Consider the following 126,859-nt stretch of genomic DNA (forward strand, 5'->3'; position numbering starts at 1 on the left):
ATGGGTGAATTGTATGGCATGTGAATTATATCTTAATAAAGCTGTTTTAAAAAGGGGGGGAAGATCTCCTCTGCTTAATTATGCTAATAATACTGGAAAACAAAAAATATAACCCTAAACAAATAAGGATTGTTTATCAGATGGATTAATTAAATAGAAACAAAAATTAGTTAATTACTAGCACTCCCACCTGCTGCTTCCCAGCCTGAGGATTTTGTGCAGCCAAGGACTCAGACAAATCCAGCTACAACGATCAGAGATCTTCCCACTGTGAATTATAGAAACTGAACTCAATGGCTTAAGACAAAAAGGGAAAGCATTGGTTCACATAACCAGTAAGTACAGGGTTGGATCTCGGCTTCAAACTCAACTGGGCCCAGGAACTCAAAAGAAATTGTCACAACTCTCTTCCTTTTCCTTCTCTCCCCTCCTCTTCCCTTTCTGTCTCTCTCTCTCCATCGAAAGTCTACTCCACAGACAGTCTTATCAGTCTGGCAGAGACATTGCTGCCAACAGTATAGACTCTGTGCAGCTCATAGTCCAGGAGGAGAGAGAGAACATGCACTCATCTCTCCCAGTTTCATGGGTGAAATTCTTAATTCCTAGGAAAGACTTTGATTGGCCTGAATTAGACATGTGTCCATCCTAGGCACACCCCCATGGCCAGAGAATGGAATGCTATGTGTGACTGGCCAGGCCTGGGTTACATGGCAAGGGAGTGTGGATGTTAAAGGGACCACAACAGCAAAAGTCACATACCGGACTTACAGAATTTTAGGGAAAAATTTTCACCCACCAGAAAACGTCATCTAGGGCCTGCTCTCTAAAGCAGTCAGTACTCTTATTTGAACAGAACAGAAATAAGGAGATCAATTTGAGGAAAAAGAAGTTTATTGAAATAATATTAGAAAGCTAACAGAACTACCAGGAAGGCCAGAGAATAAGGCTCAGAAAACAGGAGGGACACCAGCACCAAAGCTGAAGTCATGCTATACAGCCAAGACTGGATGCTGCAGCTGGTCCCCCTGCACTGGACCCTTGATGTCACTACTGTTGCCATTGCCACTCTGAGTCTGGAAACTAGATGGCTTGGTTATCACCCCACGAGAAAGAATTCTTCCTGCGTGGCCATGTGTTCAGCGTAAAAGTGGGAACTCTATTACTAAAGAATATGGAAAGAATGGATTTGGGGTAGTCTGACCATATATCCTGGTTGGCCTGGGACTGTCCCAGATGTTGTCCATTGCCCATTATCCCCATGTCCCTAATGGTTTAACATTTGTCCTGGATTTTTCATTTTTTTTATAAAAAATTTAATTATTATCAAACATCGTATTAAAATAAGCTGGGAAGGGTTTGGTAGAGCTCCACTTTTCATTCCTCTGCCATGGACCTATCTGACAGTGTGTGTGAGGCATGTGAAGTCTCACATAAACACATGGGAAATTCAGAAGACAACTAGCAACAACCCATTTCTCTTTTCTTCATCCTTTCCAGATGCAACAGAGCTAACACCTCCCTGTTAGGGCCCAGATGCAGGGAACTCGTTGATAAAACAAAGTGTGTTCAGATAAAAGTAGCTCCAACAGCCAACTCCTCCTGGTCTTGGGGGATGGTGGGCCAAGTATTTGATGCTGCTGTCCCTGACGGCCACTTGGTAGATCAGCCGGTTGTGTTGTGACCTGTGCCACAGGCGGTGAGATATATGAAGCCTCTAGGCCACAGTCAGTAGAGTCTATGGGAAATGATAGAGTGGATGCACGTGAAATAAATGTGAGGCTGAGCAGTCTTGATGTGGGGTGCACAGGGAGTGGTCTCAACTCTCTTACTACAGTGGTTTCGTCATTTAATGTTTGGGGTAAATCTACAACTACTGATTTTATTGTTTGGTAATGATTTTTTTGATTTTGAATGAATTATAATTGCACAATCTTAATTGTTTTGAGAACTCCCCTTCACCCTCAAAAGTGTCCCAGTTTAGATCATAAATTATATAGGCCCCGAAACAATGAAAGGACACTAGCAATATCCATCAGTCTGCCCATGACTTTCCAAACATCATGAGCACCTGAGCACCCCAAGGGAGAAAACCACAAAATCTGATCAAGTCATCATCCAGCTCAAACTCCAGGAGCGCTGAGCACTGGTTAGTCTTCTCAATACAGCTTCTCATGGTCCGGCAACCTCCAAACTAAAAGTCAAGTTAGCTGCCCCCAACACACCCAGTGCACAGTGTTGGAGAATAAGACAGCAATTGCCATTCCTGCCCTGACAGTGGAGTAACTTCCTTGGTTAGCGTGATGGTTAATTTCATGTCAATTTGATTGGATTAAGGGAGGCCCAGATAGCTGGGAAAACATTATTTCTGGGTGTGTCTGTGGGTGTTTCTGGAAGAGTTTAGCATTTGAATCAGTAGACTGAGTAAAGATCATCCTCACCAATGTAGGTGGGCATCATCCAGTCCATTGAGGGTCTGAACAGAATACAAAGGTGGAGGAAGGGTGAATTTGGTCTCTGCTTGAGCTGGGACGTCCATCTTCTCCTGCCTTCAGACACTGGTGCTCCTGGTTCTCAGACCTGCGGACTCAGACTGATTCTTTAAACATCAGCCTCCCTGGTTCTTGGGCTTTTGGACTCCCACTGGGACATACACCAGTTTGGGTTTGGACTGGATCTACACCACCGGCTTTCCTGGGCCTCCAGCTTGCAGAGAGCAGACTGCGGGACTTCTCAACCTCCATAACTGAATAAGCCAATCCTTCGTAACAAATCTCTTCCTGTATATCTATATATATATCCTATTGCTTCTGTTTCTCGGGAAAGCCTGACTCCTGACAGTTAGCTAGTTGAGCAGCCCCCTTCTTATGCTCTCTGAAAAGAATTTTCTTGCCCCTGGTTTATCTTCTTGGAGATTCTATTTTTCCTTGTCCATTCTCCTCCACAGAGACATCTCAGGTTTTATACTTGAAGAGTATAAAACAGGCAAGGTGTGATATACAAAGAGAGGGCCTGGGTTGAGCAATTCAAAGTCTCCTGCAGCTCCCAGGTGGCATGGAAGGTGCACAGGAGTTCCCATATGCTCCATGGAGGGTAGCACTGGTGGTGTCAACGGGCCAGCCTTCCAAGAAGTTACTATGACAAAGGCACAGTGATCCTGGGCAAATGGTCTGAGCCCAGTATTGGGTAGGACTCACAGCTGGAAGGACCACCGTGTCCCAACAAAGCTGATAAGAAATGGATGATATCAGAAGTAGAAACTAGCAGGATGCCCAGAGATGGGATCAGACCAACCACCTCTCAGCAGACACCAGCCAGAGCACACCAAGGACTGCACTGAGCCACCAATACTAGGAAGTCACCTTAGGCTCCATCTTGAAGAGGAGTAGGTAGATGAAGAAAATCTGAAAGTCTGAATCATCCATAGAGACTGAGCTAATCTAAAGAGACTGTTTAAATTAGAGGATCAGCCCAAATGTGCCACATTGACCTAAAATTTCATTTTTACCCACTACCTAATAGGTAGAGGACTGATGAGAACCATCAGATCAATTATATGTCTACTTTATACACATGCCTGTAGTGTGAGAAAATTTGCAACCACATTATAAGCAAAAAGCTTCTGTGTTTTATCATTATAATTTCATTTGCAGTGAATTTTTAAGAATGTAAACAATGGTAGCAGTTTTTGCAGGAGTGAATTTCATCACTAAGGCATATCAAAAACACTTTCTAGCAGTAGAAGAAATGGGAAATTATGAGAAATTACAATCTTGAGTGTCATATAAACCACTTCTACAAAGAGAGAGGGTGTGTATACACCACTCATTGAGACCTACAGTTGCAAGACGCTAGTTCTTGTGAGATAGAGAAGACAGCTAGGAGAGAGCGGAGGAGCAGGGCAGTGAGCAATCTTGGTAAGGAGCCTATGAGGTTTTGCTAACCCATTAGGGCTCCTTGAAGCTGATGCTGTTGGGGTCCCACCATATCCCCTGGGCCCACCCTGGAGGTCACCTGCAGCTTCAGTGGAGAGTTCCCTCTCCTGATAGCTTCCTTCATCAAGCACCTCCATCTCTCTGCTCTAAGGCTTTCTCTGGGCATGTGTTTAGCACACAGGCAGGGCAGGCTGGAAATGCTGAAGAGTTAACACCCCCAGGACCAACTCGCAACATTGAGGAATGGGAACTAGGGGATAGATATCCCACCTTCCTCTCCCTCAGTAGGACACTTCTGAGGTGTGCTCTACACTGTCTCAGAGGGTCCTCATGGGATTAAACCCCAGTTGCCCGCTGTGACAACCCACTTATTAACTCTCTTGCCTTCCCTCCCTTGCCGGACTCACTTCTTCACTCCCTCCTTCTGCTTTCTGGGATAACCCCCCAAATCAAATCAAATCAAATTCAGAGCCATATCTCAGGGTCTGCTTTTGGGGAAACTCAGATGAAGACAGCTAGACAGTGCAGGGTAACAGGGCTGACAAGCCCTAGCAGTGAGCAAACTACGGAAAAGAGCAGAAACCTCTACTTATAAGATAACCTATAGAGGTTTATGTATCTCTTTGCTCTTTTAAAGCTTTTCATAAGTTCCAGACAACCTTGGCTGTGCTGGGGGAACCTAAGGGGAGGGGCTTTTGCTTAGGTATGAATTGGAACCCAAAAGCTGAGCCAGAATTGCAGCAGAGGCCCAAGGGCTGCTGGTCTGACTACGGCCACAAGAACCAAAATGGGAGGCTCTCAGAGGTGGGAGGAAGCTTTCTTGATCCAGTCACCTCCTGACCAGCAAATACTCTATTTGGGGTTAAATCTTAGAGGTTGTGGGCTTTACCTTAATAAAGGAGACATTTCTCAGAATTTGTTTCTCCTAATCCACCATTTTCCTGGTTTTCAAGGAAGTTTCTTTAATATCCTATAGTGGAATGAAATTTATGCACAACAAGGTTGAGTGTAATTTAGTCTATGAGCTGACAGAAATGCTTTAAATGATAAAAAAGAACACGGCTATAGAACGAAAAATGTTTCTTCTGCTGTGAACATCTATTTATTCCAGCTACTTCTTTATTCTTTAGTAGCCTGTTCCAGCAGTGCGGGCACCCACTGAGAATGTTGTTCTAACACAACAGTCCTCTAAGATGGTTTAGCATGGCATTAATATTTTAGCTCACCTGTTGCAGCTCTCACATTGAGCCAAAACGGGTGTGCAACTGATCGGTTGTGTTGTTGTTGTTTACATTTCTTCAGATAATTATTCACTTTGAGAATGGCCAGCTCTGCTTTCCTGCTAGGTTCACTCATGTTAATCCTTTGATCCATTTTTTCCATTGATGTTTCCTTTTTTTATGACACTTTCTAACTGAATTTAGATCAGTGCCTAGAGTATCTCTGAAGAACTTGGGGAAATACCGAAGGATATAACCAAACTTTTCTCCCCACATGGCATTCATCATGGAATTATCAATGACTTGCTCAACTTCACAGAGGCATTAGCTTGTAAGGTCTGGGCTGAGTTTAGGGTCCCAGGAGTGCAGCAAGATTTGGTGAATTATTTACCCAGAATGGCTGAAAACAATACCATTAAGAATACAAAGTAAAAATAGTGATCAAGAAAAGTAGAAATCAGACCTGGAGAAGCAGCTGCAAATCTTAGGTTTTAGGAGAGATACAGCTCTGAAGATATAAATAAGTCACGAGTCAAAAGTTGAGGCTCTTAGGAACAGGTCTAGAAGCAGAGTATTAGAAGGTCAGGTGAGGGATTTGAGACTAATGGACATTTCAAAGGTGACAGGGGTTCATTTTGTGGTAGGCTAGTTTCATGGCTGTGGTAGTAATTATTTCACCAGTTACATGGCAATTACTTCTGGTCCTCCCCACTCCTGGAAATAGTGTTGAATTGGACTTGCTGACTCCCTTGTGGTTGGGTAAAGCAGTCTGACTAATTCTGAGGCACAAGCTTTAAGCAAATGCCATGTTTCCCTTCCGGGTCAGAGCATTTAATTTACATTGCAAGACTCACCAGAGCTCTCTTTTCCCTCTGGAATGGGGATTAGCAACATTCAAGATGGTGACTGCAACATCAGCCTGAGTCCTCAAGTAAGAAAAAGTGGAGAAAAGCACTCAGCTGACCTACATTGGATGTGTGATATGAGCAAGAAATAAACCTTTGTTATTTTAAGCCATTGAGATCTTGGAGTTATTTGTTACCATGGGAGAATCTAACCTAACTTGTCTAATACAGTGACAAAGAGGTAATTCTGCTGGGTTCAAAGAGATGAGTTTGCCAAATATTACTCAAATTTATACAAGAAATATGGTGATGTAGTAAAAAGAACACTGGACCAGGATGGTTGGATGAGCGAATGGATGGATTGTTGGATACAAAGATACTTGAGATGGTTAGATATTGATAGTTGGAGCATAGAACTAGGACTTAGGGATCCTGTGTTTAATCTTACCTCCTATTAACTAGGTAGTCTTGAGTATCAGTTCATTTAACCTTTCTAATTGAACATCAGGGTCTTCACTTATATAACAGAAGTTAATACACCTACCCGGCCTTCTTAAAGAACTGTATTGATAATTGTGGCCGACAGACTCCAGGTGGCCCACGATGATCCCTTCCTCCTAGTGTCCACACCTTTGTTTAATTCCCTCCCCTTGAGTGTGGGTGGAACATGTGACTTATTTCTAATTGATTGTAGTGAAAGTTACAGGAGGTCACTCTGTGATTATATTATGTTATGTAAGACTCCATCTTGCTAGTAGAATCTCTCTAGAAACTCTCTTTACCAGCTTGATGAAGTCAAGAGGCTACTTGAGAAAGCCCATGTGCCAAGGATCTATGGGCTGCCTCCAGTAGCTGAGGGCCCAGCAAGAAACCAGGGCTCTCAGTCCAACAACCACAGGAAATTAATTCAGCTAATAACCCAGGTGAGCTTGCAAGCATATTCTTTCCCAATTGATCTCCCGATGGGAGTGCAGCTTAACTGACACCTTAATTACAGCCTTGTGAGATCCTACACAGAGCACCCAGCTAAGTTGTGGCCACGCTTCTGACCCGTAGAAACTGTGGGAGACTAAATGTATGCTGTTTTAGGGGCCGGCCCCGTGGCTTAGCGGTTAAGTGCCCGAGCTCCGCTACTGGCGGCCTGGGGTTCGGATCCCAGGTGCGCACCGACGCACCACTTCTCCGCCATGCTGAGGCCACGTCCCACATGCAGCAACTAGAAGGATGTGCAACTATGATATACAACTATCTACTGATGCTTTGGGGAAACAAAAAAAAAGGAGGAGGATTGGCAATAGATGTTAGCTCAGAGCCGGTCTTCCTCAGCAAAAAGAGGAGGATTAGCACGGATGTTAGCTCAGGGCTGATCTTCCTCACAAAAATAAAAAAATAAAAAATAAATAAATATATGCTGTTTTAAACTTTTAAGTTTGTAGTAATTTGTTATGCAGCAATAGAAAATAAATACAATAATTAAATCAGTTGAGGTATATCAAAGCATTTAATAATCTGAGAAGTGCTAAATACATGTTAGGTATTAGCCTCAAAGTATGCCAAAAACTTCATGAAGACTTCACGTGGTACAAAGTCAAAAAAGTTACTCATGCTTTGGGGAGTCCGTAAAACATCTTCTAACCAAATCTTCACATAAACTTCTCCAATTTCCCTTAAAATTATAGCATCTACTCTTTTATTCTGACCTTGAAGTTCTGACAGCTGTGTCACTGATTGCTTTTGGTCCATGATATGCATAACTTCTATATTGCTGTCAATAAAGACAAAATCTGGGTTTAACTGCTCCTCCTTAGAGAACTTTGAAAAGCCCAGGCTGTTTTAACTATGGATCCAATTTAATAGGTATGCTTCAGCCCACATTTCAATGGAATTGCCCCCTCCATCATTTTTAATATTACCCTCTATGTTGCTATGACTGTTAAGAGCATCAACGAGTGCTTGCACTTTGTGTCTAAGTTTTACATCTGGAGACTTTTTTAATGGATGTTGGAGGGATCCATTGTCCATGTCAATATGCCAAATTTCATTGCAACTACAGGGGTATAAATGATATGCTCTCAATTTCTGTTGCCAGTAATGACATTCCTTGCCTTCTGCGGCAAATTTCCTTCCAAGAATTCCTGACCCGTGTGTAATCAGCTTTGTGGCTCTGGGATAGGCCAACATAGAGCTTTTTTCTTAATCATTCCAAATCTGCAGTATGATGATTACAATAAGGCCCGGGAAGGAGAATCCTCTAAGTGCCAGGCTCTTTGAAGACATCTTATCTAATTCTCAAAACAACCCTGCAAAGTAAATACTTTCATTTTCATTTTACAGACCTAGAAACTGTGGCTTAGGGAGAATAATTTCCTTACCTGAGGTCACACATCTCTAAGTCACTCAACCAAGACTTTAAATCAGATATGTCAGATTACAAAGCCCACCTCCTTCCTCTACACCCTACTAACCCCTCTAACACTGAAAATTGAGAACACAACATAGCACCAGTTTAAGAATATTTCCCAATCTTCTTCCATTAATTAACATTCTTTTAATGTTCCAGCCCTTTTTAGGTAGTATCTAGCTAATCATCAGTTCAGAAACAGAGTCGTGCTCAACTCCGTAAAGGGAAGGGGGAAGAGGCTTATATTGGTTAGGATTATATTTGGCTGTGAGTAATAAAAAGTGCAAAATTACATTGACTTAAACAAGATACGAGTTTACTTCTCTTTCATGTAGGCACTGTATGGATTTGGGGATGATTAAATCCAAGACCCAGCCCTCGGGAAATTTACAATCTAAAGGAAAAAATAAACAATTGCTGATAGTGTGAAACAGAATGAACACTTTGCTATAATAAAAGTAGGAGAAAAGGGCTGGGGAGCACAGAATAAGTTAGTTCTAATTGGTAGAATCCAAGAAAACCCCTTTGAGGAAGTGACAGTGAATTAAGCTTTGAAGGTGAGAAAAATATCAGTAGACAACAAAAGAGTTAGGGAGACATTAAGAAGCAAGGGGGAGAAAAGGACATTGTATGCAAAATAAATAACATGAACAAAACTAGAGTCATAAAAGTATTAGCCCATTTCCCATTCATAGAGAGGGGAATGGGACTGGAAGAGGCTCCTTTTTCTTGTTCCCTCAATATTCATTCCTCCTTTCTTCCAAAGTAGTAGAATCTTTAACTAAGTACATGGCCAATCAAAGTAAAGACTGCATTTCCGGGGCCAGCCCAGTGGCGTAGCAGTTAAGTTTGCACGTTCAGCTTCAGTGGCCTGGGGTTTGCCGGTTCGGATCCTGGGCACGGACATACTCACTGCTCATCAAGCCATGCTGAGGCAGCATCCCACATAGAAGAGCTACAACTCTACAACTACGATATACACCTATGTACTGGGGCTTTGGGGAGAAAAAAGAAAAAGAGGAAGATTGGCAACAGATGTTAGCACAGGACCAATCTTCCTTAAAAAAAAAAAAAAAAGACTACATTTCCAGACTCTCATATAGCTAGGTGGACCACGTGACTAAATTCTGATTAATGGGATGTAAGCAGATGTATCATGAGGTAGCTACTGAGAATCAGCCTTAAGAAACCAGCCAGCACTGCCCTTGGCCTCCTCTGCTTCTTCCCCTTTCTACCTTCCTGCACACTGAAATGTGGATGTAGCGGATGAACCTTGAACAGCCATCTTGGAACTTGAGATGACCTTGGGCATGGAGATTCCAATACGCTATAATTTCCATGGGACCCTCCCACAGGTCTAGATTGGCTTTTCAGTTGGGAATGGGGTCGGTGGAGAGAATACTATTCCTATCCCTTGAGATCAGTGATGAGAATGTGTCCTGCTGAAGCCACAACTGTCAGAGCAGTGTTGAAAAGACACTGTTACCAAACAGATGTCATTTCTAGATTAACCCACATTCTTAGCTATGTTTTTTGAATACGTAAAGGGAATGGGTACCTGCTCACGGTAACACTTGTTTAATCCTCCTTCCCCTCATATGTACTTCCCTCCCACAGCTCTTCTCCCCATCAATCTCCAAATTTCTCTGACAGTTTCCTCCAAAAAACTCCTCCAGTAACTTTAGTCCTCATGTCATTTCTCCTTCTACCCCTCTGAAGATCCCAGGCATACAGCAGTATGGTGGGGACACATATCATCATGTGGGGCTGAGCTCTAGACAGGAAATTTTTCATTTCATAAGGAACCCAAACTAGCAAGAAACATTGTGTGTCCCATGAATAGTTTGATACTTCTATAGTATTCAGTAAGGGGTAATGTTTTCAATGTCAGTCTTTGATTCTAACCCCTGAATGTGTCTCCATTTCAATTAATAGGCAACCAAAGAATCTCTAAAAAAATAACAGAAAATATGTGCATCAGACATATTTTTGCTTGCTTCCGCAAAAGCCATTTCTCTTTTTCCTTACTCATAACACTTATTTTGTTGAGATTTGAAGAAGCAATGTGCTCAAGGAAATTTGGACCCTACTGCAGCCCCAAAAGATGAAATAAAATTAGCAGAGCCAATCATGTTAATCCCATTTCCTCTACCATTGATTGGTGTGTGAGTGGGCATATGACCCACTTCTGTCAAAAGGGACTGAGAGGAACTTACTAGGGACTTCTCAAAATGATTTTTATCTATGATAAAAAAAAAAAAAAAGAAGGATAAGGGAAACACTCTCATTCCTGTTTAAATTCAGTTGTATGAGGACATGATGCTTAGAGATGTGGCAGCCATTTTGTGACCATGAAATGAAAATCAAAAGCATCACAGAGAAGTTGACCCAGAACCCAGACATCAACTGTGCCGCTGAATTAACAAACCTTGGAACAACTTATTTCCAGATTTGTGTTATGTAAACAATAAACTCTTATTTTTAGCTTCTATTAAATATTCCATTCTTATAGCAAAAAGCATCCTGATAAAATATTCATGAATGACATCCATTTGCTTCCCTTTCACTCAATATTTCAAGGTTATTGAAGTTATTATAAATAAAATTATTGAATATTATTATAAATGGAATCTTCACCTTTAGGTATAATTATAAATTAGACATAATTCACAATCTCTTTTGATAACATTTGATAGATATAATTAGAGTTCGTAGGCATATAAAGCTAAATCTTTATGAAGGTCATCACAGCTGTGTCGTTTTACAATGTCTAAAGAAAGCTTTGCCATCTCATTTCCATCTTCTTATCTGACTGGCTGAACCCACTGGCTGTCCAGCTAAAGAGGTTGACAGCCATGTGGTGTGCCCACTGTGTATGAGCCACACTCTTGGTGCTGGACTTGAGCTGAGCATATAGATGGCCCAAAGCCTCTCAACAGAATGAAAAGCCAAGTGGCCAAACTTGAACATCTGCACAGAGAGCAAAGGTCTTCATAAGACCCTTGTTGAAATGTTTCAACTTTTACCTTGGAAAGTTCAAAAGTGAGAAACTAGCAACGAGTCTGAGCTGCCTTTTCCCAGCTAATGCAGAGTTTATCTGAGTGCCCTAGGATGTGGTATATGTTTATATGCAGCCTTCTTCACAATCATTTTTCATTATCATTGGATCTGGAATATCATGTAGCCAGCTGTGTAATGTACCTGCCCTAATGTGCAACACATTTATTTCAAAATGCCATTTGTAGATTATTTCTCTCAAGCCTGCAAAGCACATAACGAGATAACTGTGGTGGAAAGCACTTTGTAAGCTGTGAAGTACTATAAAAATGTTGCTATTTTTATTACAATTCTAGATTTTTTTTTTAATTTTAAAGTGTTAAAGTGAGCAATGGCTTTCTGAAAACATTCATATGGTCCCAGAGAGGCTGCTACTAAGACATTGGGACACATACCTAGAGGTAGATCTGTGCTAATGATTTCTACCATTTTTATAGGTTAAAATTCTGTCCAAGATACAGAAGCAGTTCAGGAATTCTACCTTCCTCTGTTTCCCTTAGATCATCTGTAAAGTGTATGCAATGCCTGATCCCTATGTTCTGATCTCACCAGCCCCCATGTCAAGCACGGGATAGCCCAGTAGCCAACTCAGGAGGGGTTCAATAAATGGGTGTCAAATGGAGCTGAATTCAGGAAAGAGCATGAAATTCTTTTCACTCAAAGTCAGGTCCAAGGACTAGCTACGTCGACGTTACAGGGAACCTGTTAGAAATGCAAAACCTCAGGTCCCACTCCAGACCTACCAAGTCAGAACCTGTATTTTAACAAGACTCCCAGATGTTCAGCGTTCACCTTAATGTGTGAGAGTTCTCTTGTAGTAGACATTGTCTGAGCTGTGTTCAGTCCCTTCAGTCCACTCTGGACGTGACTCGAGACAGTTCCTGTGCACACCTTGCTGCACATCTCTCCCTGGAGGCGCTCTCTGACCCAGGAAACCTGTTGCTAGACGGCCGTGTGCCGGGTAGGCCCGAAGGGCTGGGCACTTAGCTTCACGGGGACAGTCGGCTGGTTTATGAGCATCACAGCTTCCCTGGCCTTCACTAGGAAAATTCTGAGGTATATCTCACACAGTCTTTTAGAAGGTTCTAGGGTACTGAGCTCCAGTCACCCACAGTGAGAACACATATTGGCTTTCCTATCTTCCTCTGTCTCACTTCCCCAAATCGTCTGCACTGCTGCCTGGACTCACTTCCTAAATAAACGGCTTTCACTCTAATCTCCATCTCAGGGTCTGCTTTTGGAAGAACTCAAACTAAGACAAGTTGTTTTGCACTTCTGATAGTCTCTGCTCTCTATTCTAGCCCTTTGTATTAGTCTGCTTAGGCTGCCATGACAAAATACCATAGACTGGGTGGCTTAAACAACAGATCTTTGTTTTCTCACAGTTTGGGAGGTTAGAATTCCGAGATCAGGGTGCCAGCCCTGTCAGTTTCTGATGAAAGTTCTCTTTTTTTTTTTTTTTTTTTTTTTTTGTGCACTAACATCTGTTGCCACTCCTTCTCTTTTTGCTGAGGAAGACTGGCCCTGGGCTAACATCTGTGCCCATCTTCCTCTACTTTATATGTGAGATACCTGCCACAGCATGGCTTGACAAGTGGTGCACAGGTCCACGCCTGGGATCCAAACCTGCGAACCCTGGGCTGCCGAAGCAGAAGACGCAAACTTAACCACTACACCACTAGGTGGCCCCTGAAAGTTCTCTTCCTGCTTGCAGACAGCTGCCTTCTCGCTTGTGTCCTCACAAGTTAAATAAATGCCCAGTAGGTCAATGAGATCATGTAGCTCAGAGCAAACAGGTAATTCAGCCACCTGGCTTCTAATTCTGGTTCTACCACTAAGTTCCCACAGCCTCTGTTGGCTCAACTGAAGTATCAGGATGTTAGACAAGGTGATCACTGAGGTACCATAAGGCTGAGTCCAGGGCAGGAAAGCAGGTCCAGGAACCTGAGGGCAGGGCAGGAAAGCAGGTCTCCAGACTCTGAGTCCGAGGTCCCTTGCAACACACTAAACTGCTCCTCATAACAATGTTGTTAGGAGCTTTAAGAGCAACAACAAAACCCAACAAGTTTTAACATTAAACTAAAAAATGAACCTCACACTTTTGTTCCTCAAACCTAAACCACTTTGATTACAACCAATTCATGACAATTCACACTAATGAAAGGGAACATTGACATAAATAATTCAGAAACTCACTAATAATCAGCCCAGCTGTAAGACACTCCTGCCAAAAGAAGCATCCCGGGAGGCCACCCTGGCTGGGTAGGTGGCAGGCATGACTCCCAATGCATGAAGATGATCTGTGGCGTAGAAATGGCCTGTTGCCAGCCTCAGGATCAGGTTTAGGAAAACATCATCACTTTCAGGCCCTTTAGTGGTGGGGATTGAGGAGAATTTTAATACATGTGGCCAAGAGCCAAGAGGGCAGCTGTGGGTTTTCAAAAGCTGACATAACACAGGAGTCTGTGCAAGTATACTGCCAGCTTCTTAATCAAATCACATCTCTTCTTTGTTCCAGGAGATTTGTCTGCAGCTGCCCTCATTCCACACGGCCTCTCTTGGCCTAGGACATTGCTGCAGGAACCTGATGGAGCACAGTGAGAAAGATGCCAACAATCCCACGAAACTCCAGCTAGCCACTGGGCAATTAACTCACTTCAGTATTCTCAATGGAAAATGCGTGGCGTCTTGCAGAATTACCTGTTGAGCATCTCCAAGCAACACATACTCTCACACTTCGATCCCCTCCCATTTCCCCCTGCCAAGAGCATGATATTGTGGGAAAAGCTTCCCAAGTGGATCTGACTGAAATCACCCCCATCCCTGGAGCCACACATCTTTGTTCTGGACTCTCTCACAACTTGGAGTTCAACCAAGTCTATTTCTGCCTTCCCTGACCAAGAGAGGAGCACCTCTTATCCCAGCACAGTCCTTAGAAAACATCAGCAACCTCGTGGGTATTATGTCAAAAACATATCCATGCATGTGGCACTAGCCACAGGAACGTAATTAAGCATTTAGTTTAGATAAAGCACAAGATATCTGTGTGCTCAATGTGACCTTGAGTCTGTACCCCAACATTTGTGAATACTTAATAAGAGAGACTGAAGAGGAACTGGAGCACCCCAACCAAGACAGGGTCATTAATGCCCTACCTGTGGTGGGATTGAGACTGACTATTCCAGACTTGAAGAATGTCCTGTTGTTTGACTATCGTGTAATGATTTGTTGGAGCCATAGAACAAGATTGTATCTGACACCTCTTGTGCCCCAGTTCACATGCTTTCAACCCATCTTTTTCTCCAGTCATTACTGACACAACCAACTCTGCTCATATGTAAACTGACCACACATTACATCAACTGCCCCAAATAGACTGCCCACTTTCTGCCCCCAGGCTTCTCTGCCACTCTCAAGCCACATGAGATGCCTGCAGACCAGCCCTTCTCATCACACAGGTGGCTGGAAGTGGGAGGGAGTTAACACCAGGGAGCAACCCTTGGCCGAGTAGGGACAAGAAGCAGTAGATAAATTCTCCCCTCATCTGTCCCTCAGGCAGAAAATCCTGGGGTACATTTCACACAACTCCTCAAAGCGCCCTTGGAAGTGTCCAGTGTCCCATACTGGAAACCATAAAGCACCCTTGGATTGGCTTTCTCCCCTTCCCACTTTCCTGCTTCCCAAAATAAACATCCTGAATGTGAGACCTTGTCTCAGCCTCGGCTTTTAGGAAGAACCTAGGCCAAGATAGCTGTTACCAAAAATGGCCCTACTAAGTAGACTCTCACGGCGGGATTCTGGATCTGACTCTCTCGGGTCAGACAGAGACAAGGAGCACCTAGGTGTTGGTCAGTGAGGCGGTAACGACCCCTGGCATGCAGTAGCGTGACAACCACCAAGATGTCCTGTGGGGGATTTAGGAAAGGAGCAAAAAGAAATTGAAGCACTGCTGTGTGCGTTAGCAGTGACACTTGGACGGTGTGGGGCCCATGACAATTATAATGATTGTGAAGCTGTCTGGTTTTATTTAGTAGATTTAGAAACCTTAACAAAAGAAAATAGCAGGCTCAGGTTAGCTACCTAGCAATTTGAAGCACAGTCTGCAAGTCATTAAACCTTGCAGTCTGTGCTGAAAATCAGGTATAGGACTCAACTGTAAGGGTAGCAGAGCTACAAAGAAAACTGAATGCACAGCCTCAACAGGTCTCCTATGCCAAAGTCAGGGCCCTCATGTGGAGAGAAGGCGACTTGGGATATACATGAGACTCAACGTGGAGACAGGGCAGGAGGTGGGGTGGAAGGACACGTGGGCCCGTCCCTGATCCTAAGGACACTTGACGCAGCCTTAGGACACTTAGAACAAACTTGGGAAGACTATGACCTTGACCATAAAGCCAGTGGAGGCTCCTATCACTGTAGTTTGAGTTACATTTTGTAAATATATCATTATCTTCATCATATCCAAAAAAAAAATTACCCTTAGGCTTCATTATGTACATAAATATACTCAATCTATATATTTTAATTTTTAAGGAATTTAAAGAAAAACAGAGAGGAGAAGAAGTGGCAAAGGAAATAACTTGGGAGATTAGAAAGAGCAAAGGCTTTAAAACCATACAGATGAGAATTCAAGTACCAACTACACTACTGACAGTTACCCTTAGCACGTCAGTTTCCTCACCTGTGAAATGGGGACGATCTGGCTGTGAGTTGTCGGATGTCAAACAGCATAAAGGATGTAAAGTGCCTAGCTCATAGGAAGCATTCAATACCTGTTATATATATTATTTTCTTTCACTGAGTAAATAACTGAGCCATGTCTTTCAACATAAAATGAGCACTGGCAATTATCAATATTTTTTGTTTAGTATAAACTACGAGAATAATTCAATTTACTGGTATAAAAGGAAATTTCCTTATTTTGAGGATAAAATAAGCCAATTTCTTTTTTTTTTTTTTTTTTTTTTTTTTGTGAGGAGATCAGCCCTGAGCTAACATCCGCCAATCATCCTCTTTTTTTGCTGAGGAAGACGTCCCTGGGCTAACATCTGTGCCTATCTTCCTCCACTTTATATGGGACGCCACCACAGCATGGCTTACCAAGCAGTGCGTTGGTGCGCGCCCAGGATCCAAACCAGCGAACCCCGGGCCGCCGCAGCGGAGCGCGCGCACCTAACCGCTTGCGCCACCGGGCCGGCCCCGAAGCCAATTTCTTATAGTAATAATATAGCAATTCCAACCTGGTTAATTTATGTACAATATGTAAATCAGTTAAACTCATCTTTTACTAACAATGCAAGAGAAATTATATTAGAAACTCTTGATTGCTTAATTTTTATGGCATTAATCTGCCAAAGAATTTGGACTGTTAACAGTTTTTAATAATTACTGTCAAGGTTTCAAAACTCCAAAATTGGCAAGAGTGTTCTTTTACTCACAAGTTTTAGTTCCATAGCATAATGTGGAGAGGAGATTTGGCTCCTGTCCAGGAAATCTGATCCTGTAGAATGCTAAATAGGTCAAAAACATCCGCTTCCATAGCTAAACCTATGGCAACAGACTTTGAATTGGCCACGTTCTCCTGAATTTTTCTGGGCAATAATCATGCCCAGGAGCACGGCTGAGAAGAAGGCTCAGAGTAGCCAGATCAGACTGTGAAAGATGGTTGTGTGATTCAGTTCAGAAACATTTCACAAGACAGAGATCTACAGGGGACTGAGCCATGCTCTCCAGTCTAGAGGCTTCCTTCAGAGAAACCATTTGTAGAGCACTTCTATAGGGGTGATCCCCGCTGAAAAGAGTCCTTCCAAAGGAAATGTGTAATTCGACTGGCAAGTCTCATCACTTACATGAATGAGTTATGAGTATTCAAAAATTAATATTTTCCTCATCTAAGAAAGACAATCCAATGCACAAATTATTTAAAGAGCCATGCTGATATGTTAGAAAAGGATTACAGAATAGGTGATGGAGAGGGGATTACAAAAATACAAAACTTCTCTTTTTTTAAATGGAAAATGCAGTGCCATTCACTCTTTCTTTCATTCAACACATGTTTATGGAAAGTGTATTGCGCACCAGCAACAGGAAGGTAAAGACAAGTAAAACATAGACCTTGCCTTCCAGAACCTCATAGTCCACTCTAAAGACAAACTGATAAAGTATCATAAAACTATATATGTGAGTAGAATGAAAGAGTACTGGCAAAATAGAGAGAGAGAACAAAGTTGTCAAGTCTAACTGAGTTTTATACATAAAAGACAGGAACAATAAAACATACATACATTGGCCAAATCCAGGAGGACACCTGGATTGGGAGCATTCCTAAATAAAATAGCAAATTATCTTGCTTTGCTAGGCTAAGAGCTGTGGCATGATTATGGAGCAGTAAAAGTATTTAAAAAATTATTTGAAAGGCAAAAGAGTTGAGAAAGTTACCCGAGTATGATGAAAGAACAGGTAAAAATACAGAGGTAGGTCGTTCTGTAAAAGTCATATTATTTAATTTGCATATTTCGACTCATTAGTTGGGCTAGGGGAGACTATTTGACCAAAGCCCCACCCATCAGGTTCCCCCTCAGGGATTTTTGAATGGGGATCCGGCAAGTCTAGTCAATCAAGTGTTTTTCCATCATGTGCTTGGAGAGGCAGAATAAGCCAGTCAACATAGAGAAAGGACAATAAAGCAGAGAGAAACTGAGTTGCTAGACTAGGCAACTTTGGGAAAAGAGAAAGAGTGGCCTCCTTTGCTCCTGGCAGGTTTCAAAGCCCTGGTTTTAGCCCCACCTGAGACTATCTGCTTGTGTTGTACGAGACAGCCTTGCATCCAGCCAATAAATTCCCCTTTGGCTGAAGCCAGGGTGAGTGATTTGTAATAAATAATTCTTGACTACAACATACTTCTCCAGCAAGAATGATCTGCTCACTGCCCCCAAAATGCCACTGGCATTTCTAAGAAATGCAGATTTATCCTATCCTTTCAGAGTCCCACCCCCAACTCAAGGCCTTGCACTCAATGAAGTCTTCTCCAATCACGGTAGCCAACATGCTTCAGTAACTTTTAGATGAAATCCTAGGTAGAGATCGAGGCTGGAAACGAAGTTTTAAGTCTTACTTTATACCACAGGATCTCCCAGATGCACCGCAGTGTGAAAAGTCTTTGAAATCTGGTATGTATTTTATACGTACAGCACATCGTAATTCAGACTAGGCACATTTCAAGTGCTCAGTTGTGAAATTTGACAAGTAGCTACCGTATTGGCCAGTGCAGCTCTAGAGTTTGAATCCAGGCTTTGCCACTTCCTTACTGTGTGACGCTGGGTAGATTACTTAACCTCTCCAGGCCTCATCAGGTCGTTTTGAATATCAAATGATATATTACCTGCAAACCCTTTAGCATGGTGCCTAGCACAAAGAAAGTTCTCAATAAATATTAACCACTAATTTTATCACAAAATACAAGGGGTAAACAGAAGGGAGAGTCAGAGAAAATTTATATTTTGGTGATACTCGATAAAATATATTTAGAATAAAGTAACAAGCAAAAAATCCTATTCTGACTGTTAGAATTTCTGTGTGTTTTATAGTGTTTAAGAGCTAGTTTGAGATTCAAACCCTGGTTCCACCATTTACTAGCAGTATGAAATTGGGAAATTTATTTAACCACTTGATGTTTCAGTGCCTTCATCTGCAAAATGGGAATAGTAATGGTATCTTTAGCATATGACTGTGGTGAGGAACAATGAGTTAGTAGATGTAAAGCACTCAGAATAGGGGCCCACAGTGAAGATAAACAGTAGCTATCAGTATCATCACCATCATGATGATCATCATCATTATCACTATTGCTATTGTTATTCTCCCATCCCAGATAGTCAATGGCATTGTAATCATTGGGTCTCAGGTCCTCAGCTTTTACTAAATACATGCTGACTTTTAGTTGACCCAAAATCAAACAATCTATTGTGCATACAATCGTGAATTATCTCTATTCAATATATACAGCCACACAAGGGCAAAAGCATAATTACAACAGACTAGTTAGAAACATCTAGTTCACACACATCACAATCCAATTCACAATTATAAGTGCTGAGAAATAAAACTAGGGTGCTGAGGAGTAGTTATATAGTATAGTAGTGTAGTTATATAGTATAGTAATATAGTTATATAGTATAGCAGTAGTATAAAATGAGTGATAACCAGATATTGTCTATTGGCCCAGCACACTCTTCCAGCCTATTCTCTGTTTTCCCTTATAACAAAGGGCTGGAAGCCTGGGAACTAAATGTCCCATACGCACTTGCCAGCAGGGTACTGGGTATGGTTTAGTCTACAAGTAGATACACTAATGCAAGACTTAGAAGGCAGAAAGGGGCTAGAATTACTCTTCTTCCTCTGCTAGCTTTGGCAGATATGTGAGCTTCACAAATGGGGATTTTTAATAATAGCTTCCGTGTTCCCATGACATTCATCCCCTTAGGGCTGAAGAGGAGCTGTGAGGCTGGCATTGCTTTCCTGTTGGTTCCTGATCTCTAGGAGGCACTGAATCTCTCTGGCTCCTTGGATGGACCACAGCTGTGGTTGTCCTCTTGACTTTTGCTCCTTCAGTCCTCTCAATGATTTTTGTAGGCACCTTATTCCCCATATTAAATCTTGTTCTGTTTGAAATACCTGGAATGATTTCTGTTTTCCCGCCTGAATCTGACTGATATTCCTGCTTTTCTCTAAAAATTGATCTTGACTCCCACATCTAGCTGATGTCTCTAAGAGATGCAGGTAGTAAAATGTCAGGAATTAACTTCTGAAATTCTATTTTATTGGCAAAGTTTAATTTCAACAATAACAACAATAGTGAAAAGCAGAAGCCATTGCCATTTCTAAATGGCAAAGTAAATAACCCTTAACAATAAAAAAGACCTCTTTTTCATGACTCTCTCCCTGCCTCAAGAGTCACCTAAAACAATCTGCTAAGGACTAAATGTTTGTGTCCCCCAAAATTCATATATTGAAGCCCTAATCCCCAATGTGATGGTATTCGGAAGTGGGCCTTTGGGGGGTAATTAGGTTTAGAAGATGTCATGAGAGTGGGGCCCTCATAATGGGATTAGTGCCCTTATAGGAAGAGGGGGAGACCAGAGCCCTCTCTATCTCCATCACGTGAGAATACAGCAACAAGGCAGCCATCCGCAACACGGAAATGGGCCCTCACCAGACATCATATCTGCCAGCACCTTGATCTTGGACTTCCCAGCCTCAGAACTGTGAAAAATAAATGTTTGTTATTTAAGCCACCCAGTCTGGCATTTTGTTATAGCAGCATGAGCAGACTGACACCGTCTAACCCCAAAGCCCATGCTCTTAATCACGAGATTGTATTTACCACATTGCACTGTAATTGAGAACCACTGTCATCCACTGGGGAGATAGCCTTGGGCCACATTGATACCTACACTCACTCCAGCACCAGTGCCCTCACCATGAGCCATTTACCACATCCCATAACTACTCTACTTAAACTCTTGCTTCTTTGACCGCAGAAGACATTAGCCATGAGTTAGCATAATCATCCTCATCTCTGGGAACAGAGAGGCTAATACTGAAAGAATTACAGGCTCAAAATAAGTCTAAGTCTAAGGTGGATCCACTTGATCTTAGATTTAAATAACTATGTGGTAAGTGTGATTCCCAGCAGTCATTCTGAAAACCACGCAGCACAGGAAGATTTTGTTTCCATCTAATTTAGCAAAGCTCACCTAAAAATACCCCCAAGATTCCCACTCACCCAGGAAAAAGTCCAGGGGTGGGGCCCTTCTCTAGAGAACTGGGTTGAACTGAGATGTGATCAAAGCCTCCTGTCTCGCTAGGCTCCCTCTGCTAATGAGATACAAAGCAGATGGATAAAGCAGCTGGCATTAGAACAGAGTGTTCTTTGAGGCTTCGGGCGCTGTGTTTCCACAGCAACATCATACCTGGAGGAAAGCAGCCTTGTGATGAAGCCGGACACGTCTGTCTCCATAACAACAAGATCATAGCAACTTGGCCATGACTCCTCCCTCTTCCTCCTCAGCAGTGACCACAGCAACTATGCTACACACCATCAGGTTCCAGATAGACAAAGTGTCTACCTCTGAACTTCTTTGATGGATGTCTTAGTCAGTTCCCCAGATGCAGACCCTGAGATGAGAATTTGCGTGCAAGTCATTTATTGAAGAAGTGCTCCCAAGGGAAACCAGGAAGCAAGGGAGAAGTTGGATCAGAAAGTGGAGAAAGCCAAGCAGAAATGTCCTACCAGGCACTGTCCTGCAGAGGGTAACTTCAGCCTACTCCCATGGGGGATCTTGGAGTATAAGTTATACCACAAAGTTGACTGCACTCATCTGTCACTAGTTAAGGGCCACTCCAAGGGGATGTAATTCCCAGGTACTTTCAGCTTTTTGTCTTTTTGGAACACCAAAAAGACAAAAGGAGCCAGGATCCAGAGCCAGAGAGTTCCAGAGAAAGGCTGCAAGTACTAGCTTTGGAAAGCACAGTAAAACCAAGTGGTGCACAAAAGTGTTAAAATAGTATCCAAGGGGATTTGAGCAGAGCACCATCATTATCCACTACATTGGAGAAGACTGGGGCTGTGGAGAGATGGATGTAAAAAAAAAAAAGTGAAGTTGGCAATACCTTCTTTCTCACACATTTTAGTGTTTGTTTAGCGTTATCCAGGCGGGGCTTTAAATACAAAGGTCAACTGGCAGCTACTGATCACTAACAATGTGCCTAGCACAGGAGTGAGAATGATGGAAACATCAAATAACAGGACCTATTGTCCCATACAATAAGCTGAGATTTATGGTACCCCATGAAGGACCATGTTTTGATACAAGAAGCAGGAAATTAGGAGTCATGCAACTTTCTTGCATGGCCTCAATGATGACAACTTGATATTGGAGAGATGATTCAAGTTTCAGAAAAGATGCTGGAAAAGGATAACCCCTCAACCATGACATTCAGAACTTCACAACTTGAGTTTGGTCCTGCCCTATCCCTCACTTTCTGTGTGATCTTAGACAAGTTCATTAACATCTTCTACTATCAGATTTTTCTTTCATAAAATGGAAATGTTAAAACTACTCTGGACCTCCACTTCTGGGAAGATGGAGTAGGCATAATTTTCCCTAATCCTCCCACTAAGTACAACTAAAAATTCTGGCCATTAGATATAAAACTAACATAAGAAGACTCTGAAAGGTGGAGAGAAGAAGGCAGACCAGCTAGGGACCCCAGGACCCAAGGAATGACACAGTGGTGAATTCCATGGTTTTTCTTTTGCCTCATATATCCCAGACTGGGTGCTGAAGAAGATGGCAACCTGAAAACACCAATAAGCACAGACCAAAAAAAAAACAAAAACGAAAGCTTGCTCACTCTAGCCAAAGGATCAGGAAAGGGGCAGCCTAGCAAGACAGAAAACTTTCAGACAATAACTACTTTAGTCTAGCCCAACACCACAGAAAATACTGTTGCCCTACTACCATCCATGCCAGCAGAGGTAAAGCGGGGAGTCTAGACTTGCACTCTTGCATGGTTGTAATGAGACACCCCAAAACCACCACCAGAGGCAGAAAGCCAACTAGGGAGCCAAGTCTTTCATTACCACTAGGCAATAACAAGCTTTCTCCCCAACTGTGTCAGTGCAGACCATGGGGTGGGTCAGAACTTCCACCTCCACCTGGCAGTAACAAGCTACCCGCTTCCTCCCCACTGAGGTGGTATCAGAGGAGGCCTACTGGAGAGTCAGAAATTTCCTCATCACTCACTGATAGTGAGGATACCCCACCATTGTGTCAGTGGAGACCACGTGGGGAGATGTAAGTCCCACCTCCATCGAGGGATGAAAGGAACCCCTCCCCACCTTGGTGTCAATGGATTCCGGATGAAGAACCTAGATTTCCTAGACTTCCTAGACTACCTAGACTTCCACCTCCACCTAGCAGTAATGAGGTGGCACCCTCACTCCCTGCCAGAGCAATGCTAGAAAAAAAACAGCTAAAACAGGACGTTTAAATGAGATCCAGGGTCAAATAACATAATACAAAAATGTCCAAGTTTCAACTGAGAATCATTCATGATACCAAGAACCAAGAAGATCTCAAACTGAATGAAAAATGTCAATCAATAGATGCCAACAAGATGACAGAGATGTTAGATTTTAAAGCAGCCATCATAAATGTGCTTTAACAAGCAGTTTCTAACATGCTTAAAACAAATGCAAAAATATGCCTCAGCAAAAAAATTAGAAAATATAAAGAAAACACAAGTGGAAATTTTAGAATTATAAAATATAATAACCAAAATAAAAAGCTCAATGGATGGTTCACAGCAGAATTGAGGAGACAGAGAAAGAAGAAACCACAACTCAACCAATATTAAATAAATAATTAAATAGCCCTGTAACTATTAAGGAAATTGAATTCATAATTTTAAAACTTCCAAAAGAGAGATATTGCCACTTTGGGAAACAGGTTGGTGGTTTCTTACAAAACTAAACATACCCTTACTGTACGATCCAGCAATCATACTCCTTGGTATTTATCCAAAGGAGTTGATAACTTATGTCCACACAAAAACCGGTATACAAATACTTATGGCAGCTTTGTTCATAGTTGCCAAAATTTGGAAGCAACCAGGATATCCTTCAGCAGGGGAATGGATAAATAAACTGTGATACTATCCAGATAATGGACTATTATTCAGTGCTAAAAAGAAATGAGCTATCAAGCCATGAAAAGACATGGAAGAAATTTAAATTCATATTGCTAAGTAAAATAAGCCAATCTGAAAACTCAACACACTCTATGAGCCCAGCTATATGATATTGTGGAGAAAGTAAAACTATGGAAACAGTAAAAAGATCAGTGGTCCCAGGATCTGGGGGCCGGGGGGGACAGGGATGAATAGGTGGAGCACAAAGGATTTTTAGGTCAATGAGATTCTCTGTATGATACTATAATGATGCGTATATGTCATTATAAATTTGTCCAAACCCATAGAATGTGCGACACATGAGTGAACTCTAATGTAAACTATGGGCTCTGAGTGATAATGACATGTCAGTGTAGCCTTATTAATTGTTACAAATGTACCTCTCTGGTGGGGGAAGTTGACAACGGGGAGGCTATGCATGTGTGTGACAGGGGGTATATGGGAAATCTCTGTACCTTCTGCACAATATTGCTGTGAACTTAAAACTGCTCTTAAAAATAAAGTCTATTTAAAAATAAATAAAGTCTATTTTTAAAAAACAAAACAGATGGGTTTTCTGGAGAATTCTACCAAACATTTAAAGAAAATTAACATCAACTCTATACAATCTCTTCTGGAATATAGAAGAGGAGGAAACACTTCCTACTTCACTTTAGGAAGCAAGTATGATCCTAACACCAAAACCAGACAAAGACAGTACAAAAAAAGGATTCTAGACAATTTTACCCATGAACATAGACATGAAAGTTCTTAACAAAATATTAGCATTTAGAATTAAGCAATATGTAAAAAGAATTATACACCATGATTAAGTGGATTTTATTCCAGGTAAGTAAGGCTGGTTCAATATTCAAAACTCAATCAATCAGTGTAGACCAGCAGCAGATTAACAGGCATAAAAGCATTTGACAAAATTCGACACCCATTCATGATAAAAACTCTCAGAAAAATAGAAATAGAGGAGAACTTCCTCAACCTGATAAAGAACATCTAACAAAAACCCCACAGCTAGCATTATACTTAATGGTAACAGATTGAATGCTTTCACCTAAAATCAGGATCAAGGCAAAAATGTTCACTTTCACCATTTTTATTCAACATAGTGCTGGGAGTTCTAAGTGTAATAAGGCAAGAAAAGGAACTCAAAGGCACACAGATTTAAAAAGAGGAAATAAAACTGTCCCTATTTGAACATGACATGATTGTCTATGTAGAAAATCTCAAAGAATCTACAAAACTAAAAAACAAAAAACCTCCTAGAACTAAGAAGTTATTTTAGCAAGATCACAGAATACAGGATAAATGTACAAAAATCAATTTTATTTCTATATACTAGCATAAATTCATAGACACCAAAATTTAAACAGTATGGAGACTCCTCAAAGAATTAAAAATAGAAATACCCTATGATCCAGCTATCCCACTACTGGAAATCTATCCAACGAACCTGAAATCAACAATCCAAAGAGGCTTATGCACCCCTATGTTCATTGCAGCATTATTCACTATAGCCAAGAAGTGGAAGCAACCCAAGTGTCCCTCGACTGATGATTGGATCAAGAAGATGTGGTATATATATACAATGGAATACTACTCAGCCATAAAAAAAGACAAAATCATCCCATTTGCAACAACATGGATGGCCCTGGAAGGTATTATGTTAAGTGAAATAAGCCAGAGAGAGAAAGACAAACACTGTATGATGTCACCCATATGTGGAATATAAACCAACACACGGACAGAGAAAACTGTATTGTGGTTACCAGGGACAATGGGGGTAGGGGGTGGGCACAAGGGGTGAAGGGGAGACATATATATGGTGATGGACAAACAAAAATGTACAACCAAAAATTTCACCATGTTATAAACTATTAAAACATCAATTAAAAAAAAATACAGTACCACTTACAATCACTCAAAAAATTAAACATTTAGGTATAAATCTAGCAAAACGTGTCTGAGACTGTATGCTTAAAACTACACAACACTAACAAAAGAAATCAAAGAAGACCCAAAGAAATGTAGAGACATATCATTCTCAGACTATGTTGGAAGGCTCAACGTAGTAAAGACATCAATTTTCCCCAAATAGATATACAAGTTTAACGCAATTCCTTTCAAAATCCTAGCAAGATCTATTGTACCTATAGACATGATTATTATAAAATTTATACGTAAATGTAGAGAAAGTGGAATAGCTAAAACAATTTTGAAAAAGAAGAAGAAAGTGGGAGGAATCAGTCTACCCAATTTCAAGACCTATTATACTGCTGCAGTAATCAAGATTCTATGGTATTGGCAGAGGCATAAACACATAGACTGATGGAACAGAACATAGCACTCAGCAATAGACTCAGACAAATATGTCTAATTGATTTTTGACAAAGGTGCAAAAACAATTCAATAAAGAAACAACAGCCTTTTCACCGAATGGTATGGAGCAATTAAACATTCATAGGCAAAAAATAAATCATAACATAAGTTTTACACCTTATACAGAAGTTAACCAAACTGGATCACAGACTTAAATGTAAGACATAAAATTATAAAACTTTTTGGAAAAAAATAGAAAAAACCCTTGGAATCTAGGGCTAGGCAACAAATTCTTAGACTTGACACCCAAAGCATAGTCCATTAAAGAAAAAACTGATAAACTGTATTTCAGCAAAATTTAAAACTTTTGCTCTGTGAAAGACCCAGTTAAGAGGATGGAAAGATAACCTATAAATCAGGAGAAAATATTTGAAAACCACGTATCTGATGAAGGACTGGTATCTAGGATATATAAAGAACACACAATAATCCACAGTAAAAAAACTATCCAGTTAGAAAACAGGCAAAAGACATGAAGAGACATTTCATCAAAGAAGACATACAAATGACAAATAAACAGATGAAAAGATGTTCGATATCACTAGCCATTAGCAAAACACAAATTTTAAAACCACAATAAGATATCACTACATACTTATCAGAAAGCCTAAAATAAAAAATAGTGAAAACATGAAATAAAATGGCAACAATAAGTTCTAAATAATAGCAATTATAAACAATGTAAATTAAACTCTTGGTTTGGATTATAAAAAGAAGAAATAAAATCCAATGTGTTGCTTACATGAGTCATACTTAAAACAAAATGATGTGGAAAGATTGAAAATAAAGTAATGATTACATACAATCTTTTGTACGCAGCAAAGATGAGATAGATAGATTAGATGATAGAGAGAGAGAGAGAGAGAGAGAGAGAGAGAGAGAGAGATGATAGAAAGATAATAAAAGACAAAATAAAAATCAGGTTGGGGGCCAGCCTGCTGGCATAGTGGTTAAGTTCAGCATACTCTGCTTCGGTGGCCCAGGGTTTGCAGGCTCGGATCCCAGGCGTGGACCTACACACCGCTCATCAAGCCATGCTGTGGTGGCAACCCACATACAAAATAGAGGAAGATTGGTACAGATGTTAGCTCAGGGACCATCTTCCTCAAGAAAAGAGAGGAAGATTGGCAAGAGATGTTAGTTAAGAGCCAATCTTCCTCACCAAAAAAAAAAAAAATCAGCTTGTCATGTTGAACATTTGCAGAGCCGATGCCTCAGCGATTCCACTCCTAGGTATAGGCCCAAAAGAAACTTGCCCATGAGCGCTAGGAGACGTGTTCAAGAAATGTTCATAGCAGCACTATTTGTAATAGCAAAAGTGTTAAAATTCCTTGATTGGATGATATATTCAAATAGCAAAATACTTTATAGCAGTAAAAATGAATGAACTACAGATAGAGAAAACATGGATGAATATGAGTAGCATAATGTGCATAATGTTAAGTGATGAAAGCAAGTCCAAGAATAGTCTTCTATTCTACAATAGACTACATGGAGTGGGGACGAGGAGGGGGGAGAGAAGCACATATGTAGATGTAATTGTTACTGTTGTAGTTCTTAGCCACACGATGAGTAAAAATTATTTTTTTAATTATTTTTAAAAAGGGATAAAAAATATAAACTAGTTAGACATAAACCAGAAGAAATCCAGTATAGCAATTTTAATACTAGATGAAAAAGGATGTATAAAATAAAAAACCATATTTATTTATATGAGATAAATAGGGGTATTATATACTCATATTAGGAACAATGGATCAAGAAGATTTCATGATCATAAACATATATGCACTTAATTATGTGTGCTTAAAAATATGTGGAACAATAACCGAGAGCACAATGAAATAAATTAATCTTCTACTTGGAGAATTTTAAGTCGCCATTTTCAGAAACTGATGGCCTGAGTAGAAAACAAAAAAAGAGCAAAGATATAGAATATTTAATTCTCAAACTAAAACTAAAAATCATGTACTAAATATAGATGCAAAATTTATATAACCCATTCTAAACTGTGAATTTCGGATTTTTCAGAGCTGCTTCTTTTTCTTTTCATACATTTTTAACATTTAGCCTTGAAAAACTAGACTCTTCTAACTCTGGTGAAAAGTCTTTGCCAGATAAAGAGCAAATATTTTTACTTCCTCCTGAAGCTGCCACAAAAGCCCAGAATATTCTGAGTCATGAAACTGACCTGACAGCTTTAATTCTAATAAAGATTTGTAAGACATCCAGACTTCAGAAACTGTTGTTATATCCTGGGGAAATAGTTCCTCATCTCTAAGAGGCTTATAATGCTGATTGGTCGTTTTATAATGTGTTGCCCTGGTGATAATATTTAAAATGGCATCTTAAAGATATAAATACTTGCTGACTTTCCTTGTTAAGCCAGAAAGAGATCATTGGCACTTAACTGCCTAGAAAAAACAAGGAAAGTGACTTTCAGCTTTCCGTTTTACACAGAGTTTGGTTGAAATTCTCATCTTATTTAAATAAATGAATGACGCTTGGGTTAAACAGAATCATGAGGAAATTATAAGCTACTTAGAACTGAATGACAATAACAGCACTGTATGTTAAAATCTGTGAGATGCACCTAAATAGCACTGAGAGGGAAATTAATATCTTTGAATACATTGAAGGAAGATGTAAAACAAATTAACTATTTCTCTTCTTCTTCTTCCTTTTGTTTGCCATTCTTTGTCCTGCCTTCCTTTCCTGAACGGTTCAGTGTGTTAGATGAGCCCGAGAGAAGTCAGCACGCACCCCACAGGAATAAGGAGGGGGTGAGCCATGATGGCCCAGAGCATAGAGTTGGAGTCTGCAGGCTGAAGGAGGTAAGAAGGGCGTCCATGCAGAGGAGTCACCCTCACCACATGGCACCGGGAGTCAGAGCCTCCGCAGGGTGAGCACGGAGTCCCCGTGGAAGCGTGGCCTGGCCTGGGAGGTGGGGAGAATGGGTACAGCGAGGAGGACATCCACACACGGTTGGGTATGGTGGCAGGGACGAGAAATTGGTTACATGCGGGGAATTAATCAAACAAGTAAATAAAAGGCGTCCCAAAAGTCTTCATGCAATTTTAAGCTTTAATAACTTCAGAACCATAAATTATAGAAACTTATAAAAAATTAATTTGACCATTTAAATTTCTTCTACGCTTACTTAGGTTTGTATACTTTAAATGATAAATATTTAATTTAAAATTTTTGTTTCAGTTTCTCTGATCGAAGACGGCAAATGTTGACTGAAACAGGATAAAGTTAAAAATGTCTTGTTCAAAATTCACAAAAATAAATAAGTGTAAAATAAATTTAAACAATTAAATTTTCCAATGATGATGGAAAGGAAAAAAAGAACTAGAGTATACCTGTGATGTTGGATTGGAAATGAAGATATTGGTGCAAAATTATGATTTTTAATTTGTACAGATATTAATAGATACGTGCTTGTGAGGGAGACAGAGAGAGAGCTGTACAAATATTCCCTAACATTGTCCTCTAACTAAGACTGGAAGCAGCGTTACCCCAAAATCAATGGGCACACCTAGCACTCAGATAATACCATTCTGCGCTAAAAGGAACCGGAACTTCTTGGAGAAATGGCTGATTCAGAGCTGGGACAAGGTAAATGCAAAGATGATCCTAGATCATATTGTTGTGCCGGAAAGCAAAGAAATACTCAAAGAATGATATGGACATGTTAAAAGAACACATGTGTTGCCTTGAGAGGGCTTCCACTGACCAACTGGGCATATTTTGAACATCAAAATAAATAAATGATAGAGACAAATTATATCTCACTGAATAAAATAGGCAACATCAGTCCTTACTGATATAAACAAATGATTAAATTGAAAGTTCGATGAGACATGGACTATTTGCGTAGCTTCAAAGTATCTCCACAAAATATTTGTCAAGTAAATGGGAGAAAGAATAACTTCACAATGGAAGAGTGGGGCAGACACCACATTAATCAAGCAATCAAAGTTGACATCGCTAGTAACAAGGCAAATATCACACCTGTTCCACCTGGTAGGATACAAGGAGAAAAACAACACCAACTCTGTGGTGTTCCTGCCAAAGATGCATAACCTGAATCAAATCATGAAGAAACAGCAGACAAATCCAAATTGAGGGATTTTCTACAAAAAAAATTGTCCTGTAATCTTCAAAAGTACCAAAGATACGAAAGTCAAGGAAAAATTAAGAAACTGTTCTAAAGAGACATGGCCATTAAATGCAGCCAATGATTATGCACTGGACCCTTTTGTTACAAAGAACGTCATTGGGACAATTTGTGAAACTTGAATGGAGTCTGTGTTAGTAATGGTAGTAATATATCAACGTTATTTTCACAAATTGGATGGTAGTATTGTGGGTATGTAGGAGAATTTCCTTGTTTATTGGAAATACACAATATGTAAGACTACTTACTGCTCTGGATCCCTGTCAGCAATAGATGTTATTGATTTTACATTTTCTTCCGGTATAATAGATATTAAGTGATATCTCATTGTTACTTTAATTTGCATTTGCTGACTGTTGGTGTTCAACCATCTTTCATATGATCATCGCCACCTGGAAAAAAATTCACACGCATGTGCATACGCATACAGTAGTCCCCGCTTATCAATGGGGGTTACATTCCAAGACGCCCAGTGGATTCCTGAAACCGAGGATAGTACCAAACCCTATATATACTATGTTTTTTCCTATGCATACAAATTTGAGGTATGACAGCAAAACTAGCATGAATTTCTTTTTCCTTCTTCAGAATTTCATGTATAAAAGATTCGTTCGTACTGTAGATCTCAGCAAACTTAGCATACAATTTTTTTTCTTATTAAGTCGAGAACTTTGACCTTCTCACTTAAAGGAAGCACGTGACGGCTTCTCTTTGGCATCTCCAAATTGCCAGCATTACTACTTTTGTGCTTTGGGGCCATTATTAAGTAAAATAAGAGTTACTCAAACACAAGCACTGCGGTCCCAAGACAGTCCATCTGATAACTGAAATGGCTACTAAGTGACTAACAGGCAGGTAGCATACACAGCGTGGATATGCTGGACAAAGGAATGATTCACTTCCCCAGCAGGAGGAAGCAGGATGGCGGGAGACGTCATCACGCTACTCAGAATGGGATGCAATTTAAAACTTATGAATTGTTAATTTCTGGAACTTTCCATTTAATAATTTGGAATCACAGTTGACCTCCGGTAACTAAAACCATGGAAAGTGAAACTGTGGACAAAGGGCACCATTGTACAATACAGTTTCTGGATTTCCAGTCCTACTTGAGATATTTTCCATCCCTAGATTGTAGATTACTTTCCTACAATTCTTTTGCAGAATTTTCGTTATGATTTCTTTTCTTCATTTACATTATTAAACAATCTTAAAAATATATTTGTATTGTATAATATGAGTGTCAAATCTTACTTTCTTCTAGATTTCCTCTATATTTAGTATTTATTAAATAATTCTAACTTTTCACAACATAGTAAAAGACCAGTTTCTTTCATTTTAAGTAGTCCCAACTGCTTCTTATATGCTAAGATCTATTTCTGTATTCTCTATTTTGACCCATTGGTCCATTTGTCTGTTCCTATGTCACTGTCATATTATTTTGGCGTGAATGGCTTCATAGTAATATCTGATGAGAAAGTCATTCCTTTGCTAGTCTACATATTCAAACTTTTCTTGACTATTATTAGATATCTATTCTTGCCCCTAAAGCTTAAGATAATTTTACCTAGTCCCAAAGAGATTTTTTTAAATGCCCTGTTGGTATTTCATCAAATTTATATCAATTTAGGGGAAATTGATATTTCTATTATATTGCCTTCTCATTTAAAAACATTGTCTTAGACCATTTGTTCAAATCTTGTTTTATGTCGTATAAGATTTTATAACTTCCTTCATATAATTCCTGTGGTTCTCTCTTAAAACTTATTCCTAAGTACGGTATAGTTTTTGTCACTTATGTAAATGCTATTTTTTCTATTTCCCTTACTCAGTGCTTATTATTAAAATAGAAGAAATGACCAATTCTTGTACAAGAATCTTGTAGCAGTCACCTAACCAAATTTTCTTATTAATTCTTGTGTGTTTTTATTTACTGGTGTCTTGGGTTTTCCAAATATAAAATCATATCATCAGCAAAAAGTAATTGTTTGCACTCTTCTTTTCTATATTCATATCAATTATTGTATTTTATTATCTCAGTACATTGCTAGTACCATCCAGTCATTGTTAAATAACAATGGTGATAGTGGACATCCTTGATTATTTCCCAATTTTAATAAAAATAGTTTTTATGATTTGATTCTAGGATAATATTTACTGTCAGGTTTTCGTCCATAGTCTTTATTTTAATTAATTCTGTAGCTGAACTGGAAATAACCAGCCACACTGGTAACTGGTGTGTAAACAAAGACAGGATTACAGGGCAGAGTCACTCATCAGGTTAGCCTGCATTCACCCCCTTGACCTTCAGTCTGGACAGTGCACAGTTTTCTACTGTCAGACAAACAACTGCGGTCTCCTAACATCTCATATCACAGGAATTAGGGGAATCTCACAAGCATTTTGTGACATAAAAGAGTTTGGTTATTAACTTGTAAGGAGAATTTGTCTGGCTAACTAGTTCTCTGGAAATTTATGTGGTTAGCTGGCTGGTTGTTTGCAGTCAGCTGGTTAGCAAGTTCATAATATTTATATTTTATCATAAAGGTAAGAAAACTTAATTTTTGAAATAATGGGACAAATAATGGTTGTCAGCTAATATGAACAACCCCAAGGAATTCTCTTTTGTTCTATTTTACTTATAGTTTAATTGAGAATGGGTGTCAACTTTTATCTAACACTCTTCTGTAGCTATTGAAATGATCATATGATTTGCTGATACAGTAAAGAATGTTGCTAGAGTTCTTGCTATTGATTACCCTTGAATTTCTAAAATAAAAATATTTGATGAGAAAGTATTATTCTTTTGTTTCATTGCCAGACTATTTTTGCTAATACTTTATAATTTTGCATTTATAGTTATAAATGGAATTTGTCTGTTTTTTCTTTATTTTTCTCAAGTGTCAGTATTAAAGTTATGATGATTTCATAAAATCATTTGGAGAGATACCTATCTTTTTACATGGCCTGGAATCATTTAAAAAACAATGGAATTATTCATTCTTTAAAGATTAGATAATTGCTCTGAACCCATCTGTTCCTGGGTTTTTTCCATAGATTTTGAATCACCTTTCCATTCTCATCAATAGCAGTTTTACACTTCTTCTTTTTTCAATTTTGATTATCTATATTTTTCTGATAAATAAACATTCCTTCTCACTTTTCAAATTTGTTATAATGAAATTGCATGATCATGAATTAAAACAGTGAAGTAAAATGAGAGTCAGTCTCAGAAATTCCGCAACTTCTCTCTTAGCTGTAAACACCACTCTTCTCCATCACCTGTCTGAGCTCCTGCATGGCCTTAGGTTGCTGCTCTGGATTGGTCAGGAGAATGGGTCAGACATAAGCAAGTTTCTGTCTACCACTTACGGACCATGTGACCCTCTGCTACGACCCCAGTTCAAGCCACTTTAATGTCGTCCCTGGACTGCAACAGCCTCTTAATCGGTCCCCCTGTGTCTTGCCCCACTACAGTCTATCCTCCAGGCAACTATGAGACTATTCTTTAAAATTATAAATTAGGTGAACTATCTTACTTAAAACTTTTCAAAGTTTTAAGTTTCCCACTGAACTGGAAAAAATATCTACGCTCCTACCACAGCATTGCAAGCCCAACATGAACCGGCCACTCTTTCAACTCTCGGGTCCATCTCACTCTATTTGCACCCCCATCACTATGCTCCAACCACTCTGCCCTCTTTTTCTCTCCCTGAAGATGCCAGACTCGCTTCCACCTCAAGTGCTTTGCATCTGCTGTCCCTGGTGCTTGGAATGCATTTCCTTCCTCCTGTTTTTCAGTTCTCATGTCAAATGTCACCACCTCTGAAAGGCCTGATCTGATCACCCCAGCCAGAACAACCATCCCCAACCCCAGGCACTCTCCTTGACAATACTCTGTTTTATCTTCTTCATAACACTTATCACTACCTATCTCGGTGTTTATTGTCTGTCTTCCTCCACTAGCATATAAGCCCCTTAAAGGTAGGGACCCCATCTGGCTGCTATATCCTTAGTGCCTAGTACAGTGCCTGCCCATAGAAAATATTCGGTAAATATGTACAACTAATTATCTGTTACTTTCTAGATAAAATTCAAACTTCTTTTTATGCCAATCAAGTGCTACAACATGTGGCCCGGCTCATGTCTTCAGGGGCGTCTCCTGCTTCTCCAGACCCTTCCAGGATGCAAGTGGGGGTCAAGGTGAAGCGTGCTGGTCTGATAAACCTAAAAAGTGGTATATGAATGGTTTATATAAAATCTTTACCACAATCCAAACACAGGAAGGGAGGGAGGGAGGGAGGAAGATGGGAAGGGGGAAGGGAACTCCACTTACTACGTGACAGGCATGGGCAGGATAGGTGAACTGTACAAGAGCATCAAAATAAAGAGCTTGCTTCTCCTAGAGGACGGTTCGAATAACGAGAAGAATTAGGATGAAGGACAGGGACGTTTCTACTGCACATGGAACATTACAATGCAAGGTAGAAGATGTCATAAGTGTTATAAGTATAAACAAGAAAAGTGTTCTAAGACACGGATAATTTGCAATGGAAATATTGCATATACATTTTAGTTCTCCAACTAGATAATTGGTTCTCCCAAAAGACGAGAACCACCTTTCATCCTTCCTTTGTTTTTGTGGAGTCCACAAAGCCTTGAGTATAGCATTCCGCATCAGTGGAAAATCAACAAATGCTTACTGGGCAAAAGACCTGAACAGACATTTCTCCAAAGAAGATATACAGATGGCCAACAGACACATGAAAAGATGTTCAAAATCACTAACGATCAGGGAAATGCAAATCAAAACTACAATGAGATATCACCTCACGCCCGTCAGAATGGCTATAATTAACAAGACAGGAAACAACATGTGTTGGAGAGGATGTGGAGAGAAGGGAACTCTCATACACTGCTGGTGGGAGTGCAAACTGGTGCAGCCACTATGGAAAACAGTATGGAGATTCATCAAAAAATCAAGGATAGAACTACCATATGATCCAGCTATTCCACTGCTGGGTATTTATCCAAAGAACTTGAAACCGCCAATTTGTAAAGGTACATGCACCCCTGTGTTCATTGCAGCGTTATTCACAATAGCCAAGACTTGGAAGCAACCTAAGTGCCCATCAAGGGATGAATGGATAAAGAAGATGTGGTATATATACACAATGGAATACTACTCAGCCATAAGAAACGATGAAATCCAGCCATTTGTGACAACATGGATGGACATTGAGGGTATAATGCAAAGTGAAATAAGTCAGAGGGAGAAGGTCAAATACCATATGATTTCCTTCATTAGGTAGTAGATAATAACAACAATAAACAAACACATAGAGACAGAGATTGGATTGGTGGTTACCAGAGGGGAAGGGGGGAGGGAGGAGGGTGAAAGGGATAATTCGGTACATGTGTGTGGTGATGGGTTGTAATTAGTATTTGGGTGGTGAACATGATGTAATCTATGCAGAAATAGAAGTATAATGATGTACACCTGAAATTTTTACAATGTTATAAACCAATGTTACTGCAATAAACAAAAAGTGTAAAAAAAAATGCTTACTGAACAAATAAAGGAATGGACGAGTGTCCAGGGTTCATGGGGCTGAAAGCGGGTGAGAGATGGGTAGTGGATGTCAAGGCAAAGTTTGACGCCTCCTTCTTTGAAGTCAAGAATATCCCCATGGAGATAGTCCAAGGACCCATCCCAAGGCCAGAGGCAGTACCAAGAATCACACTTCAGCTACAGAGGAAAAAGCAGTGGAAAATCCTTCCTGACAAGAACAGATGGGAGACCATAAATGTATGCATCAACATAGAGAAAAGGGAACTGGTACCTGGCCCTCTAACTGGAGCTACTGCATGCCTGCAGGGCAGAGAGAGAATTTTCAAGCACCAAAGCAGAAAATACAACATAAGGTGGGCTGAGAAGCACAATGATCTCCTCTCTCTTCCTTCCTCCCCTCTTCTCCACTGCAAGCAGGAAAATGGCTGCCAGGTCAGCTGTAAGCGTAAGGTAGCACTGAACAGCAGCTGGAGGGAACCTGCCTATTTCAACATACTCTACAGGAACACATTCCCAGAGCATCTGACAAATGATGCTAAGTGTCTGGGAACAGCAGGCTGAGGAGGACAGGCCGCCCATCAGTTCCTGCTCTGCTTTATCATCTAAACAGCGCTTTCCTTTGGGCATGTCAACAGCTCTTGTCTCCCCATAGATGAGCTGCAAGTGTGGATGTTTAAAAAGCAAAAGCATATTCTCAATCTAAAAGTGAGGGGAGGAGAGGGAAGATAAGTTCTTTCTTTAAAAATAGGGAGGAAATCATTCTGTGATCAACTACATGTGTTCAACCAAAAGGGTTTCACTTGAGTGAGATGGTCCTGTCCCCAAGCTCCTAATATCTTTCGTTTCACTGAAGTTACACACCCTCAGGGAAGCGAGAGGATGGAGGTGCAGGTGGTAACAGCATCCCTACAGCACAAGGTACCAGAAGTATGAAGTGAAACAGGTTAGGGGATGGAAACAGCCAAGCTCCAAGACAGCAGTGATGTTGCCAAAACTGAATTCCTTGTCATAAAATCAATTTAATGGGTTGCAACCAGCATTTTTTAAATGAGGTAAGGAAAAGAATAGAAGACATATAAGTACAGCTAGCATAGTAAGGATATTGTTTCAGTCATATAGACATATGCGTGTACTGGATTGTGATGTAAATTGTATTTCTTACTGGGTGGTTGCACGTCACAAAACTTTAAATGCTCAGGGGAACGAAGATGTTAAATCACCCAAAGTGACTGCTAATTCCCATTCCAAACAACTTTGGGATTTCTTCTGAAAGCTTAAAAACTCACTTTCTGCAATCCTATTCTTTACACAAAGAATAGACATTCATTGTGGGTTCTTTCCACAGTGAAACATCCAGGCCAAAAAACACATTTTAAAGTTTCCCGTTTTATCCCTGGTGCTCACACCTTAGTCCTGGAGGAAATCAAAGCACGCCTCCACTCCCCGGAACACCCTCTTTGGGTTGGCCGTTGGTATCAAGCTAGGGCTGGGCACGCACGTGAGTTAGTAAGCGCTTGCTCGGGAAGCAGGACTTGAGGAAGTGGGTCAAGCTGCATGGACAGCATGGTGGTCTGAGAACTGTGCTGCTGGGCCACGGCAGTAGTGCTGAGCTCATAAATGCCATGGGTGAAAAATAAAATCTGCATTTGTAGCTGAAGGTTGATTTCTCGGCAGAAAGGAGATGGCTCTGTCACCTGTGAGGATCACGCCTTTGGCCCCTTCCTTGCTTCACCAAAATGAATGGGGTGGGAATTAGCTCAAGATCTTGTGACTTCAAACTCCTTTGCTTTGGAATTCTCCCTTTCGCTCACAAGTACCCTCATTTTGTCAGGGTTTCTCTCTCTCCCTTCCTCCCTCCCTCTCTTCTTCTTTTTTAAATGAAAAGGCGAACATCCATAATGCTTACTGAGTATCAGACAGTGTTCCAAGCACTTGGTGAAAATTAACTCATTTAATCCTTGTAACATCCCTATGAAGTAGGTGCTTTATGCCTCCATTGGATGATGGATGAGGAAACTGAGGCATAAAGAAGGTACATGGCTTGCCCAGAATCAGACAGCAAAGCCAGGATTCAAAATATGTAGACTGTCTCCAGAGGCCGGGCTGTTAACCAGGCTCTTCCGACTCCCATGGCTATGACCTGCTAATGACTACATCAGAACCAAAGGTTCTTAAATAAAAAATACATTGTTAATGTTTATTATGGAGACTACCAAACATATAGAAAAGTAGAGAAAATAGTATAATGAACTCTTGTACCCATATCTCAGCTTCAACAATTATCAAATCATGGCCAATCTTGTTTCATCTAGAACCTTAGCTCCCAATGCTGGACTATTTTGAAGCAAATCCCAGGCATCACATCATTCCATCTGGAAACATTTTTTGAGGGCAGTGCTAGCAGATCTTTTTTAATAACAGCTTTATTAAGATATAATTCACATACCATAAAATGTACCAATTTTAACTTGCAATTCAATGGTTTTTAGAACATTCGCAGAGTCGCACAATTATTACCTCAATCAATTTTAAAGCATTTTTATCATCCCAAAAAGAAGTTCCATAACCATTAACAGTCAATGCCCATCCCTTCCTCCGCCCAGCCCCTGGCAACCACCAATCTTTCTGTCTCAATGGATTTGTGTATTCTGGACATTTCATATAAATGGAATCATATAATATGTGGTCCTTGGTGACTGGCTTCTTTCACTTACCATAATGTTTTCAAGGTTCATCTATGTCGTAGCATGTATTATCACTTCATTCCTTTTCATGACTGCATAATATTCCATTATATGGCTATACCACATTTTGTTTATTCATTCCTCAGTTGATAGACATTTAGGCTCTTTTCACTTTTTGGCTAATGTGAGTAATGCTGCTACAAACATTTGTGTACAAGTTTTTGTGTGGACACATGTTTTCATTTCTCTTGGGTATATACCCAGGAGTGGAATTGCTGGAGAGTATGGTAACTCTATGTTTAAGCTTTTCAGGAACTGCCACACTGTTTTCCAAAGCAGTGGCACCATATTACATTCTCACCACCATTTTTGAGGGTTCCAATTTCTTCACATCCTCACCAACAGTTGTTATTATCTGTCTTTTTGATTATAGCCATCCTACTGGGTGTGAAGTATTATCTCAGTGTGGTTTTCATTCCCATTTCCCTGATAGCTAATGCTGTTGAGAATCTTACTATGTGGCTAGCAGATTTAAATCTGCAGACTCTCTCACTTTAGGATTCTCTTTGGAACAAACAACTCCTTTAATTCTAAAATGTTTGTTCTCTCTCCTACAAATAAAACGTTCATTCACTTGGGTGCTCTATTTTCTGCTTCCTTCATCCGTGTTTCCCATACTTCCAACTATTCCGGATTAGTATCTACTTAGAGACCCCCTAAAGAGCTACTCTTTCTAAAGTAGCCTCTCCATGTTTTTTTCTTCATAGTATTTATCACTGTCTGAAATACTCTTATTTATTTGTTTACCTGTTTATTGTCTGTCTTCCCATACACACACTAAAATACAAGCCCCATGAGAGGAGAGACCTCGTCTATTTGTTTACCACTGTATTCCCAGCGCCTAGGAGAGATTCATAGCAGAAGTTCAGTAAATAATTGGTAATTGAATGTATGGTTCTCAGATTGTGGAGTTTTATTTGATTTTGTTATGCTACATTGCACACTAACCTTTCATACTTCTTTCAAATAAGTTGCAAATCCTAAGGATGGCCTCTGAAATACAGATCATGCATTATGCACATCACTGTTCATCACAGCACATTTACAAATGAAAAATATCAATAACACTCTAAACGCTTAACAACTATAGATTGAAACATTGTGTAAGACATTTAAATGATGTTTACAGAGAGATTGTACTACTGCAAGGATATGTTTGCTCTAGCATATGAAAAAGAGCAGGACAAAAATATGTATTACATTATGATCATAAATAGGGTTTTTCAATTGCTTAGAGAAGAGATTGCAAGGAAATAAACCAAAATGTTCACGAGGCTGTCTTTGGGTGGTACAACTAAGGGCCACTTAACTCTCTTCTTCTTTCTACTTCTCCACATTTTCTAATTTGCTATCATGAACATGTGTTATTCTTATAACAAGAAACAAAAATGGCTATTTTAGGAAAAACTAACTATAATCTGTACAGCACCCTCACCATAACAAAGAAGTAGGACATTTTCACTGACTTTTAAACAATTTTAAAGCAATAGTTTACCAAAGGAAAACATCAAGCTACAATTGTTATTTATTAATATAACCAAGTTGATGAAGGGAGTTTTCTCCTTACAGTAATGATCCAGCTAAGAAACAAAAAATATATAATAGGTAATCTTCAACCCCTAATAAAGTAATAGATCTAAGACAATAATCATCAATGGGTGCCAGTTGTTGTGTATCTCCTAATGGAAGAACACAACATAACCTACAAGTAGTCTTGACAACAATTTAACCTAAATCTGATCAAGCTTCTAAATCAAGCTATCTATTTAGAAGAAACACAGGGCCTAGAAGAACATGATAAATGATACCATAGGGATGCAAGCAGCAAAATCGAGACTAGGGAAAACTCTATAGGACAAACCACACAGTTTCTTTAACAAATAAATTACAAGGGAAAAAAAAGAATAGGGAGATAGGAGGAGGGATCCTATAGATTAAAAGAAACATAAGAGACACATTGACCAATTGCAAGGAATAGACCTACACTGTTCAATTTGTAGCCACTAGCCACATGTGGCTAGTCCAAATTGAGGCGTGTAAAATACACATCAGATTTCAAAGACTTAGTATGAAAAAAAGAATGTAAAATATCTTATTAAAACATTTTATACTGATAAATGTTGAAATGATAATGGTAATATTTTTTAATATATTGGATTAAATAAAATATTATTAAAGTTAATTTCATTTTTACTTTTTTAATTAGATTTAAAAAACCATAGGTACATTGCACTATATTTCTATGACAGTCTTGATATTATTTGGATTCTGACTTAAACACAAAAGCTGTTACAGATTTAATTGTTCATTTGTTCATTGCTTTAGGTGTGATGATAGTATTGTGATTATGTTTTTAAAAATCATATTTATCTTTTAAAGCTATATCTGAAATATGTAGGGATAGATAAAATGATATTATGACTGGGATTTGCTTCAGAATGTGAGGGGGGAAAGTGGGTAAGGATATAGATAAATAAGGTTGGCCATGAGTTGATCACGTTGAAACTGGGCAGTGAATTTGGGCTTCCCTGTATTAGTCGCTCCACTCTTGCATACGTTTGACATTTTCCATGATAAAAAAGTTAGAGGGGCGCCAGGAGGCTACAACTGTGGACTTACTTTCAGGAAGTAAGAGCAAGAAGATAAGTAGTCTGCCATGTCACAGAAGCCCGAGCAGTCATGCTTCACTGCAGACTCCCTTAGTGGCTACCCCATCCTTAATCTCAAATCCTGCTTCTGTGCTCAGACTCCTTTCTGCTATTTAGCTTTTACTTTGGAAATGCATCCTTGACTTAACTCCCTTAGCCCAGACCTTTGGCTGATGGACCTTGACTTCATGTTTCAGTTACTATTTGGGGTAACAAATCACCCCAAAATTTGGTAGATTAAAATAACAACAATCAGGGCCGGCCCCATGGCTTAGCGGTTAAGTGCGCGCGCTCCACTACTGGCGGCCCGAGTTCAGATCCCGGGCGCGCACCGACACACCACTTCTCCGGCCATGCTGAGGCCGCGTCCCACATACAGCAACTAGAAGGATGTGCAACTATGACATACAACTATCTACTGGGGCTTTGGGGAAAAAAAAAAAAAGGAGGAGGATTGGCAATAGATGTTAGCTCAGAGCCGGTCTTCCTCAGCAAAAAGAGGAGGATTAGCACAGATGTTAGCTCAGGGCTGATCTTCCTCATACACAAAAAAAATAATAAAGTCTAAAAAAAAATAAAATAACAACAATCATTTTCTTATTATCTCTCATGGTTCTGGTGGTTGACTATGTTGAGCTGGGCAATTCTCACTCAAGAGTCTGTCATGTGGTTACGGTCAGGAGGTGATTGACGCTAGCACCATCTGAAGGCTTCCTCACTCTTAAGTCTGGCGATCAATGCTGGCTGTTGTTTGGGATGTCAGCTGAGGCGTCAGCCAGAACACCCACACGTGGGATCTCCATGTGACCTGGGCTTCCTCACAGCGTGGTGGTGAGGTTCCACAAACTAGCATCCTAACAGTATCCCAGATAGCAAGTCTATCACCTTTATGACCTAGTTTAGAAAACATCACTTTAACCGTAGTCACCAGCCACCCACATTCAAGGGGAGAAAAAGTAGGTACCACCTCTTGATGGAAAGAGAGTCAATGTCACACTGGAAGATGAGCACATGGAATGGAGATCTCGTTGCACCCATCTTGGAAAATTCAGTCTGCCATACTTTGGATCTCCCTTGGTACGCACATTTGTTTCTCTGGCTCTAACCCTTTCCAATTATCAGCAAGCCATACAGCACTTTCTGCTTAGAACTATCATCCATCTGGTCCTGCTCAGCTTGCGGACTCCCCATGGCACCAAAATCCACACTGTTCCAGCACCAGTGCTCCCTGCTCCCAGACTTAACCCTACACATTCCTCCCCCTCCTCTCTTGCCCATTCCAAAATGTATAAGGACACAACATGAACAGATAACGCTGGTCATATACTCTTGAAAATACTCCTCCTTTACAAACCTGACCCAAGGAATACAAACAGGCAGATAAGAAATATGGTGGTTACAGACATGCTTAATTAAATTTTAAAACTATTCAATGACTGTGCATTCTTGATGTTGTTTTGTGTCATTATTATATAACGGGCAATAAAAGTCCTCAATGTCAGTATCTTGGAAAAGCTCTTACTTTTAAGTACCAGGTAGGAAAAAAAAAAAAAACACCATTCTGCACAGAAGATTCCTGTCACCAGAAACATTGTGGCACCCTCTGCTGTCAGGAAACCAAGTTTAAAGGTACCCTGCCTTCATTTTCCCTGCAGGATTCGCCAGCATCCTTGTACCAATAGGCTGCCAATCATCTTATCCAGGTGTAAAAGCATAAATTAGAGAGGGGAGGAAAGTTATGGGGCTTAATTCAGGCAGGTTAGTAAAGAATGAAAATCCACTCAGTGTGTGTAGCTGAGTGGTAAGAAGGAGGAAAGGGAAAAGGGAGCTAGGTAGAGAATCTCAAGAGGTAGCAGATATCAGAGACATCATAATATTGCTATCTCAGTCTAAACCCTTTACATAAGTCATCTTGACAAATAACCCATGAAACACAGAAAAGTTAATTAAGTTACCCAAGGTCACACAGCAAGTAAATGGCAGAGCCAAGGTACAAACTCGAGCAAGTTGTCTCCAGAGCCTGTGTCCTTAGCCACTCTGCTCTACTGCCTAATAAACAACTGTGACTATTAATGAGGGGGGGCTTCTTTATATGTGTCAAGAATAATTATTAGGTATTATTGTTCTTCCCTAAAAGAAAACTGATTGTCAGGAAAATTACTTGCCCCATATTAAACAGAAAAATTAAGAAGTAATCCAAGTCTCCCACCCACAATTAAGCCATTCTGAAGTTTAGAAGATTCTTTTCTCTTCTAAATTTAGGAAAAAATTTGGTTTTTTTGGGAAATGAAAATGCATTACAATGACCCCAAAAGTAGTGTCTGTCCTCACAACCTCACTAAATTGGTCAGCTGCTTTTACAAAGAGAATGGTACCTCCTATGACAAGCTCAAGGCTTACACAACTGGACTGATCCATCCACCAACCAACCAATTAGCTGAGCAGACAGTCACTCAGATCCAAAGACTGGTTCACTTGCCAAGTGAAACCTGTATCGGGGGAGGGGAGAAAAAGCCTTTCCTCATAAAGCAAACAGTTCCTGTCCTCCTCAGTGGAAAAATGAATCAAACAGGTCTGGGCCAGGATAAGAGGATGTCCAAGGGGTTGGAGAGCTCTGAGCTGCAGGCTGAATAGAACAGGACCAAATCCCCGGTATGGTGCTAGAAAAACTTCATGGTCTAGGAGGCCCTCTAGGCACAACAAGGAGCAAGGCCCAATCCAGTTGAGGCCCTTTGTCACTAGGCAGACTCCCAAGCCCCTTTTAGTCAGAACCCAGGTGATAATGGTAGGCCTATACCCTGTTCCAGTCATTGGAGACTTGGGGACATTGGTACAATTCGTTGGTAGCAAATGCTGGAGATCATTTCAATGCTGCCAATAGGAAGGGTACGAGCCTTAACGCCTACTGAGGCCCCCATATCCACCAGGCACTGTCCCTAGTGTTTTATCTTATTTAAACCTCACAACACAAACCCTGTGAGGCTGTTACTGCTATCCCTAAAATGTCCAGGAAGTTAAGAAGTGACCCAAGGTCACATGTCAGTATGTGTTAGATTGACATTATTTGAACTTCTGTCTCTCTGCTTCCAAAGTCCAAGCCATTTCTATTACATCAAGCTGCTCACACAATAAACAATTCATGACATCGAGTAACTCTGAGAATTGTTTCTGGCCTCTGCCTGAAAATTTTAGACTAGCCTAGAAGACCAAATGTCTGGATATACAACTACACCTAGATTGCAATGCCCAGCTGTGACATTAGGAAGTATAACTTGGAGAAGATACCTCTTCTGTTTACTCCTCCATGTTTTCCATTCTTCTCCCATATTTCTCATGTCTCCTTTTCCCCAACCCAGATGTCTTGGGTAGATATTTGTCAAAAGGGACATCCCTATTTATTTTAGCCTCCAATGCATATACATATACAAAGCCTCAGAGGAGATAATGGTGAAGAAAAAATAAAGAGAAACTCTTCCCTTGCACGCCTTCATAAAAAGCAAGTAAATGGAAGTTTGCCGGGCTCCAGTTTGAACAAGGAAAAGCAAAGTAGGTTGGACTATATGGTCTTCCAGCTCTAAAGTCTATGATTCCATTATTTTAAACAAATCCGTTAATCTTCAAAATGAAATAGCCCCAAAGAAATACCAACTCACAAAGAAAAAGGTCAAAAGAAAGAGATACATTAATTCTAACAAATACTGTTCTTTGCCTAGGACATCAACGATTTGTGTGAAAAAAGAAAAAAAAAAAAAAAAACGGTGCACTCTTAACGCCAGCCAGCACCGCTTCACTCTCAAGATGACAAGAGTGGAAGATGGGTTTTGCCTGGGACCCCACCATCCCTGGAGGTTAGGCCAATTTTAGAATCTATACCAGAAGAGGTTATTTATATCATCCTCTGCAAGTTACATTTGGCCCACAGGGTCTGACCAGATTCAGATTACCTTCCATCCAATGGATATCAGGACAACACGGCTGTCTCAGGGTCTTTGGAACAGGAATTTCTCCATATTCTTGCCTCAGCTAATCAATTCTGCTCCCTTTGGAAGTACTATTGGGCAGAAAGCCTCCACCCTTCTCTCCATGGCTTCCCCCATTCACTCCACACCATCAGAGGAGGAAGGAGTTACCTGATCATGGTGAGATTTAGAAAAAAGCCATTGCACATGCGTAGTCTAAGCCCATTCTAGGCTCTCACCTTGCTCCCAGTAGCTGCGGTGTTTAGGACTCACTGCTCCCCTCCCCAGGGCAGAGCTTCCCCTGTGAAGGGAGGCCTGCAGTCAGTGACTGTATGGGTAAATTCAACTTAGAACAAGGAAGAGCAAATTCAATTTGGCCTTGGCTCCAAGCCACAATCTCCTTTCACCCTTTAGCAGCAATATCTGATTCCCATAGTTACTTCTCAATTGATTCAGAACTTGATTCAGAACTCCGGAGGAATATAACCCTTTAAAACTTTAAGAGAAGGCACAGATCATATCAATATGTTCAATATCAGGCAATGTACTAGTTGCTCTAAAGGAAATTAGAATTCAACAAAGGATATTAACGTGTGAATAATCTAAGGCAGACTGGAACAAATGCCAATCAGATTTCAAGCATATGCTGTTCTGATGCCAAGTGGCAGCTGGAGAGAAGGGGGTGGTGGACAACAGTCTAGGGCAATCAGGGATGGATTTCCAAAAGGCATCTTTTGATGTTGTGACCAGGCCCTGGGAGAAGACCCAGAACTGTCCTTTCCTTTCATGGTTCTCCAGGCTGGGCAGGCTCAGCTCCTCAGGGTCCCCCCCGACACACACAAGAGGATGAGAAGCCAATGGCCAAGCCCCACCTAAGCCCACTCTACTGGCAATGGTAGGAATTACAGCAGCTTTTAAATAGGCTAAAAGGTTTACCATACTTAGTTCATTCTGAATTCTGACTCTAGAAAAATAGAATATGCAAAATGAGGAAAAAGATAGAATGAAAATGGGACAGAAAAGTTGGAAACAGGTGGGTGATTAATGGAAGTTTTGACTCCAATTGGATTATCATATGTTGTTTGTCTCTGGGGAAAAAAAGTACAGTCAGCCTGATGCTTTGATCTTGACCAGAGGTTTATAAGAGTAGATACCTGGCATGCCTAAGCAACAAAATCCGGGCAAGGACGATCCTGAATGAACTGGGAAATGGCAGGTATTACACCAGGGACCCTGTGTATCACATATCACAGAGGGGGCCTGTTAACTGACATCCATGAGAAGTTAAGCTTCACAACTTATTCTGAAAGAGAGAGTAAGTCACAGGCTTACACAACACCCATTGTGGTCCCCGTGTGGCAGAACCATGCCAAAAAGTTGTCCTGAAGAGGCTGTTGCTAAGGGCTCCTTATTGAGCCACTTGACACTTAGAAACCAGCAAATGCACTCCTACAGCACCTTCTATCAGTCACACACCCATCTCTCCGAGGTCAGAAACACTTGAGGTCATTTACCGTCTTACTCATTTTTATAAACCAGCTCTAGATACTGTGCCTGGCACATAACCGGTGCAAAATAAGTGTTTGCCAATGGGATAAATGAATAGATGAACCTATGAACCAGACTCCAGCACGACTTGATTCCTGTCTCCTAGTTTGAGAAAGGTGTGATACCATCACATTTCAATCAATGTGTTCTAGTACTAAACACTTCTGGGGGTCTTTTCAAGGAATTTTTGCATCTACATGTACACACTCATTCTATCAGCTTCCTACGTAGTGAAAACTTCGGAAAAAAATTTTTTTTAATCTCACTAGAAATTCAACAAATTCTTATGAGCAAGGTATTTTGAGAGATGAAAAGCTCCATCACTGTCCTCAAAAAGTAACAGGCTCTTTCCCTCACCCCACCCGCTCTGGGTTAGGGGGCTTGCACAGCCCCCCTTGCTCACCTCCACCTTAGCTCGCATCAGTGACCTCCTGCGTCTGTCTTCCACACTCAACTGCTGGATGGCTTTTGGGAGCTTTAGCTTCCCCCAACCCCTCCGCCAGCTTTGTCCACGGGAAGCTTTATATCCATTGTTTCACATACAATGTGGAAATGAGGAGCAGGAAGGCAAAACATGAACCACAATAAAGGAAATGTTAAGTCCTTTATGACTGGTACAAAGTGCTATAGTTTAGAAGAGGGAGAGGTTACAGAAGAATTTTGGATACTAATTAGCACTCATGGAGAAGGTAAACTTGGAACTGGATTATGAAGAGGCAGGCCTTTGACAACTACTTTTTTGTGTGTGTGTGTGAGGAAGATCAGCCCTGACCTAACATCCGATGCCAATCCTCTTTTTTTGCTGAGGAAGATTGGCCCTGGGCTAACATCTGTGCCCATCTTCCTCTACTTTATATGGGACACCGCCACAGCATGGCTTGAGAAGCGGTGCATCAGTGCGTGCCCAGGATCCGAACCTGCAAACTCGGGGCGGCCAAAGCTGAGCACATACACTTAACTGCTTGCGCCACCGGGCCGGCCCCAACAACTACATTTTTCTAAGAATGATTGTTCCATGAGGGAACAATGTGTGCAGACAAGGAGCAAAATTTCAGAGGTGTGTTTAAGAAATATATGTAAATAAGTAATGAAAAATTAAACTGAAAAGATAAAATTGGAACAATATTGTAAAGACTTCAAAGCAAGGAATCTGGACTTAAGATACAGTAGGGAAACTGTACATTTTGACCAAAATTATAACAAGTCTAAACTTAGGAATGTAATCTGGGAGGATGAACGTGAGGGGACACAGAAAGTGTAATTGGCCGTAAGACAACCAGGTAAGTATGAGACTATTACAGGAATGAAAAGGAATGTGTAAGAACAAACAAAAAAAGCAGACCTGCCCAATGGTGGCATAAAATCTAAAGGATTAACTGGGACAAACACAAGGAGAAAATCCACATTAAAATGACAGTAAGAGGGCCGGCCCAGTGGCGTAGCGGTTAAGTGCATGCGCTCCACTGCTGGCAGGCGGGGTTTGGATCCCAGCGCGCACCAATACATAGCTTGTCAGGCCATGCTGTGGCGGCGTCCCATATAAAGTAGAGGAAGATGGGCACAGATGTTAGCCCAGGGCCAGTCTTCCTCCGCAAAAAAGAGGAGGATTGGCATGGATGTTAGCTCAGGGCTGATCTTCCTCACAAAAAAAAAAAAAAAAGAGTAACAAACAAGTCCACTTAGTAAAAAATAAATTCAGTGAACATAATGCAAACAGCAAAACTTTTAAGAGAACTTAAGCAGAGATGATTATTTAAAGAAATGGCATAGAGTTTTGAACATCTACCATTTCAAATTAATTTATTCACTACTGAATACCATTAAGTGCCAGGCACTTATAAAATAGGACGTTGGCTCCTTAGTACTCACATTCATTTTCATTCATGACCAAAATTTTAAAAAATTAAAAGCAAATTAAACATGCACACAACATGAAAATAGGTTTTAGTGGAAAAAACCAAGCTTGATTTTAAAATCTATGATGTCATTAACATACTACTACTGCAAACATGAGCTACAGTTAATATCATAGAGTTCCACATACTGGTTAAGACGACTCTAGAAACTATAAGAGATAAAAAAACAACTTGATATACACTTCTTTAACAATAAAAGGGGCCAAGGAGCTTCTGTGTACCAAGAAATTCATAAACATGTTGAGTTACTGGTTTTTTAAAATAAGTACACTATAGATACAAATTCTGTGGCAAGGCAACCTGACTTATTCCAGGGAGAGACAATTCTACCATGCCTAAGATCAGACTAAGCATTTAAGATTCCTGTTAACTTTCTAGAAGTCTCTATGAACACGGAAAGAAAAGAATGAAGTTATCTGTTAAAATGTTAACAGTAGCTATCTCCGGAAGACGAGATTGTGAGTTTTTTTACCATCATTTTTTACCTTTCCTATAATAAAGATATTTTCCAAAGTAGAAAATGCCAAAAAAAAAAAAATTTATCAATTATTACATACTGAATGCTAATAACTTCTGACTGTGAATGAGAATTGTTGGAGGATTCTAAGCATTAAATTGACATGTCATGGACAGATCCTTAAAAAAATCCTGGGTACTATAGCCTAGAGGCTTCAAGGGCATTTGTAAACTGCTTCCAGCACGTGACTGGATATCATAAACAAGCAATTACATACTAATTTTGCATTATTTTGGACAAATTTAGATCTTGAGTAGAAGATATAATAAGATTTTGAATTAAAATAAGGCATCTAAAAATGCAAGGTCTATCAAATCTTGAGCTCCTCCATGATAGATGACTTAACTATCAAGGGTAGTTTAGCAAAATGGAAGTTTGAGTCAAAGGCAGTATGGCATAGTGGGTTTAGAATCATAGACCTAGATCTGATTCCCAGCTCCAACACTGAGTAGCTGTCGTCTACTTGAGCATGTCATTTAACCTCCAAACCTCAGCTTTCTCATCTACAATATTAACACATAATCTACAGAATTATTATAATAACAAATGCTAATACATAAGTCTGGCACACAGTATATGCTCAAAATACAGAGTTTTGTTACGATTAATCACTCCTAATCAAAAATCCAATGATTGTATGATTAAAAGCAGTATGATTTAAATTAGTTTAGCAGGATGAAATAACAGAAATAAAAAGTATTACAAATGGTGGCCACCCTGGTGGCACCGTAGTTGAGTTTGCGCACTCCACTCCAGCGGCCCAGGGTTCTCAGGTTTGGGTCCCAGGCACAGACCTATGCATCGCTCAAGCGATGCATGGCAGGCGTCCCACGTATAAAGCAGAGGAAGATGGGCACGGATGTTAGCCAAGGGCCAATCTTCCTCAGAAAAAAGAGGAAGATTGGCAAGAGATGTTAGCTCAGGGCTAATCTTCTGCACAAAAAAAAAAAAAAAAGTATTACAACTGGAAAACTAGTCTTTCCTTATCTGTATACTGATTGGCAACAACGGGCAAGATATCCCAGTCCATTCCCAAATCAAGATCAACACTGCTCCTCTGCCCAGGCCAAGGAAACAGACAAAGGGAGAAAACCCAGAAGAGTAGGACAAGGAAGACAGGAAGGCAGGACGGAATAGAGAAGATCTCAGCCCCAAACTGGAACTCATTGTTGCTACCTTTATCTGGTAAAGAGATTTCAACAAAAGAAGAAATAAATGTACCAGAAATGTTAGGATTTCTAGTTACAAGACTATCTTTCTTATTCACAGGAGATTCAACTAGCTCAAAGTTGGAAATACAATTGATGTTTAATAAATATCCTTCCATTGATATGTACACATTTTACTTCCTACAGCTTTTTATAAACACGCTAAGCTGGATACTGGGATACTATTGCAAAAGTTGCAGGATCATCAAGCATTTTTGAGTACTTTGTTCCTGAATTAAGAGGTACATTTAATTCGATTACTTGAGCCCAAAAAAGTATTATAAAATCAGAGATCTTGCCAGGAATATTCTACGCCCCTTCTATGCATCCATACCTACCTACCTGCAAGCGTTTAGAGAAGAATCCACTCATTTACAGAACCACTGCACGCATAAAGAAAAACCAAGGGAAAAGCTAGTCAAGCATGAGGAACACTAGAATGTACCACCATGAGGGCAGGGACTTTTGTCTGTATTGTTCACTGTCATCTCCACAGCATCTAGAACCATACAGCACACAGCAGTTGCTCAATAAATACTTGTTGACTGACTAAATGAATTATTCTTTGAAGAAACATTTTGGGCAACAAAACAAAATTATTTTCAATGTTGATGGTTTTCTTAAGACTTGGAAGAGTTCTATTATTTTACATTTTTCCCAACTACTCTTATGGAAGGATACCTCAAAAGAAAGAAAAGAGGATTTATTTTACATTATAAGGCTGTATTGCCCTAATGGAGCTGAAAACAGATAACCTTGGAAAAAACTTTCTATAAAACACTGTTTCAATATAATTTTATTAGCAGTTATTACATCGAAATTCACATTTACAGGATCCAAAGGACTGTCTTAGAAAATTCTAAAGCATATGTAATTAGATTTTAACAGTAAGACAGAACATATTCTCATTATAGCACAGCCCTTAAAAAGTCAAGAATAATACTGGGAATTAAGTGCAGTTCTATCAAGAACTAGAAATGAACTCTGCGTGCACAGTGTCACTTAAAGCAAAGTTCCATGGAAGTATAACATACTTCTATGGATGTGAACTTCAGTGACAAACATCACTGGCTTCCAAACAACTGACACTAAAGGAATTTCCAATCAAAACACAAGTGCAGTGGCGTTCATCCAATACAGAGCTATGATAATTCTATAAAGAGACCCTGAATCCTTAAGCACTTGTAATATTTTATGCTGTGACACTAGTACAAAACACATCAACTCTAATGCATAGATTCTGACACATTACGACAACAGGATACTAAGGAGAACCTTTTTCTATATCAGAAAATGCTGAGTTTTCCAGTGCAGTATAGGCTGATCATTGCTGATCTAGTGAAATTCTACATCCTCCAGCTTGAGCAGTATTGTAGGATTCACAAATATTACATTTCATGCCTAATATATGGAACTGGACTGTAGATCTTCCATTGCAATCATTGCAGAGAATCTGAAAAGTAAAGAGATGAAGTCAAATTAAGTATATTAAACCTTATAAAGTGGCACTGTCTGCTCAAAAAAATCACATTGAAGATATGAAAACACATATATATATATATAAGTCTAAACATTTTCATACATAGAAATACCTTTTATTTGTTCACTGAAAACTCTAAGAGGCTATTAGGGTAGCTTTGAATTTTGAAAATGAAAATGTGGATTTGAGCCAAGAAGTCTTATTCTAAAATAGCCCCCAAACGGTATAAATAGTACTCACACGAAAATTAACATAGGCATGAGATCAACCCCTATACTTACAATTCAAAACAGCATACATGATTTTATTATTTTTCATTGACACTTAGAAAATTATCTTAGTTAATAAAAGAAATTTTTACATACTTATCATAATATTTTTGCTTAATTTTTAGGTTTAACATGCTAAGTTCCTAGTCTTCTATGCCTCAGGAATGAATGAAGTTCAAAAGAGTAGTTCCTAAAATTGAATAAAGAGAAGCTTTTGGCTCATCTCTAAAATGAAAATAAGATAGCACTTAGGAATGACCCTCTTCTAGTACTAAGTGAGATCCTGAAAAATACAAAAAGATGTTAACCTGAAAACAGATCAATACATAACTATGTGAGAAAAGCATTACCTTTAGAATAGTCACACCATAATAAGTAGAAAACTTCCAAATTTGCTCTAAATTATAATTTGAGAAATAATGCTTTTAAAAATATGATCTAAATGTAGAAAGTAGATTAATGGTTGCCTAGAGCTAGGGGATTGGGGAATAACTGCTAAGGGGTATGAGGTTTCTTATGGGGTGATGAAAATATTCTAAAATTGATGGTGGTGATGTTTGCACAACTCCAAGAATATACTAAAAAGCACTGAATTATACACTTTAAATGGACAAGTTGTATGGTATGTGAATTATATCTCAATAGAGCTGTTATTTTAAAAAATGATCTACATGGAATATAGCAAACTGCAGCCTCTAGTAAAACATCACATGATTATCAGTTAGTATTCCAAAAGTGATCTTTTACTAACCTAACAATTCAATTATCCAAATGAATTACAACATGCTCCAGTGTGAATAAAAAACAAAAAATAATTTTTATTTGGCTCTGTTAAGTGGTTTTTATCCTTTTGTGTAGAAGTATCTGAACTACACTAAAGATGTTCAGAACATTTATATGTCCAAAAATTATTAAAGCACCAGAAAGCTATCTAGCTTTCTAATTCTGATCTATAATTCATTATACCATGCTGAGAATAGAGTGCAGCATACCTCAATTAATGGAAAAAAGATGATCATTCTCCATAAGGCAAAAGGCAAAGAAATACTTCCTATATTTTAGGTTGCAGGTTAATTAAGACCAAATTTTAAAAGTCTAAGATAGAATAAAAAGGGTAATAAACATTAAAAACCAAAAAATAATCTTCAAAAATCAGCAAATATATTCACCCGAAATAAAATTTTAAATAATTAAAAATAAAACATAATTAAAATAAAACATCAGACCAGTAATCCACCTCTACTCAGTTACACAAGTGACTGACTCTGGCAAGTAATGTGTAAATAATTCAGAATAAAGTTTTTGCCTGCCATCTAGTGTTGGAAAGAACTGCACAAAAGTATTCTTAGCACTTTTTTTTCCTGCTCTTTTGAGTTCAAAGTAACTAAAATTTAAAAAGATTAGTTTGTCCTTCCCATTAATCATCACACTGGCATCTATGCCAACGCAGTATTTTTCAGACAGAGTTGAGGAAAAGCGCAAACATAAACAAGAACATCATCAAGGAATCTGAAAAGTTTTAAAGACTGATTCTACTCACATCCACAGTCATGTTCTGATATTCTGACGGCATAGGAGTCTGTGCGACCTCGTCATCCAGCTGTCTCCAGTACCGAGTCATATCTAAAGCAGAGTGCATACATAATGGACATCTGTAGCCTCTAGAAGAGATAGAAAGATTATTTTACAAACATTAAACAGGGAGTATATCAACTCAGGTATACAAGAAGTTGCATGCTAACTGGTACATAAACCATTCAAGACAGGGCATTATTCCATATTTCAAGGTAATCTGTTACAAACCTGGGAACTTTTACACTATAAAGTTTTCAATTAAATCCTGTATCATGGTATTTTTTTAAATGTACTTCTTTTCCCTCAGTTCTCTAAAATAGAAAGGAATTAGTCCATACTCTTTGCAGAATATACTTAATATATTTTTAAAAACCCACCAAGCTGCTAATTTTTAGCTCAACAACGTCAATTTCTTTTTTTTTTTTTAAACAATTTATTTATTTATTTATTTTTCCCCAAAAGCCCCAGTAGATAGTTGTATGTCATAGCAGCACGTCCTTCTAGTTGCTGTATGTGGGACGCGGCCTCAGCATGGCTGGAGAAGCGGTGCATCAGTGCACGCCTGGGATCCGAACCCGGGCCGCCAGCAGTGGATCTCGAGCACTTAACCGCTAAGCCACGGGGCCAGCCCTCAATTTCTTAATATATTTAAGCAAAGAAGAGATTGTATTCCTTAAAACATTCAGATCATATTATTTCCTTTCTAAAAATTCTGAATAAATTCGCATCTATCTGGGTCTTACATTAAATTAAAATTTCTGCTCAATTTTGCAGGACCAAAATACATTTACAAAGTCTCCTCTTTCCTAACTATTCTCATCTCATTTTAACATCCTTCCCCCACAATAAAGTCTCAACTTAAGATAATCTCATTACCAACTTTCTTTGCAGGTCATTATACTGGGCCAATATAACAACTTAACAGAATTTTGAGCAACAGAATTTTGAGCATTTTTACAATGCTATGGCTGCGTCTGGTAGAGACTGTGCTCCCTGGTAGGTACAGCCAGATAATAAGACGTATGGTATCTGTCTCAAGTTGTGGGATGAGATAAAGCATAATAGAAACATGGAGACAAAGGTATAGTTCTACATACCCCAAGATGCTTTGCCTAGTCTAACACTACTCATTTACCCTACCCATCTCAAGATAAACATCCTCCATGCCCAATACGGTATAAGTAACAGCAACGTTTGCCCACTTCCCCATGCCCACAACAAAAAAAAACCAGACAGCTTACAATTATAATTTTTTAAAATCCCATCAAACACTCACTCTTTCAACATTTCTTCATAACACGTTCTGAAAGAAAATATAACATTATTTTAGTAAAGCAAAAACCATCTCCACTATTTCCAAACATTTTTGAGAGAAAAAAAAAACTACTACTTTACCTATGTAAAAGATGTCCACATGGCAAGACATGAGCAACAACACGGGACGTATGAATGTCCTAAAGGAAATCAATGTTAGTGCTTGCGTGAAGACAACACAAACACCCACATATTTTAAATTCAAGAGAGGATATTTCCAAAGCAAAAAATATTTTAAGCTTACCTCCAAACATATTGGACAATTCTGCCGGGACACATTTTCAATACACTATTTAAAAGAGAAACTCAAATTACCAAAAGTTTAACTAGATGCAAATGACAGATATAACAATAATATTAATAATAAAAACTAACCATAAAGAAAATAATAATACCAACTTCCTAAGGATAACAATTAACATTAATTCATGTTTCTTATGTCAGACAAGAATTGAACAGTTAACTCTCACAACTACTTTAGGCTTTGCATTTACCTGAAACAGTGAAACTGCTTAATATATCGTAATTACTCAAATTATCTTCATTTTACAGATAAGGAAACTCAATGAGTCAAGATTTACCAAACATGCAGAGATATTAACGTTTGGAACCTTTCTATTTTGTATGTTTCACTCCAAAGCTAAACTACTTAATAATATTGATGATAACAGTTCATATTGTTGAGATTTACTACATGCCATATGCTAAGTACATTACCTGTATTAGCTCAATTAATCCTCACAACTCTAAATGAAACAGGTACAATCACTACCCCAGTCTACAGATGAGATACTTGAGGCCTAGAGAAGCTAACTGACTTCCAAAGTTAAATGACAGTAAGAGGTGAACTATATTTGAGCTCCAACAGGCTGCCTCCAGGGCCTGTGCTCTTAACTTGACAAGACACTGTGTGAATAGATGTGGGGAGGTAAGGAAAAGCACCAAGCCATGGATGATGCCCATGTTTTTTAAGTAAGCATTTGAGCAGATGGTAGGACCACTGCTAATACACACAATAAAAAATAACTGAGAAACAAAACTAAAATACAAGAGAAAATAGTATATAGTTTTTTAAAGACAATAGCATATCTTGCTATCACCCCAAACTCAAGTCTATAAAACAAAACTCAATCTTTTATCTCCAACAAATTCACAATCTTTAATCAAGTACTTTAAGCCAAGGCTAAAAATCTTGGGAGTCATCTTTACTCAGCCCCATTCTTCCTTTACCCCTTGTCACCATATCCCATATGCTCACTATTTATCTCCAATTCTCTTACCGCTTTACTATTTTAGGCCAGTTATTATCTATTAAAAAAATAGTATCTATTAAAAATAATATCTATTAAAAATAACCCATCATTTGTCTCTCCATTCTCTGATTTCTTATATTAGACAGAATCAGTACTATAAGTGATAGTTTACTAGAGTCTTTTCTAAATAATGAAAAATAATTTTCAAAGGCCTGGGATAATAATACAATTGCTACATCCAGATTAAAAATATTTGTCTAGGGCCAGCTCCAGTGGCCTAGTGGGTAAGCCCAGCACGCTCCGCATCGGCAGCCTGGGTTTGGCTCCTGGGCGTGGACCTGCACCACTCGTTTGTCAGCAGCCATGCTGCAGCGGTGGCTCACACAAAAAGAAAAAAAGAGGGAGACTGGCAACAGATATGAGGTCAGGGCAAATCTTCCTCAGCAAAAAGAAAATAGGGGCCAGCCCAGTGGCATAGTGGTTAAATTCATGCACTCCGCTTTGGCAGCCCAGGATTCGAAACCCAGGCGCAGACCTACGCACCACTTATCAAGCCATGCGACGGCAGGTGTCCCACATATAAAGTAGAGGAAGATGGGCATGGATGTTAGCCCAGAGCCAATCTTCCTCACCAAAAAAAAAAAAATTGTCTAATTATGAAAGGAAATATAAAAATATTTTCTGATTTTTCTCGGAATACTGTGCTAACAGGTTATACTTAGTATTTCTCCTCTACTATGTATGCATTTTTAAAGTTATTCTTAAAACCAGTACTAATGATAAGAATCCATAAACCTATTTGAAGTTGTCAACATTATGCTATTAACTGATATAAGTAATCTTACACACTATAGAAAAAAGAATTGCAGATTAGATATTCTGAGGCATATGTTTTAGAACATTGACTTCTTAATACTGCTTAAAAATAAAAAGTGAAATAGCTGTACTTGGTAATATCTGAAAATCAGCATGCTTCCAAACATACTAGGATTTAAGCTGATTTTCAAAAACACCAAAATACTTTTAAAATTATGCAAACTGAATTATATACCTTGTGCTTTCCTTGGAGATTCATAGCTAGGCATAAGTTACACTTCAAACAGTGGAAAAAATCTTCCTTTGGACCAATCCTAAAAAAACATAGAAAAGCCAAAAGATTAGATTCATTCTTACTACAGTGCTAGTTTGTTCATTATATGTAAGTTTAGTTTCATTGTAAAGAAAGCTCAAACCACACCAAAGAATATGAGAGAAACCCCACCTCCCCAACATCACTCCCCAAATGTAAGCACTGTGAACAGAATGGTATCTACACTTCTAAGTCTTTTTTTCTATAAAATTGCATATACATACACACACACATTTTGGGTTTTATTTTTCACATAGATAGATTCTTTCTAGATATCATGTTCTGCAACTTTTTTTCCATTTAACAATATATCCTGAAGATTATTCTATGTCTGTCCATATAGAAGCACTTCATTCCTCTTCAAAGTTACATCAGATTAAATGGTATGGATATATCATAATTTTAAAAAACATGGTTATTGATTTAATTTTCTATCTTTAATTAATACAATGATATAATAAATATCCTTATACAGACATCACTTAGCCCACGTTAATGATTTTTTTAAAGAGTTCTAAAAGTGAAACTATGGGGTCAGAGGGTACTACAACATCAGTTTTGATACTGCCAAACTGACCTCCAAAAAGACAGTACCAATTTATACTCCCACCAACTGTGTGTGACGGCACCCATGCTTCCCACACCTTAACCAACAGTGATTACCTATAAGATGGACAAATAAAAGATGTCATTTTAACTTGCATTTCTCAGATTATGAGACAGGGAGTATATTTTAATGTTTATGAACCATTTGGACTTCTTCTGTGGATTGTCTGTGCATGTGCTCTGTTCATTTTTCCACCAGGGTATTTGTCTTTTACCAATTTAAAACAGTTCTTTATATATCCTGGATATTAATCTTTTTCATTTGTATATGTTACAATTATTTTTCTAGTATGTTATCTATCTTTGTTTATATCTTTTGTCATGCAGCCATTTTAATACCTGTGTAATAAGCCATTGATATTTGTCTTTAAGGCTTATGCTTCTGCCTCTTGTTTAGGAAAGACTTTTGCAACCTACGCGTCATAAACATATTCTCCTATATACTTCTATACTTATGGCTTTTAATTTTTATATTTTTCTTTCATCCATTTGAAATTCATTATGTATGGTAATGGTGAGATTGCCAGTTGTCCCCAAATTTCTATTATCTCCTTCTTCCACAACAATAGAACATTTAGTTAGGCACAGGGCTATCCTGAATAAAGACTATTTTCCAACTTCTCTGAAGGCTGTGAACAGAAGAGATAAATGAAAAATATGGGAGCCGGCCCAGTGGTGCAGTGGGTTAAGTGTGTGCGCTCCGCTTCGGCAGCCCGGGGTTCGCAGGTTCGGATCCCGGGCACACACCAATGTACTGCTTGTCAAGCCATGCTGTGGCAGCGTCCCATATAAAGTAGAGGAAGATGGGCAAAGATGTTAGCCCAGGGCCAATCTTCCTCGGCAAAAAGAAGAGGATTGGCATCCGATGTTAGCTCAGGGCTGATCTTCCTCGGCAAAAAGAAGAGGATTGGCATTGGATGTTAGCTCAGGGCTGATCTTCCTCAAAAAAAAAAAAAAAAAATTCTGTGTTGTGCCCTTAGGAGAAAAGAGTGTACCTTCTCTTCACTTATTTGCCCCCTTTCCCCTTTCAACCAGAATATGAGCTCTTTTAAACTATGCAGATAAGAAAACATCCTATGGATGGCAGCAGGGCAAAAAAATAAAGAGGAACCTGGACTCCTGTTTAACTACATGGCTCAGATTTTTCCATGAGAAATATAAACTTTACCCTTTTTGAGCCACTGTTATTTTGGATTTCTGTCACAAGATGCTAAAACCATATTCTAACAAATGCACTGAGTTTTACTAATCAATTTTTTGTTTCCCAAATGGATACTCAATTATCCTAATACCCTTTCCCCTGATTTGAAACGTCATTTTTGTTATAAATTCATCTGTATAAATATGTAAATGTATGTATACACACACACTATGTTTTTCCATTTATCTATTGCTGTGCAAAGAGCACACCATTGGAATCACTCTAGTTTTATTATGTTTTGATACGCAGAAAGGCAATCCCCTCTTTGCTGTTCATCCTTTTCAAAATCTACTTAGCTATTGTGAACTTTCTCTTCCAGATAAACTTTAGAATCAGCCTGTCAAATTCCATAGGTAAAACCCTTTAAGGAGGCTTCCACTACTGCCCAAGATAGAATAACAGAGACTGGATCTACCCTCCTGACTACAACAATAACAACAAAAACCAGACAAAATATATGAAACAACAGTTTCACTGAACATCAGGCAAAGAAGGACAGTGATCTGTGAGAGACGGGAAACAAACTGAGTCCTACAATTGCCCCAGTTTACTGCCTAGAGAGTTTTCAGGCAGTGGGACAGGTTGGAGAAACTGAGGCTTCAGTTGGAGGAACTGAAGACTTCCTGACTGAGGTGACAAGTTGAGTTCACAGAACAGAGTGCCAGAGAGGAGAGAGCAGCACCGAGGAGGCCCTCAAGCATTTGGCAGGATAAACATCAGCGCCTGCACGTGAGGAAACTACCCAAGGCCAGGGAAAGAACCATCCAAGAGGACTAGAAGGAGCAGCGCTCCCCACTCACACATGGCCAGGATCAGCGCTTAGTCCCATCAGCCATGGGGAAAACTTTATAATTCATGGGCTACTGGACAAGGACTCAGGAAGGTCTTGCCTCAATAGCGAGGAATAATTAGTCCTAGAATAAGCACTTCTCCAGATCCACCTAACAAATTATAAAAGCAAGTCCCAGAAGTACCAAACTGTTTCCAAGTAACATAACTGCATCCCAAAGTAAAGCTCTAGGAGATTTACAGGAATACGAAAAGATTCAGCACCCAACAAGGCAAAAATCACAATGTCTGGTATCAATTTAACAACAACCAGTCATGCATAGAGGCAGGAAAACATAACCCAAAATGAGAAGAATCAATCAAAATCGACCCAGATCTGACACAGATGTTAGAATTAGCAGAGAAAGACATTAAAATAATTATAACTACATTACACATGCTCAAAGAGTTAGTACAGACATGGAAGATATAAAAAAGACCCAAATCAAACTTCCAGAGATAAAAAACAATGGCAGATTAGACATAGATAAAGAAAAGATTAGTCAATTTGAAGGCACAGTTTTAGAAACTATCCAAAATCAAATAGAAAAAAGAATTTTAAAAAATGAGCAGAGCATTGAGTGAGCTGTGAGACAACTTCAAGCAACCCAAGACACATGTAATTGGAGATCTCAAAGCGGGCGGGGTGGGGGGACAGAAGAGGGAAGACAAAATAATATCTGAAGTACTTGTGGCCAAAAACTTTCTGAAATTGATGAAAACCATAAACCCACAGGTTCAAAAAGCTCAAAAAACCCTAAGCACGAACAACATGAAAAAACTATACCATGGAACATCATAATCACACTGCTCAAAACTAGGGATAAAGAAAAAAATCTTAAAAGCAGCCAGAGGGAAAAATACAAGCACAAAGGAACAAAGATAAGGATGATACCAGATTTCTCACATCCTGGAAACAATGAGAACATTTTTAATAGAGTAACATTTTTAAAGTACTGAAAGAAAAAACTGTCAGCCTAGAATTTTATATGCAACAAAAATATCTTTCAAAAATGAACGCAAAATAAAGATGTTTCAGACACACAGAAGTCAAGAGGATTCATTACCAGGAGACACTGTTTAAACAAAAACAGTCTGTCTGGTTTCAGTACTGTGAGTCACAGAGCTGATCTGGCAGGCTCTGGAGCAGCATTTCTCAAACTTAACCTCAACACACATTAAGAAATATTTTTACATCCTGACCCAGTTCTCCCTTCCTCCTCTCACACATATATACACAACACTCAAAATGCTAACACAAGTTCTACAAAACAATACTTATCCTTACCATGTATTTATCTTTTATTCTATCTCTTTTTAAATAGTGGTAATGATTCACTACATTCATTTCAGTTTAAAATACTACTCTAGATATCCTTTTTACTCCTATTGTCAACCCCAGTCTCTACCACCACCGCCACTGCCCCTCACTCCATGCTTTTACTGCCTTCTCTCAGGCTTGGTTATTTATTTATATTTATTTATACTCCAGCCCACTCTGATCTATTCGGCCTTGGCTTATCCCTATAAACTCAAACTTTCCCACAAAAGACAGTTCCAATCCCTATAATCTGACAAACTCTGTGGTAGTGATTGCTTATTAAGCCCATTCTTCCACAAACAGAATATAAATTTAAAGACAAGAATCATGCCTTCTAATCCAACAGTGTTCTACACACAGCAAAGATTTCTCTGATGTTTATTTAATAACTTGCAGACGTGAAAACAAGCATCCTTCCCTTGATTTAAAGCATCATTTTATTAGTGGATGTTTTATTTCCCCAATTCAGTTATAAATTTATATAACTTTTAAACTTTAAAAGCAATATCTTTTCATTATTTAAAATGTATTAAATCCAGAAAAACATGAACCAACAAACAAATATACCAAGCAAAACTTAAAATCACTCATGATCTCACCACCCATGGGTAACTATTGCTAACATTTTGGTCCATATGATATCCTGACAGACTTTTTTTACCAATCATTTTCCCAATCCCTAAATATTACTCAAGAACATTACTTTTAATATGGGCTTGCAAACTTAACAAACTCAAAAATTTATAGGTTTCTAATTTTTCATTATTACATTTATTGCTATAATACATATTCTGTACATAATTCTTGCTATATATCTCTATTTCCTTGAGATAATCTCCTGAAAATAGAATTACACGGTCAAAGAACTGGAACATTTTTTAAGATCAGAAATCAGAACAGAGGAACCACACCTATATCCTACTGTCATAAACACTAACTATTCTGGTGCTTATTTAATAACATTGGGAAAGAATATTTCCCCATTTTTTATAAAAAGTTCATTCCAGTACATTTCAGTAAGGATGTGTGTGTACCCACAGCCAAAAAATTCAAGATCAGATGTCTCTCCCCAATTAAAGAAAAACTGAAACCCTATCTTTAGGGCATATCACTCTTTCAGAAATACTGCCACAGAGACAGTCTATAACTATCATCAAGCTATTTTAAAACATAATATCAGGAATAATATATTATTAAATTCTGTAAGAAGCACCAACTTCCTTGCAGTGATTATTGCCTAAGGATGAACAATTTTTCAAGCCCACACCTCCAGATCAGAGTCAAGGACAGCCTAGAAGTGCTGTAAGCACCAAGAGGGGGAGAAATCTGGATAGGAGAGTTAGGCCAGGAAGACCTGATCACCCTTGCAGATTTTTTAATAGACTAAAAGCAACGACTAAGTTTCATAATATACGTAAGACAGAAATGTTTTGTTTTTAATATCCAAAAGAGGAATCATTGTCAAAGACTGTCAAGAAGGTACAGCTAGAAAGTAAAAAGACTGATATTTTAACAAAAATATAAGAACTCATACATTCAAATGACAATTTTTTTAAATGTTATCATGAGAGTGTAAAGAGTTTCCAACAATGCTGCCATTGCACAACATTTTTTAACTTGTCTTTTGATATTTTTACTGTTTAAAAAAAGTCATTATTTGACAATCATATGTCATTTCTGATTAAACATAGTATTTGCCAATCTTATTTAACAGATTTTGCTCTCAGTATGTTTTAGCAATTTTTTAAAAAATAAAAACAGTTCTGAAAATCCTCGAGGGGGGGTGAACTTTCAGTGCGCCATAGGCACTCATTGAAAGAACCGCACAATAGACGTTTCAAAGAATTTCGAGCAATGACAACAGATATAATGCCTCCTAAAATACCTACCTGCAGTGATCATAATCATTGGTCTAAAACGTGACTCACATTATTTTATGATACCCAATAATATAAAATATGAAACTTTATTTGAAAATTTCTTAGTTATTTCATAAGCTTTAGACATTTTCCAATTATATTCCACTTAACGTGATAGTCCCAAAAAGGATACTATAACCAAGTATTAGAAACTATACAACCTCAGAGGTTTACACTGCACAATTAGCAAGCTGAAAGCTCTGAGAAGGAAAGTAGATTGAAAGCAGCATTTACCAAAACTGTATGACTGCAAAAGCCTTTCTCATACAATATCCATTTTGTACCAGGATCCAGTTTCTTTTTTGATCAATTCTGTTTTAAAGATTAATATTTTATGAGTTTTATTCTTTCTTAGAGATATTCCAAAGAATAAAGAGAAAATCTACTTTTTTTTTAATAGCATAAACTCATTCTATTTTGCAATTACCATATGGGAACATTAAACCCTTTTACAAATCTGATACATTATGAGATCTTAGTGATCGTATTTTTCCTATATTTTGAAAGATTTTGCTATTTCAGCATCCTAGGAATTCCGTCACATTAATCATCAATTATTGCTAACTATCCTAACAAAAAGACTAAATGCAAAGTATGGTAGAAAATGAAAGTGAGGTAGAAACACTGAAACGATGACACAATATGAAATAAATCATCACTATTACATCATCCTTCAGTTTTATTTTTGCCCTGCTCAAAGTATTACATCATCTTTCAAGAAGGTTAAAACAAGAAGTCTAGAGACATCTGCCTTGTAGCCTTTTTTAGTTTTCCTTGAACACAGTTGAGAAATCAGAATTTTTCACGTTTCGCCCATATTGGCAAATAGAAAAAAACGAAAAGGGAAAAACTTCAGAGAAAGCAGAAGATAAATGCAAAGAGACAGCAGCATTCTGGACTGGGGTTTCTGCACTAGGCACTATTGACATTTTGGGCCAGATAATTCTTTCTGGTGGGGGACTGTCTTGTGCACCGTAGGACGTTTAGTAGCATCCTGGGCCTATAGCCAGTAGATGCCAGTAACAGACTACCCGCCTCCAGTTGTAACAACCAAAATGTCTCCAGACATTACTAAATGTCCTCTGGGGGCAAAATCGTCCCTGGTTGAGAACCACTGTTCAAGACTCTAATGATGATGGTGAAATGATCATAGAAGCAATAAATCAGATTATGGTTTTCAGATGATGATATCCTAGATGAAAGGTCTCACTCAAGAAAATGAACAATATATTTCTAAGGACAAAAAGAAAATATAGTATCTTCATCTAGTTAGCCACTCAATAGGAAGGACTTCAATTCACAATATTTTGTGAACCTGGACCAATCCCGTTTTGCTAAAAGAACAGAATTCTGTCACAGAATGTGACAGAATTCTTCCATATTTTATGATGTTTTTACACCAAAATTTAATTGATATGGCACCTAAGTAGACAATGTTGAAGGGCAGTATATGTATAAAGTATTTGGAAGGAAACAGATGAAGTAAAAATTGAAAAAAAATCATAGGATTGATCATCTTAACAGGTGTTCATCAATCTAAAAATAAAAAATGTTTTGCTACATTGGAGCTAAGAAGATAGCCACCTTTAGACAAAATTATGAGTTCTCAAAGGTTTCAAAAGCATTGAATTAGGCAATGCATAGACAGAAGTAATGATAAGCCAGAAGCTATTAGTGACACATTGAGATCTGGAACCAGTTTGGTATTTTTTTTTTTTTTTCTTTTTTTGTGAGGAGATCAGCCCTGAGCTAACATCCGCCAATCCTCCTCTTTTTTTTTTGCTGAGGAAGATGGCCCTGGGCTAACATCTGTGCCTATCTTCCTCCACTTTATATGGGACGCCGCCACAGCATGGCTTACCAAGCAGTGCATCGGTGCGCGCCCGGGATCCGAACCAGCGAACCCTGGGCCGCCGCAGCGGAGCGCGCGCACTTAACCGCTTGCGCCACCGGGCCGGCCCCAGTTTGGTATTTTGATGATAGAAGTGTGAGAAGAACCAGAAGCAATTATAAGCTAGAACCTGTTAGAACTGTATCTAAAACCTGGAATTAGTTATTTATAAGATGGACATGTGCCAGATTCACGCATGACAAATTACCAGTAAATAATTACATTCAAAGGATACTGCCAAATTTAGTACATATATCTTCAAAACTAGGAAAATACGTAATCAAAATTTAGGTTTGCAATGTTTAAATTCTTATTAAAATTTCCAATGAAGTTGTTTTTCACTACCTTTACTCTTACTTCTGTGTTATTTGTAAAAGGACTTAAAAATATTAAAAAGTAAAAAGAATCTATGAGACTTACATGCTAAATGTTGATGGCAAATTTTCCTCCTATACTGAGAGAAATCATAATAGCAAAAATATTTTGCTAAAGATACACTGCCTACACATTACTGAATATCTACTGTATATAAGGCACTTCCAGGTATAGGAATTTAAACTTTGCAAATACCCTGATCTCATGAAGCTTAATATTTACCAGGTACAGGAATTTAAAATTTGAAAATATCTTGATCTCATGAAGCTTAATATATACTAGGTAAGATGAGACATACATTTTGCAGTCTCAACAACTTGAAAGTCAATACATCAATAATAAAATGTGATTCCTTGTTTGTGATAGTGGTAACGAAAGGCTGTGTGCAGATCTGACATACAAAATAACACCATTCAACAGTGAAAATGAATTGGAGCTCATGAATCAAACAGGATGAATCTTAAAAACAAGGCTTAGTTTAAAAAAAAAAAAAAAGCCACACAGAAATACATATAGTATGATTTTAAAAATAAGCAAAACTGAACTCCACAATGATAAAGTAGTTTGTAGAGGACCAAGCTCCCACTGAGAACTACAAAGGCTGGATATAAAGAAAACAAGCTGTTTGAAACCAGTAAAGAGCAACTAAGGGCTTGAAGGGTCAACACCCCAGAGAGAAGGGAAATATACTGAGACAAAGCCAATTCTCTGCTTCTTCGATCTTGGGGGATTTGCAGACCCTAAACCATGCTGTGAGAAGCTAACAAGCTAAGGAGCAGGTAAGAGGCTAAGAAAAACCAAGTAAAGCCTCTGGCAGTTTCCCTGTACTAGGGAGAAAAAACTGGAGTCCAGGTCCCACCACAAAAGAGATGCCCTAACAAAAACCCTGGCTTTAAGTCAAGACCCATGTCCCAGGAGCCTGAGTGTGAGGGGAAACAAAATAGAACAGGACTTAAAACTGAAACTTAGCCACTAATCACCTCAATCCTTAACTGGATTATGGTGATCTGTCTCTACGTTAACTGCCTACTGAAAGAAAAGTAAATTCTCTTTGGAGAAAAATAGCATAAAGAGCTTACACAATTTTTTACATATTACATCCAACAACTAAGTAAAAAAAAATAATCCCAAGCATGCCAAAAGGCAGAACGAAACACCAAGGGGGGAAAAAAAAAGAAAACAGAACTAACCCACAAGTAATCAAGATACTGAAGTTATCAAGCACAGCCTTTAAATTATCTGTCATTAATACATTCAAGAAAAAATCAGAAAAGCCACAAATACGTGGAGATTAAACAAAACGCTACTGAACAACGACTGGGTCAACAAAGAAATCAAAGGAGAAATCAAAAAATACCTGGAGACACATGAAAATGAAAATACAACATGCCAGAATTTATGGGATACAGCAATAGCGGTTCTAAGAGGGAAGTTTATAGTGATACAGGCCTATCTCAACAAACAAGAAAAATCTCAAATAAACAATCTAACAATGCACCTAAAGGAACTGGAAAAAGAAGAACAAACAAAGCCCAAAATCAGTAGAAGAAGGGAAACAATAAAAATCAGAGCAGAAATAAATGAAATAGAGACTGAAAAAACAATAGAAAAAATTAATAAAACCAAGAGCTGGTTCTTTGAAAAGATCAACAAAACTGACAAACCTTTAGCTAGACTCACCAAGAAAAAAAGAGAGAAGGCACAAATAAGTAAAATCAGAAATGAAAGAGGAGAAATTATAACAGACACCTCAGAAATACAAAAGATTATAAGAGAATACTATGAAAAGCTATATGCCAAGCAATTTGACAATCTGGAAGAAATGGATAAATTCTTAGAATCATACAACCTTCCAAAACTGGATCAAGAAGAAGCAGAGAATTTGAATAGACCAATCACCAGTAAGGAGATCAAAACAGTAATCACAAACCTCCCCAAAAATAAAAGTCCAGGACCAGACGGCTTCCCTGGTGAATCCTACCAAACATTCAAAGAAGACTTAATACCTATCCTTCTCAAACTCTTCCAAAAATTGAGGAGGGGGGGAAGCTCCCTAACTCATTCTACGAAGCCAACATTACCCTGATACCAAAACCAGACAAGGACAACACAAAAAAAGAAAATTACAGGCCAATATCACTGATGAACATCGACGCAAAAATCCTCAACAAAATACTAGCAAATCGCATACAACAATACGTCAAAAAGATTATTCACCATGATCAGGTGGGATTTATTCCAGGTACACAGGGATGGTTCAACATTCGCAAATCAATCAACATAATACACCACATTAATAAAATGAAGAATAAAAATCACATGATTATCTCAATAGACGCAGAGAAAGCATCTGACGAGATACAGCATCCATTTATGATAAAAACTCTGAATAAAATGGGGATAGAAGGAAAGTACCTCAACATAATAAAGGCCATATATGACAAATCCACAGCTAATATCATCCTCAATGGTGAAAAACTGAAAGCTATCCCTCTAAGAACAGGAACCAGACAAGGATGCACACTGTCACCACTCCTATTTAACATAGTACTGGAAGTCCTAGCCAGAGCAATCAGGCAAGAGAAAGAAATAAAAGGGATCCAAATTGGAAAGGAAGAAGTGAAACTGTCACTATTTGCAGATGACATGATTTTATATATAGAAAACCCTAAAGAATCCACCAGAAAACTTTTAGAAGTAATAAATGAATACGGTAAAGTTGCAGGATACAAAATCAACATACAAAAATCAGTTGCATTTCTATATAATAACAACGAAGTAGCAGAAAGAGAAATTAAGAATACAACCCCATTTACAATTGCAACAAAAAGAATAAAATACCTAGGAATAAACTTAACCAAAGAGGTGAAAGATCTGTACACCGAAAACTATAAAACATTGCTGAAAGAAATTGAAGAAGACACAAAGAAATGGAAAGATATTCCATGCTCTTGGATTGGAAGAACTAACATAGTTAAGATGTCCATACTTCCTAAAGCAATCTATAGATTCAATGCAATCCCTATCAAAGTTCCAACAACATTTTTCACAGAAATAGAGCAAAGAATCCTAAAATTTATATGGAACAACAAAAGACTCCGAATAGCTAAAGGAATCCTGAGAAAAAAGAACAAAGGTGGAGGTATCACACTCCCTGATTTCAAAATATACTACAAAGCTATAGTAACCAAAACAGCATGGTACTGGCACAAAAACAGACACACAGATCACGAGAATAGAATCGAAAGCCCAGAAATAAACCCACACATCTATGGACAGCTAATCTTTGACAAAGGAGCCAAGAACATACAATGGAGAAAAGAAAGTCTCTTCAACAAATGATGCTGGGAAAACTGGATAGCCATATGCAAAAAAATGAAAGTAAACCCTTACCTTACACCATACACAAAAATTAACTCCAAATGGATTAAAGACTTGAATGTTAAGACCTGAAACTATCCAACTTCTAGAAGAAAACATAGGCAGTACGTTCTGTGACATCGGTCTTAACAACATATTTTCAAGCACCATGTCTGACCAGGCAAGAAAAACAATAGAAAAAATAAACAAATGGGACTACATCAAACTAAAAAGCTTCTGCACAGCAAAGGAAACCATCAACAAAGCGAAAAGACAACCTAACAATTGGGAGAAGATATTTGCAAACCATATATCTGACAAGAGGTTAATCTCCAAAATATATAAAGAACCCATGCATCTCAACAACAAAAAAACTAACAACCCAATTAAGAAACGGGCAAAAGACTTGAACAGACATTTCTCCAAAGAAGATATACAGATGGCCAACAGACACATGAAAAGATGTTCAAAATCATTAACTATCGGGGAAATGCAAATCAAAACTACAATGAGATATCACCTCACGCCCGTCAGAATGGCTATAATTAACAAGACAGGAAACAACATGTGTTGGAGAGGATGTGGAGAGAAGGGAACTCTCATACACTGCTGGTGGGAGTGCAAACTGGTGCAGCCACTATGGAAAACAGTATGGAGATTCATCAAAAAATCAAGGATAGAACTACCATATGATCCAGCTATTCCACTGCTGGGTATTTATCCAAAGAACTTGAAAACACCAATTTGTAAAGATACATGCACCCCTGTGTTCATTGCAGCGTTATTCACAATAGCCAAGACTTGGAAGCAACCTAAGTGCCCATCAAGGGACGAATGGATAAAGAAGATGTGGTATATATACACAATGGAATACTACTCAGCCATAAGAGACGATGAAATCCAGTCATTTGTGACAACATGGATGGACATTGAGGGTATTATGCAAAGTGAAATAAGTCAGAGGGAGAAGGTCAAATACCGTATGATTTCCTTCATTAAGTAGTAGATAATAACAACAGTAAACAAACACATAGAGACAGAGATTGGATTGGTCGTTACCAGAGGGGAAGGGGGGAGGGAGGAGGGCAAAAGGGATAATTCAGTACATGTGTGTGGTGATGGGTTATAATTAGCATTTGGTTGGTGAACATGATATCATCTATGCAGAAATAGAAGTATAATGATGTACACCTGAAATTCATGCAATGTTATAAACCAATGTTACTGCAATAAACAGAAAAAAAAAATCACAAAAGCATAAAAAAATATATATATATATTCAAGAGAAAAAAAAGGTGAAGAATTTCACCTGAGAACTGGAAGCTATGGGGGAGGGAGGTGATTAAATGTAAATTCTATAATTAAAAAAACCTCAAATGAAAAACTCAATAGGTTTAATAGCAAATTCAACACAGAGCAGAGACCTGAAAGATAAATCAGTAGAAACTATCCAATTTAAGCATGGGGGAAAAAAAAAGTTAAGAAATATAGAAAACAAAATTTAAGAGAGATATGAAACAATGAAAAAGTCTGTACCTAGAGAGCGAGGAGAGGTGAGAGAATGGGGCAAAAACATTATCTGAAGAGACACTGGCCAAGAATATTTCAAAACTGACAGAAGACATCAACCACGGATTCAATAAATTCTACAAACTGCAAGCCAGAGAAATATCACACACATCTGGACACATCATGGAAAAACTGCTAAAAACCAATGACTTAAAAACAGCAAGAGGGGGATAAAAGACAGATTACCTTCAAAAAGGCAATGATAATCCTGACAGGATTTAAACAGACTTTTAAACAGAAACCATGGCACCACAATATCTTTAAAGTGCTGAAAGAAAGTAACTGTCAACTTAGAAATTCTATACCCAGCAAAAATATAATTTAAAAATGAAGGCAAAATAAAGACATTTTCAAACAGACAAAAAACTGAGACAATCTGTCACCAGCAGAACCTCACTAAAAGTAATACTAAAGAGAATTCTTCAGGCAGAAGGAAAATAATCCCAAAGATAAAGGAGATGCAGAAAGAAAAGAAGAGCAATAGAAATTGAAAATATGTAGGTAAATCAGAGAATACCGACCTTTCAAAACAATGTCTTGTAGGGTTTAAAATATACATAGATTAAAATACATGACAACAATAGCATGTAAATCCTCTTAGTGTTCAAGGTTCTTGCCTTGTCCAGGAAATGATAAACATATTACTCTAGTAAGCCAAGGATGTATGTTATAATTTCTAAGATAACCACTAATAACGGAAAAATGTATAACTAATAAGCTTATACAGAATAAAAATAGAAAAATTGCTGATTAATCTAAAAGAAGGCAAGGACAGACAAATACTAAGGCAAGAGAAAATACTAAAATTGTAGACTGAAATAAATATATCATAATTATATTAATAATAAATGGACTAAATACTCTAATAAAACACAGAGTCTTTATCAAACTCAATAAAAAAATAACACTCAACTAGGGGCCAGCCCAGTGCCGTAGCGGCTAAGTTCGCACATTCCACGTCGGCGGCCCAGGGTTTGGATCTGGGCGTGGACCAACGTACCGCTTGTCAAGCCATGCTGTGGCAGTGTCCCATATAAAGTAGAGGAAAATGGGCACAGATGTTAGCCCATGGCTAATCTTCCTCAGCAAAAAGAGGAGGATTGGCATCAGATGTTAGCTCAGGGCTAATCCTCCTCACCAAAAAGAAAAAAGCTTCAAGAAATAATGTTAAAAAAAAAAAACTCAACTATATTCTGCTTACAAGATACATGCCTTAAATGTAAGTATACAAAATGTTTGGAAATTAAAAAATGAAAAAGATATATATGCAAAATCTAATCAAAAGAAAGATACAAATATAGCAGATCTTATGGCAGGAAACATTACTAAAGATAAAAAGAGACATTATATAATGATAAATGGGTCAATCATAAAGGAAAATATAACAGTTCTATGTAATCACCTAATGATATTGCCTTAAAATATATAAAACAAAATACAAAAGAACATACACCATATGATTCCATTTATAAAAAGTTCAAAAAGTCAGGAGAGTGGTTACCTTTGGAGAAGAGTATTGACCTGGATGGGGCATAAGAGAGGCTACTAAGACGTTATAAATATTCTGTTTTTTGATCTGGGTAGTGGTTAAAACAAAGCAAACTCATAAGGTTGTTTGCTTATGATTTCTGCATCTTTTGGTATGTTTGTTATCCTTCCTTAAAAACAAACCACATAAAAGAAAAGCAAGAAAGTGATTTAAAATATTCAAACAGTGGTTCAGAACAAGAAAGGATTGGCACAGAACACTTGGAGCACCAACAGTAATCGTAACATTCTATCTCCTAAACTGAGTGGCTTGTTTGCTGTATTAGTATACTTTATAACATACATACGCTACATACATGCTTTTGTATATATGTAATACTTCAGAATTTTTAAAAAGGAAAAAATTCCTATATACCAACATGGTCAACAGTAGCTTGTCAGTGGGTGGCTGGTACTGTAAGTTGTTTTATTTTTATTCTTTCTACTTTTCTGTAGTTTCCAATTTTTATAAAATCAGCATGTACTTTTTGATAATTTTTTTAAAAAGGAAAAACCACCCTTATTTTATACCTCAGCTGCCTACAAAACACTTCATATAAAAGCATATTTTATATCCCCAAGTTAAAATTTTAAATAGCCACACAACAGTTGATGGGCTAACTAAACGATTATTGCAAAAGAGGCATGAAGAAACATTTTAGAACAATGGAAATGTTTTTTATCTTGATTGCATTGGTAGTGACACAGATATATATTATTTGTCAACTTACTAGACCCTTAAAATGAATGCATTTTATTAGATGTAAATTATATTCCAATACAGTTGATTTTAAAAACCATTACTGCTCAGATACATTAGAAGTAATTAGAGGGGCCACCCCATGGCATAGTGGTTAAGTGCACGTGCTCTGCTTCGGTGGCCTGGGGTTCACAGGTTCCGATCCCAGACACGGACCTACGTACCACTTAAGCCATGCTGTGGTGGCGTCCCACGTAAAAAGTAGAAGAAGATGGGCACAGATATTAGTCCAGGGCCAGTCTTCCTCAGCAAAAAGAGGACTGACAACAGATATTAGCTCAGGGCTAATCTTCACCAAAATAAAATAAAACAAAAAATATAAGTAATTAGAAAAGAATATTTTATATACAGTACCTACAAATTCCACAGTTGTCACAATGATACTGCTTCTTGTCTTTGTCAAACAGATGGCATATACTGCAATAATATTCTCCAAACAATGTGCTACATTCTTCACAAGTCTGTTGGGCCTAAAAAAGACACAAGTAACTAAAAATTGGAATAAATTTACCAAAATATTTTGTATTACTATTTGAATATCCAGAACTTATGTTAAAGTATATGCAGTTTTATTTTCACAAGTTTGTAAACATTTAAATCAAAGATATTGCTTACTTTAAGAGTTAACTTGCAATATGCTTGATTAAATTTTAAAACCTCTTTAGTAAAAAAATTTTGAAACAAAATAGAAATATGTGATAAAATCTTACATGTTGAATTTTTTCACAGTTTATGCACTGCACTTCCTTTACTTTAAAGCGATCTAGCTGATGATCTTCATTGTTATCATGACACAACCGGCAAGTATAAAGCTTGTCACAGCAAGGTGCCTAACCCCCAGGGGAGAAAAAGAGTTATAAGATGCAAGAGAAGACAAGTTTGCAATGCAAAAACAATTTTATTCCTCCTCCTCCTCCTGGAACAAGGTCAAAGATTACACCCAATGGATCAGTTGGTAAACTGATCATTAACATAACATTTCACTGTTTCTCAGCATATTTCAACTATTCCTTTCAACATCTATATGTCTGTATGAAGCTGAACACAACCTTGTCCTTTAAGACAAAAGAATTACGAACGATGGAAATCCCTAGACTGAAAAACTAATCCCACAACACCCTAAACTCATTCTCGGCCTAAATGGCAGGCAAGCAACTTCTTCTTAGACATTTCTAGATAAATTCATTTACCTACTTCAATTCTTAAACATTAAATATTTCAAAGATTGTATTTTAATTCCAATGTGTTTATTAATCATCAACTATATGCCTGATATTTTAGAGGATGCGATAAATGTAAGAGACAGCCCTTGTTTTCAAGAGTGGCAAAGACTGCCAGCTGTCCACCAAAATCTATTCTTGCCTTCTTCCTGGGCATACGACTGCCCAGCTATACTACAGTTCCCAGCCTTCCTTACTGTTAGGTGTGGCCAAATGACTAAGCTCTTACCAACAGAATCCGAGCAGAAGAAATCAGTGCCACTCCCGGGCCTGAGTATTAAGAAACTGGCCCTGTCTCTTCCTCCATGCTCCCTTTCTATCAGATGAAACCTGGACATGGCAGCAACCCAGCTGACGACTATATGCCCTAAAACACGGCAAAATCACACAGTGGAAACACTTGTCCCTGAAGTGATCATATGGAACAGAGCCTCATCACCAAACCGGATCACTCACCTACGAACTGTTAACTGGGAAGAAATAAACTCTTTAACCCACAGTTCTGTTGGATCTTTTTGTTACAGCAACTTAGCCTTACCCTAACTAGTACATCAGTAAGTTTCCAGGACAGTAAGCTAATCCAATACTTTCCAGTACACTGTGACCCTGCAGATCCACTCATTTCTGAAGACTTCCTATGCTGTGACTTACCATAATATAGTTTATTCCTTAAAGATTTTAACACTCATCTGGCTCCCTTTTTCTCCAACACTACTCTTGTCCTAAATCTCTGTGATTTGCCCATCCATAATGATAATATGGATACCTTCCATATTATCCAATACCCTGAATTCTCTTCCTTGACTTTCTCACTTCCAATAGCCTTGTCCTCCAACCCTCCTCAGCCACATGTTCTCACAGTCATACCACAGAACAGTGGTTGTCAAACGTTTTGCTCTCAGGACCCCTTTACACTCTTAAAAACTACTGAGAATCCCAAAGAGCTTTTGTCAACGTGAATTATATCTATTGATACTTACTACCATATTATAAATTAAAACTAATAGGTTTTTAAAATATTTATTACTTCTTTTTAAAATAATAACAAACCCATTACATATAAATAACATATTTTAATGAAAAAATATATTTTCTGGAAAAATAGCAGGATTCTCATTTCTGCTTCTGCATTCAATCAGTTTTGGCTGAAGTATATGAAGAAACTTCGACCTCACACAAATACGTAGCTGGAAAGGGAAGAGTATTTTAATAGCCTTTTCAGAGAATTATGGATATTCTTCTCTGATATCATACCAAAACTCAACAACTCTTATAAACAGTTAGTTGCAAGATGGAATCTGAAATCATATCAATGAACTTTTCTCCCTCTGTTACATTAAAAGCCACTCATCTATCTTGCACTTTGAACGGATCTTTTACCCATGCATTGGTCATCTGAAAAATATCGGCTCACTGAGTTATGCAGATCTTCCAAATGTTCACGCATTTGACATGCAATATCAAAAAAAATCACATTTGTTAATATCGCTGCCCATGTCATCAGAAAAGCCTTTAAGCATTCAGAAGCTCACAAAGGCTAATACAAGTTTTCTAAAATTCTAATTTTTACATGAAAGCTAGAATCTTATCAGCATCAATTGTTTTCCTTGTAATGACAGTCTCACTTCCCTCCTTTTCAAGAAAATGTCCCAATACCCAAGTGTGAATAACCATAGTTCAAGTACAAAATGCTGCTCCATGAAAAAGTAACTAGTTCAGTTCACAATCCAACTGCACAAGAGCTTTTCCTCTTGAAACCATCTAACTTCAGATTACAGAAGTGCTTGATAAAAACATCTCATTTTAGCAAACATGTAAAAAAAACATGTATTCAAGGGTTGAGATTTTATAAAATTAATCATTTTAGTTCTTTAATTTTATCAACGACATTCTTAAGCAAAAACTGGCTTTTTTTTTTAAACTATAGGTGTAGTACAGGCCACTAACTTGATTTGTGCTAAGGTGCCAACAGTTTTAATCATTGCTTTTGCACACACTGAAAAAGACAAATAATGTCTTAGTATTAAAAAGTAGTTTTGACCTTGAGGATCCCCTTAAAGGGCCTCAGGAATCCCCAGGGGTCCGTTCACCATATTTTGAGAACCACTGCTCTAGAACAAGAACTGAATCCTGTTTATTTCTTAATTTCAAGCATGAACTTCTCTAACCACTACCTCCTCTCTTTCCAACTAACTCCATTTCTTCCCTTGCACATACCCTAGTTTCTTCCTTCTCTCTTCCTCTACATACTCACTCAGCCCAAATCCCCACTCTGGTTAAATCCAAGTCTCTCCTACTCAACCTATACAGGAACAGCTGAATATGGCTAAAGAAAGAGCCATATATTTAAAGTCATAGCCTTTAAAGAAAGGCTAAAGACTGGTCTCTCTTTAAAGTCATAACCACCAATAAAAAGAGGCCTCTTACCACCATGTTTCCCTAGTCAAGTCCCTCATTCTTCTAGAGTCTAGAACCTAGGGTCTAGATTATTTCACACCTCTTCTCTCTTTAAACCTCGAACACCTCTTCCTCCCTCCTTACACTCTGCTGATGACCTTGCTTATTTCACTAGGAAAACAGAAATAATCAAAAGAGAATATCCTCCCACAAACTCTATCAACCTACTTGCAAATGTACCTCATCCTCTTTCTTCCCTTCTGTTATAGAGTCTGCAGTCCATGTTTTTATCTAAGGCCAACTCCTCCACGTGTGCACTAGATGCCATCTTCTCTTTGACTTCTCAAAGACAGTGCTCCTACAGTTTTCCCTCTCCCTCCTGCATTATAAAATGTTCTCACTTTATTGGGTCATTTCTAAGAATTTACAAACATGCTGCAATACCACCCATCTTAAAGGGAAAAAAAATCCCGTGATCTCACATCTCCCAGCAACCCACAGGCTCATTTTTTTTTGCTCTCTTTTACAGCAAAACCCCAAGAATTGTTATAAAGGCTATTTCCAGTTCTACTACTCTCATTCTCTCTTGAATCCACTGTAATCAGGCTTTGTCCCAATCTCTCCACTGAAATTTCTCTTATCAAGATCACCAGTGACCTCCTCCCTGCCAAATTAAAGGTCAATTTTCAGTTCTTATCTTACTCAAACAGCAGCATTTGATTTAGTTGATTACTTCTTCCTTAAAACTCTTCACTTGGCCTCTGGTATTTAAGGAAAATGGAGGGGCAGGGCAAAAAGCATTTGACACTCCTGGCCAAGTATCTTAGTGCTACCAAACACAGGTGCGTTGGTGTGGTATCTTGGGGGATGAGGGGAGGGCCAACATGCTGAATTCAGTTTTAGACCTCAGGTTTGACAGATGGAATCATAAGGATAGCATTCAATTTCCTTACACAACACTTGGTGAATGACCAACTTTGAAAGCTTCATCCAGTGCAGTGGAGGAACGTTCACCAAACCATGGACTACAGAAAAGGCTTTAGGTTGTCCTTACGGGCCTCATACTTTTTTATGAAAGAACTTCTATCACCCCTGTTTTACATATGGCGCGTTTAAAGAGTAATTTGCTCAGTGAGCTATTAAGGAGCAGAGCTAAGATTTGGGGGTAGGGCTGTGGGACTCCAGAGCTCAAGTTTTCTAAGCAAAATCTTTCAACTGTTTCTTGCAAGAAAAATCAGAAAACTTTAACTGAATGGGTGCCAATTTGAAAACTTCTAGAGTGACTAGGAGTTTTTCTCAAAGTAATCGGCAAAAGTAACAATATATGCACACTAGGCACTTTCCTATACATAATTTCCTAATTAGTGGCAATTACATGATGGTCTTCCTCTTTCACATACATATTTTCCCGTTGGCAGGTTTACGCATACTCACTGACTCTAAAATAAAGCTGCAAACTGTAAAACTTATTCACTACAGGAGCTGAAACGGTATTCCGATTCTCCACTTGCTTATCCCTCTTCCACTATTTCATCACACACCTGAAAATGATCCTGAGGAAAAGCCAGCACAGGCCCGGGGCTGCCTCAGTCTACTTCCAACAGCAGAAGACTGAATAAACCCATTGATAAGGTGACTGATGTGCAAGCCCAGGCTCTTCTCAAGCCAAAAGGGCTTTGCTTGCAAAGTACAAAACAGGAGGAAAGGTGGGGCCTGTGGTCGCCTTGCCAAAAACGTTCTCTACTGCAGGAGAAGGTATCCTGACAAACAGCTTAGCCTCAAACTGAAGCCCAAGCCTAACTGCCTTGCCCAGCGCGCCCCAGCCCAGCCCGGCCCGGCGGAAGCTCCTAGGCGAAGAGCCCACTGAAGTCGTCACCTTCAGGAGACATCCTCTGTCATAGTGCTCGCAGCCCCGCCGCCCTTGCTCTTGGCCGCGGGCGCCATCTTCCCGCGCCGAGGCCGCCATCTCCTCCACCTCCCCCCACACCGCACGGACCCTTCCCCCAGACTGAAAACTACGCCCAGAGAAGCTGCGCCGCTCTAGCACACCCCCTCCCGGCTGCAGCTGCCACCAGAGCCAATCTGGCGGCTGGGCACGTGACCCGGGGCAGCCGGACTTCCGGCTTCCGCGGCGACGGGGCGGAAGCGCAGGGAGACGCAATCTGTGCCGTCGACGTTAGTCGCTGCCTTCGCTGCTAACGGTAATAACTCTTAGGTTGACTCTTCTTTACCCCCATCGCTACCCGCCCAGACCGTGGGCGTGGCTCGGGGCGAGGCTGACCGCGGCGGCGCGGAGACGCCCGATGACCCTTGAAGAAGGGACGCTCTCCGGCCGCGTCCGCACCTGTGACAGGGCGGCCCCTCCCTCCCTGCCTGCGGCGGCCCGGAGCCTCGAGAAAGGGGCGGAGCTCGGCCCGGCCTCCGGTCTCTGAGCGCCGCGCGCGCGCGCGCGCGCGCGCGCCCAGGCCCTCGCCAGCGCCTCGAGCTGCCCTTTCCTTACGTCACCTTCCTCTTTACTCGCTCTTCGTTCCTTCAAAATATGTGTTAACGTTTGCTATGTGCCAGTCACCGGCTAGGCCGTGGGGACCAAAGTGGGAAAAAACACGCGCCCCACCATGCCCTCGTGGAACTCACAGGCTGGTGGGGGAGGAAGACGTTAAGCAGAGAATCTCCGGAATAAATGTAAGATTACAACTTTGAGAAGGGCTAGAAAGGAGAAGTGTGTGTCCTACAAGAGCTAATACTAGAGGGGATCTGACTTAATTTGGGTGTCAGGGAAGGTTTCCCTGGGGAAGCAACGCTTGAGCTGCAAGGTGAGCAGGATTTATGAAGTATGCTAGGAGGGGTTAGGGTGCCAAGGCCTGGTGGCGTAGGGAACGTGGCCTGGAAGAAGCGGTGGACGGGAAATGTTCAAGCCTCTAAAACTGAAATCACACTCCTCAGTGCATAGCTAAATGTGACTTGCCTTATTAAAGAGCCAAGCCCCTGGAAAATTTTATGAGCCAGCTTTTCTTTCTATTGGAAGTAAATATTTGCCTTTGGCTTCTAACATGATTTCATGATATCTAAAACATACTGAGAAAGGTAAATATGTTCCCCTTAGCTTTGAAGTTACTAACTCTTACCATTTTAATTTTCTTTCAGTTCTGTTATGAGTTGCTAAAATCATGGTGAAATGTTGCTCGGCCATTGGATGTGCTTCCCGCTGTTTGCCAAATTCCAAGATAAAAGGACTCACATTTCACGTGTAAGATTTTGCTGTGGCTAAGCCTAGTTCTTTTGACCATAATAAAAAGCAAAAGACAATTCTACTTAAATCTTCAATTTTGAACTATAGTTCCCAAGTCCTTTTTAGTTAACTTTGAAGTGACAGTGACATGTTTACACTTTCATAATTTAGTATAAAAGTTTAAGATACATGCCAGGGTATCAGAGGCTGGTTAACAAAAATATCAAACTCACTTTTGCTAATATTATTACTTTGCATTTTAACATACCTGCAAAGAAATCCAGTGTTGTTTACATGTAGTTTACAGTCTGAGTGAAGGAAGGATCTTTGCCCAAATACATTCTGTTTAGAAACAGATCAAGCTTAAGGTGTAGAGAAAAAATATAAATTACAAGTTCAGACCAAGGGTTCTTTAGCTGTATTGCAGATAAATCAAGATGATCCGAATTTAGTGTTTTAGCCATTCTCCTGACAGCATAGGAAAGAAGGAGCAATAAGATTTAAGAATTACTCATTTGTTAAGGGTTTATTTTGCTGCTTTTGTGCCAGGCTCTGTGCTGTGTGCTAGAGAACAATCTGCTAACTGCTTTGCTAGCTAGGTATGAGGAAAACAAAAATGAGTGTGTGTATCCCATCTTATTCCAAAAAGGATTCGAACCAACTTGGAAAATTGGAAGAGATATGGTTATTGGTCTCCAGGTCTCTCAAAATAGTTCTAATCTCGAGAACTCTAAACTCTGCAGCTGTTCTCTGCATTCATTCACTAAGCATTTATAGACCTGTGCTGTATTAAATGGTATACTAAGGAATTTTCTGATGCTGACAGAAGAATGAAAGTACGAGAGGCTCTATTCATCTGGGGTAAATTCTGGATATCACTTCAGATAGGAAAAGGCCCAAGTGATATTCTTTATCATCTATAGATGAAGAAAAACCTTCAATTGTGGACCTTACTATAAGGTGTTAAATAACCATTGAAACTTGTTTTCTTTATAATATGAGAAAAATTGAAATTAGGGCCATAGGTCTGCAGCATGATTGGTAGGAAAATCTGACTATTAAAACTGAACTTTATGAAAGTATGAATCATGGTTCCCTGAATATTCCAGTTTGCGAGAATAATAACAAACTAGTTAAGGAATCAATTTAGTCACAGCCTTAATTCAAGTATATATCAATAGTGTTTAATTTTAAAATACTTTTTATATTTTTTTCTAGATTCCCCACAGATGAAAATGTCAAAAGAAAATGGGTACTAGCAATGAAAAGACTTGATGTGAATGCTGCGGGCATTTGGGAGCCTAAAAAAGGAGATGTGTTGTGTTCAAGGCACTTTAAGAAGACAGATTTTGACAGAAGTTCTCCAAATATTAAATTGAAACCTGGAGTCATACCTTCTATCTTTGATTCTCCATCTCACTTACAGGTTTGTTTATGAGATACTGCTTACCATCATTACTCACTTTTTATGGTATTATTGAAGAAGCTTCACTACTCTTGCTAACATTTTTATTGTTTGCATATTCATTTGAAGTCCATTCTTGGAGTTTTTAAATTTGTAAACTGCTGATTCAGCTTTTCTAATGTGTAGTGGGAGTATTTTGCCAGTAGGCACTCAGAAATATTTGTGCAATACTAAGGTTTGGTGAAGTGGACTGACTTTAGGAGTTGGCGTAACTCAAGATTTGTGTCCAGAAAATGGAGGTTAACGTAAGAGGATTGAACTGAAGTTCCAAGGTGACAGTCCTCCTCACACTGGAGCAAAAGTCAAGAGCAGAGCCACTAACAGAACCGGAGTATACTTTTAGAGCCACATACGTTCAAGTTTAAAGCCTAGGTAGGACTAAAAGGAAGAATACCACAAGCGATAAGAACAGGAGCAGGAAAGGAGAGAAGAGGTCAGAAAAAGAAAATGAAAGGATTGTATGAGTAAACTCTAGTTGAATTCCTTGTTTTTTCTCAGTGATATTAGTGTCATGGGTTGGCTGCTTCACCCTCAGTAACAGTCTTGACTTCATATACCTGAAGTGTATCTGTTTTGAGAAACTGCAGACTGACCAATTCCAATGCGGAAAATTCAGGGAGAACCCGTGGGTTCCCACAACAATAGTAATGAGCCTCCGTTGAAAGGTATCTGCTTCCTGACAACTGTCAACAAGGGAAGTAGTCCAGAAGAGTACCAGCTCCCGTGAGGTCTTGGTCACTTTCTACACTTGGTCAGATTCCAGTGCCTGAGTGGTCAGGTAGAGACTGCCTCACTTTCTTCCATATTAATAAACGTACAATATCTTGTGCAGTTTTCTCTAAAGGGTTTTTTTTCCCATAACAAGGTGTCATCTAGCTGTAATGTTAAGAAGACCTTAAGAAATGTAGGCATAATAAATCAAATAAACCGTAAATTACTAACTTGCAAAAGCTACTATTTATTTCCTTATAACAAAGACATCTTTAGTTATAGGAAATTAGATGATACAAGCAAAAAGAAAATAAAAATTAACGATAATCACATAATCCAGAGATAATACTGTTAATACTTTGATGTGTATCTTTCCAGTCATTTGTATGGGTATGTTTGTATATAAATTCATCTATATTTACATATTCTTACAAAAATAGAATTACACTGTAGATCCTTTTTCTTTTATTTGCTTCTCTCTTTTTTTTAACAACACTTATATAGTGCTTATTATGTGCCAGGCACTATTCTAAGCTATATATAGATATAGATATAGATATAGATATAAAACCTCATGTAGTGTTCACAACAACCATATAAGATAAATACTATCATTATTTTCATTTTATCACTTGAGGAAACTGAGGCCCAGAAAGCTGGAATACCTTCCCCAGGGTCACACAGTTATTAAATGGCAGAGACTGGATTTGAACTGGCATTTTGGTTCCAGGGTCCATTCTTAACTACTGTTTCCCATGATGTTAAATATTTTTCCAGAACAATGGCTTTCAAACTTTAGTCTACGTAAGAATTATCCAGGGAGCTTGTTTAAAATGCAGAATCTTGTGTCCCCCTTCCAGAGAATTTGATTCAGTAGTTTTGGGCTGGAGTCTAGGAGTCTGCACTTTTTTTTTCCTTTTTTTTTTTTGTGGGGAAGATTAGCCCTGAGCTAACATCTGTTGCCAGTCGTCCTCTTTTTGCTGAGGAAGATTGGCCCTGGGCTAATATCCGTGCCCACCTTCCTCTACTTTATATGGGACGCCGCCACAGCGTGGCTTGATAAGTGATGTGTTGGTCCGCACCCAGGATCCGAACCTGAGAACCCCAGGCCACTGAAGGAGTGGAGCACTGAACTTAACTGCTACGCCACTGGGCCGGCCCCTAGGAATCTGCACTTTTTAACCAGCACTCCACATGATTGTGTTGCAGATCTATGGATCACATCTTTAAGAGAAACCTGTATAGAATGTCAATTTTTTAAACTAAATTTTATATTGACATATGACATATATATAGAAAAGGGCACACATTATAAGTGTACAGAGCAATGAGTTTTCACAAAGTGAATACACTGATGTAACTCACCTCAGACTGAGATATAGAATGTTTTATCAGCACCCCAGAAGCCTCCCTTGTGCCATTTCCAGTCACTACACCACAAAGGTGATTACTATCCTGACTTGTATCGCTGTCAGTTATATAAATGGAGTCCTGCAGTATGTACTCTGGCTTCTTTAGCTCAACATTTTGTTTGCCTGATTCATCCATATTGTAGCCTGTGACAGTAGTCCATTTATTTTCTTTGCAATATAGTGTTCCATTGTGTAAATGAACTATAATTTCTCCATTCTACTGTTGATGAACATTTGGGTTTTTTTCACTTTGGGGCTATTATGAATGTTGCAACTATGAACATTTTTGTCCATGTTAGTTGGTGCACTTATGTACACATTTCTGCAGAGTGTATGTAGTCTTCTGTTAGAGGTGGAATTGCTGGGTTCTGGGGGTGTGTATGTTCACCTTGAGTAGATATTGCCATAGTTTTCCAAAGTGCTTCTGCCAATTTATAGTCCCACTCTCAGCATGTAAAAGTTCCTCTGGTTCCATATCTTTGCCAGTCCTTGGTGGTGTCCGTTTGATAGAACATTTTTAATGACCATATAGCAGTTAATCCTATGATTGAACAATAGTTTATGTAATCAGTCCTCACTACGATATATAGGTTATCATGTTTCACTATTTTATACAGCAGCTATAATGAACATTATTGTAGCTAAATCTTTGTACATATCCTTATTTCCTCAAAAAATTTTTCTGGAAATAAAATTGTTGGATCAAAATTATACACATTTTCAAGGCTTTTGCTTTTAATACAAATCTCCCAAAAGCCCACCAGCAATTCTACAGAATCCACCAATCTCCCCTACTAGCTATGCATAAAAGTGTCTGTCCGCCCTAATCCTCAGTATAAGCTATATTTTTAACCTTTGCTAAAATTGATAGGCAAAAATGGCATCCTAGTGTTTTAATTTCTTTGAATATTAGTTTCTACATTTTTTCATGTGTTTATTAGACATTTGAACTTCTTCTTTTGTGAATTAATTCAGGTCCTCTTCTGTTTTAATCTTTTTTGAGCTATTTTGAAAAAACACTGTCTATTGAAGATATGAGTCATTTAATTGCCATCTTTGTTGCAGTTACTTTTTGTTGTTTGTCTTTAGTTCTAATTATGCAGTTGGTTTGTTTTTTTTTTTTTGAAATTCAGACCTTTTTTTTTGGTGAGGCAGATCAGCCCTGACCTAACATCTGCCAACCCTCCTCTTTTTGCTGAGGAAGACTGGCCCTCAGCTAACATCCATGCCCATGCTCCTCCACTTTATATGGGACGCCACCACAGCACGGCCTGACAAGTGGTGCGTCAGTGCACACTTGGGATCTAAACCGGCAAACCCCGGGCCGCCGCAGCGGAGCACGTGCACCCAACAGCTTGTGCCACCAGGCCAGCCCCCCAGACCTTTTTTTAGTAGTAGTCACTTCTATATTTTCTCTTGAGTTGTCTGACTTGAGCCTTCTCCACCTTAAGATTATATAAATAGTCTCTGTTTTTTCCCTAGTTCCTTATGGTTTCATTTTTACACAAATTTTCAGTACATAGAATTTCATCATGGTTTATTATATATAAAGGATATAATTTTTTCTTAATTACTTCATTTTTACATGATTTATAGCCTCTCTTCACTTATTTAGAATGCCAAATTTTATCCTAAAGCCTTTTATCTACTTGATCTATTCCTAGATTTTTCTGTCTAGCCTTAAGAGAGTATCACGCCATTTCAACTATTGCACTGTGTAATATATTTTTAATAGCTGGTAGGGCATTTGCTCCCTCATTTTCTCTCTTCTTTTTTTAGGAAAATTTGTGTTTCCATATGAACTTTAGAGGTATTGGGAAGTTCTTTTAAAGTAATCATACTGGAATTTAAAATTTGCTGACTTTTAAAAGCAATTTCCATGAAAAGAAATATTGCAATAATTTTTCTACACAAAATTTAGAAGGAATAAAAATTTAAGAAAGGGCAGAAGTATCTACAATGATTGTTATTAACTATTCTTAACAGGGGAAAAGAGAAAAGCTTCATTGTAGAAAAAACTTCACTCTCAAAACCCTTCCAGTCACAAACCACAATCACCAGCTTGTTGGTGCTTCCTCATGTATTGAAGAATTCCAATCCCAGTTCATATTTGTAAGTAAAATTACTTACTGAGCTAATGTTGATGTTTTTAAGATGAATATGTCCTCTTCATTAGGATTGAACGAGGGGTTTAGGTGTCTGAGAATATTTTTTTAATATGTAATGTCCAAAAATAATATTGCTTCCCAGGGCCATTATAATTTGTATGTATGCAGCAATAATGTGGAGGTAGGTAATATTTTGGTTACATATTTAGTTCAAAGAATGATTTTGCAAGGATATTTCTACCAAGAAAATGCAATAATTATTTCCTCCTTTTAGGTACTATATTTTCTATATGGAACTATCTAATTAAAAAGGTTATGTCTTTAGGTTTTCTTGAAGAACAGTCATACACATACAGAGTATTTAAGCTTGCATTTATTTATTCATCTCATTGCCTGTTCATGTTAGAGCCAGGCCTGGAATCAGATCTGTTTTACTATCTTGATGACAATAACTTTATAGTAGTTCTTGACGTCAGGCAGTGTTATTCTTTCAACTTTGTTCTTTTTCAAAGTTGTTTTGGATATTCTAGGTCTTTTGCATTCTTATGTGAATTTTTAGAATCACTCTTTAACAATTTCTAACAATTTCTACAATTTCTGCTGGAATTTTGACTGGGATTGTATTGAATCCACTGATCCATTTGGGAAGAATTGACATCTTAATAAGATTCTTTTAAATCTTTCAACTCGTGAACTCATTATCTCTCTTCACTTAAGTATTTAACATCTCTCAACAATGTTTTGTAGTTCTCAGTGTATAGGTCTTTTAATTCATTTGTTAGATTTATCCCTAAGGATTTTATCATCTAAATGCTATTATAAATGGTATTGTTTTGTTTACTGCTAGTGTATGGAAATTCAATTGATTTTTATATTGATCTTAAATCTGGCAAACTTGCTAAACTCACATATTAATTATAAAAGCTTTTTTGTAGAGGCTATCAGGTTTTCTACATAGATAATCATTTTGTCTGTCATTAAAGACAGTTTTAATTCTACCTTGCCAATATGAATGCATTTCATTTCTTTTTCTTGCTTTATTGCACTGTCTTGAACCTCCAGGGCTTGCTCCTCATTTTAGGAGGAATGCACTCAGTCTTTCACCATTAAATATGATGTTAACTGTAGGTTTTTTTGTAAATGCCTTTTACCAGGTATCTTTTTCCACTCTTTTACTTTCAACCTATTTGTGTCTTTTTATCTTTGAAGTGCATTTTTTGTAGGCAGCATATACTTTTGGATCTTGATTTTTTTTTTTTAATCTAATCTGATAATGTCTGTCTTTTAATTGGGTTATTTAGACTATTTAACTTAATGTGATTGTCGATATGATTTGGTTTAAATCTGTCATCTTATTTGTTTCCTATTTGTTCCATTTGTTCTTTGTTCCCATTTTCTTTTTTTTCTGCTTTCTTTTGGATTGATTGAAATTTTTTATGATTCCATTTTGTCTCTTTATTTTTGAGTCGTTAGCTACAACTCTTTGTTTAATTTTAGTAGTTGCTTTTGGGTTTATTGCACACATCATTAATTTATCACAGGCTATATTCAAGTGCTATTATTTCACTTCACGTATAGTATAAGAATCTTACAACAGTACTTTCATTTCTCCTCTCCCAACCTTTGTGCTATTGCTGTCATACATTTTACTTTGACATGTGCTATAAACCCCACACTCCGTTGTTATTATTTTTGTTTAAACAGTAAATTATCTTTTAAAAAGATTTAAATAAGAAAAAAATCTGGTACATTACCCATGTAGTTGCCATTGTCAGGGCTTTTCATTCCTTTATGCAAGTCCATATTTCCATCTAGTATCATTCTGTCTGATGACTTAACATTTCTTACAGTGCAGCTATGCTGATGATGAATTCTTTCAGCTTTCATATATCTGAAAAAGTCATTAGTTAGTCTTCGTTTTGGAAAGATATTTTCACTAGGTATCAAATTCTAGATTGATAGTTTTTGGATTTTGAGGGGGTTTTTTAGTTCTTTAAAGATGTTCTGCCACTGTATTCTTACATGCATTGTTTCTAATGAAAAATCTGCTGTCATACTTATTTTTAGTCTCTTCTCTGTATCTAACATATCTTTCTTTCTCTGCTTTTAAGAATTTTTTTTTTCCAGTGGTTTTGAGTAATTTGATTGTAATGTACCTTAGTTTAGTTCTCTTCATGTTTCTTGTGCTTGGGATTTGTTGAGCTTCTTTATCTGTGGGTTTTTAGTTTTCACCAAACTTGCAAAAGTTTTGGCCATGATTTTTTCAAATATCTCTTTCTACCTCAACTTTTCTTTCCCCTCCTTTGAGGACTATAATTTCATGTGTATTAGTCTGAAGTTGTGCCAGTGCTCACTGATGCTCTGTTGATTTTTTGGTTTTTTCTTTTTTTTTTTTTTATATTCCCTTTTCTCTCTATAGTCCATTCTGAATAGTTCATATTGCTGTATCTTCACCTTCACTAGTCTTCTGAATTGTCTAATCTACCATTAATTCCCTCCAATGTATTTTTCACCTCACACTTTGTAGTTTTTAATAGTAGATCTTCTGTTTGATTCTTTTTATATCTTTCATGTCTCTTCTTAACTTTTTGAACATATAGAATACAGTTTTAATAACTTTGTTAATTCCCTTGGCTGCTGATTCTAACATTTGCTTCAGTTCTGGGTTGATTTCCATTGATTGGTTTATCTCTTATTATGGCTCGTATTTTCCTACTTCTTTGCATGCCTGGTAAATTTGTGTGTCACGCACAGTGGATTTTACTTTGCTGGATGCCAGATATTTTTGTTTCCTGTATTCTTGAGCTTTATTCTGGGGTACCATTAAGTCATTTGGAAACAGTTTGATCATTTTGGGTTTCGCTTTGTTAGACAGGACTAGAACAGTGCTCAGTCGAAGGCTATTTGTTCTCCACTACTGAGGCAAGACCGTTTTGTATACTCTACTCAATGCCACGACTCTTGAAATTTTCTAGTCTGGCTGGTGGGAATAGTGGCCATGCCCTATGAGCGCAGAGCACTCCGAACTTTTCTGGTCATTCTTTCCTCAGCTTTGAGCAGTTTCCTTACATGCATGCACTGATCTTATCCAGTGAAATACTCAAGGGGGAGTCTCTAAAGATCTCCTAAGAACCTTCTCTGTGCAGCTCTCTCCTCTCTAGTACCTTGCCTATGAACTGTAGCCACCTTGGTCTCCCTGGACGCTTTGCACTATCTCCTCAACTCAGTCTGCCAAGCTCTTCCTGGGTTTCCCCTCCTTGCACTGAAGCCTAGAAACTCTCTCGAGACAGTAAGCTGGAGTGGTCATAGGGCTCCCCTCTTTGCTTCCCATCTCTCTGCAATTGCTGTCTTCCATGCCTGATGCTCATTACCTTTAAACCTTTTTTTTTATGTCTTTTGGCCCTGTGTTGGTTTTTTTAGATAGGAGTCAGTCTAGTGTCTATTATTTCATCTTGGCTAGAAACAAAAGTTCTCTTCACTGATTTTAATATTAAATAACAGCTTTTCAAAATTATTTTATAGCACTTTATAAAATATGTCAGTGTTATTTTCCCTATTTTTCAATGGAAAAAAAGTATACCTGGCAAACGTAAGCATAACCGTAACAAATATTGAGAGAGCTTAAATTATCTCTTTAAAAATCTGAGACCAGAGTTCTCTCAAAATCCGTAACACCTAGCCTGAGGACCTGCTCCAGTGCTCCTTTCCTGTCACCCCTTATAAAGTGAAACATTCATCAAAATAAAGTAACTCAGTTAAAAGTTTACCAATCAAGTTTGTTTGACAGGTAAAAGTTAAACTTAGCAGCCCCACACTGAGAGAACAAAAGCTGTATAGTTGTTGCGAATGTCATGGTGTTCATAGCAGATAGCCACCCTCAGATGAGAAATGCTTCCCCTCCATGGGATCCTGCCCTCTTCGTGTAGGCCAAGCCTTAGACCAACAAGCGGCCCTAGGCTCTAGGAACACTGCTTGCACCCTGTCTTCTTCCTGTGTTGCTGAAACCTCCTCGTTTCACCAACTTAACCGTCTTCTCTAAGCATCGCAAATGGAAAAGCAGCAGCTGAGGCCTCGTTTCAGGCTTTTATCTAACTACTTGTCTGTCTGGTTTAATAACTTGGTGTTTATGTTTTTAGGAACATAGCTACAGTGTAATGGACAGCCCAAAGAAACTTAAGCATAAATTAGATCATGTGATCAGCGAGCTAGAGGATACCAAGAAAAGTCTGCGGAATGTTTTAGACCGAGAAAAACGTTTCCAAAAATCATTGAGGAAGACAATCAGGGAATTAAAGGATGAATGTCTCATCAGCCAAGAAACAGCAAATAGACTGGAAGCTTTCTGTTGGGAGTTTTGTCAGGAGAGCATAGAACGAGACTATTTCATGAAATGATTTCATGTTCTACCTAAAATTGGCATTGGTACAGCCTTTTAGAAAATAATTCTCACTTACTATCATTGAATAATATCCATCATTTAGAGTGTTTCTTTGGATCTTCTGCAGCATTATGCATTATAGTTGTTATCCAAAGACTTTTTTTGAAGACATGCAGAGATTTGTGCTGTTGTCGTATTTTTGTGTGACTTGTGACAATTATGTTTTTATAGACCTAAACTAGTGCCAGGTCACTATTGTAAAGTGTTAAAAGATAAAGTTCTGCAGGGCTAAGGGAATGATATCAAATCAGCCACAGTGAGCTGTAGTAGTAGGAACGGGATACTTCTTCGGTGGCATCAGATTTTTGGCTTCAAAGGAGTACTTTTACACATGTATGCTTTATGGTAAGTACGTTGAATTGTACTTTAAATGTATACTATAAAGCAGATTCATTTATAACACATGCCGATCTTGGATCCAATCCAAGGTGCTCTTGTTATCAGTAATACTAAAAGATCTTGTTCTAAGGCATCGCATAGTACTGACCCTGAGAACAGCATAAGGTGCAGAACTTCTGGCTTTTAAAGTTGTTCAGAGCCAAGTTAAGACGACCTCTGACAAGTTTTTCAGTACAGTACATGATTCCTCTCACTAGGAGCACGTTGATGTAAACCAGCATAGCTTTAAAAAAAATTTTTAAGGGTCATAAGTCTGATTTTTAAATGGTTAGTTACTCTGACAGTTCTTCTGAACATTTTGTTTCATGACTGTTATTTCATCATAAAGATATATCTTCAAAATGAATGCCAGTACTAGCTGAATACTTTCAATGCTGCTTGTATTTTGCAGAAAGTAATATTGCTGACATTTTAAAAAATACAAAATATAGAAGCAACCATTTAAAAATAATGTTATGGCTCTTCCAGTTGAAGTAGGAATTGGAGGAAAGGTTGCAATATTTTCCTTTAATTAGGAGAGTAGATTACTATCCAAGAGCTTTTATTGAGAGAATAGGTAAGGAAAACAGCAGCTTTAGAATAGCTTTTTACTGAATTTACAAAAGAATAACTCTTAGCTGTTTTCTGATTGATTCAAGTATCAGAAATTTAGGTTGTCTCCTAATTTCTTAGGCGAAGCAACTGAAATTGAGTCATCAATACTGTGGATTAGAATAAAAATTTCTAGCCCTAAGCCAGATTGTACTTTGAGGCACATGTACATTTATGAACCTCACTCAGATATCTATGCCAGAGTAGTTAGAATTTGAGTATCACTTATTTCAGTGTGTTAACTAGAAATGAACTGCATTTTGTGCTAAAATGTTCATTGTAATTTTATTTGTGTTATTAATATATCAGTAAGGATATTGTCACTTGAATTTTTTTTATATTTAAGAATTTTCTGTGTTAATGCATGTTATATTTTTATGTAGGATTCCAAACCTTCCCTCTAAATGGGATTTTACCCACATTTGAGAGGTCAGCATTATGCTAAGAAGAAATCACTGAGGTCATATCTTTTTACTGCCTTGAAAAACAAATCTTCTTAGCTACCCCTTATTTATTTTAGTTATTTCAAATTCATAGTGGACATTCTAATGGGAATTTGGATATGATCTTAGGTTTTATGGAGATTCTGTGATAGAGATGGAGACTTTTTCCCTCATGTTTTTTTTGAGTATAAATATTCAAGTCAGTGGACGGTAGAGAAAAGTAAGAGGATATATCCAATTCTATGGATCCAGTGTCTAAATTCTATTGTCCAGTGTCTGATTCTAGCTCTCCCTTGGCTGTTTAGAATAAATCAAGCCCAGGAGACCTTTCCAAGAGTCAAGTCCCAGTTTCTGCCACTGTCTCAGTTGCCACAGTGACTTTTACTACTTGTGTTCAGAGTGAACTCAGCCCTTGTCTTCTTTGTCATTGGTCTTAGTATCACAGAGAGAGAAATAACTGTGGGCAAAATATTGATATCATCAAGGACCCAGAGCTACCCATTTGCTCTTTTTTTTTTAATGGAGAAATGATTACCAGTAGAAATCAGGCATAAGGAATAGGGTCCTCCCCACCTGCCACCCCAAACAAATGCCTGGACACAGTATGTACCTCAGTCCACTGTTCCCAGAAATTCCAGCTCAGCCTGGGGGAGATCTGTCCTCTGCAGAGCAAAAGCAATCAGCCCCCATCCAGAGGTTCCTCAGGCCTCCAAGGCCAGCCTAAGGATTTCACTTTGCTTTAAAGCTTGGAGTGGCCTCTGGATCTTGGAACAAACCAATACACCAGTTCAACCTCAGCACCAAATCAGGTACGCAGGACTTGACATGGCATTTTTCTCCATATCAAGTTTAAATCTCTGGAAATAGACTTTGGTTGCTAAAGATAATCACAATTACACCATAGTCTTTGATTTGAGAAAAGATGAAATATATTAAAATATGTATTTTAGTTTTAATAAAAAGATAAAATTATTACAGAAATAATTAAGGGGTGAAGAATCCATTATATATTTGAAAAATAAAATATTTTCTCCAGTAATGTAGTCTGTGTGTTTTTTATACATTCAGTTATTCAATACAATAAGCAAAGAAAAATCAGGAGTACATATACAGTGGTTTTGCTTTAATTTCTTTCTTATTTTTTCCCTCCACCAATAATTCTAATATCACAGAGTCTGCTAAGTTAGAAGACCCAAGTGGCAGGCCTGTTTCCACACAATATGGACCTGCCATAGACCCCTTTCCTGCTTTGGGCCTCACTAAAAACTAGCAGCCTTGCCTGTCCCCAGAATAAAGCTGAGAACAGTATTCTTAGGTGTGAAATATGCTGCCTTCAGAACCCAAAGAAGCCTATTAGGCATTGTTCTTCCTTCTGCATAGCAGGAGATGCAAGTTGTACTAATTTGTCTTTTACTTCACAGGGGATGTCTTAGCGTGCCCCTCATCACTGGACACTCCTCCCCCAAAATTTTACTGATGTAGTAGGCCCCTAAACTTCATGGGTTTTATCTCACCCACGGGAGCACATGTACTTCTTTATCAAAGCCTCAGATTTACTAGTCACATCTTGCTCATCCCATTTAATTAACATAATCCATCAATATAGTGAACTAATTGATTTCCTGTAGAATGTCTATCTGGTCTGTCTCTTTTAATTATAATAGAAACAAGAGAGTTATAACATAATCTAGGCTGCTAACATAGCCTGTTGTTCATTCCATGTGAATGTGAACTGTTTCTGATCCTGTTTATAGGAATGGAAAAGCATGCACTCACCAGATCAGTGGTCACATACGAGGTACCCATAGTCATGTTAATTGGCTCTAGCAAGATATTACATCTGGCACACAGCTGTCATCAGGGCTACTACTTGGTTGAATTTGTCTTATTCCACTGTCATCTAAATTTTGCAGGAGCCAGAGTGGTGAATTAAATGGAGATATATTGGGAGCCACTGCTCTTATATCCTGTAAGGTCCATAAAAGTGGCACTTTAGGCAACACCACAGAACGGCCTGAAGCTGGAGTGGTGTAAAAAAGGAATTAACACAGCAGGCCTGAGACTGCTGTCCTTAGGCCTGCTCGCAAGGGTGGCTCTTGGCTGGCATCTGGGAACTTGGATTTCAGGAGGGTTCCCACCTTTCCCTAACTGATAAGAAGGGCTCACTGTGCCTAAACTGTTTGTAGAAGCAATGTGGTTTATGCTGAACACCTGCTTTCCTTCTGGGAGTCTGGAACTTGGGAAGGTGTTAGGCAAAGGGTGCCTACATGACTAGACCCCAATAAACTCTTAGACACTGATTCTTTAATGAGCTTTCCTGGTGGACAGCATTTGATATGTGTTGTCACAGTTCTGTGCGACAGGAATTGTGTGTCCTCTATGACTACACTGAAAGAGGACTTGGAACCTTCCTCCAGACTTTGCACCATATGCCTTTTTCCCTTTACTGATTTTCCTTTTACTTGGTATCCTTTTGTTGTAATCCTAGCTGTGAGTACAAATACATGCTGAATTCTATGAATCCCCCTAATGAATCATCAAATTTGGGGGTACTCTTAGGAACTCCCAACACATGGCCTTCTAGAATCAGTCATTGGGTGCGGGCTGCCCCAGGAAGAGGGAGTGCTGTTGGGCAAGGCAGTTCACTCCAGCTGAGGCAATTTCTGAAGAGGGCTGATAGCTGAGGTCTGCCTGCTAGCAGCGCTCCCAGCAGCTGGAGGGCTAAGTCCTTGGTTCCTGAAGGGGGTTCTGGGTGGTACAGCAGAGTGTCCATTGCTTCCTGGAACTCTCCCTAGCACTCACTCCTCTCCATTCTGCCTTAGCCCACAGTTACTCTGTAATGCTCTCATTAATGACAAAATTAGTGATATGTCAACCAACTCCAGAGTAAAACTGCTCTGTCAAGTCCCTCTAGTTATGAAAAGATTAATTTACCAAAGATGGTTCTGCTATGTGTTGGGTTTGACTTATTATGGTTTATAATATTTTGGTACTGTTTGCATTAGATTCAACATAGTCTGAAAAATGATAGAAAACTGGAGATGAGCTGGTATAATACCAGGTAATGTGCAAAACTATCCAGACACCGAAAACAGTGCCTTCCTGTACCCCTGACACTGTTTTTTTGGGCTGGTCTCTTATTTAATGCCTTTCACCCCACAGTGACTTTAAAGTACCCTTATCCCTCTTTCTGCCTAGAGAGTCTGGGCTTCATGCAATGACCCCCAGATCAGAAATGTTGTCAGATGTTTACCTTCATATATATATGCAATAGGTACTATATATATATACATATATATATGCAATAGATACTACATATATATTTATATATACACACAATAGTACAATCAAGTACAATAGTACAATCAATAGAAATAGAATTTGGACAGAGATTTTTGAGTCATCAGTGTAATTACCTAGATGGATTCCAGTGTTTCGAAGATGTAATATATATTTCTGAATATAAATATATATGTTTATGTTGTACACCTGAAACTAATATAATGTTATATGTCAATTATACTCCAATAAAAAAATCCAAAAATAAATAAATATATTTATGTAATATACATTTATAAATATATTACATCTTCCAAACATTGGAATCCATCCAGTACCTACACTGATGATTCACAAATCTCTATCTAAGCTCCATTTCTATTGATTGTATACCCTTACCATCTCTCAGATATAGCCCCCTTCCCACTCCATCTCCAGGGCCATTGCCTTGGTTTAAACCTTTTTTCTTGCCTTCATTACTGCAACAGACTTCTTGGTTTCCCTGTCTCCAGTCTACCTCCGGAGACATCTTTCCAAAATGCCTATATCAATGGGGCCAGCCCTGTGGTTAAGTTCGGCACGCTCCGCTTTGGTGGCCCGGGTTCACAGCTTTGGATCCCAGGTGCGGACCTACAGCACTCATCAGCCATGCTCAGGCAGCGACCCACATACAAAATAGAGGAAGACTGGCACAGATGTTAGCTCAGGGTGAGTCTTCCTCAAGCAAAAAAAAGAGGAAGATTGGCAACAGATGTTAGCTCAGGGCAAATCTTCCTCACCAAAAAATAAAATAAAATGCATATATCAATAATCACATTAAACATAAGTTGTCTAAGCACTCCAATTAAAAGTCAGGGATTATGAGACTGAATAAAAAAGCAAGACTAGGGGCCTGCCCCGTCGTGTAGTGGTTAAGTTCAGCGCACTCCGCTTTGGCAGCCCAGGTTCACAGGTTCAGATCCTGGGTATAAACCTACACCACTCATCAGCCACTCTGTGGCAGCAACCCACATATAAAGTAGAGGAAGATTGGCACAGATGTTAGCTCAGGGCTAATTTTCCTCAGCAAAAAAAAAAAAAAAAAATCAAGACTGAACTATATGCTGTGTACAGGCAGCCACTTTAAGTACAAAGCTACAAATAAGTTAAAGTAAAAGGACAGGGCCAGCCCCGTGGCTTAGTGGTTAGGTATGCGCGCTCTGCTGCTGGTGGCCCGGGTTCGGATCCCGGGCGTGCACCGACTCACTGCTTCTCCGGCCATGCTGAGGCCACGTCCCACATACAGCAACTAGAAGGATGTGCAGCTATGACGTACAACTATCTACTGGGGCTTTGGGGGGAAAAATAAATAAAATAAAATTAAAGTAAAAGGACAGAAAAAGATATGCTATGTTAACACTAATCAAAAGAAAGCTGGAATGGCTAGATTAGTAATAGACAAAGTAGACTTCAGAGCAAAGACTATAATGAGAGAGAAATGAGAAATCATTATTTCATCATCATAAAAGGGTCAATTGATCAAGAGGACATAATAATCCTAAATATTCATGTACCTAGTAACAATGCTTCCAAATTCATGAAGCAAAAACTAATAAAAATACAAAAGGAAATAGACAAATCCACACAGGAGTTGTCAAAAATATGAGCATGGGCAGAGCTGAAAACAGTCCTGGAGAGAGAGGACCAGGATCTGAAAAATCCAAGAGATTATCAAAACCAGTGGGGCTGTGGTAGGCAGAATAATGCCCCCAACTGAAAAAAAAAAGATGTAAAGTAATCGCCATGAGCCAGAGAATGTGGGCAACCTCTAGAAGCTGGAAAAGGCAAGGAAATGAATTCTCCCTTAGAGTCTCCAGAGGCAGCCCTGCCAATCCATTTTAGATTTCTGACCCCTGGAACAACTGTGAGATAGAAAATTTGTGTTGTGTTTTAAGCCACTAAATTTGTGGTAATTTGTTACAACAGCAATAGGAAGCTAATACCTAGGCCAAGATAATATCACAGAACCAAGCCAGGAAAGTGGGAGCAACTGCAAAGCAAGTCCAACTCAGCAGGAGACAAAGAGGAAATCTATAGCAAAGACTGGTTCTGGTTTGATTGAATGAGCCAGTTGATGCATGGCACATGGAGGGACTGCCCCGGTTTAGGGGATAGGGTAAAAAGAGATCCTGAAACACTCAAAAAGTTTTCATATTCCTCTAGCAAGGGACGCTGGACTGGCATAAATAGTGCCCCAAAACAGGAAATTATGTACACGACCGGAGAGTAGGATACAGAGATTCTCAAAAACAGCTAAATGTGAACTGAACTAGGAAGCTCTGTGTGTCACAGCTTCAATGTTACGAAAGGAAGCAAGAACACATGAATGTGGTTGGAATGGGCCAGGAAAGCCTAGCTTGTGCACGCAGAATCCTTCCCTCTAATCTGGCACTCCTGCTTATAGAGGGCCTGATTCTCTGCCCAAAGGAAGAAATACTCTGTCTCTAGGAAGGCCAGAGGTATAATTGGCTCCTCCATTGGATTACTGGGGAGAATGTGATATTCAATAGCCTGAGAAGCGAGCGAGGTTCTCCATGGGTCTCGTGGTCTTCCTTTCATATTGCTTCCTCAAACTTCGTTTCGCCGTAGTTATAACAACTGTCACATCTTTCTGTTGGAGATGTGCTCTGGAGAAATAACTGTCCCCATGCTCCTGCATCCCTCATCTTCCTCCCAGCTGTGCTTCTGGTCATAGAATTGTGCCTGATGCAAAGCAGAGCTGGCAGAGGTGGAAATGGAAATGGAAGAAGAAAATATTGAGCCAGGACCAGGAAACTCAGGAACAGAAGACAGATATAATTTGTAATCTGAGAACCACACAGGGGCCGATGGTGAGCGCTAGTAACAGCAGTTTAAGAGGAAAGGCTGAGAACTTAGCACGTTCAACAATTCCACACATATTTTTCAAGTGCCAGGGACTGTGTTAGGCACTGGAGAACCAACAAACAAAAGGCCCAGTTCCTGCCCTCAAGGAACTAGTAAGAAATTCCAAATGCCATAATCCAGGGATACCAAGGAGTGCATCTCAGGAGAATGGGCTCCTCACTGTGCACTGCTTTATTGGACGACACATATGCTCAATAGATTTCATACTGCAACATCTTCAAGTTTAAGTGTTTGAGTCTCATTCACTTAATATTTATCTTAGGCACATTAAGAAGTTTATAGACTAATGTGTTTAATGTAATAACCCATTGAGTGTACTGCTTTCAAAGCCCCATATGCTATTGTGAGGGATATGAAGATGATAAGAGGAAGGCATTCACAACCTCCAGGGACACACAAGGATATAACACAAATGTAGACAAGTGGGCAATGTGGCAGGGTGGTGGCAATTGCAGGCGCAGAGACTATGAAACTAATGGAGCCTCAAAGTTCTAAAATGGAACATTAGTGTGTCAGTGTGGCCACTTTTAAAGTTCTGTCCAGGCCCTGGATTCTGTTAGCACCCTCCTCGGATATGAGAGTAGGAGATAAAACCACCAGGAGAGAACCAAACAGACCTAGGTTCAAATCCCAAGGCTGCCACTTTATTACACATGAGACCTGGGCCAAGTTACTGTACCTCTCTGAGCATCTACATAGTAGACAACAATACCTTCCTCACCCAGTTGTGGTGAGAATTGTATTTATTTGTGTATGAAACATAGACCATACAATGATCCTTCCATATATGGTTTTTCTTCTTTAAATCCCATGCCAGAAGTGCAGGAAAAGGAGATGACAGGAAGAAGGGCAAAAAGTAAGAAGGAGAAATGCGTTTGATAGGGAATGATATTGGTACAGGCAATGGTGGCCAGGTAAGCTATTTGTGCCTAAAGTAACCTTCCCTCTCTGTGGCAGCTCAAAAGCGGGCAAGGAACGTTGTCCCACTAAAAGGGAAAATTTTATTTAATCACCATCCTCCTCTCCATCCTCCCACCTCAACCCTGAAAAGCCATTTAATCCATCTTAGATATGTCTCATTCATTCATTCATTTATTCATTCAGCTTCATAAAGTACTCTAGACAGTGCTACTCAAAATGTGGTTCACAGACCAGTGTACACGTTAAGGAGCTTGCACCAGAATGTAAACCAACTACATCATGAAGCACATTCTTTAGTTCAGTTGACATTTTTTTCATAGCAAGACTTTCTTGGTGAATGAAACAGTGTGTTGACTTACATTCTGGAATGAGCACCTTATCTCATTCTGGACCAGTCAAAAAGAGTTCACAGGCTAGCCACTTTGAGTAGCACTGTGTCAGAATACCAAGTCACTTACTAAATAGTCAACCTTTGAACTATCCTCAGCTCCATGGTTTGTGATCAGTTGACAGCAGAGGAGTTCCCAACAGATTTGTGCTGGATAATAAACTTCCCAAATCCTTGTGGTGGAGCTTGTGCAGTTGAAAGATAACATGACATCTGACTCAGCAGATCTGGGCCTCGTGCTTTTTAACCCAGAAGTGTTTTATTAAACAAAGATGAGACTGTGCAGGATGCTAACCACAAATACCAGCAATGAGCATCTTGTGGAGATGGATGTTCAGCTGCAGACCTGCCAACAAAGTGCACTCAACAGGCAATTGAACTAACAATGGGGGGTAATGGTGCTTATAAAAGAGGTGGATTTTATAGTGGTACAAAATGTTACCAGGCTACACAGCTGAAGGAAATTACCTCAGAAATCCTGAGGATTTTAAAAAATATATGGTTACCACTCTCACTGTGACACTTGTAGGTGGGTCTTCAGGGTAGGGAATGTCTTATTGAGATGTACATTTCTATGGCCATCACCACTACCTGGCCATATTTTGTTGAAAAGATGGGAGACGGTTTTAACCAGCCATAAAATGTGGCTATCCAAAGGCTTAAACTCACCAAGGCCCCATAGGGACTGGTAAATTTTAGAGTGAAATGAAAAGGTATTCTATAATTTAAATCTAAAAACAATTTTGGCAAGTTATTTTTAAATGTACCTCATGGCAAAGGGACACTGCATGTGCCCAAAGAGGGCGATGGGAGGATTGTTTGTAAGAGCAGAAAATGGAAAGCAATCCAAAATCTAGTGGTAAATGGATGAGTAAAACTATGGTGCACCCATATAAGGCAATAATAAGCAACAATTCAAAAGAAAGAGATCGATCTATATGTATTGGCATGAAAAGAAAAAACATTTTAAGTGAAAAGGAATAATTTAGAAGGCAACTGAAAATATTATCCCATTTATATAAAAATTTTTAAAACCCATCTACAAAACAATTTCCAAGCGTATGTGTGTAAACATATAGAAAAAGGAATAAAAGGATATATGTCAAACTGTTAAATGTGGTTACCTCTGGAGAGGGGAGCATATACTTCTTGTGAAACAGAGCGAGAGAGGAAAAAAGGTAGGCAGGGAGGGAAAGAAAGTTACAAGAACAGCATTCTACAAATTTAATCAAAACCATTTCATCTCTGAAAAATTAAGGGTTGCTTGTTATCATTACCCTCATCGTCTCTGTGAGACATCGCTAAAGTTGGATGCAAGTGTTGAGTTACTACCGTTTCCTGTGACACCTGGATATTTCAAGGAATTCTCCCAAACCCCTGCCAGCTTATCTACTGAGATGTACAGAAACCACTGTCTGGGTAGGTGTGGCTACAAGATTTTAGTTAGCTTGCCTGTGACTGGTCTCCTAGCAGAACCCTAAAAACACCCACCTCATCCCCTGTTGTGACGCTTCCAATCCAGCTTTCCAACTGCCTCAATACCTCAGAAAATTAAAAGGCATGACTTCACAGTGCCAATATCTGAAAAGCGCTGCACACTCTCATAGAGCTTTTCACAGTTTTCATAAAGCCTCATATTTCTGCTTTTTCTTTGTTTCAGATATCCAGGTTCTAGAGGAAATGTTTGTTCGAGGCGGAAAATTACTATTTTTCAGTAACACTGTTAGCTAACGTTTACAAGGTGCCAATCCCCATTCAAGGTGCTCGAATGTTAGTAACTCATTTAACCTCACAGCAACCGTATGAGATAGGTACTATTATTGTTCTCATTTTATAGACGAGGAAATTAAACAGAGAAAAGTTATGTAACTTGCCCAAGGTCTCACAGCTGGTATAATAATACAAAATTGTCATTATACAAAGAGAAGCATTGTTGTCAACCTTGATCTACCACGCCAGACCCACCAAATGTTGAACTGCTGTTGAACATTCACAACACCTGGAGGCTAGACTGCAGTCACTCCATTCGAAGCTCCACATGGGGCAGGTAGAGGCTAAAGGATAAAATATGATCTCACCCTGTGTCTGAAGCTGGGAAAGCCCATCGTTACTCATTACCACAATCTGGATCTGTCTGATGCTACCACCAAGCACAACCAGGGCAGCAGAGCACTCAGGGTGAAGTCACCTTACCACACACGTAGGCAAGACACTCAGGTATCCATGGGGATCACCTGCACAGGAGTCTGTCTAGTCACCTGGTTTCTCTCAGCTCTCAGGACGAATGCATGCAATGATCGAAAGATTGGTCTCAATCTCTGCAAATGCTTTACCCAACCACTGGAACTGACATAATTTTCAACTCCATGTCTACATCTGTAGTTTGTAATCAAATACAAGAGTATAAAAGTTCACAGCTCTTCTTTCCACTTAGCAAGCATCACTAGGCTTAAAATAGAATCTTCATTCCCTATGTGATTTGCTACTATAAGACTGTGTTGGCAATATTTCAGAATCAGTTTTAGCAAACTACATGCAGTATACTGTTTATAGTTTCAGGGACAGCTGGATCCAGGGGTTCAAATGATGTTGGCGGAATCTGATCTATCTCCATACTGCTTTATGAAGCAGGTTGTCCCTTCATGTAGGTATGTCTCTTCACAACTTCAAGTCCAAAGGCAAAAATGTGTGCCTCTTTTTCGTCACTCGTACAAAAGTCCTAGGGCTAGTTTGTTTTTGGTTTTGTTTTTTTTGTCTGTTTTTTGGGGGTTTTTTTTGGTGAGGAAGATTGGCCTTCAGCTAACCCCTGTTGTCAATCTTCCTCTTTTTGTTTGAGGAAGAATGGCCCTGAGCTAACATCTGTGCCCACTTCCCTCTATCTTGTATGTGGGATGCCACCACAGCATGGCTTGATGAGTGGTGTAGGTCCACGCCTGGGATCCAAACCCACAAATCCAGGCCGTCAACGTGGAGGGCCCCGAACTTAACCACTTCGCCACTAGGCCAGCCCCCAGGACTAGTTTTGACTGGGCCTGTTTGACTTGGCTTGAGTCAAATGCCTATCCCTAAACCAATCACTGTGGCCATAGGAATGCTATGCTATGATTGGCAGGTGTGGGTTACAGACAATCCTGGAGCCAAGAGAGTAGGGAAATGATGGTTCCCCAGAGGGAACACAGGGTAATCAGAAGAATTGCGATGGATGCTGAGCCAGCCAAGCAAAAATAACGACAGTGGAGCTCAGAGCAGAGCATGGGTTCTGAGAGGTACAGTGCTGAGGACAGCCTCAAAGTGAAGATATTTGTGTCAGCAAATCTCTTCATGTACATTTGTCCATTAGGATAAGGTGGAATAGTATAGGCATATTTTGGTCCTTGTTATGATCGTGGTAGATAAAGATGCCTTTAAATGCACAATTTGGTTAACTGGGAAACATACAGAACCATTTCATCATTACATTTGGCCCAGAAATTAGGTTCTACTCCTGATCTTATGACAGAATGGTTCTCCAACTCTCTGTGGACCAAACTCATTCATATTCTCTCATTCGTACGATCATGCATTCATGCGGTCCAGAAGAATCTACTAAGTTATCTGCCACGTGGAAAGCACTGGGGTTACCCTCAAATAAATGACACTCTTGGAAGGTAAATCTTCTGAGCAGTGTCCCATCCACTCTCTCCCTATGGGCTGCTGTTCTTCCCACTTGCCCTGTGAAGTGGGTCCATGGTGCTTTTGACAGTTCTGACAGAATAAACAAAAACTTATACAGGGTGATTTCTTAAAACTTTTATAATGGAAAGTTCCAAACAAAAGTAGAGAGTATAATAAACTGGAATGCACCCATCACCCAGCTTCAACAATGATTAAACATGGGCAATCCTGTGCTGTCTATACTGCCACTCACTCCCCATCCACTGATGATTTTGAAGCAAATCTCAGACAGCATATAATCTGTAAATATTTCATCATCCATGTCTAAAAGGTAAGGACTCTAATTTTTCTTGATGAAGCCATTTATCTTTATCACATCTACAATAATCCCTTAATATCATCAAATATCCAGTCAGTGTTCACATTTCCCCAATTGTCTTTTTTTCTTTTTTTTTTTACAATTTGTTTATTTGAAACAGGACCCAAATAAAGTCCAAACATAATTGGTTGATAGGTCTCTTAAATCTCTTTTAATCTGTAGGTTTCCCCTCTACCTCTTTTTATTTATTTTGCCTTGAAAAAGCAATTTTTCTTAACAAACCAAGTCTTTTGTCCTACCCTACATGGGAATTCTGAGGATACTTTCACAGAGCTTTTACAGCAATAAGTTGACAAAAGGATATCAGAGCACACCTAGCACAGTGATTAGAGCAAGAATTCTGGAGCCGAGCTGCCTGGGTTCATATCACAGCTCTGCCACTTACTAGCCACGTGACTTAACCTCTCTATGCGTCAGTTTTCTCATCTTTAAAGTGGGGATGACAATAGTACCCACCTCACTGGGTTGTTTTGAAGATTAAATGGCTTAATGTATGTACAATAATTACAGCAGTGATGCTAGGAATACAGTGAATGATATGTTATGCAGTTGAGGAAGCTGAGGGGCCGTGATGCTGACTGGTCCAAGGTCTCACAGCTAAGTGGTGGCAGGGCAAGGACTAGAACACTGATTTATCCCATTGGTTTAATACTCTTTCAAACCATCAATTAATGAGGGCTCTCGTGGAGTGGGCATCACTCTGATCCTGACTGGGATGTTATCGCCATTCTGTTGTTAAATCACTGAGGTGACTTTAGGAAACTTCTCCAGGCCTTCGTCTCCTGATCCACAAAACGGGGGAATTGGAGATGTGTCTAAGGTGCCAGAAATCCCTTTTAGGGATTTCCCAGGGGAAGATGCCCTAGTAAACCTTGCAGAGGAGTCACACAGTCCACTGCAGAGCCGCACCTTCAAATCAGCATCAATCATACAACCTTTAGATTCTCCAAAGGAGCATCTGCCCCCGTCCTTCTGACAGACCCTGAGCCACCCCCAGGCCTCCAGGAGGTAAGCCTTGCAGCGCCAACCAGTCGCTACTCCCTCAGCCTGACTCAGGGGCAGGCCTGTTACCCTCCACGCCCCATGCTATCTGACAAACGTAATCCTGATTCACGGCAGCCCTAATGACAGCTTCCCTGGATCACTCACCACGGCCATGTGAGGGGAATGCCTCTCCCAGACAGCTGCAGCAGTTTCTGCAGTGAGAGACTAGCCTCACTGGACATAACTGTAGCTCACCTTTGCTTCTCTGAGGCCTGGCAGCAAAACGGGGCCTTCATCCCAACGGGACCGCAGAGATGAACAAGGCAAGGTGCAGCTGATCCATTCCTCATGCCAACATCCCAGTGGGTCCTTGAGGGTGTGAAAGGCGGTTCTGCAGAGCAGCCCTCAAAGCCATAGATGGACACTAGAACAGTCCAGCCTTTCTGAACATCGCTGGTCTAAACTGCTGGTGGTGATTTTTTTCCCTCTCAGGCTGCTAGCTTCCATTTCAATTAATACAGAAGGATGGTTTATATTGTCGCAATTTGAGCATCTAAAATAAATTACTTACCAAAAACCATGTTCATTGTAACCAAATCCAGTGTCTTCAGTGTTTGAGCTTCCTGAAATTCTCAACATATTTTTAAACCACCAGGAAGGATGTAAAGGGAGACTGAGAGGGGAGCACAGCAGAGAAGTCGGCATGAGATTTTCCCCACAATATAGATGTTGGGCCTCCAGTTGAAAGACAGGCTGTCCTGAGACAGGGAGGGGCTCTCCTCATGGGCGTCTTTCTGAAGTACATTTGTTAGAGGCAGTTCAATGCTCCCAAACCAGCCTGAAATTCCTAAAGTCATCCCACACATCTCTGGTCAAGGAGCACTTGGATATGCCCTTCATTATCCACAAATGCCCGGGTTCTTATTTAGAAGCATCTGCTTTATTAAATCTCTTCATAGGTGCTTGTTCCCTAAACCTGCAGAGCAGCCTATACATACATGAAAGTGAGAGGAGAGAATATGGGTATGTATTCATCAGGATTCTCCAGAGAAATAGAACCAACAGGATGTGTGTCTATAGAGGGGGAGATTTATTTTAAGGAATTGGCTCACGTGATTATGGAGGCTGGCAAGTCCAAAATCTGCAGGGGAGACTGGCAGGCTGAAGACTGAGAGAAGAGCTGACGTTGCTGTTCAAGTCCAAAGGCCATTGTCTGCTGCAGAGTTCCCTCTCGCTCTTGCTGAGAGGTCAGTCTTGTGTCTTTGTTCTAGTCGGGCCTTCAGCTGATTGGATGATGCCCACCCACAATCTGCGTTACTCAAAATCCGCCAATTTAAATGTTAATCTCATCCAAAAACATCCTCACAGAAACATCCAGAATAATATTTGACCAAATATCTGGGCACCATGTCCCAGCCAAGTTGACACATAAAGTTAACCATCACAGGGTATGAATGGGAGGAGAAAGAAAGGAGGTGAAATTGCCCTGGGCTCGGATCCAAAAAGCAGTGTGCGGCAGAGAGCTAGAGACTCTGGGTAAAGCCACCTTCCTGCCTTCATGTCCTTCGCTGACAGGGACTTGCTGGACAACAAGGTGCATGAAGGCACATGTACAGCCAGAAACCCTTGTCCTGCCCCCTCCCCATTCGTCTATCCACGTATTCCAAACTATTTCCTGAGTGTCCACTATGTGCCAGGCACTGAGGCTACAACTGTAACCAAGACTCGGTTCTTCTGTATACTCAAAAATGGTTAAAATGGGGGCCGGCTTGGTGACATAGTGGTTAGGTTCATGCACTCCACTTTGGCGGCCCAGGGTTCACGGGTTCGGATTCCAGGCGCGGACCTATGCACCGTTCATCAAGCCATGCTGTGGCAGGCATCCCACATATACAGTAAAGGAAGATGGGCACAGATGTTAGCCCAGGGCCAATCTTCCTCAGCAAAAAGAGGAGGATTGGCAACAGATGTTAGCTCAGGGCTAATCTTCCTTACCAAAAAAAAAAAAAAAAGGTTAAAATCATCATTTTTTAGTTGTCTATTTATCACAATTAAAAAAATAAATAGTTTTTTTAAAGACTCAGTTCTTGCCATCAACGGTCTCAAAGTCCAGAGAGAGAGGACAGATACAAAGCACAACATCAATGTAGGGATCACCCATGGTAAGACCAGGCAGGCCAGAGAACCCAAAAGTCTGCATTGGTCAATGGAAAATGCGCCTCACCTACCTGCTCACCTCATCCTTTCTCTCCCCTCTGAGCAAAGCCACCCTGGACATAAGAATTTCTGGCACATCATCAATCAGCTGCAAGTCAAATTCTGCTTATTGCCCCAATGTGAAAATCATACTTTTGTCGTCCTGCAACTTCACTGTACCCCTCTGCAGACTAATTGTAAAGTTCCTTAGTATTTACTCACTGAAGTGCCAATGTATTTTTACTCTCCCAATTTTTCTTTATGGAAAAAGCAATATTATAATAATATTTTTTTGATTCAACCATAATCTCACCACCTGATCACGCAACCACAGCAGTCAAATTCTCAGACCAAAAACCTTGGTTTTTATCTGACTCCTCGGGTCTCTCACACTCTACTACCAATTCATCAGGCAATCCTGTGAACTTGACCTTCAGGATATGTCTAGACTCTCCCTGTTTCACACACCTCCACTGCCACCACCCTAGTCTGCATCACCACCATCTCCCCCTATACTATTGCTATAGTCTATTACAACGGGACTGCCTGCTTGCACTCTTGCCCCCAACAATCTATTGGTCAGAGTTGTCCTTTCAAAAGGAAAGATAGATCATGTCACTCCTTTCTGCAAAATCTTCCAACAGCTTCCCATTTCACTCAGAGTAATGACTATCTCCCATTATTCCTTGACCTTATCTCCTACTACTGTCCCCCTGACTCACTCTGCCCTGCTACAATGGCCTCCTTGCTGTTGTATGTTATATGTTGTGCCAACTCCTGTCGCAGGGCCTTTGCACTGGTTGCCCCCCTCCCTGACACACTCTTGCCCCAGATATCCACATGGAAAACTTCCCACCTCCCTCAAGTCCTTGTTCAAATATCATCTTCTACTTAAAACTGCAATGCCCACCAACATTTCTTACTCTATTATCTTTTATTTTTCTGTAGTACACATTACAGGTTATTCTAACATTCTAATACATTATATAATGTACTACTTTGTTATATTTATTGTTTATTCTCCATCTCTACCCCACTAGACTGGTAACTTCACTAGGGCAGGTCTTTTTGTCTATTTTGCTCATGGATGTAGCCCAAGCCCTGAAATAGTGTCTAGCACATAGTTAAATAAATAGTTGTTGAATGAATGATGAGAGCAAAGTATACATCCTCAAAGCAACATTCTCCGGTCCAAACACCCAGCTTCTCTGGGCTCCACACCTGGGGAGGAGAACACGAGGGACTTTCCCCTAAAAAGTTCACAAAGCCTTCTTGACTAGTGTTCCTTCTGTAATGACACATGTCACTAAAGCATACTGGAAACTTTTTATCAGGGCAACCTAGACACAGACACTGGACAGGATGAAACAAATGAATAACTCCATCTTGGTTGACGTTTGGTTGGAACAAGTTCGATGGCAAGACATGGCTGAACCACGTGACCCTTCAGTCACCAACAACTATTTCCTGACACTCTCTCCCCCAAAAACATTACAAATATTGCTATATTTGTAGCAATCCCAAGTATTTAGTAGTAGAGAGCTGTTCTTAGTTATTTTTCACAGGAAAGTCGATTGGCCTATGCCTGTTATCAGGCATTCTGTGTAAGTGACACATACGGGAGACTAACTGTGGGGTGGGAGGCTCACGTGACACCATAGGTGTAGTAGACACAAATCAGGGTAGCTCCTTGGCTTACATCTCCAGTGGCCCAGTCTCTGTTACCCCGGCCTCCTCTTCTAGTAACTAATCCCTCCCCCGCTCCCCAGCCACACGACCAGAGTTGGCCAACCAGAGTTCTCCCCTGGGTTGTTTCTAAGGGAAGAGCCTCTTTCCTCCCAGACTGTTACACCAGAGGGTATAAAACAAAAGAGTCAATTTAAATAAAAATATAAATTCATTAACGAATTAGTGAATAAATGAATGAATGAATTTTTTAAACAAAGTAGATATATTGAATTAGAAGAAAGAACATGAACTTTGGGTCAGAAAAATCCCAGTTCTGAGTCTTAATATCTTTGAGTCTTCAAGAAAGAAATGTAACTCCTCTTGAGTTCTATATCACCTCCTCACGAAGTTATTGTAAGAAAAACACCTAACACAAACTGGCTACGCGGATATTGGACCAACAACAGTGACCCAAAGCCATTACAGCTTTCTTGATATTGGGAATATGGAAATTAGAATCTCATTGATCAGCCTTCAACTAAATGATAAAGTTATGATTTGTGGAATTTTAAAGTATATGACTGCAAAAATATTTTTATCAAAATTATCACATTTGAAATAAGCTTTCAGAAATATTTCCTTTTTTTTAAGGTAAAGATTTTTGCAAATGAATCTGATAACCTCACAACAGCTTCACTGATTCTGTGTGTTGTTGAACACTTGGTTCCACTCTATGTACAAATAAATAAGATATGGCAAGACTTACTCTACACACCAACAATGAGGAAATAAGTTAGAATTTTCTGTGAAATAAGAATTTAATGAAATATTTAAAAATTTGTTCCTTTTGAAGTTTCATTTCTTTATTTTATAAATTTCAGGACAAGAGATGCAAACACAGAAAAATACTACACTGTTTGGCTTTTGTTATTTATTTTTATCAACATTTAAATTGAAAGCTCATCAGAAATCCAATACTGAAAAGAAAGAGGATCAGAAGAAATGATACAAATGTCCATCAACTAAAAGTTTGGTTAAATAATTCACAACACATTCATAAAACGGAACACTGGGCAGTAGTTAAAGAGATTACGTGGATCTAATTTTATTGACACGGCAATGCGTTTCCAATGCAGGAGGCAAAGTAGCACATGTAACACAGCCCTTGAGGTAAAATAATAGAGTATGTTTCTCTGCATCGCAGCGTCAGTATTTCCTCTCTCTTAACACTCAGAACCCTGTATTGTTATTCCTCAGTTAATATTTAATGTCTCTGCCAGACTGCACACTCCACGAGAGCAGGAACTCTATCTTCGCCTCAGGGCCTAGACCAGTGTCTGCACATGATACGTGGTCCACAGGGAGCTCTTGAATGAGGGGGTAATGCCTCAATCTAAGGAACTGTGCTTGTTCTGGATGATCCCTACTTCCTTTCCAAACTGCTGACAAATCATCCCTTTAAGCATCTGTTCTAGAATTCTGCCTAGGATTGTCATCAAATGGAATTTACCATTTTGTAGTTTGTGAGTGTTAGCATTCTTACTCATTTCAGTTCTCAGTTTGCACAGTCTCCCTTGTTAGATTGTCAGCTGTTGGAAGCCAGGGACTGTGTTCTGTTTTGTTCTTTCTGCAATGCCTGAGAAAATGTTCTGCTCAGAGTGAAGGCCTTTGGAGTGATTGAATGATTTGGCAAGTATAACCTCCTAAGAGAACAAAGTAAGAATTAGAGTCACTATAATTTAATAAGTATAACTCCCTTTCATGCACCAGGCACTGTGTTTGGAGCTTTATGTCAATTACAACAGTCCTCTACGGGAAATACCACAAGCCCCATTTTACAGATGAGGCACCTGAGGCTTCAAGTCTCAGGGACCCACTCCCAGTCACCCAGCCAGTAAGAAAAGGAACCAACATTGGAGCCAGTTTTTTCCAACTCCAAGGTCCATGCTCTTAATCACGTATGACCATACCCTCCGATTCCTCCAGCAGGTGACAGACAGTCCTTCTCTCAGGAAACAAACCAGGCCCGGACGTATCATGGCCATCTTGTGGGCCATTTGATGAACCAGAAGGAACCCTGGAAGAGAACTCAGGAAGTTAATCTCCCCAAATTTTCATATTTCTTTAGACAGAGACCGCAATGGCTACAAGAGAAGACAGTTTTCTGATTCTGCTGCCCTTGGCTCCTGGACAAAAGCAGAGAAGAGAAGAAAAAGCCATAAACCCTGATCGGAGGCCTGTGAACAGCCTCTTCAAACCCCGTGGGTCCGAAAGCCTCTGGATAATGCCCTCCCCATCGAGTTTGGCTTTTTTAAGTAAGTAAGCTACACAGAGAGAAGCAGCGTTGAGTGTTTCCTGGACAGACTCCTTCTCTTACAGAGGGAGACCCATACACACGAGTAAGAGAAGGCACTAACGTGGGAGAAGATTTGAGGGAATTAAGGGGTAGTGAGGGTGTGGTTGTCCACAACCCGACTCCAAGGACAGATGAAAGATGTTTGGCTGTCATTACAAGAAGCTTCTGGCTGAGAAATACTGTCTGGTATTTCCTTGTGGATTTCTTACCCTCATACCACAAGCCCTCATCGCTGTGGTCCACTGTGCAATGCCAATTACCTGAATCAGGCTGCTGGTGACTCACCAACTCCCCTTTAAAGCAACGTTGGGCTCAAGGCAGCGACTGCTCAGGATAGAAGCCATGGCTCACAGACTCTGCTTCTCCTACTGGCTGTTGGTCTGCTGGTTGGTGGTAACTGTGGCAGAAGGTAAGGTTCTTGTTTTTATTCCACTGTGGGTCCACTAATTAATAAGTTGTGTGAAAAGACAAAATTTGGCTCCATGATTATACATATCCATAAATTGGAAATACGTCAGCTTCCATCAGTCTGTGTGGTTAAAGAGAAAGAGGAGAAATTTTATCCTCTGAAGACTTTGGTCCTAGCCTCAGCTCTGGCTTTGCGACTTTAGACCCACTTAACCTCTCTGACATCAATCTCCTCAGATGTGAAGTGACAGTATTAATAATATTCATTACTATGGGGGTTGCGAGAACCATCATACGAGCTATCATACGAGAAAGTTCTTTAAGCTTAAAACGCTAAACAAATACTAGTTATTGTTGTTATAAGGCTAACAATTTCCACTCTGAATTACGGCGATGTCCACCTCTTTATATCCCCAGCAGCACAGTAATTTGCAGGTGGCGTGTGCTTAGTCTCTGTTTGTTAATTGCTTTAATTAATCACATCTTTTCAGCTGTGACTTGGTGCTACTGAAATGAGCATAGATTTCTTTCTTTAGGATTATATGAGATTCAATTTCTCCACTGTTCCTATTCTCTTTCCTTTCCCCCACTACAAAATTGCCCAGTGGCCTGAGCCTTAGAATTGGTTTGCAAACCCCTGGGGAAAGGAAAGAAAAGGATAGGGAAGAAAGAAGAAAGGGAAGTGAGAGAAAGGGGGACCTGGATCTGAGGTTTTTTTCACGGTTCACCTTAGTTCCACAACTAGATACTGTTCAGGGAGCAGAGACCCAGGAGTCAAACAGAGTCCTTCTCCCCTTTCACATGCCCCTGGGGGCTTTGCAAGGGCTCAGCCAGACCCTAGTCATCCCCCACCGAGCTCCCCGCTGCCATATCCCAAAGCTCACAACAGAGCCAAGAGAGGCAGCGACGTCAGAGCAGGTGGTGAGACCACCAGAGGTCACCGTGTCCAATCTCTGCGTGGGCTCTGGCTATCAGAGGACGAGGGGACACAGATTGCAGATAATACCTGCCAAATCCCAGAACAGGGCCCGCAAGCATCACCTACTAAGAAGGACAGCTAAATGAGGCACCATAAAACAGAACCAGCCACCTGACACCTCTTTCCAGAAAGTGATCCGCCGTTCGGGAAACTTTGTAGATATGTAGCTAAACAGGTTGTAATGAGATTAGAGGCTTATTCACATCTGAAAAAACACCAGTTAACATGTGAGATTTGATTTCTGAATCTGGCTCACTCCTCCCCACCATCTCTCAGACTGGCATGGAAGTCCTTCAGATGGAGCTTCACTTGATCCAAGTTCCAGCTCCGGCTTAATGGACTCAGCTCATAGCTCACTGACACGCACCATCTGGCTCTGCCCCCGGGGCCACATGCGGGTCTGCAGTCTCACCCTGTCCTCTCTCCTCCCCGGCCACTGCCGCTGCTCCCTCTTCCTGCCTTCCCCTCTGTTGATTGCAATTCTGTTCACATGATGACGTGTCAATGTCACTATAGTATTGCCTTCACAAGGCTTTCTTAAGACACATAATTTTAAATTGCAGTCTCTCTTGGACATCTTGGAATCCTTGTAACAATCTGTACCTCACCCACGGCACTCGCTGCATTCTGCTCTGTATTACAGATCCATGTACTTGCAGCGTCTCCCCACTTCTCGAATGCAGGCCCTGCGTCTTTATCATCTCTGCATTTGCCACAGCACCTGACGCAGTAACCTGCACACTATTGAAACGACTAGACTTACAGCATAGAATTGGACGAGGTCTGTGGGACACTTTCTAGGCTCCACATTCTTGTCTGTAAAATTAGAGATTTGGCCAAAATAGCCAGTCATTCCGTGAGTTTACAAAATGAATTGAGTTGCAGTTATTGTGAGTAAATTAATCACAGGACTTATATTTCTTTCTGGTTCAACTGTGAAAGCACATGAAAATTTTTCTAATGCTCCACGTGCCATGTAAAGGAAGAACTGCATATTTATACATCAAGTGTAAAGCATACTTCTCTTGAAAATCAGTATAGTTCATTACAAACCCGCTATTGTCTGCCCAAATAACCACTGACTACAAGTAATTATATATATATATATATATATATATTTTGTGTGTGTGTGTGTGTGTGTGTGTGTGTGTGTCTGTGTGTGAGGAAGACCAGCCCTGAGCTAACATCCAATGCCAATTCTTCCTCTTTTCGAGGAAGACTGGCCCTGGGCTAACATCCGTGTCAATCTTCCTCCACTTTATATGGGACGCTGCCACAGCATGGCTTGCCAAGTGGTGCGTTGGTGCGCACCTGGGATCCGAACCAGCGAACCCCAGGCTACCGCAGCAGAGCACATGCACTTAACCACTTGTGCCACCGGGCCGGCCCTGGTAGTTATATATTTTTTAAAAGTCTTCTCATCCTTACTTTTTAAAAAAAAACAAAAAAGTACTAGTTGTTGGTATGCTGTGAATTTCATGTCTAGACTATAATAAACCCATTTAAAATTGATATCCATACCCCAACCAATATTTTGGATTAATTTTTGATTACACTCCAATTTTAAGTGTAAGTTACTGTGAATTCTCTGAGACTGGGAGTAAATACTCACTGAGCTTCACAAAAATCTACAGAGAGGGACACTCAACATCTACATGACCATTCATTCAATCTATCAACTAGGTACTGGGCACACTCTAAGCAGGGACTACTCTAGGAACTAGGGACATAGCAGAGACCAACAGTCAACAATCCCTGTCTTCATGGAGATCGTGTTCTAATAACATCTGTGCCCTTTAGTCCTATCAATAGTGCACAGATTTTATATATAAAATGTAACCAGGAGCCAGCCAGTGGTGTAGTGGTTAAGTTTGCATGCTTAGCTTTGGTGGCCCGGGGTTCACAAGTTTGGATCCTGGGTGCAGACCTATGTACCACTTATCAAGCCATGCTGTGGCAGGCGTACCACATATAAAGTAGAGGAAGATGGGCATGGATGTTAGCCCAGGGCTAATCTTCCTCAGCAAAAAGAGGGAGATTGACAACAGATGTTAGCTCAGGGCTAATCTTCCTCACCCAAAAAAAAAAATCTAACCAGATGGGCCCAAGAAAATGGGGCTTGTGGAACAGAATCTTTCCACAGCATTCAAGATTAATAACAACAGTAGCTAACCCCTACTGAATGCATACCTGTGTGTTCTGAGCACTTGACATATCTTATTTCAGGTAATATAACAAGCCAATGAGATAGGTAGTAGAATTTTCTCCATTTTACAAATAAAAGGAGGCTTAGAGAAGTCAAGGAACCTGTCAATGGTCACACAGTTGTTAAATGGCAGAGCTCAGGGAGCCTGGCTCTAGAGCCTATGCTTTTAAACACTATGCCAGTCTGCCTCTCAAAATGTTTTCAATCTGCATTTAAGTATTTGACCTACTTTGGTCTGATTAAGGTTGCAGAAGAGCTCTCATCTTTGACATTCAGTGCCTTTGGTGGCATGTCAGTATGTTACATAATAAGAAATATTTGCTGATTAGTGATCACATTATTCCTGAGAGGTAGGACCATGGTAACTTTTGCAATTATAGCAACTGAGATTTCTCTTAATCAGTTCAATTCCACTGTAGGCACTGTGCTGGGGATGAGGAGAGAGTGGTCTGTGGGATGGTCATGTGGATATTTCAGTGGAGGAGGAATATTACTGAATAGTAATCACATGACTGATGAGTATGACAACAGTGGACTCACAGGGTGCTGGGGAACATATTGCCAGGGGCCTTAAGCCCTCAGGCGGGGAAGGCCACCCTGAGGAAATGAGGCCTGTAATCTATGTAGGAGTAGGCCAGGCAAAGAGGGCGGGAAATGATGCTCTAGGCTTCTGGAACCAACTTTTTAAAAGCCCAAGACCATTGATGAGCTTTGCCAAAGTAGTTCGTGTGGAGTGGAGGAAGTAGAGTCAGATTCCAATAGATTAAATAGGTGGGAGGGAAAATGGAGTCAGAGTGTGTAGACTTCTCTTTGAGATGGGAGAAATAGGAACCAAAGACATTCATGGCAGATCATCAAAGTTTTCTCTCTAAAACGTGAAGCTAAGTAATCTACTCAGAACAGTAGAGAGAATTTTGAAGAGAATTCCTCAAATGAGTGAAGGTATTTTTTTAATGTATTTATTCTTTTTTTGCTTTTTTTTTGGTGAGGAAGGCTGGCCCTGAGCTAACATCTGTGCCAATCCTCCTCTATTTTGTGTATGGGATGCCTCCACAGCATGGCTTAACCAGCGGTGTGTAGGTCTGCGCCCGGGATCCAGGCCTATGAACCCCAGGCCACCAAAGTGGAGCGTGCAAACTTAACCCCTACACCACAGGACCGGCTCCATGAAGAAGGAATTTTGAAGGGGCTTTGAGGAGAGAATCAACGGTTTAGAAGACAATGGGAATGGAGCGGAACGAAGATAAACATGAAAATTAGTGAGCAGTGTTAGCTTAGCCAAAGTTGGAGACCATGAATGGCATCAACCTACTCACTCAGATGTGCGGCCTTAACCTTATAAGGACCTGTGACAGATTCCCAAACCATTCCCCATGGCTCCCACATTTTAGAATACTCGTGCTAGCCAACCAGTGACTGAAATGGTCATCATGTGTCTAGTCTGCTGGAAGAATGTGGTTTTATGTGGTCCTGCCCACATTCTTGGGTTGGTTACTAGGACAAGCTTGTATCTTGATCTTGAACCCTTGGAAAGTCTCAGAAGAGAGTACTGAACACTACTGGACATCCCAGAGTTAGAGAAATCTGCCTAGCAGGCTCTAACACCCCGTCGTCGGCAGGAGGATTTGGAGAGTAGCCTCAGTTTTTAAGAAATGAGATGTCTACAAGGAGTGGGTGGTTGGTTTGTTTTCAACAGCTGGAGTACAGCTTACTGAGTGGCAGAGCTCAAGACCTAGCTAAGCCTGATCTGATAGCAAAATGTCAAGATGGAGCTTTAGAATAAGGCCAGCTTCTCACCTAGCAACTGGATTCTTGGTAGAAAGTTTTCACATTACAAAGGTTCAGAACTAATCTAATTGTGTAGGAGGAGAGAATGAGTAATGTGGGACTTAATCATCTTCTGTAGTTCAAAATGTCTTAATCTAGTTTCAATCATCATATTTCAATACTTGGTAGCCTGGGTGGGTATGGGAGAAAGGGTCAGTATTTCATTCAAGAAACAGATACCCATTCAAGCTAGCCTTAAAAAAGAGTAAAGCTGGATGTGGAGTGATTATTATAAGGATATCTTCAAGAACCTTAAGTACAGTCAGCCCTCAGAGGCACCAGTGCTGGAAAGTCGAAAACCAAGGCTACTTTCACCATCTCTCATTTACCACATGGTCTCTTGTCTCTTTTTCTCTTTGAGACGCCTCCCCCATTGTACAGCTTCTATGGAAAGACTGGCTTCTCTGCTTACCCTATATTCAACTAGCCAAAACCTAACACTCCAGCCCCTGCCCTACACCTTCCACTAACTGTATCTCTTTGTAGAAATTCTCAGGTGAGAATCTGATTGGTCACTGGCCAGCCAATGAATGAATTGAGTGTCTAATAGCAGCCAATCAGCTGTAGCCAAGGTGTGTAGGACTGATTTTTCCAGGGATTATGGGTGAAACAGAATCTCTGGAAGGGCTGTGACTACAGGCAGGCAATAAGCATATCCAATATAGCCAAGAAACTTGAATTCAGCTGTTCTAAAGGTGAGGAGAATCTAGCTCTTTTTAAGTGCCTCAGTACTGTCAACTTCCTGTAGGGAGTTCATTTTTCCATCATTCACACTCAGCAGCCCTTTCCAGGCCAGGATTGGCATGTCTCTAAGGCAGTGAGGAGTAATTTTCTAAAGGGAAGCTTACTTTTTCATAGCCAATCCAATTGGATAATACAGCAAGAGGGAAGACCTTGACACTTGAGCTTGACCCAAATTTCCTCTCAGGAACTCATTTCATCCTGGCCCTCAGTGCTGGTTCCCCTGCTGCATGCGGATGCCCCTCTCTTCTTCTTCAGGGAGTGATTTTGCTTCCAGGGCAAGTGAAGCTGGCCTTTTGGATTAATGGCCTTCAAGAGGCAGTTATTTTTATTTTCTTAACATTAATTAAGTTCTTTTTTCCATTGAATTTTCTTTCTTTAGTTATAATTTGCACACAATAAAATGCATAAACTTTGGGGCCAGCCCTGCGGCCAAGTGGTTAAGTTTGGCGTGCTCCATTTCAGCGGCCTGGGTTCACAGGTTCAGATCCCCAGGTCAGACCTACACCACTCATCAGCCATGCTGTGGCAGCAACCCACATATAAAATAGAGGAAGATTGGCACAGATGTTAGCCTAGGGCTAAACTTCCTCAAGTGAAAAAAAGGGGAAGATTGGCAACAGATGCTAGCCTAGGGCTAATCTTCCTCAGCAAAAAAAAAACACAAACTTAAGGGTAAAGATTGATCACATTTTACATATACATATATATGTGTGTGTATGTATATAGAGATATGTGTGTACATATGTATGTATGTGTATATATGTAAATATGTGTGCACACACCTGTGTGTGTGTGTGTGTGTGTGTGTGTATCCGTATCCATGTAACGTTCACCCAGATCAAGATCTAAAGAACTCTCTGGTTACTTTTTCCCCTAAATAACGCCTCCCCTAACCCTAAGCTTTTTTTTTTTTTTACCATAGATTGGTTTTGCTTGTTCTTGAACTTCATATAAATGGAATCTGATAGTATGTACTCTTCTGTGTTTAGCTTATTTTGCTCAACATAACATCCGTGGAAGGCATCCATATGGTTGTATTAGTAATTCCTCCTTTTCATTGTGGAGTAGTATTTCATTGTGTGACTATACACTGTTTATCCATTCTCCTATTGATGGACATTTGCATTGTTTCCAGTTTTAAGCTAATACAAATAAAGCTGCTGTCAACATTTGTGAACTAGTCTTTTGTAGACATATGCACTCATTTCTTCTGGATAAATTGCCCAGAGTGGAATTGCTCAGTCAGAAGGTGTGTCCATGTTTCATTTTATTAAACTTTGGCAATTCTTCCAAACATGCTTTGAGACTTCTCTGTTTTTTCTCTTCCAATCTTTCTCCCCTGCTGACACCTATAGTATCTCCCTTCTGCTCTTCTCTGACATGGATTTTTCTTACCCCAGGACAAGAAGAGGTGGTCACCCCTCCTGGAGGCTCACAAAATAATGGAGACCCTACAGACTGCCAGATCTTTACACTCACCCCTCCACCCATCACAAGGAACCCGGTGACGAGGATCCAGCCCACCCCAAGAACACCCAAGTGTCCATTCTGGTTTTTTCCACAACGAAGGCCCAGAGTCTACATTAGGTTTCCAAACAGACCTTTCCTCCCTCCAAGATGCAACCGCCGTTTTCAGTTTCACCCATTTTTTTGGCCACACAATCGCCTTCCTCCTCATTATAAACGTTTCCCCGGAAGAAATCTCTGTAGTGGAAGCTCATCTGAGGAAAGCAGAGAGAAAAGATAAGCCTCAAACATGCTGAAGCAAAAGAGGCCAATGCCTCAGAAAAGACTATAAAAAGATTTCTGTTTTCTTTTTCCAAACTAAAACTATTGGATTTGAAAATTAAGCATCTTAAACACCACTGACTAGAAATTGTTTTTCTTGTCAGCAGTGAAGACACTTGTTTATAGGTTATTGATGTTTGCAAAATAGGAGCAGTAACTACATTATTCTTATCCCCAACTTTTTATGATCACAGGATATTTATGCAAATGAAATCCTAAAATGGGTAGTTCTAATAATTTCTATTCATACTACGATGCCAGAAGAATCAGCTCCCTCTTCTACATGAGTGAAGAGCATTTGAATAAACTGAGACCATTATAAACCAAATGAAGACATTAATGACACTCTTTTATACTCACTGGAAAACTTACAGAGCACTTACAATGTGAACTTTCAAAGAAATTTTGGAAAACTGAAAGCTTTATTTTATTCTCTGTTTGGCAGTGGTGTAGATAGTGGTTATTTATTCATTTATTATTTTTTTTTATTGAGGCATAATTGACATAACATTATACTAGTTTCAGGTGTACAATGTAATGATTCAATATTTGTATATATTGCAAAATGATCACGACAGTAATTCTGGTTAACATCTGTCATCATACATAGTTACAAAACTTTTTTTCTTGTGCTGAGAAATTTCCAGATCCACTCAAGTCTTTTAACAGCAACAAAAAAAGAAATTAGAAAGATTAAAGCAAAACAAAGTTATGGGAAGTCTGACTATAGATAATATTTTAAAGATATCATAAACTGAATTACCTAACCCAAAAAAACCCTTTTGGGTTAAAGATCCATTTACATATCTAAATGCACTTTAATGTTAACATTTTAAACAACCAGTGCAAATTAGTTTGATAAGTATCTCACTGTTTCTCCCATTATCATCATACAGATACTAGCTTAAATAATATACTTTCCCTAAAACTTTCAACGTGGTTCTAGCCTCAAAGTCTGAGTAAAAGTTTACATGAATGTTCTCATAACGCTAGAACTCTACAGACATAAGTTCACCCAACTATAGGAACCTTGTATTCCGAGGGTGCAATATAAGTAACAAATCCTACAGATTGCATTCATTGGTTATTTCTTTAGCCATTCTGTAAATACTGCCTCCTGTTTGTGCCGCTCATCTTGCCTGTAACATAGAAACTCTGGTTTTGCATGTGTTGTCTGCAGCTTACACCTGTTCCTCCCAAGAACTGCGTGCAAAAGTGACTGCTGCTGCTGCCTCTACAAAGAAAAACAAGGAACATAAAGACATGACAATGCTGGGACTGTTGCCTGGGAAATTGAGAGAGACCTAAAATCATCATGCTGTGCTTCCTTGCTATATTAAAAGATAAAAAGAAAAAAAAAACTATTTCCTTCACTCACTTCATAGCAAATTCTTATTGTAAGAACAGATATTTGCTTCAAAATTACAAGCTTCAATAAAACCTGTATTTAAAATCCTAGGGCCGGCCCAGTGGCTTAGCGGTTAAGTGTGCGTGCTCCGCTGCTGGCGGCCCGGGTTCGGATCCCAGGCGCGCACCGACGCACCACTTCTCCAGCCATGCTGAGGCCACATCCCACATACAGCAGCTAGGAGGATGTGCAGCTATGACATACACCTATCTACTGGGGCTTTGGGGGAAAAATAAATAAAATAACATTATGAAAAAATAAAAAATAAATAAAATCCTAGTTAAGAAACTCTATATTTTGTAATAAACTTGCTCTGTTTTTTTTGTTTTCTTTTGGTTAGTGGGGCATAAGCAGAAAAGGGCCACTCTTGGGCAAACTTGAAGACTGATGCAGTTTGTATTTGAATCGCATCCCCGTGTCCGACCCCCTTCTCTATGATGTCATGCTCGCAGCTCACTGCTCACCCAGGTACTGGTGTGCTCGCAGGGTCTCCAACTGCCCCAAATCAACCTGGCTTCCACTGGGCTTTCTCTCCCCAAACGTTAGAAATTTGCAATCCAAAACTTCAGTGCTCTGAAATCCAGTCCCGGAAGGCTTTGCTAGGTGACATGTGAACCCCAGAAAACTAAGACAAGCTAAAGATGGATTAACAGGTTCAATGTGTCAGTCACTGCATCTACTGTAGCAAGCAGGCCACTCATGCAGTGTTTCATAGTAAGGGCCTTTTTCAAGATAACCCCAGGTAAAATCGCATCATTCATCACTCTTGAACATGCGTGGCGTTGCCTATATGAGAAACAGCCCACAGCTGCAATTAACAGCGTATGCTTTTGTGACTTAAAAAAATAATAATAAATTAATAAATTTTTCTCTTAACAGACAGTGATGCCTAGCAGGTTTATTGACTGTTCAGTCACTAATACCTCAAGGTGAATTAGTTTATCAAATGTGTTCCTCAGCGTATAGGTGGGATTAGCTGGTTTTGAAGCAATGGGTTGAAAGGATGTGATCATTCTTAAATGCAGCTTTTGCTTTGTGGCAGAAATAGCCTATGCAAGTCTAAAGTTCTAATTGTGCTAAAAAGGTATAACCTGAATCTAATCATCAGACAAACCCAAATTGAGGGACATTTACAAAACAATTGCCCATAATCTTCAAAAATGTAGATGTCGTAGTAGACAAAGTTTAAAGAAGATTAAAGACACATGACAACTAAACATCACATGTGATCCTGGTGGTGGGAAGGTGGTGGGAAGGAGCTGCCGTAAGGTATTGTTAGGACAACTGGTGAAGTTTTATTGTGGACCACATATGAGGTAATAGTCTTATATCAGCATTAAATTTTCTGAATTCGGTAATTGTGTAAGAGAACACCCTTACATAAAAATCTGAAGTATTTAAGGGTAAAGACTACGATTTCTACAACTAAATCTCAAATTATTCAGGAAAAAAAAGTGTGTGTGTGTGTGTGTGTGTGAGAAAGAGAGAGAGAGGGAAGGAAGGAAAGAGGGAGGGTAATAAAGTAAACGTGGCAAAAGGTTTTTCAGTTGATGTATTTGGGTGGATATATAGGAGTTGTTTGTACTATTCTTGCAACTCTTCTGTAGTTTGAAATTATTTCAAAATGAAAGGAAAATGACATTAAAAACAATACAGAGGAGTTAGCAACAGGGAGGGCCACCCTGGGTTTACTTGTGGGGGAGGAAGTGACCGTTTATGGCCTTAGGGGACAGATGGGGGGATGATGGAGTTGGATGAGGCTCTGGGGGTGGGGTACAGAGAGAAGAAAGCTTAAAAAAGGAGACTAGATCGTGGGAAAACTATCCTGGGGAAAAGTGTGTTGCAAGTGCCCGCAGTGAGCCAGGGTGGGGATGGCACCACTCCAGGCCAGGCTGTCCCTGCTGCCCACTGGAGAAGGGGAATTTGAGCTCTGGGAGGGCACCACTCCTACGTACTCCTGAGCAGCCACCAATGCCCTGGTGTGTGCGGAAGGAGAGAGGCAGCAAGAGATGGGAGGAGGTAGAGAAAACCCAGGGTCTCGCCACCCCTGCTGGAGATGAGGCAGAATTGGGCAGTTGATTCCCTGGGGAAGTGATCAGGAAAGGAAGGCAGTGGGGTGTAGGGCTGCAGGTGGGCTGGAGGACAGACTTGGAACTTGTCAATACCAGCAGCCCCCTTTTTTTCTAGACAAAGTGTTGTGAACAAACCTGGAGATAAGTCCTGGTCTTGTGGCCGCTGAACTTAGCTTCGTGGGGCTGACGGCTCTGGCCCGGCATGGTATATAATTTTGGCTCAGGCTGGGACAGGGACCAGGCCAGGCCCAACCTGAAGGAACCCAGGTCTGGATGTGAGGCAAGCACCCCTGGGGGAGGAGAGGGTGGTCTAGGAGTAAGGGGAGGTAAGGTACCATCCTAAGCAGTTACTGGTGTGTCACCTGATGTGTCTGACAGGCAGGGGCTTCCAAGGCAGGATGCTTGTGTGCCTCTGGACAAAACTGGTCCCCGCTTTATTTTCCAGGTGGATGCTTCTCCCCCTCGGACTTTTTTGCCTGTAGGTTCAGTGCTAACCTCTTCCGTGAGTTTACTTCTCCCCACCTCCCCCCTTTAACACTCTCCAGGTTATCCGTTCACTTACAACACTGCTTCTGTGATCTGGTAAGCCTGGGAAAGCTGCTCAAATCCCTGATGGGGTGAGGACTGTTGGTAATTGTGGAGGAGGAAAGGTACTCCCCACCAAGTCTGGTGGGCGGGCTGGTGTTCTTTGCCTGTAGAGAGGGTGAGGATTGAACGTGCACCCTTGGGTGGGCCCGCAGGGATGGTAACAGCTGAAAGTTACTGAAATGCCGTATGGACCACGGTTTGTTATGGTAGTGTTCATCATGGTGATCACACGGCACCAGGAGATATGGAGCACCCAGCCAGTGTGAGTCGTTGTAATGCAGAAGGGGAGACCCTGAAGGAGAGAGGCCACCTAACTTGATGCCTTCCAGATAGGAGGAAGTTCTCCAAAGTCACATTTCCAGGCCTCACTCAGGAAGCCCTGTATTCAGGAGGCCACCATTTAAGGTTTTCAAATCAGCTTTTGAAGGGGCGATCTTAACAAGTCCAAAGCAGATGCGTCCAGGGCCATCAGTAGACGTGTTGCTTTGCATGTTTGATCCAGGAGCACCAACCTCCAGGCACCTGAATGCAACAGGCACCTCTCCTTTTCTGGGGTGGAGGTTTTCAGAAACTGCATCTTCTGAATTGAGCTTCCTGTCATACTAGTTCTGTGCTATGAACCTTGCTTTGAGAAGATTCTTAAGCTGTAGAACATTGTAATGTTCATGCCACAACGCAGAGTGATGCCTTGTAGAAGGAGTTTGTAGAAGGAGTTTGCACATGGAGCCCAGTGACCCCCTCACCTACCTGCCTGCCTGTGCTTTGGGCAGAGGAGTTCTTAGTGTGATGATATAACCTGTGTGTTCACATGTGAAATGCCTTAGGGAAAGGGAACACTTAGATGAAGCAGACTGGCAAACTGAAGGGAGTCGTAGTGTTGTATAAAGTCTGGGAGGGAACAGGTTGGTCATGTCCAGATTCTGTGTTAGAACTGGTAGGTCTAGTTTGGGCATTCCAATTGCATTGCAGATTACTAAGAGAAGGGAATGGTGGAGGTACAGAGAGTGATCTTTGATTCATCTTGCTCTATTTGTTTTTCTAACTTGAATTTTACTTGATTATAATTCAAAGCAATTTTGGCATTCAAACGGGAGGACCCTGAGGTGAGGGTTGTAGGAGGGGGCACAGCTTGGCACTGGTAGAGGAAGGGGTGGGGGTGGAGAAAGGGAGAGGGTTGGTTAGGTATATATTGCAGAGGGTGGGGGTTCTAGGGTTGGGTGGGAGGGAATTCTCTGGAGAAAAGATCAATAGGCAGAGCTCTGGGGAATTTAATAGAGCTCCTGGGCAAAGAAAATACTAGTTAATATTAATAAATTGCTAATGCTAGTTAAATTGTTGCTTGAAAGCAACAAAATTGCTTGGAAACTTTCTAAAGTGCTTAGAACTCTGCTAAGTGAAGGGGGAAAGAAGCAAAATCGTTTTGCTTTGCTGCAAGGTGAAGATTGAAAAGGCGTAACTGAAAACGTGAACATCAGTCACTTGAAAGATGGGTGTCCAAAACTTGCATCAGCAGGAGATTAACATCCTTTACTGCTTTGTCAGTTCTTAAGTGGTTCATCTGAAGCTGTGAAGGTGTGCAATATTCAGGAGCAGTAAAAGACTTAGAAAAGACTTCTAAATGCCCAAATGGTGGGCTTCAAAAGTATTTAAGTCTGAGATTTTGGTGTGGACTTAAGACGAGATTAGATGTACTCTTCTGGGTTTGTTTCTCATATTTTAGTTCACTGAAATATTTTGTGATTGAAAATTCTGAGCAAAGTGAAAATGAAATGATTTCTAAAGGAATGTCGTATGTTAAGTCGTGCCTTATAAACACAACTTTGTCTTTCTCTGTTTGTGGTCAGTATTAATATTAGCAAAAGTTGCTGCTTACTATTATCTTTTCATAGTCATTGTAACGAGGAGAATCAAATAACCTTTCGTGGTCACTGTAAAATTACTGCAGTGTTTGGTAGCAAATAGAATCCATGTACTCTTGCCAAGGTCAGAGTTAGTAATCCATTGTATCTTTAGTTTGAATGTTTCTTTGTGCTTTTTCAATGGTCCAGTACTAGAGCAGAAACCATCAGGCAAAATCAGTTTGGGGAAGAAGACAAAACCTAGGGGCAGGGGGAGGGGGGAGGGTGGTTACTAGCTGTGATCTGTTTGTAAAAATTCAGGGAAAGATCTGAAAACTCTGTGCAATAATACTTGTTTCTGAGCTGCATCTATTGAATTGTTAAAGTAATATCACTGGCTTTTTATCATGTCCCTCTTCCCCTTAAATTTTACTTTAAAAATTTAAAATCTCCAATACTTTTGGCCCTTAGGATTTTTCTGTTTTCTGGGTTCTTTTTTTTTTTAATGTTTAAAAATATGTTGGCATGATGTTTTTGATAAAGGACTTGTTATCTAAAATATATTAAAAAGTCTCAAAACAAAATAAAAAAAATCTGATTTTTTTAATGGGCAAAAGATTTGAAAAGACACTTTACAAAGGAAGATATACAGACGGCAAATAAGCAACCTAAAGTTGCACTATTAATCATTAGCGAAATGCGAATTAAAACCACAATGAGATACCACCACACACCTATAAGAATGGTTAAAATAAAAATAAAAGTACTAAGTACTGGCAAGGATGTGGAGAAACTGGAATATACATACATTGCTGATGGAAATGTAAAATGGTAGTCACTTTGGAAAATGGGTTGGCATTTTCTTATAAAGTTAAACATACACTTACCACATGACCTAGGATTCCCATTGTTAGGTGTTGATTATCCAAGTCAAATTAAAACTTATGTCCATGCAAAAACCTGTATGAATGTTTATAGTGGTTTTATTCATAATCACCAAAACTGGAAAAAGCCCAAGTGTTCTTCAGCTGGTGAACAGGTAAACTGTGGTACGTCCATGCAGTAGAATACCACAAAGCAGTACAGAGGAACAAAGAGCTAACACCCACAGGATGGATGCATCTCAAATGCAATATTCTAAGTGAAAGAAGTCAGACTCAAATGGCTACATACTCTATAAATCATATGTATGATCCCATTTATATAACACTCTGTAAAAGGCAAAATTAGAGGAATAGAAAACTGATCAGTGACTGCCAGGGTTTAGTGGTGGATGGAGGGGTTGACTATAAGGGGGCAGTGGGAAATTTGGGGAGGTTATGGGACTGTTCTGTATCTTGATTGTGATGGTGGTTACACAACTGTACAAATCTGTCAAAACTCATAGATGTATACATTAAAAGGATAAATTTTACTTATGTAAATTATACCTCAATTGGAAAAAAAAAAACATTGAAAAGAGGCCTAGGCCAGCCCTGGTGGCCTAGTGGTTAAGTTCCACACACTTCACTTTGGCAGCCCAGGTTCGGTTCCCGGGCACAGACCTACACCACTTGTCTGTCAGTGGCCATGCTATGGTGCTGGCTCACATACAAAAAGAAGAAGATTGGCAGCCGATGTTAGCTCAGGGCGAGTCTTCCTCAGCAAAAAAAAAAAAAAAAAAAAAAAAAAGCCTACCTAAAAGAAAAACGTTGGCGCGATAGTTCAATTCTTAACTAGTGACTTGGAGGAGGATGGCAAAAGGGGTAAAGGGGCACATGTGTATGGCGATGGGTGGCAACTAGACTTTTGGTGGTGAACACAATGTAGTCTACCAAGAAGCTGAAATATAATGATGTACACCTGAAATTTATATAACGTTATAAACCAATGTTACCTCAATAAAAAAATAAATTTAAAAAAATATATGTTGGCATGGTAGTTCAATTTTTAACTAGTAACTTGGGCATGATACCATTACTGTCACTGGAATTTAAAGAGTATTAGTCATGCACGTATGGGGAAATAGGTTCCAGTATGCTGTCGTGAAATTGAAACCGTAAAAGTTAGTGTTTAAAAGTATTTGTATGTCGCTCTGTATGGTAAGAACTAGTCCTGTTGCATCACGTGTGTAATTACTAATCATTTTTCTTCCCCTTTACAGCACGAATAAAGGTTTGAGTTCTAAACACCCCCCCAAAAAAAACCAGAAAAAATTAATCTTGAATTTATCCATGCCTTGAAGATAAGTTAGAAAGTAAATCCTACTCCTACATCCCACATTACCAACAACCTTGTGATGATTCACACATTGGTAATAAGAGTTACGGGGCATCTAGACTGTTGAGCTGGGACTCGAACACTCACTGATATTTCGGGGAGGGTAGTTTTGAATTGGGGTAGGAGGGAAAGTTTGGTTGGAAGTTTGGGTCTCAGAGGGAGAAATAGAAGGTATAAGATGGCATGTACTTCCACAACCAGCACCACCAACCAGCCCCTTGGATTGAAGTGGTGAGCACCAGTAGCTGATAAAAAATGTCTTTAAAAGAAACCTTAGGAGCCTCTGAACATAGCAGAGTTGCTTTGGGGCCAATGTGACAAACTGT

At 39.5% G+C, this 126,859-nt stretch overlaps 3 protein-coding genes across 5 annotated transcripts; 2 read left to right on the forward strand and 1 right to left on the reverse strand.

Moving 5' to 3' along the window:
* Positions 1-51,652: 51,652 nt before the first annotated feature.
* Positions 51,653-78,906, reverse strand: RCHY1 (ring finger and CHY zinc finger domain containing 1). Its single transcript, XM_058547269.1, has 9 exons — positions 78,747-78,906; positions 73,964-74,083; positions 73,608-73,723; positions 57,819-57,897; positions 55,759-55,803; positions 55,596-55,654; positions 55,477-55,503; positions 54,166-54,286; positions 51,653-52,329 (listed from the first exon to the last, which is right to left on the reverse strand). The coding sequence occupies exons 1-9, from the start codon at positions 78,834-78,836 to the stop codon at positions 52,201-52,203; spliced, it is 786 nt and encodes a 261-aa protein (XP_058403252.1). The 5' UTR covers positions 78,837-78,906; the 3' UTR covers positions 51,653-52,200.
* An 80-nt stretch (positions 78,907-78,986) lies between these two features.
* THAP6 (THAP domain containing 6) lies at positions 78,987-92,699 on the forward strand. 3 transcript variants are annotated; one of them, XM_058547266.1, is made up of 5 exons: positions 78,987-79,071; positions 80,015-80,117; positions 81,318-81,525; positions 85,674-85,799; positions 89,932-92,699. In XM_058547266.1, the coding sequence occupies exons 2-5, from the start codon at positions 80,038-80,040 to the stop codon at positions 90,187-90,189; spliced, it is 672 nt and encodes a 223-aa protein (XP_058403249.1). In that variant the 5' UTR covers positions 78,987-79,071; positions 80,015-80,037; the 3' UTR covers positions 90,190-92,699. The 3 variants fall into 3 exon arrangements, with proteins under 3 accessions (XP_058403249.1, XP_058403251.1, XP_058403250.1); XM_058547267.1 differs by lacking the exon at positions 78,987-79,071 and adding an exon at positions 79,356-79,552; XM_058547268.1 differs by lacking the exon at positions 85,674-85,799.
* Positions 92,700-110,758: 18,059 nt separating this feature from the next.
* ODAPH (odontogenesis associated phosphoprotein) lies at positions 110,759-118,327 on the forward strand. Its single transcript, XM_058546350.1, has 2 exons — positions 110,759-110,825; positions 117,981-118,327. Exons 1-2 carry the CDS (start codon positions 110,759-110,761, stop codon positions 118,325-118,327), a joined length of 414 nt encoding a protein of 137 aa, XP_058402333.1.
* Positions 118,328-126,859: the final 8,532 nt, after the last annotated feature.

The sequence above is a fragment of the Diceros bicornis genome, chromosome 8 (assembly GCF_020826845.1).
Source record: "Diceros bicornis minor isolate mBicDic1 chromosome 8, mDicBic1.mat.cur, whole genome shotgun sequence".
NCBI lineage: Eukaryota > Metazoa > Chordata > Mammalia > Perissodactyla > Rhinocerotidae > Diceros > Diceros bicornis.

Excerpts from the sequence above, each read along its gene's own strand:
- RCHY1 (XM_058547269.1), bottom strand. The coding sequence starts at position 78,836 with ATGGCGGCCTCGGCGCGGGAAGATGGCGCCCGCGGCCAAGAGCAAGGG. Across the intron at positions 57,898-73,607 it reads GACAACTGTGGAATTTGTAG|GATTGGTCCAAAGGAAGATT; the intron begins GTACTGTATATA and ends ATGTTTTTTTAG. Across the intron at positions 54,287-55,476 it reads TATGAAGAAATGTTGAAAGA|AGGCTACAGATGTCCATTAT; the intron begins GTGAGTGTTTGA and ends TATCTCTTCTAG.
- THAP6 (XM_058547266.1), top strand. The coding sequence starts at position 80,038 with ATGGTGAAATGTTGCTCGGCCATTGGATGTGCTTCCCGCTGTTTGCCA. Across the intron at positions 81,526-85,673 it reads ATTCTCCATCTCACTTACAG|GGGAAAAGAGAAAAGCTTCA; the intron begins GTTTGTTTATGA and ends TATTCTTAACAG. Across the intron at positions 85,800-89,931 it reads TCCAATCCCAGTTCATATTT|GAACATAGCTACAGTGTAAT; the intron begins GTAAGTAAAATT and ends TTATGTTTTTAG.
- ODAPH (XM_058546350.1), top strand. The coding sequence starts at position 110,759 with ATGGCTCACAGACTCTGCTTCTCCTACTGGCTGTTGGTCTGCTGGTTG. Across the intron at positions 110,826-117,980 it reads GGTGGTAACTGTGGCAGAAG|GACAAGAAGAGGTGGTCACC; the intron begins GTAAGGTTCTTG and ends TTCTTACCCCAG.